Source organism: Rhipicephalus sanguineus, chromosome 10 (assembly GCF_013339695.2).
Source record: "Rhipicephalus sanguineus isolate Rsan-2018 chromosome 10, BIME_Rsan_1.4, whole genome shotgun sequence".
Lineage (NCBI taxonomy): Eukaryota > Metazoa > Arthropoda > Arachnida > Ixodida > Ixodidae > Rhipicephalus > Rhipicephalus sanguineus.
In genome coordinates, this window is record NC_051185.1 from 120,404,206 (window position 1) to 120,548,384 (window position 144,179).

Genomic DNA, 144,179 nt, shown 5'->3' on the forward strand with positions numbered 1-144,179 from the left:
TGTTTTTATTTCTCCATTTATGTCGCTACGTCTTCAGCGAACGCTACTACGTTTACACTTGGTCGCCTCGCCTGCATTGTAGACGCTATACAATGCACATGAGGTTGTTATTACTGGTAAGACGCGATGCCTAGGCTCTCTTGAAAAACGAATGGCGCGAAGCGCAATGCCAGAGAATGTGGGGCAGTTGCCGGCTCCTTTACAAAAACGCCGTGGAATCACACGTGTGCTGCACGAAATCGGCTGCATTCCATCTATTGATGGCACTGGAATGCGATCATCGGTGCAGAATGTTCGATCTGCGCTTCTGCACCGATGATGACAAGCTTATCGTTTATTTTTTCACAAGTTTATCGTGCTGGTTTCAAAGTTTTACCAACGCTGACCCTTCGCGTGGTCGCACCTGTGAAATCTATACGCCGGTGCGACAACGCTTCCTCAAAATCTACTATATAAACACATGGCACGTAAACGAAGCTACTGTGCCGAGAAAAAAAACGTTGGTTCACGCGTCAACGCATGCAGGCATTAGTGATCGGGACGTTACAAAGAAAGCGGTGTACTTACGATGAGCTCCACTTCGTAGGGAAGCTTGTTGACGCTTGTTTGTGGCAAACACTTGGCGCGTATGGTGACATTGTCGTCCCGCACAGCTGTGACATCGGACACATATCCACTATTATAAAGTGCGGCTCCTTTGCGCACACTATCACCACAAAAGTAATTATCTGGGACGCGCACAAGCGGCAAATCGCACGCGCGCGAACGAAGCGTCTGCTACGCGACCGACCAGCGGTTCCAACGGCCGCCGCTACGCGGCTTTCAGTGGCGCCCCTATAGGCGCTGCGCATCGCGGATACCCTGCGCAACGAAAAGCTTCAACAGCAAAACGGTATTCACCGGAGCTAGTTGGTTCATAGCTAATACTGGCTGGAGCAGCGGAACTTAAGAGGAGCGACAAAAAGAAGACAGACAAGGACGTCGCTGTACTAACAACTGAAATTTTACTTCTACACGCGCGGCTAAATAAATATCTAAACACGGACGGTCACCAAAAGATATCTAGCGGTGATTGGCACCTGGTGTCGTTTCCACGAACTGGCTTTTTACATGCCAGAGAGATATCAAAGTTATTTTTTTGTTTAGAAGAATTTCCGTGACGGAAATATGACAGCAAAGTGATCGCCATCAAATGGCAATGAAAAAAATAAGAAAAATCTCCGTTGACAGGAGTCGAAGCTGATGCCCTCTCGGTCCGCAACGATGGCTGGCGGGCACTTAGCCCACTGAGCTACCGCCAAACACATAATGGAGGCTACATAAACACGCCTTTTATCTTTCACACTTTCCTGTCACAGTGCTTTTGGATAGGTGGATTAATTTTATGAGCGTCCCCTTTATAACGGTGCGGTGACAGGTGTGCCGCTACGCTTGAAAAAAAAAAAAGAGAGAAAACGCGCCGTTGTTACAACCGTCCCATTCGACGCGTTTCCAATAGAAGTGCAATTTCATCAACGCTTTAAACACCGCTGCGCGAGGTGGTCGCTATAGCCCAAGCCTCGCTCATAGCATCCATCCATATCGAAAAATAGCTCTCCGACGCCCGCATGGCTGTCGCACCGCGTTCGCCGCTCGCCCTGTGAGAATTAATGGCCAGGCTAGAGGGAAGACACGACGCGCGTAGCGTTTCTCTTCGCGTTTCACGACGCTTTGAAGGAGTGCATATCGAGTATCAGTGTTTATTATGTGTTTGTTGGTGCCATATTTGCGCGGGATTCACCATTCGGGATGTCCACGTATATGCTAACAACGTCAGGTACCGCAAGAGTTAAATTATGATCATGGGCGTTAGTCGTCGGTACGGAGATGTGCGAATAGGCGTCAACGTAAGTGCGTCCACATCAAGCGGGGCTGTATCTGCCAAACAACAGTAGACATTGTACAATCTCCCATATGCCAATGCACTATAAGCAATCAACTACTTCTGCGACGACACGTTTCACTTTCGTGTTATAACGATTTCTATGACAGACGGATCAGCCATCTTTTTCAACTTTCTGATCAGTCAGTCATGTTCATCATACACTCTTGTCACGTCATACTAATTTTAGTGTACAATAAATTAACGAAACGGCCACGAGAGCGCAAAGTTGTAGGCGGCTAGATGGACGGACGGACTGGCAGATGGATGAATGGATGGATGGATGGATGGATGGATGGATGGATGGATGGATGGATGGATGGATGGATGGATGGATGGATGGATGGATGGATGGATGGATGGATGGATGGATGGATGGATGGATGGATGGATGGATGGATGGATGGATGGATGGATTGGATTGGATTGGGTTGGATTGAACGGGACGGACGGACGGATAAATGGATGATGGATGGATTGGATTGGGTGAGACGGACAGACGTGTAAATTTATGGATGGATGGACGGACGGACGCACGGACGGACGGACGGATGCGCTCAAAGTCGCAGACGTTTGCTAAGAAACGCTTCGCATTTAAAATGCAGCATGGACAGCTATTCGCTGACTGCTTCTCATGAAACCGATTCCCACAATGCGTAGGACTTGCCGAATTTTTTGGGTCAGTCGAAGTTTATGCGTTATGCGTGAGACGATTCAATGCAAGTGGCCCAGCTGGAGGTTGTTCCTCGAGGTTTTCTGGCTAGCCTTGGCTGTCCTGTCGTCCAATCTTTATTTTACGTTTACGGTGTGTGCCGTAATTCTTGGTTAAGCTGACGATTTCTCCAGCAAAGAACTCTGGGGCAAGCCATGTTTGCAAATACGCAAACTGATTCAGCCCAAATACGTCGGCCTTACATGCATGAACAATCGCACATTGCAGAAGGATTGCTGACATTGGCATAGATTTCGGCAAAAGAGCCTGATAACAGGAAAAGTATACTTTTCGTTAAAATCGGCGAGAACATTCAACCCCCTAACGGCACATACACTTGCATCTCGAGCCCGGCGGTAACACAAGTAGCCTTAGCGTGCTAGTAATGGCCTTCGCGAAAAATAAAGCATACACACCCCTTGATATCAGTAAATACTTGCAACTTTCGAATGTGTTACATTCCAATCTGACATCAACTCATTGTTTTAACTGGGCTTATAGTGGTTATGACTCTAAGCCGGGCCTTAATTGTATTGATGCGAATTTATTTATTTATTTATTTATTTATTTATTTATTTATTTATTTATTTATTTATTTATAGGAATGTGTCAGGTGAAATAATTTGTTCTCAAAGTACAGCGATTCAGTGCGCAAGAAAATAGGTGCCTCATGACTTAAGCTTTATCTAACAGGAAAACTATGTGTAACTATGCCTGCAGTAGCTGAAGACTACTTTATTTGCCTTAAAGGGGCCCTGTAACATTTTTCCAAATAACCACAGAATCACTTCATTAAAGGTGTTTATCGCCGCACGAAGCGACCGCCGCAAAAATGTTTAGAATCCGTCAAGTACCAGCGGAGTTCGAGATTTGTCGCACGCTGTAACCTTGAGCACTTTTTCTTTTCATGTTGAAGAGAGAGGGCGTGCAAACACGGACGCAAGAGAAAAGTCAAGGCACCACAAACGCCGACTATCAACCGAAAAGGCGCAAAACGGCGCAAAAAAAAAAACATAAGGCACAAAAACTTGTCTGTGACGCCCAAGCAATAGGATAACCTATCAATCCGGCGCGCGAGAGAGATAACCGTTCAGACACTTGATGTCTTCTTTATGCAGGATTGATAGGTTCGCCTATTGCTTGGGCATGCGCAGATCAGTTTTCGTGTCTTCTTTCTTTTCCGCCGTTGTGCGCCTTTTCAGTTGATATTGGGCATTTGTGGTGTCTTTTCTCTTGTGTCCGTGTTTGCACGCCTGTCGCTTTAACAAGAATACTTACAAACTAGCTCAACGCTCTGTTATTCTAAACCTTTTCTCTTTATTTTTCCTTCGATCGCGCGGCTTACTTTCAGTGTAATGGCGAGCCAGCGCGTGGTCACGTGGCGGCCTCGGTAATATGCAGCTCACGATGCTCAAATCAGCCAATGGCCGTGAATTTGGGTGTACGGCGTGGTCATTTGGGTATATGGCATCAATTGTAGAGAGAATAGGGACAATTTCTAGATGATTTTGATAACTAATTGTAAATTCCACACCACGTGCTGCGCTATAATGCTTGGCTCTCGTGTTCTGAGAAACTTGACTACCGATCGATAGCGCTTTCTGACCATGCTGAAGAAGTGTTGCAGAGCCCCTTTAAGAATTACACCTGACAGGCCCCGCGCGGACTCAGACGCAGAATATTGCCAAGGGGACGCGACTTACTGACTCATTGGTACGAGTCGGCCTAGGTTTTATTCCCTCAGTGATTCCGCAGAATAGGTTATCAATCTTTTTGTTCAATGATAAATCATATTAACATGACAATGTTACACAGAACATGAAAAAATCCGTAAACAGGTATTGGGTGCTCGGGCCGACGTTTCGACAAGTGGACTTGTTTTCTTCAAGGCTGGAACTGTTCCAGCCTTGAATAAGACAAGTCCACTTGTCGAAACGTCGGCCCGAGCACCCTTCCCCTGTTTACGGATTTTTTCAACGCAAGCTCCCATCTTCCACTTCCTGCCGTTTTTTGGATTACATAGAACATGTCATATTGTGCGTTATGTTTGCACTAGGGCTATGACATATGAAAGCGAAGAGGAGGGAAACGGAACAAAAATGCCGAATTCTTCCTCTGCGTGTCCACGTTTTTTGTGCGTGTTTTTTCACAAACTTCCTCAATTTATTGTTCTTCTATTCTACAATTTTATTGACGCACACCCATCTCGCAACTACTGCTACGCAATTTACAGTTTCGTAACCGTCTATTTCTCCTTCTCTTACTGACACTGGTAACGCAGGAGTGGGAGGAAAACCCGATATACAAAGGCCGCCGCCCCAACGATGACACTCAAGAGGGGCACAATCAACTCTGCATCAGCCTCTGCCTCGTCTCCTTGCTCGTTGTGTGCTTAGGACTGTTGTGCATCGTGAGCCTGTTCGCGTACGCGCTCGCCACACAGTCATCAGACAACGAAGCCACCATGGTGAGGGCTCTGAAAAGCACGTAACATAAGTCAATATTGTTTTGTCATTATTGTACCCACGTAAAATTGGTAGTTCAAAAGGGTGGGTAAGCGGGATTGTTGGTACGTACACATACTTTTTCAAACAGCGCAGAAACGGGACACCGAGAATAGACCACACAAAACAGGCGCTGACTTCCAACAGGGTTTTATTGCGCTGATGCGAAATATGTAGTCAGAGAAAGGGAGGACGCGTGGTAAACATGATAAAAGGAATGACTAGGGGTTACAGGCTTTTGAAGGTGTTAAAGGGACAATAAAGAGAAACAATGAATTGGTTTAGATTGATAAAGTGTGCTCGGAGAACTCTTGTGTAGTTTATTTCACCACCATAGGTTTATTATTAGCGGAGAAAACCAAGTTGAAAGTTTCATTTTTAAATTTCGCGCCGAACCTTGTAATTCGTGACGTAAAACATTTCAAAGAGAATTTATTTTTGCGCCACTGGCTCGACTGAAATTTCCACAAACTCGTTTTATCAAGTCTCTGGCCCCCTCAGAGGACAATGCACTTCCTAATTTAACCGATTAGGAACTACGTAGGGGCCCAAGCAGGCGCCGTCAAAAATATGTGACGTCACGGCAAATGGTGCGGGAATTCCAAGGTGGCGTCGCCACTTTTATTTTCTTTTTGCGCGTTTTCTCGCTTATTAAGCGTCTTCTCGCAGCAAGCGTGGTGTTTTTCGTATCGTGGAAGACCACTTTACTAATGCGAGAAAAATTGTTTTGCTCTTTAGTGTCCCTTTAATCTTGCAGATATGCGATTTCCTTGTCAAGTAACTCGGTGGACGGTGAACTAACGCATGAAGGGCCCCGCTTAATATTGGTGAATGCGTAGGTTCTAGTGTTACCTTACGGACGAGTAGCGGGCCCTTCGCTGATTCGCAAAGGGAAGCATTATGGCGTAGTGGGCACTTAACAACTGTACTTGCAGTAGGAATTCTAGGATAGTTTGAAATGGTCAATGTTACGCGCACAGACGTTTCTTTCCTTGCGGCACGGTGGAAGTATGCACCGAGAACCGAAGCGAGGCTAGCAATTGAGAAGGCGATGCGCACGGGGCCTGATTACGCTACCGCGTTCTACTATTGAAGGCGAAGCTTAAGCGTCATCCAAGTTTTTGCGTGTCGCTGCGTTACAATGTTAGATATCGAAGGACGAAAAAATCCCTGTGTCGATTTTATGAAATTCCCGACTTACCGAAATAACTCGAGCGTGGTCATCACTTCGTTAAATCGAGTTCCATCTGTATGCCTATATTCCTGGCATATGACCTGAGAGGACTGGGACATTTGCTGTCTTTTAATTTCACTTCAACTTGGTAAACATGTTGTCCTCTGTGTGATAACTGTCACGCGCGATTAACAAATCAAGCGACGGCTTCTAACCTTGCCACTTGATTTTTTTGACGTAACCACCAGGTGGACACGCTGGCTTCTCTCCATGTTCCGAAAGCTTCGGCGCCCTGACATAACGCGGCCATCGGAGGATAGGCCTCTATCCCCCGCAACGATTACCTCAGAGGCCACGCAACCTAATCCGGGATATATTTTCCCGTTCCATGTCCCTGGTAGCACAGAATGCGCAACACCTCTTTGCCGCTCAGTGGCAGAGAACATGCGGGCCACACTTGACTACAGCGTCAACCCGTGTAAAGACTTCTACAAGTACGTCTGCGGTAAATTCAGAGGCGAGGACGTGTACTCCCACGTAAGTGAGACCACCAGTTCTGTGTGAGGAATGCTTTAGGTCTGTTCCTTTCTCTGATAGTACCTCAAAACAGCGAAGGAGGCCAGCATTAACCGTGGAATTCATAATTTAGCTATGAAGTCACCAGTGAGCAATTGGTGGCATGCCGGTTCTAGTGGAAGCTGTCAAAAAAAAAAAAAGTAACGATCTATAAAAATGCGCTGTGGTTTCGTACAATGCATAAAACAAGTCTGGCGACAAAGCCGATATCATTTATGCACACGGAAAAATCACGGCACTGAGAATTCGTACATACTGAATATACAAGTATCTACAATAAAGCTAACACTAGCCTAGAATCCTTAACTGTCAAGTATTTCTAGTTACTGAATAGTCCTACTTTGTGCTACCTTATCTACAGACGCAACTCGCGTTCTTGTAACCTTCGCATGCATGAACTTACCCGGTGCGCATCAGGGTACTCGGCCTCTCTGTGTCCGCAGATGCTGTCGACGACAACAATCGAATAGAGCTCGTAGTCCTCGCCACAGTGCGATGATCCACTTGTCGCCCGCGCTTTAGTCGTCGCACATATAGTAGACATCACCTGCCTCCAATGCAGGCATATACGTATACATATACCGTATTTATCCAGTTCCTACACACACACCCTTTTTCGGGGAAAATGGCCTCAAAATTGCATGCACGTTGGATTCGGGTACAAACCGGTACTGCACATAGCTGCCCATTGTCATCGCCATTATGTGGTGTGACCTCTCATTTGTTGCTGGTAACCATGGTAGCACGTTTGCTTGCCGCTTTCCGCGTCGCTGGAGCCATTTGAAATTGGTCCCGGGCTGTCACGTTGCGTTGTGCGATCTGTCAGCCATCTTGTCGAAGAATGGCAGCAGGGGCACTGGGTGGCGAATCTCCGGCTCTTCAGCGACAGGAAACGTTGCCTCTACTATATGATCTGCGTGCACGAAACGTTCTTGGTTTCCTACGTTCACCACGTATGTCACAGCACTGATTCGCCTGATGATGATTCCAACCATCCATGCAGGGTCACATGGTCTAGTTCCTTTCACCCGAACCCTGCCACCTTCTCTAAACTCGCGCCAGCGGGCAACAGGCGGCTGGGCTTGCCGTCACTCGTGGTTCTCCAGGTGGTTGTGGAGCTCAGGGAGCAGCAACGTTAGCCATGTCCTTGGAGTCCATGACAAGAACACCTCGGCCGGGGTTTTCCAAGTTGCAGCACATGGTGCGTTCCGGTAGTGGAAGAGAAACTGGTCTACGCGATGTTGAATGGATTTTGAAACTCCCATTCGTTGTTCATCCTTCCACTGTTTTTGAAGTTTCTCTTCACGGTCTGAACCAGGCGTTCTGCAGCTCCATTAGACGCCGGATGATAAGGTGGTGTCGTCTTGTGGCGGATTCCGTTGGATGAGAGGAAAACTGTAAATTCCGATGACACGAACTGCGGCCCGTTGTCGGTGACGACCTCTTCCGGCAGGCCAAAAGCCGCGAAAATAGTTCGTAGTTTCTCCACCGTTTTAGCTGCAGTTGTAACATACATGCAGATCACCTCTACCCATCTCGAGTAAGTGTCCACAAGAACAAGCAACCAGTGAGGATTGCAGTACGCAATGTCAAGATGAAGTCTCTGCCATCGTCGCGTCGGCCACTGACACAAAGTGAAAGGCAAGCGCGGCGCGGCATTCTGAGTTAACTGGCAGCTTGCGCACTCCCTCACAGTTTTTTCCATGTCCTCAGTTTGATTAGGCCACCAGACATGACTTCCTGCAAGCATTTTCATGCGCGTCTCTCCCGGATGCCCCTCACGCAAGAGTTTCAGTACCAAGCATTTCAAAGAATTTGGCACGAGCGCCCGGTTGCGCCATGTGATACAGTCTTTGTCAATAGACAGCTCATAACGTCTAGAAAAATAAGGCAGAGGAGCTTCTTCTGTTACTTTAGAAGGCCATCCATGCTTCGTGTACAACAATACCTTGGACAATACTCGGTCCCGGCTAGTTTCCTTGCGGATATTATCAGCCGATACCGGCAGCTCGTCTGTCACCGAAAAGAACTGGACGTAGTCACTGGCGTCATTGATGTTTTGCAGTGGAATACGTGACAGCGCGTCAGCATTAGCCATCGAGCTGCCCTTTTGGTATTGCCACGTGTAGCGATATGCTGCGAGCAAAAGCATCCATCTTTGTATTCGGGCTGCTGTTGAGGTAGATATTGGTTTGTCATGTCCAAGCAATCCTTTTAGAGGCAGACGATCTGAAAATATCGTGAATTCGCGGCCGAAGATATATTTATGGAAACGCTTTATTCCAAAAACAACAACCAATGCCTCTTTTTCCAGCTGGGAATAACCCGTTTCTGCTTTGCTCAGTGTGCATGAAGCATATGATATTGGCTTTTCTTGACCGTTTACAACATGAAAAAGCACCGTTCCTACTCCGTGGGTAGATGCATCTGCCACTAATCCAAGTGGTTTGGAAGGATCATAGAACGTCAAAATGTTCTCGCTTGTTAACCATTGCTTGCTCTCTTGGAAGCAGCGCTCTTCCTCAACTGACCAATGCCACTTTCCATTCTTTTTCAGTAGGTTGTACAATGGCTTAAGCTTGGAAGACATGTCCGGAATGAACTTCGCATAAAACGTAAGCATCCCCACATAAGCCTTGAGCTCTGTCTGGTTTGTGGGAGCCGGAGCTCTTCTCACAGCCTCAACCTTTTCTGTGCAAGGGCGCACGCCTGAATTTTCAATAATGTGGCCTAAATACTTCACAGAAGGTTGACAAAACTTGCATTTGTCCTGCTTCACTCTAACTCCCTGGAGTTGAAACCTTGCGAGCACAGCATCCACTCGAGTCTGGCACTTTTCGATAGATGCTCCGGCTATGAGAACGTCGTCCAAATAACACACGACTCCTTCCAGTCCCTTCAGCATCTCGTCCATCACAGACTAAAAATTGCCGGGGCGCTTGAAATACCGTAAGGCATGCGCAAACATTTAAACAAGCCAAGGTGCGTAATAATAGTAAGCAACTTCTGCGAATCTTTATGCACGGGAAGCTGCTGATATGCCGTAGTTAAATCAAGCACAGTAAAGACTTTTCCGCCAACTAGGACTGCGAAAATGTCCTCTACGAGTGGCAATGGGTAGTGATCAGACGGAAGGGTTTAATGTTACCTTATAGTCTCCGCACAATCTCACCTTGTGGTCAGGCTTTGGGACAATGACAAGTGGTGTGGCCCAGTCGCTCTGCAGGACGGGCTGCAAGATGACTCTTTCCTTGAGAGCGAGTAGTTCCTGTTCGACGACTTCCTTCAGCGCATAGGGAACAGGTCGAGCCTTACAGAAGACTGGACGAGCCTCTTCTTTCAAGACTATTTTTGCTTGATAGCCCTTATTCAAACCAACTTCCGGGCTGAACACATCATTATACTTTTGCAGCAGGAGTTTCATGCTTTGCTCTGCTTCCACGTTGAAGACGTTACCCCAGTTCAGCTTGAGCTGAGCAAGCCAGTCGCGCCCCAGTAGGCACGGTTGAGTTCCCGGAACGACAACAACCGGCAAGTTTTTCTTTTGACCTTCATACTCAACACACACGTGTGCTTGCCCTGTCGTCTCGAGTGGTGTGCCGCCATAACTTTTCAGCTCGAGAAGACACTTCCTCAAAGCTGGCTTCTGTGGCAATCGAGCGTATATCTGCTCATTAATAGTAGATACTGCTGCACCGGTATCTATATGCATGCTCACAGGATGCCCAGCAATTTTGACCTCTACCAGATAGGGCCGCTGTATTTGCTTGTTTAACTCAATTTGAAAAAGCTGCAAGTGGTCAGTCTCGTTCTGCACTTCAAGCGTATTAACAGCTTTGCCATGCTTCTTCCTGCACACCTTCGCTAAGTGACCTATGTTCTTGCACCAGTGGCATCGAGCTTTACGGTATTTACAGTCGCTTTCTTGGTGCTTATCGCCGCATCTATGGCAATTTTCACCATGACTGAAAACTTGCGGTGCGCTCACCTTAGGCTTTCGCTGTGGATGGGTTTTCTTGCTGACAGCGTGGATGGCTTCGTCCATTTGCGCGTTTCCCTTGTGCGGTCGGAAGCCCTTGGGCTCTCTGTCAGCGGGTTCCGCGGCCTTTGCCAACTCGCACGCTGTTTCAAAGTTCAACTCCTTTTAGGGGCGAAGCTCCTTAAGGCGGCACCCGTTCGTCCCTCGTAGTCGTAGTCGTAGTAGTCGTAGTGCGCAACCAGTCTTACGCTTTGACCTCCAAGGTGGTGCCGGTGGGAGATTTTTCCTGTGCGTTGTTGAACAATAAAAAATTCGCAGCGTGCGCGTTAACTAAAAGCCGACTTCTTCTGTCTCTCATTCCCATTAGCAGCCATTGCTTACCTCCAAGGTAGTGCCTGGTGAGATTTCTCCTGTGCGTGATTAAACAATAAAAATTTTGTTCAAAACGCCGTTGATTGATGAAATAAACCAACGAAAGACGCCAGATGTTTTGTAAAAGCACGGTGTAAGAAAAATAATTTAGGTGTGGACACTCCGCCCGACGGCGCGTCCACATAATGTTCGCCTCTTTCCTCCTCTCGGCCCCCATGTCGCAGCGCCTCCCACGCAACCGCGGCCGGCGCATGTGCTATAGAAGACGAGCTGCGTGCGTAGCGTCCGTAACGGCGTTGCGCACGTGAGAAGTCAGCGAGCAGAAAGACTGCGCTCTTACTTATTTCTATCGCGGGCGTGTTCAGCTTTCCATTGTTGTCCCTAAAACCCAAGGCTTCATGTAGACTCGTGCCCACACGTATACCTGGGTGAATATCGCCACATTCAATCAGTACATGTTCCATCGTTTCCTTAGTTCCCCCGCAGCATGTACATAGTTCTTCTTCGTTACTGAATCTCGCTTTATAACTACGCGTTCTCAGGCAGCCCGACCTTGCTTCAAACAGTAAAGCGCTTCCCCTTGAATTATCATAAAACCTTTCCCTTCTTATTTCGTTTTTTCCTTTTCGGTAGTTACTCAGAGCCGGCTTCTTTTCCATCGCTGTCATCCAATAAGTCTTCTCCGCCTCTCTGACCTTCCGCTTAATGCTCCTTGTTGCCATATCGCCCGCACTGCCAGCCGTATATTTACTGGTGAGCCTCCTAGTTCTTTTTCTCCACTGCGTGTCAACGCTTTTTCTATACAAATACCTGAAAACCTTCTCTGCCCATCTACTCTTCTTCATTTTCCTCAGCCTCTCTTTGAATCTCATTTTGCTCTGCGCTTCCCTCACTTCAAAGCCTGTCCATCCCATATCACCCTTCACCGCCTCATTTGTCGTCTTCCCGTGAGCGCCCAAGGCGAGGCGGCCCACCGTCCTTTGATTTACATCCATTCCTGATTGCACCTCTGACTTCATGCACACCACTGAGTTCCCAAATGTAAGCCCCGGAACCATCACACCCTTCCACAGCCCTCGAAGCACCTCGTACCTATTGTATCCCCATAAAGCTCTGTGCTTCATAATTGCAGCATTCCTCTTTCCCTTTGCTACCGATGCTTTCTCTTGTACCTCCATATATCTATCCCCCTCATTTACCCATACTCCGAGGTACTTGTACTCGCTTACCCTCGGTATTTTTTGGCCCTGTATTAAGACCGTATGGTCTCCGTGATCATTGAATATCATCAATCCACATTTTGTTGCACTAAATCCTAGTCCTAGAGCCTCACACTCCCTTCCGCATATATCTGCCAGTCGCTGTATATCATCTTGACTGTCCGCAAATAAGACAATATCATCAGCATAAAATAGACCTGGAAGCTTCTGCTCAACCATCGCTCCGACCTGTTTGTGTGACAAATTAAATCCAATGTTGCTACCTTGTAGCGCTTTTTCCATCCTCGCCATGTACAGCATGAATAACAGCGGGGACAAAGGGCATCCCTGTCTCAGCCCCTTGCTAATTTCAACGCTGTCCTTGCTACTTATTCCTTCCCATTCTATACAAACTGAATTTTCTCGGTATATTTCTCTCAAAAGCTGTACACAGTCGTCACCTATGCCCACTTCCTTCAATATATCCCACAAAATTTCCTGATTAACGTTATCATACGCCCCGGTGATATCTAGATAAGCTGCGTATAAGGGCCTGTTTTCTATTTTAGATATTTCTATACACTGGGTAAGAACAAACAGATTATCGTCTAACCGCCTGTCGATTCGAAATCCATTCTGAAGTTCTCCCAAAATATCATTTTGTTCTACCCACGCTTCTATTTTTAATTTTACTGCCTGCATCGCCAACCTGTGTAGCACCGATGTAATTGTTAGGGGTCTATACGAGCGAATGTTATCTTTTTCTCCCTTGCCTTTATAGATTAAGTTCATTCTACTTTTTCGCCAACTGTCTGGTATTTCCCTCTCCTGTAAGCACTTTTCTACGGCTTTCAGCAGTGCTTCTTTAGTGTTATGTCCGAGTTCGTTAATGAGGCTGACGGGAACCCCATCTAAGCCCGGAGTAGTGCGCTTAGGAATTTTTCCTTCGGCCTTCTTCCAATTGAAATTCTCTAGTACTACATCTTCGTCGGTTGCACTCCTTTGCGTAATTTTACTCACCGGGGGAATCCCCTGGGGGACCTTTTTAAACGAATCGGCTGTTATCTTTCGAATGTAACCTAGCGCTTCATATCCTTCGAATTTATTTCCTCCTTCATCTACCATATGTTGTTGCATTGTGACAGACTTCCTACCCAGCGCTTTTAGGTGGCTCCAAAATATCCTAGGCGCGGCCTTCTTCTTTTCGCGAATCTCTGTCATCCAGCGTTCACTTTCACCTTTAATTTTTGCCTCGACTAATTTCTGCACAATGGATTTTTGCTCTAAATATATTTCCCATATTTGGTTAACTTCGTCCTGTGGCCGCTTCTCCTTTTTTGCCTGTCTGTGCTCCCGTGATGCCTGACGTCGCATCTCGATCGCTTCCCGGATTTCTTTGTTCCACCAACTTTTTGGCTTTTTCTTTCCTTTCCAACAAATAGTTTTCTTCTCTATTTCCATTTCTTTCGTGATTACATGTAGCAGCTCACTATACTTCCAGTCTTTGCCTGGTAGTTCGTCTACTTTTTCCTCGACTCTTGCGGCTATATTTGTTATTTGTTTGTCATTTAGATACGAGCTGCCAAACTTTGATTCTATGTTCTTATTTTCAGTTTTATATCCCATTTGTAATATTATGCGTTTATGATCACTACCCAAGCTGTTAATGCCTTCTTCGTCTATTCTCATGTCTCTAAGTTTGTCATATATTCCTTCTGTCATGAGACAGTAATCAATGCTCGATTGCCTGTTTCCGACTTCCCACGTGATCTGCCCCTCACACTTAGGCCCCACGTTAACTATCTCAAGACTATGTTGCTCGCAGAGATCTAGCAATAACTTGCCATTGGTGTCTGAATATCCGTCAAGGTCATGAATGTGAGCGTTCATGTCCCCTAGAAGGATTATTTCGGCATCATGACCAAATTCTTTAATATCGGTGCTTATGCATTTCACTATCTCCAGATTCTTTTCTCTGCAGTTATTCCCCGTCCACAAGTAAGCTACACCTAGCCACGTTTTCTTTCCACCTACTGTGCCCGAAACCCATATGTGCTCTGAACACGTTTGTTTCACTCTCTCCCATTTTGTTCTGCTATGAATTAGCATTCCAAACCCCCACCTCTCCTTTCTGATGTGATCCTGTTACATCCTTCCCAAACATAATTTTCAATATGTGGTGGCTCTTCCAAGTCTCTAAGGTGTGTTTCTGTAACCGCATAAACACCTATCTGTTCCTTGTTTAACTGTCCCTCAATCTCTAACCATTTTGCCTTTTTTCTGCCACCCTGCATGTTAATGTAACTAATTGCAACACGCGCCTTCTCCCTTCTTTTACCTTTTCTCTGTTTTTTCGCTATACTATCTGTCAAAGAGTCCCCCTGGTTGTTTTCCTCATTACAAGCTACCTTGGGCACCGAAGGGCCCGCGTGCCCCCCAAAAAAGCTACTGCGCGTCCTGCAAGACGCCAACCCACCTCATGGCCAAGCCTCCTATCGAAGTGTATTCCGTCTCTTCGAAAACCACCCCACCTGTGCACCTCTCTGTTTATTTCCACTACCTCGATGCCTTTCTCTCGACTAATTCGCCATATCTCTTTGTTTGCGACGACAACCGCTCTTTGCAAGCTGATATTTCGCACTGGTACTTCCGGTATTGTGCATACCACTATCTGCACCTGAGGGGAAATGGCGCGCATGTCATCGACCCCTTTCGCCAATGTGGTCGCTAGTTCGGCTGATTCTTTACTCAAGACGTCGTTTAGACCTCCCGCGATTATCACGAGGTTACGTCCATTAGACTTAGTTGCGAGTTCTGCGCTAGCTTGTCTCATCACTGATCCCAGCCTATGTCCCGGAAACTTCCCTATTAAAACTCGTTTGTCGCCTCTCACCCTTTCCTCGATTGCTTCTGCGCATGTAGCTAAATTCGAGTCCCCGGCGATTATCACGTGATCCGACTTTTCTGCTGGACTCTCCCGCACCTGGCCACTGCCCCGGTCACTAGCCCCCATGTCGCAGCGCCCCCCACGAAACTGCGGCCGGCGCATGTATTAAAGGCGAACATTATCTGGACGCGCTCTCCTTCGCGGCGGGCGGAGTGTGTCCACACCTAAATTATTTTTCTTACACCGTGGTAAAAGCAAAACGAAAGAACGCCAGATGTTTCTAAAGCAAAACGAAAAGACGCCAGCTGCTTAACGAAAGACGCCAGGTGTTTTCTAAAGCAATGGTTTTCTAAACAATGAAAATTCACAGCGTACATGTAAAATTAAAGTGAGCTGCAAGTCGTCATAACTCATCGAACCTTTAGTATAAACGCGCCCGATCTCACGTCGGTGATGATGTACTGGGCAGAATTCACGGAAGATTCACGGTTTACCGATGAACCTCCGCAGCTTCGCCCACTCATCATCATTCACTCCGTGGATATGCTGTGATTTTTTCTTCAGCAGCGTCGCTTGAAGGGCCGTATTGCTGAGCCCCGCCACGAACCGGTCGCGTAGCGCGTCGTCAAGAAAGTTTCCGAACGCGCACTTGGCTGCCATGTGTCGCAGTTCTACGGCGAACGCCGAAACTGACTCTCCCTCTAGCTGGTGCCGGCGGTTAAACTTGAACCTGTCAGCAATCACTTGGCTACCCGGCGCATAAGTGTTCCTTCAAGACGCTGAGGAGGTCTTCGAACGACTTGTCATCCGGTTTAGCAGGCAACAGCAAATCCTTCAGGGTCCTGTATACGGGCGTTTCCCTAGGGCAGTGATGAACGCGGACTTCTTCAAGCTGCTGTCTTCGTTTTGCGTTACTCTCCAATAATGCTCGAAACGCTCAACATACGAATTGAAGTCTTCGTCACCTCCCTCGACGTAAGAGTCAAATTCCCAAAACTTCGACATCTTGAACCGAGAAGCAGGACAGACGCAGGCCCGACGCACGTTGCCAATGACAGCTAGGGATCCGCCGCCATCGCTCGTCGCCAGATGTTGAAGTAACCCAGACGCACAATCGGTGCCAACGAAGGAATGCCCCTTTATTCACAGAACGCGCGCATTTAAGTACGTTTCCCTGAGTGCTGCGGTGGCGCTGCTGCGGCCGTTGATGTTGGCGCGTTGACACAGCACTTTTCCTTCGGGCAAGGAGAATATGTGCGCGTTAGATTTAGGGCTTCCAGTATTTTTGCTATTTGGTCATGTAAATCAGGTGCGCGTTGGAATTGAGTAAATACGGTACTCTGAAGAAAGGCCGTCCGTGGCCGAAGCGTTATTAAAGGCATTTTTTTCTTTTCAATGCCTGCTACCCGCAAGATCACTCAGTTTACACACACACACACACACACACACACACACACACACACACACACACACACACACACACACACACACACACACACACACACACACACACACACACACACACACACACACACACACACACACACACACACACCACACACGCACACACGCACACACACACACACACACACACACACACACACACACACACACACACACACACACACACACACACACACACACACACACACACACATTATATATATATATTGATACGGGGTTGTATGAGTATATAAAATATGTATTTACAGAGAGGAGTTAGTAAAAGAGTCAAGATGGCTGACCGCCACACTCGCGCGCCAGTCAGGCTCTTCAGCCCTTCGTCTTCCTTCACTTCCTCTCCGTAACAGGACCCCCGGGCGTTGTAGCGCCGTCTCGGCGCAGGTCCGGCGACGAATTGCGAGAGAAGTAGGGCTTCATCCGCGAAACATGCACAATGTCAACAGGTGGCGTACTTGACGAATTGAAGTGCAACGGCGCAATTTCGTAATTCACGTCGCTAACTTGACGCAAGACTTGGTAGGGTCCGGTGTAGCGGGACAGGAGTTTCTCGGAGAGCCCTACACGGCGACATGGTGACCAAAGGAGCACCCAATCACCTGGGGCAAACTTCATATTACGATGCCGGTGGTCATAACGGGCTTTCTGCATCTCCTGCGACGTGGCGAGACGAGATCGGGCGACTTGACGAGCCATGTGAGCCCGGTCAATAGCGTCGTGAGCGTACATGGTAACAGATGGCGCGGAAGGTAAGACGGTGTCAAACGGCAATATGGGGTGGCGACCATACAAAAGATAAAAAGGTGAAAATCCCGTGGTGTCATGTCTAGAGGAATTATATGCAAAAGTCACATAGGCCAACGTGGCGTCCCAGTCGCGATGATCTTGAGAGACGTACATGGAAAGCATCTCTGAGTGTGCGGTTAAGACGTTCAGTAAGTCCATTAGTCTGTGGATGGTAGGCGGTAGACAGCTTGTGCTCTGTGGCACAAGATCTAAGGAGGTCGTCGACAACTCTGGACAAGAAAGAGCGGCCTCGGTCCGTCAGCAGCTGTCGGGGTGCACCGTGGAGGAGGATGACGTCGTGAAGAAGAAAATCCGCGACGTCAGTAGCGCAACTAGTTGGCATGGCCTTCGTGATGGCGTAACGTGTCGCATAATCTGTAGCGACCGCGATCCACTTATTTCCCAAAGTCGTCGTCGGAAAAGGGCCAAGCAGGTCAAGGCCAACGCGATGGAATGGTTCCGAGGGAACTTCAATTGGTTGTAGAAATCCAGCAGGCGGCAGAGGAGGCCTTTTCCGGCGTTGGCATAGGTCGCAAGTAGCAACATAACGACGCACGGAGCGGTATAGCCCAGGCCAGAAGAACCGACGTCGCACGCGGTCGTATGTGCGCGAAACTCCGAGATGTCCCGCCGTCGGTGCGTCGTGAAGTTGTTCAAGTATGACGGGCCGTAGATGGCGAGGAACGACAAGCAGGAGCTCAGGGCCTTCAATGCTGACGTTGCGGCGGTAGAGGATGCCGTTATGCAGCACGAACATACGGAATGCGGCGTCGGTGCTGCCAGACTGGACGGCATCGATGATGGTGCGCAATGACTCATCCCGACGTTGTTCGGTGCGCATGTCGCTCACGTCAGTAAAAGCCATTACGCAGCTGTCCGGATCATGCGCAGCGGGGTCAGGAGAATCCACCGGATGACGAGAAAGACAGTCTGCATCCTTGTGCAAACGTCCAGACTTGTAGGTGACTGTAAACGAAAATTCCTGGAGCCGCAAAGCCCAGCGACCAAGACGTCCGGTCGGGTCCTTCAGAGAAGTGAGCCAGCAGAGAGCGTGGTGGTCCGTGACGACGGAGAACATGCGGCCAAATAGGTATGGCCGGAACTTAGCGACAGCCCAGACTAAAGCCAAGCACTCTCTTTCGGTGATGGAATAATTTCTCTCGGGGGAAGAGAGCAGGCGACTGGCGTAAGCTATCACGCACTGTTGACTGTGCTGCCGTTGAGCGAGAACTGCTCCGATACCGTGCCCGCTGGCGTCGGTGCGAACTTCTGTTGGAGCAGATGGATCAAAGTGGGCAAGTATGGGGGGAGTAGTCAAGAAGCCAATGAGAGCGGTGAACGCTTGAGCCTGCTCAGGGCCCCATGAGAATGTGGTGTCTTTCTTCAGCAGATCTGTTAGTGGTCTAGCAATGTCGGCGAAGTTTTTCACAAAACGACGAAAGTAGGAGCATAGGCCGATGAAGCTCCGCACGTCAGAAGTAGAGCGGGGCACAGGAAAGCTGCGAACAGCGCGGATCTTTTCAGGATCTGGTTGGACGCCGTCAGCGTTTACAAGATGACCCAGCACGGTAATCTCCCGGCGGCCAAACTGGCATTTCTTGGAATTCAGTTGAAGCCCGGCTGTTCTGAAGACTGCGAGAATTGCAGCGAGACGCGTCAGGTGGCTGTCGAAGGTGGAAGAAAAGACAATCACATCGTCAAGGTAACAAAGACAAGTAGACCACTTGTAACCGCGCAACAGAGAGTCCATCATCCGTTCGAATGTCGCAGGAGCATTGCATAGGCCAAAGGGCATGACCTTGAACTGGTATAAGCCATCAGGTGTTATGGAGGCAGTCTTCTCGCGGTTCATTGCATCGACAAAAATCTGCCAGTAGCCGGACCGAAGATCAATAGACGAGAAGTATGTAGCTCCGTGCAGAAAGTCCAACGCGTCATCGATGCGTGGTAGCGGGTATACGTCTTTGCGGGTGATCTTGTTTAAGTGGCGATAGTCAACGCAGAAGCGCCAGCTACCATCTTTTTTCTTTACAAGGACGACAGGGGAGGCCCAAGGACTGTCTGATGGTTCGATGACACCTTTGCTGAGCATTTTCTCGACTTCCGTTTGGATCACTCTGCGCTCAGTGTGGGAGACACGATAGGGGCGCCGACGAATAGGACTTGCGTCACCGGTGTTTATACGGTGCTGAACGACGGACGTTTGCCCTAGAGGTCTGTCGTCAAGATCAAAAATGTCACTGTACGACGCGAGGAGGCAACGGATGTCATTGGCCTGTGCCAGGTTGAGGTCCGGGGCAATCATCTTCGAGAAATCAGCCGGCAAAGAAGATGAGCTGTGAGTCGCAGTAGGCGCAAGTAAATCAGTCTCGGCGCTGAGAGCTGCAATTTCAAATTCGTCAGCATCAGATATGTTGGCCAAGAACATGCCACGAGGAAGTACTTGAGGGCACAAGCTGAAATTTAGAAGTGGTAGCGAGGTACGGTTGTCGGTGAGTGACGAGTGTATGCGGAACGGCAACGTTCCGGCTCAAAAGAATGTCAACGAGGGGATAGAGGACATATTCACCGTCGGGAACCTGCGGCTGTGCTGTCAGAACGACGTAGGTGGCTGCCTGAGGTGAGAGACGCACGTCTTGAAGAGAGCACAGTCGCGGCGGGGTAGTGTTGGAAGCGGCGACGAGCTGAGGCAGTTCTAGCTGAAGGACGCCGGTAGCGCAATCGATGAGAGCAGAGTGATTTGACAAAAAGTCCAGTCCAAGGATAACGTCGTAAGGGCAGCGGTCAATCACGGCGAAGATGACTGAAGTAGGTTGGTCGACTATACTTAAGCGGGCAGTACACATACCAAGAACGATTGGCGTGCCGCCATCGGCCACACGGAGCACTTGTGTAGCTGCTGGTGTGAGGACTTTCTTTAAACGTGTGCGTAGCCGTGAACTCATTACAGATAGGTTCGCTCCCGTGTCGACAAGTGCTTGAACAGGTACGCCGTCTACTTTAACGTCGATGACACTTCGCCTGGTGGGTACAGAGAGAGGATTTGCTGCCGTAGTCGTCAATGCAGCACCACCTCCGGGGGCTGCATTTCTTAGTTTTCCGAAATGGTGCGGCCGAAAGCCACGGGGGACGATAGGCGTCGTGGCTGTGGCGAACGGGACGATGGGCGACGTGTTTGCGGCGAACGAGATTGGTGTCCACGTGGCGAAGGCGAGCGGCTGTACCAAGTGTTCCTAGCGGCATTGTCAGCGGCGTTGGACTCGGGAGCGGGTGAAAAATGGTGGGCATTACTGTCAAAACGGGTCATATTGGTCGTTGCACGAGGTGCCGAGGACCATGTGCTGCGGCAGTAGCGGGCAATATGTCCAGCGCGGTGGCAGGTGAAACATATTGGGCGGTCATCTGCAGTTCGCCACTCAGCCGGGTTGCGAGAACGTGGAGAGAATCGTCGGTTTGAGGAGGACGTGGCAGAAAGGCGTTCGCTGACTCTGGGCGTGGCGACAGAACACACAGAATGCACTCCGATATTTTCCAGCTCCTGACGAACGATGGCTTGAACGAGAGGAACGGTAACAGGGGTGGTGGCATATATATATATATATATATATATATATATATATATATATATATATATATATATATATATATATATATATATAATGTGTGTGTGTGTGTGTGCGTGGAGAGAGAGAGAGTTCGAAAAAATGAAGCACGTAAGAAAACTCGCACAGCACGTTTCGGCCGCGGGACCGGCCTTCGTTGGACTTAGGTACACATGCAACGGTAGCATGATATCAAACAAACAATGGCGTATCACAGCACTGTTACTAGCTGGCTAGCGACTGATAACACAAGTCATAGCTACAAGTGAGAGCTGACTATCGATAAACCTAAACGCGCACGCAACATTTTGTCATGATCTGATAACCAAAATAAAATAGGGAACTAATATGCCTGCGTGCAAGTATAGCAGCAGCAATAGGGGCGAAAGCCAAGAGCATTTAGGAAACTTAAGGGGTAAAAAGGACAGTTTGCCAGCACTTTCATTGACACCACAAGTAAAGGCTTTAAATTTACAGACTAAATGCGAGTCTCGAAGCTGTCTTTCGTGGTGGGAGCGAAAACCAAATTGAATTATTGTAGCTGTGATATTATCAAATAAGTGGCCCGGAATGCGCACGTGTTTTGATAGCGGAAGATTAGGAATAGTGGCAGCATGACACCTGTGGTTGTTAAAGCGGTATCTGAAGGGCGTTTCGGTTTGTCCAATGTACTGTAACTTGCAGACGGCGCATTCGAGCAAATAGATGCAGTTGTTAGTGTCACAAGTGAAATTAACTTTAATTTTATAGACGAAATCGAAAGCAGTTCATTTAGCAATGTGTGATGTCTTCATACGCGCACAAACCTTGCATCGTGGTTTCTTGCAAGGTCGACAACCCACATTATCGGGAAGCCTCGTTTTAGATGAAGCTAGGATGTCATGCAGATTGCGAGACCGTCTGTAGACTACCCGAGGTAGTTTCGGAAAAATTACTTGAAAATAAGCACTCTGTGCAATTATGTTGAAATGGTTTTTTTAAGTACTGATAAACGTTTGGGAACCGATGCTGAGTGGGTTAGGACCAGATTACTTTATATCGCCTCGACCTCCAGGGTTGCCACGTAGAAAAGATAGAAATAGCCAGAAAATTAGAAGACCTAGCAAAAAAGTAGAGAACATTTGCAAAGGTTACACTGTAAAAAAATGGCCCTACTTTACGACAAAATTTGCTGGTATATTGTGACCGAACACTGTTTCGTAACTTAAGAACGACCTTTCCGTTGGAAGGCCAGTGAGTTTTGTAGAAACCGTTGAACAAGATATAGGTGCCGTCGTACTTAGAAAACATAAGATTTTGTAAACCATGCTTGTACATATAGAGTGAACCGCTAAGATACAGGTGTGCTAATAATACGACAACACAAGGCCCCGTCTTCCGTATCTGTCCTCTACGAGCCGTCCGTAACAAAACGAAGTGTGCCAATGTTTCCACAACGGAAGACTCTGTCTTGTGTATCTACACCCTATGGGCCAGCTGTTTATTTTAAAATAGTGTTGTGGAATAATGAGAAAATGTAAGGTCCTTTAAACTGAATCTGCCCTGAGAAAGAATGTTGTGCACATTTCCTCCTCAAACGACGTTCCTTGGGTGAGCAACAGTTCCTGCTCACAAACAACAAAGCAATTGAAGACACAGCTTGCAATGATGCATCGCAATATGCTGTAAGCACCAACAAAATTTATTTTATTAAATTGTACAGTAGCAGACATCTTGAACTATGTGACTTCATACTTCATAAAATTGCGCTAGAAGGTGCGCTATTCCCAAAAGTAGTGATGAACCTTGAAAAACAAGCTGTCTGCAAGGTGAAGCGCCAATATGTCTTTCCGCACCAGGCATACGTAAGCAGGGTTTGTTCCTGCGATTGAATAAACAAAGCAATGCCATTTAGCAAAATATATCCTTTAATGTCGATAGTGCTAAACCAAACAAAGAAATACTTAAAACCCCACAAATCAGGGTTCGTGCAAGGTTCGAAGGAGAAAACACAAGGATATTCAAGGGCCTGTCACGTGTTTTTCAAGAACTAAAACGTCGCATCAAAACAAAGATTTTTTACGATAACAATATTTCAAATTCTGGCAAAAATTATGGCGCCTATGCATATACAGTTGAAACTCCATTTAACGAAGCCATCACCACGCTCAAACTACTTTGATAAATCGGGAAGTTTGTAAAATCGAGAAAGGGGCCTTTCAGTCCTTCGAACCCTAAAATTGTAGCATAGAGACACCAAAAATCTACCATGGCATTGTTTTTGCCGCTAACCCATGCGTGCTCGTGTGAAAAGTCTGTTCAGGTGTACCAAACATTGAGCCTCACCTATGTGCTCCAGGCGAAGCAGGCCAGGTAAACAGTCAGGTGAAATATGACATGCAGCCAAAGTACAAAGATGGGGAGAACGAATGCAGTGATTATGTGAGCAGGACGAGCAAGAAAGTTACGAGGAGACGATCAATCTATCGCATAAATGAAATAACGAAAGCACAAAATAGGGTTCCTGAGGGTGCATTGTCAGGAACAATAAACCACCGCCACTCGTTGCACCATCTGGTACATAACAGCGCAACTGTTGAGGGCACTGTTCCGTGCAAGTGGGTGGCATGTAACCTTGTCAAAATAAAGCCTTGTGGCTATGGGTGACAGACGTTTTAACGCAATAGCGTCAGTGCCTGCACTTCAAGAAAAAACGCCATCTGTGTAAAAAAATAGAAAGAAATTAGCACTTTTTTCGTCTAACTTATTTCAGAAAAACTTTGTTCAATCGGTTTTGGTTCCAAGTTAGTTTAGGTAATTTGGGTTGACAACAACGTTGAACCTTACGAATACCAGCCGGGGAATGCCAATGTTTTCGTTAGATTTGAAACTACGTAAAATCAGGTTTTGTTAGAGTTTTAGCTCTATTATTGTACTGCATAAAAGTCTAGCATAAAAGTAGTTCCCAACACACAGCAAATGTTATGGACGGGTGCCGAGGCTTCTCTTGTATTACCAAGGCTTGACATCATTACAGCGTACTAACCACATGCAGCGCTCGCTTTACAGAGAAAACAGCAGCATAAACGCAAGAGACAACAGTGAAGTTGTAAGATGGTAAGTAGAGAGAAAGAAAAAAAGCGAGACAACAGGAGCGAAATGTAAGATAGGTCAAGGCATGAACAAACGGAATACATGCAAACTCGCACGGTGTATTGTTGCCGAAATGGAAAGTTTGCCGCATCAATGCTAATCTACAGCAGAAAGCAGGTCGCACTGTGGACTTTAGACTGCAGTGGTCCAGAAATTCAAGGGTTTTCGAGGACATAATACAATTGCAGGACCTTCCAGAGCCTTGAAAATGTACTTTTCACATTCAAGGGTTTTCAAGGAGCTGTACGAACCCTGTCACAAAAGTACAGTCTGTTCAGATAAGGTTGACTGGGCATGTCTGGTAGCCATGTCTTATTTTAATGAGAAAATTCTATTTTATTCACCAAGTGTCGGGGACAACTAAATCTGTTTTGCAAGAAAAACATTAAATGTAGAAGTGCTCAGTCAACCAGAATCACGCAGCGTGGGGAACAAGCAGTTAGAAAAAAAGAAATACAGGCATCAAAAGTTACAATTTTACTGAAAGAATATTTAAGATTGGTTTATTACTGATTATGGACAATATTTGAACTGGGAGGTTGTGGTGTGCGGTAAGGTCAGATGCTAATTTCTAAAACAAAAAAAAATTAAAATTGAAGCTTGTTGACAAAGCACTGCACAAGAAGTTCGAAGTTGTTCGTACCATAAGGTATAGCACAATTTGAAACGGTACAACAGGACTTGTCACTGAGCTAGTTGTTTCATTACTTGAGAAAATAGGTATGGTGCAAAAAGGACAGGGACGAAGTCAATACACGCACTGACAAACTCGGGCGCTAACTTCCAACTGTTCCAGCAATACTTCTCTGCAGACTAGTTGGTTCATATTTGTAAACTGGACTTGCTGCGCAACCAGCAGGAAAAAAAGGAGTCTCTTTCCTGTCTCCCTCCTTCTTTCCTGCTGGTTGCGCAGCAAGTCGATTTTCCAACTGTTCATTACCAGAAACCACGCTGATTCATACACGCTACTACTGAACAAGGTAACCTCATTCCAGATACAGTAACATGGATGAACTAGCAAATAATCATGAGCCATTGATCTAACAGATTCGAAAGCATGCCCCGGAAACTGCACTACCTGAGCTGTAAAATCATGACAGCACACTAGAACACGTGTCCATTACGAGATCAGAGTAATAGGCAAAAGAGGCAGCGCATAACCTAAACACACGTCTACAAGCTATGTTTCAAGAACATCACTTCTTTGTCCCTTGAATCTAGTGATGATGCACTGACGCACTGACTGTCTGCCTTTTTATTAGGAACGCCTCAATCGTCTCCCTTTCAGTGCGGCTGCTTGCTCTCCTTAGAAATGTGGTTTGCCTGAAGTATGGCACGCAACCACAGCGATCACAGTGGCGTGCCATATGCGCGCCCATCTTGTTGCTGACCGCCAAGCGATGCTCTCTTGCACGATCGTTGAAACACCGGCCTATTGTCTGATGTATACCCTACCGAAGCTTAGGGGAATATTGTAGATCACATTGCTGACACATTCAGTATGTCGCATAGCGCGCTTCTTGGAGCATGCAGCCGGTCTTCTTTATATTGTACGAGAGCCATGAACGTAAGGTATTAGGTGCGTGCTCATTTTTTCTTTTGGCTCCTGCATTTTATTACCACGTTCCAGCTTTTGCAAGAGGCTTTCGCACATATCTGTGATATCGGAGTTAGGAAATCGAGCGTCTTTCAGTCTGCTAATCTGATTATTAAATCATGTAAAAAGATAGTGCTCACATGACTTCATTTAAGCTGAACTGAGGCATGTGACAGTTGTTCCTCTTTTGTTGATTAGCTTAGAATGTGCGCTGTCAAACGGCAGAACCTGCGGCAGGGCATACATCCCTCTAAGCTTCGGTAGGGTATATATATATTGGACAAACCTGCCGGTGTATCAACGATCGTGCGAGGAAGCACCGCTTGGCGGTCAGCAGCAACATGAGCGGGCACTTGGCAGGCCACTGCAAGCGCTGTGATTGTGCGCCACACTTCAGTGAAACTACATTTTTAAGGAGAGCAAGTAGCCTCACTGAAAGGGATACAAGCGTTCCTAATAAAAAGGAGGCAGTCGGTGCGTTAGTGCACCATCACTAAATTTAAGGGACAAAGAAGTGATGTTCTTGAAACATATCGTGTAGACGTGTCGAGTTTACGTTGTGCCCTACCTCTTTTCCTACCTCTTTTTCCTATCACTCGAATTGATGCTGTAATGGGCACGTGTTCTAGTGTACTGGCGTAATTTTACAGCTCAGGTCAACGCAGTTTCCGGCGCATGTATTTCGAATCTGTTAGATCACTGGCTGATGATTTGTTATTTCATCTAAGTTACTATATCTGCAATTAGCTTATTTGTTCAGCAGCATGGAAAATTCTGCATGGTTTCTGTTAATAAACAGTTGGAAGTTGGCGCCCGAGTTTGTCAGTTCGTGTCATCACTTCAACCCCGTCCTTTTTGCGCCATACCTATTTTTGTCAAACGGTAGACTGGAGGTCGGTGTGGCACACTGTTTCCTCAACCCCTCTTAAATAATCTTGAGTAAATATGCACGAATCACGGAGGCAAAATCTGAATGCCTATGAAGAAACACACTGGACTTCCGTTTTCTGAAGAGTGGACACCATTACCAATCACTCCATCATGCGGCATGTAATATATAAGGTGTAGAGGCAGACCCATTATTTATAGGACCTGTGAACGTGAGCTCGTTGTTAGGAATGAGATGTCCACTCGTATGCCTCCAAACTGTGAGGGATGATCATGTTAGCTGTCGGTTACTTCCATTAGCTGGTCAGAAAGAAGCACTAACTTCAACTTTTCTAGCCCTGTTACACTGAACCTGAAGCTGATAAATGTATAAGTGATACCAGTGTTGTGCTCAGAAACCTGGAACTGAAATTATTGCCGCAGTTGGAAAGAGGTGAAGTATTCATTTTAAGAAAGTCCAATAATACTTCCCGTTCTGCCCAGCCACTGCAAAAAAAAAAAGAATAGTTCAATTTTACCATTATTTTAATGACTCTGCTCAAAACAACACACCTTTTCCAGCAAAAGCAATAAAGAAAGCGTGAAAGGATGGTCTGTGATTTTGAATTAAGAAGTTGCGGTATTCTCATTTACATGCTTGTATGAGTATAGCCAACTAGAGTGTGTGACTGTGATGCGCATAGTGTCTAATGGTGCAAAATAAACTGCAGAAATCGGCATCATGTTTCCATATTTATTATGATTATGAATAAAGAAAAAAAGTGATGACGGCTGGAGGCATCAGACCTGTGACTTGCTATGTTGTCGCTCCTGTTCAGCGTGAGCAGCCATGAAAAATTATTTCTGAAAAGCAGAACGTGATACTAAGATGACAAAATGAAATTGTATTAAGAGTTTGTGAAACCTCCACAAAGTGGTTCGTACACACATAATGAAGGCTCACAACAAAACAACAAATGCAAACAGGCATGGTAAGGAACCAAGTTTTCTGTCGTCATCGTGTAAAACACAACTTGCAAATAGTAACTTTTGTAACACGTCACTTGGTGGCAAACTTGCAACACAAGATGATGCGAGCCTCTTTTAAACAACAAACACAATTGATTTAGGCTCATTTGCGTGGGTGCCACTCACCTCTTTTCCTACGTCGTCTTGTCCAACCAAAAGAAATGTAAGTCCGACTGCCTCGTTCACATGGCGAACGCCGCTGTTGATTTTCCCATCATGAGTGGTGAGGCACCAGACCATTGCGACACCTTCGTTTCCCCGAGAGTGGCTGTCAACTGGAGTGAAGAGGCAGGAGAAGTGATCCAGGATTTTGAGAATAACCAACACATACACACTGATTATTTGTATTTAAAACCACCCCTTGTTCAACTCACCGTTACTGTACACACATATGACACGAGTGTTTCGTTTTAAATAATTTCGCAACGAAAACAAATTTTGACGTAATAGGCGGCGGGAAACCTGTTTCATAGTAGGCACTGGCTATGCAGCGAATGGAAGCACTTCTTTTCTGAGAAATGCTTCCTCCGCATCCTCCGGCATCTTCAGACAGTCAGGGGCACGCCGTGAGCTGTTACTGACCGCATGTCTTGCGAACGCAACCCATCCTTAAATACTCAGATAAACAGATGCGAATACGAGCACCCGAACGACACTCAGCCTGCGCGGACGCCGTCTACGTCGAGATCAGCATAGGCGTGCGCACAGGGAGGCAGGGGGGGAGCCCCCCCCCTAATCACCTAAGAGGGGGGCGCAAAATCTGTCCCATACATTGACTTAGTAGGGTTGGGGGGGGGGCGCTGCGATTAACCTTTGCCCCCCCCCCCCTGATGGGCAACCCTGCGCACGCCTATGGAGATCAGACTTGTCATATGCTTGAATTGCCGCACATAGCTCCCAACAGTCACGTACACTCACTCGATTATGTTATAACGCCGAACGTCATCGCAGTGTAGGCAAACCACGAAAACAGGAAGCAGAAACGAGGGAAAAGAGTGCACGGCGGCGGCCGCAACAACGCACCCCGTCGAAAGTCTTGAACTTTTCACCTTCCGGTGAGGCGTGTGCAATTTAAGTGGCTACCGCGTACGCGTTGGAAGGATCGTACTATATCTGCACCTCAAACTACTGTCTTTCAGCTAACAAAAACCATTCTATATAGGGCGTCTAAGCTTTCTGTATCAGACTTTTTTTATGTTCCCACGCGCGGAAGCACGCTGCACACTGAAGGCCGATGGAAATGTTATTATGAAGTAGACTAAAGTGCATCTCAAAACGACATATTGCACTTTCAGCAGTGCAGACACAATGTGCAATTAGCAAACAATGACGCTTGATAATTGTTTGCATCGCTCAATTTATGGGAGCTTGTACAGCAACGCACATACCGGAGTCAACTCGTTAACTGACAGCTTTATTTGGGCATCCGCAACAGCCCCGCGGATGCAGGCTGCTGTTGGAAATGGCTGGCAGATTACTTCCGCAGAGCTGCTGCAGACGCCCAGCTAAAGCTGTATAATTAGTACCTACGAAAGCAGCACACTCACCGTTAACAGGCGCACGTTATTCGTGTCCGCAGCTCCATGAATATTCCGCCCTCCAAGCGTCGCTTCGAGCACGGGGCCTGGCGTCAACGCCATCAAAGATGCGCATGTTTGCTCGAACTCAAAACTTCAAGAGGCGCAACCCGCGCAACCAACGCAATCATGAAACGCATTCCAAATTTCCAGTAGACCGCGGAGGCGGCGCGCCAGGTCAACACTACCAAGACTTCCAGGCGCGCCGCCCCGTCTCCGTCGGCGATCGAGGCGAGCCACCACGCCGCAACGGCGCTGAACGGCAAACCCGCTATGTGCATGGCGTATACGACGGTTCCTTCATCACGAACGCCAATCGAAACGCGCTTCAGGAGAGTCCAGTGACTCCTGCTGAAATGTTAACTCTCTTTTGCTGATTCTACCTTCCAAAGGGAGGTCAAGTCAACATCCGAAGAGAGTCACGGTGCCGTGACCCTCTTTTGACTCTCTTTTTTTTCTTAGAGTGGAAGGTACTTCTTCTGAAAGAGCCACTGTTTTGTCGCTGCTCTAGAGAAACTGCATGGGCAGAGTGACCTTGGTCGGCCAGAGTTAATCTGCCTTTTGTCATAACAATGCAGTAAAAAAAAGTCAGTTTCACCGCAAGGACGAAGCAATGAATGCGATAGCAACGAATTGTAGTGTTACACGAAGTGAGGCTGGCAGCTGTTTTGTATCCGATCTCGCGTAACTACAAAACGCTGGTGTAAGAGAATACGGCCGCTCCAGGGAGAGATGCTCTCCGCATAGTCACTTCGCATTGAGAGCGCAACACGTAGAAGGGTATACGAGCCGCCCGCTGTGATGGCTTTCGAGATAGCGCGCGCACCAGCGATCGCTACCGCGCCCTTAGATTCAAAGTTCAAAGTTGCTCCTCGCGCGACACCCCCCCCCCCCCGCTCGCGTCTTCGCGTCTTTTAAGGCTCGTTAAAGACGGGCGGGGCGTTTCCAGTCTGCTTCGACAGCAGGCCTCCAGAGCGGGGTGATGTTATCGCGTGCGCCCTCCGAGCGACGGAAATGGGCCGGCTGGTTTGAACTCTGATTCGGTCGCGTTCGTCGCCCCCGCTCACGCGCTTTTACCCGCGGTAGAACATAGAATGCGCGGGGGAATCTTATCAATTTGGACTTCATACCGGAAGGACATGACGGCAACGGCGACGACAAAAACCCGTCGAGACTGTCCATATAATTGCTATCGCAATAATATTATCTGGTGTTTTACGTGCCAGAACCACGATAAGCTTATGAGGTACGCCGTAGTGGAGGGCTCCTGAAATTTGGACCATCTGGTGTTCTTTAACGCGCACTGACATCACACAGTACACGGGCCTCTAGCATTTCTCGTCCATCTAAATGCGACCGCCGCGGCTAGGATCGGACCCGCGACCTTCGGGTTAGCAGCCGAGCACTGTAACTGCTACACCACCGAGGCGGACTCCGACGCAGTCAGTGTGCGCTAGAACTAACTGAAATAAAATGAAAGGAAAGGAAGAAGTCGAGAAGCATAGACGCCAGTCGTCCAAGTGTGACCACTGGACACAACGAGCCGGTTGATTAGGCACGACTTGCCGCACATTCCATCTTTATGTCTCATGCTTGCGAAATGTACGAAATATGCACCACTGCAATTTACATTGCTAATTCGAATGTGCGCCTTTGCATGCGCCGAACAGGAAGTATGGGCAGAATTGACGACAACCGTCGACAGGCTTCTGATGCACGAAAGCGGCTATCGCGCCAAGCGACAAATTCGTAACACTTAATGGCCGGTGGAAAACCTATCACGGAAAAAATGCATAGAGTGCGCTTGGGAATGTGTCACTGCACACTTACGTGAGAAGTTATGTATAACCGTTGCGTAACGGTGTCTGTTGCTGAGTCAGCACTGTTCATTTTTGTCGATATTATTTTTGCAGGAAGCATTGAGCTTGTCATTACTAATCATCACTTATCACCATAGGTCGGCAAACTCACTCATTTGTCGACTCGCTCGAACTCGAACCGAGCCGTGGGTCTGAGTTCGAGTGAGTACTATTCTGGTGAGTTTAGTCCGAGTGAGTCCGATTGAGAAAAAGTTTAGTGAGTCTGAGTCTGAGTGAGTCCGGTTGGGGAAAATTTTGGTGAGCCTGAGTGCGAGTGAGCCCTAAGCGAAAAATATATTTTGTGAGTGAGCTCCACTTTTTTGCCGACTAATGGTCCTATCTACTCAACTTCAGCATTACTATAAGCCTTATGTCGGCTCACGTTTATACTCGCGTCTCCTCACACATACTTCAATGCACCAGCGTTCATACTCCAGCTCAGTAATGATTGGTGAAATGCTTGAGTTACGGAAGGTGGTGGTGGTGGGAGGTTGCCTTGATCCCCCCTCCCCTTTCCGCAAACTGTTACACAGGCAGTTTTTGATAAAATATCTCTTGTGAGTCATGTCTTTCAATTAAAATGTTCTTACTGGCTTGCAACGACCGATAACTCGTATTTGAAAGTACGAGATCAAAAGGCGCCACGTAGAGCCCCGTATATGTGAGATATTTGTGTTAAAGAGCATTTACATCGTGGTCGAAAAAGCTGATTATACGCCAACGGACTCATGAGTCGACTCACTCAGACTCAGATCGAGCCGTGAGTCTGAGTGAGTCCGGGTGAGCAATATCTTGGTGAGCTTTAGTCCGAGTGTGTCCGATTGAGGAAAAGTTTCGTGAGTCTGAGTCCAAGTGAGCCCTAAGCGAAAAATATATTTCGTGAGTGAGTCTACGTGAGCTCCAGTTGTTTTGCCGACCTATGCTTATCAGAAGGCCTGGAATTTTCGTTTTCACCTATCCTCTGAATCCAATGGGAAATTCCTTCCCGTAATTTACCTTTACAAAATATATGGACCGAGACTTGCCTGCTGTAATTTCCCCTGTAACCGCACACGTCAGCTTGCACGCGCTGTGCTTTCAGTAGCACATACGTCACAGTACTTGTCATTTACAGTAGTATGAACTATCTCTAAAACACGTATCACGCGTATGATTCGTACTCTTGTCAGTATTCTGAGGACATACTTCGTCGTGTTCCCTTCAGGCAACACCGTGATGGATGGTTGTGGCGGGCATATTCTGGCTGCCTTCCAAAAGGAAAGTTTATATTAAAAGGACGCAGATGTATACATCTAAACCCAGCGCAAACCGTACCTACTCAGCACTTTTCCCATTCTAGTAGTACTATAACAATATTTATGTAACTGCGCCAGGGCTAGACTACCCGATTAGGAAGCCATTCCACTCACTCGTGAAACAGTGCCTATGCTCCACGTAAGGAACAAAATTCTCCGTAGAGGTCACATGCAATGTTGTTTTGATCTTCTTCACAGGTCAAGGCTTCCAATCGTATCGCCACCCTTACTGATCTCCAGGCTGCGATAGTGCCGCCTTCCAATCAACGTCCATGGCAAAAAGCAGCTGCAATGTTCCAAGCCTGTGTGTCTTTTGCATCGTCGTACCTGCCTGAGGTAAATGTGATTCGTATGGTTTATTAACAAGTAAATAAGTTTTCTAAAACCAAAATGGAGGATATAACGCGTAAATCCAAGCACGTTGGCGGTAGAACACTATTTGCAAATAATATGTAACTGAAACGAAAAATGAACAAATGATGTGGATGCTTTCCCGCGCACACCGTAGGCGCTACAAATTACGGCATACGTAGTAAAGCCACACAAATTATGCAAAGTGGAAATGCAGTAGGAGAGCAGCTACAGCATGGACGTACCACACGTGTTCCTGTTATGTGTACAGCGTCACCTAACAGTCTGTGTAGGTCTTCAACGCAAACCGAAATGTTAAAGGGACCGACAACCAACTTTTGTGGTACCCGTTTTCTTGAGTGCAATGGGAAGCTTGCCGGTCAGAGCTTCTAATCACGGAGTGGTGACGCGGAGAACGCCGTAAAACATTTGTAATCAGAGTTTTTTCGATCTGCAGCGATTATGCAGTCTTAAGATCACATGCTACAAACAGTGAGAGGTGAGCGCGATAGCGATTATACGCCAGCAGTGGCAGGGGCGTAGCCAGAAATTTTTTTCGGGGGGGGGGGGGGGGGGTTCAACCATACTTTATGTATGTTCGTGCGTGCGTTTGTATGTGTGCGTGCCTGTATACGCAAGCAAAACTGAAAAATTTCGGGGGGGGGGGGGGGGGTTGAACCCCCCCAACCCCCCCCTTGGCTACGCCCCTGAGCAGTGGTGACAAGTTATGCCCTAAGTATGAAAAGGCAATGTTACGTTTGCAAAGCCTGCGGTGCCGCAACTACTGCTTTCTAGCCTATTAAATCATTTTACAATAGTTATAGCGTTTTTCTGGGGCTTCTTATAGAAGTACTTTGGCCGTACACAGGTCGCTTTATCACATTTTAGTCAAGCCGGGCCAAGCTAAGCCTTAGAAAACGAAACAAGTGGTAGGATACACCAGCAGTGCTGTTCATGAAGTGGTAGCAATCCTCCACAGAACAGTAAGTCGATGGCATTTTGCGAGCAGCAGCGCAAACTCGCGTGCTACTCTTCAAAAGTTCGATACGACGAGAGCAGATGGGAGTCGAGCTGCGCGGGAAACGCCGCCGGACGCCGCGCGCATGCGCCGCAGCCTCCGTTTCACTGGAAGCCACGAAAGCAGCGCCGCATCTCATGCTTTACTTCTTTTACCTTAGAAACAAACGGGAATTGACAATAACATACATATTCAAATTTTCAGCCCTCGTTCTGGTGCGTGTAAAAGCATTAGACTACGTACAACAAAGTGCTTAAGACTGCATACGTCTAGTTCATGGCGCTCGCGCTAGGCTGCGCGACATACCGGTTTTTGCTACTTTTAAACGCGATTTAAAAATATAAACCCTACTCGGATCGCGAAAAGTATTCTGGGATCTGTCACTATAATTCACGGCCTTTTCATTTCCACCAGGATCTAATCACCCGTTCTGGCCAGTTGTCGGTCCCTTTAACCAGTAAAACCGTACGATTTCGTAACTGTCCTCCTTCAATTCTGCGACTGCATGTGCACCAGAACCACAGAACTTTCCATTATATATATATATATATATATATATATATATATATATATATATATATATATATATATATATATATATATATATATATATATATACAGGAAGGAAGTTAACTTTTAAGGGCTCGTTTGTCCTTGTTAAACAGCATATTAGTGAGAACTGTTAGCTCTGTTAGTTCTGTTAGCTCTGTTAGTTCTGTTAGCCATGAAGCCACCGCAGCGGTGGCTTCATGGCTGAGCGTCCGCTTCCAATGCGGGAGGTACCGGGTTCGATTCCCCGTGCCGACCGGGAACCCACCTGTTTTTCCAAATGGGTAGAGGAGTTCACCTACCTGGCGCTCGGTTGTTAATGGGTACTCATCTCGAAAGGTGGCCCCATAAGGTTCTGCAAAGACCCCTGGGCGCACCTTAACCCACCACAGCCTTGGTGAAATAGTTGAGCATCCGCCTCTGCTGTGGGAGGCAGAGAATTGCTGCCGCCGGGTACCTACCGGTAAAATAGGGACAAGCGCACTTCCGGCCTGGTGCTCGGCAGAACGAAGTTCAAAGTCGCTTGGGAGGGCACCCACCCTGTGGGAAATTGGCGGCATGGGACCGCCAGACCTAAAAATAAGGTCACCCTTTTACCGCAGCGGTGGCTACATGGCTGAGCGTCCGCTTCCAATGCGGTAGGTACCGGGTTCGATTCCCAGTGCCGACCGGGAACCCACCGGTTTTTCCAAAGGGGTAGAGGAGTACACCTACCTGGCGCTCGGTTGTTAATGGGTACTCATCTCAAAAGGTGGCCCCATAAGGTTCTGCAAAGACCCCTGGGCGCACCTTAACCCACCACAGCCTTGGTGAAATAGTTGAGCATCCGCCTCTGCTGTGGGAGGCAGAGAATTGCTGCCGCCGGGTACCTACCGGTAAAATAGGGACAAGCGCACTTCCGGCCTGGTGCTCGGCAGAACGAAGTTCAAAGTCGCTTGGGAGGGCACCCGTCCTGTGGGAAATTGGCGGCATGGGACCGCCAGACCTAAAAATAAGGTCACCCTCTTTTTTTTTCTTTTTACGGGATGTTCTTTGTAGTATTTAGAATATAAATTTGAAGAAATCAAAATGGACAAAAAGATAACTCACCGCCGGCTGGGACCGAACCTGCAACCTTCGAATAAGGCATCCGATGCTCTACCACTGAGCTACGGTGGCGGTCATCCTCCCGTCCACTTTATGGGGTATATATGTGCATTTATCCTGGAAGTGTTCGTCAGCGCCCGTCGCAGCCATAGCGTCGGGCGTGGAACACTCTTTTTCTGCCTGTTGGCGTCACGTAGCACGTGATCTTATTACGAGCTGGCAGCTGACCAATAATCCCTCGCATACTACCTGAAGGCACCAAGTCTGCCAGAACGAGACCCTCACTATGAACGAAGGAAGGACGATTACTTTTAATGGCTCGTTTTTCTTTGTTAAACACAATATTAGTAAGAACTAAAATAAAATAATGCCAAGGAAAGTATACGGGTTGGTATTTGTAGTAATTAGGATATGAACTTGAAGAAAGTGAAGTGGACGAAAAGATAACTTGCCGCCAGCAAAGACCGAACCTGCGACCTTCGAATATAAGGCTTAAATGCGGAAGAGTAACTTCGGTTGCCGCAAGGTTATAAGTATAAACGTAGACGCGCCTTCATAAAAAACGTCTGTTTATTTTGACGACGTTTCGACGGAAGCGCCATCTTCTTCAAGACATAATATTTACAGTGTGTGTGTGTGTCCTCTTATACTATGTTAAGAGTAGAGGAGAAAGGAAGGGAAAAAAATTAAAAGAAGAACCGGATGTCAAGATGGTCAGTAAGAATGATTTTGCTTAATGCGAACCTTGTGTTAGTTTAGGAAGCGATGCCATATTTTGTCTTCATTCTAAAAAGACAGGGCGTGCAAACACGGACGCAAGAAAGAAGTCAGGACACCACAAACGCCGACTAACAGAGTTGTTAGTCGGCGTTTGTGGTGTCCTGACTTCTTTCTTGCGTCCGTGTTTGCACGCCCTGTCTTTTTAGAATGAATACTTACCAACTAGCTCAGCTCTCTGTTATTCTAAGCCATATTTTGACAACAATACAGCCTCCGCGCCCCAGCCTTCCCCTAAACGGACAATGTAATGACCCCGCGCGTCTAGTATTGCACCTTCCGGTGTAAGGCCACGGGCGGTATTTTGGACGTCCTTCCTCGACGTTTACCGTGTGAAAGTAATTGATGCGGTGGGGACTGAGGGCTCTCAGCGTGTCGGCATGGGTGTAAGATCGGAAGAGGCCGGTAGTGTTGCCGCGCCGTCAATATTCGTTAAGTGCATTGGCTCTTTTCGTGAGAGAAAAAGATGTATAAAAGGGGAAGGGTTGTAAAGGGAAAAGACGGACATAAAGCTTGTTAGTGTAATGAGAGTTTAAGTACAGTGCTATACAACGTACACTACACTGTACGACGTCCGGGACCACTTGTCCCTGCATTCCGGCTGTGACTGAAGCGGCAAATGAATTGACGGCGCGGCAACATTACCGGCCTCTTCAGGTCTTACACCCACGCCGACACGCTCAAAGCCCTCAATCCCCACCCCACCAATTCCTTTCACACAGTAAACGTGGAGGAAGGACGTCAAAAATGCCGCCCGTGGACTTACACCGGAAGGGGCAATACTAGACGCACCGGGTGATTACATTGTCCGTTCAGGAGGAGGTGGGGGCGCGCAGGCTCTATTGTTGTCAAAATATGGCATCGCTTCCTAAACTAACACAAGGTTCGCGTTAAGCAAAATCATTCTTACTGACCCTCTTGACATCCTGTCTCACTGTTATTTATTTATTTTGTTGATCTTTTTTCTCTTCCTTGTTACGTTCCTCTTTCCCTTCCTGGCCCCTCTACACTTAGCATGGTATAACAGGACACACACACGCTGTAAATATTGTTATATCTTGAAGAGGACAGGGCTCCCGTCGAAACGTCGACAAAATAAACAGTTGTTTTTATGAAGGTGCATCTACGTTTATCTATACGCTTAGAGAGAGGGAGAGAACAAAGAGAACATGGCTGATCCCCCTTTCATAGGAATCGGTATAACATGAAAGTGAAACGTATCTTCACAGGGGTAGTTGAGCGTTTATTGTGAATTGTTTCGCTACAAAGGCGAAGGAATGAATGCCATAGCAACAAATTGTAATGTCACGCGACGAACAGCAAGCAGCTCGAAACATGCAGCGCGCTCTAAAGCAGAAAGGGCACACCAAAAGAACATACGCAGGACGAGCGCGAACTAACAACTGTCACAACTGTTACTTCTTTGTGTGGGGCAGCGTGCTCCTTTCGGAAACGCGGCCGCTGCAGCTAGCGAAGGGACCTTCGTGCTCTTTGTAACGTTAACGGAAACTTGCGATGAAAGCACAAGACGTGAAAACCGACCCCATCACGAGATAAGCGCGCGCGCACGAGAGATACCCCCTGTAGAGGCACGCTCTCATCGCAACGCGCGGGGCGACGACCTTTAAACGCGCCCTCCGTGCCCTTAGCGCCATCTCGCTAGTGATAACAAAAACACGCTGAAGCCACCGAGCTCTGAGTACTGACAACGTTAAATGATTGTATAGAAATAGCCCGCCGTTAGTAAGCTGAAGAACGTGCGCTCTGTAGCCGAGTGGTTTCGCGCTGCGCCCTGCAGAGCGAGGTGCCTTAGCTTTGACTCCCGGCAACGGAACTTTTTGTTCTAGTTTTTGTTTCTTTGCCATCTGTTGGGGTATATTTTACAACGTCATATCCGTGACGAAGATACCTCAGCGGAGCCGTGGTGGACCCCGGCATAAAACACGTTCGTGTTAAAAAATGGAAAAAAGAAAAAAAAACGGAGAAACTGCACGGCCGCAAGTTGTTGAAAGTTCACATCTGGTTATGATGTCGTATTGTCTGCCGGTGCTCGTTGTGCGCAGAGTCACCCAATGCTGTCGCCGCAGTGAGCGGGACGAGCCTGCGCCGCCGCACGTGAGGAGAGAGCGTCTCCTTTATGGCTCGGTTTTCCTCCTTTCATCTCCATCAGTTGCTTGTGAATAGCGTAAGCACTTCAGATTGTATGAGTGCTTTTCAATGATCTCGACAAAAAGACACTGCACACGTACGAACCCATCAAAAAACAAGGATGTTCATCAGTTATGATTCCGCGTTGCCAAATTCAGCTTGGCTTATTTCTCGGAGGCGGGAGAGTCTTCCAGTGTCCTCGTTATGCCGGTTATTATTGTTGTGAATTTGAAAGTGAGGTATGCCTCATGCTGTTCGCGCTCACGCGTGTTTCGGAAACTGGACTGCAGAAGGGTTACACTGATGTTGTCAAAGCTGTGGTTTGGTAGGCGTAGGTGTCTGGATAAGTGCAAGTTGGGCAATGAAGTGGCGTGGTATTCTTGATTATTGAACCGCAGCCGAAATGGCGTGTGCGTTTGTCTTATATGGTATTGCCCGCAGACGTTGCAATGTGGCATGTATATCACATTACTGAATTCACAGTTAAGGTTTACACTGATTTTGAATTTAAAGCCCGAGGAGCTTGCTTTTGATTCACTTGGTGTGACTATGAGTGGGCATGCCTTCTAAGGAACTTTTCCGCAGGTACAACACCCTGGCTCAGATTTATCAGGCCTTGTTTTGGCTCTGACAAGAATGTCCCTCAGCTTCTTACCCTTGTGGTACACCACGCCAGGGGGCCCCGCGAAGGTGGAAGTAAATCGCTTGCTTTGCCTAATTATGTTTAAATGGTAGGAAAGTATGTTGTTAACCCGTGGCACTGATGAGAAGTCGGTACAAGATTTCTTTAGGAAGTAGTTTTGGATACTGTTTTTGGTTTTTAATTCATGTAATTCCGGTTCTCGTTGCGAGCACGTAGTATGGCATCGCCAATAATGTATTCGGGATAACTTGTTGTCATAGGTCGTGCTTTATTCTGCGGTGGTCCTGTGTACTTCCTAGACTGTGTCTACGTCGCGGTGTTTTTTTCACTATGGATCTGTACCAGCTAGCTCGCATCAAATCGCTCATAAGTTATTCCGCGTGTTTGTCAAATTCCCGTATATCGGTGCATATTCTTCGATACCGGTAAGCCTGAGAACATGGGATGCCCGTTTTATGTCTCGCTGCAGTTGGAACGTAGGTACATTTGCTGGTCTGCAAGTTTTTAAGAAAGCGACCAGGATGAATTTTTCAGCAACCAAGAGGCTTTATTTCTGAGAAATCCGTATGGATTTCCTTGTGGCTTCGTGCTACAAAAGAGTGGTTGTCTATTGTCCCTTTCTTAACCCTTCCGCCACCTTGCGGGATTCCGCAGAACTGATTTGCAATCTAGGTTTTTCTAAAGGTTTCTTGAAAATCGTTCGCTTTTGAGCGAAACAGTGACGCCCAAGAAGTTAATGCTAGTTTTGGAAATGCTATGCGTGAATTTATTCGATGGGTGGGGTGCGTTGAATGTAAACCGGAGAAGCGGTTCTCCTCATTGTGGTTCCATATCATAAATGTGACGTCCAAAAATCTACGGTGATACAACGATTTGAAGGCGTGCCCCTCGATAAATGGGATTTCAAGAGATGGCGTGAAGATGCTCGCAAAGTATGGGGCCATTTTTGCACCCATTGCAGAGCCACTGACCTGAAGGAAGTGCTTGCCATTAAACTCAAAATTGTTATGGTTTAGTACAAGTTCGAGAAGTGTCGACAGTACCTCGCCACTTGCACCGATCGATGAGTGAAATTTCTCATACTCTGAGGAGAGCTGGTGGGCTAGTCGGTGTTCATTCATTTTCAAGCGTGCGCTTAGGTAGTACAGACACAGGACGAATACAATACAGGACACAATACGACGAGCGCAATATTGGGAAACCAGAACTCGGAACACTCGGAGCACATACTCGGAAACCTAACCATTATTCCGTCACGGTGAGGTATGATAGAGAACAGTGAGCAGCCTTCCATGGTCACCACAAAGCTATCACCTGGGCTGTTAACCATTAGCGCCCAAAGTACTTTACAAAGTGCACTTCATTTTTTTTAAATAGAAAATACACTATCCAATATTCTAATTTTTCTGATCAGCATTTCTGACGCTAAAGGTTGCAGCAAGACACTCCTAATCGAACATATTGACTCAGGTCAATTTTTTCTGTGCTACGAGTTGTTAAACTTTTGGAAAACGCGCGCCCTTCGAACGCATGTGACGACTACTACGTTTTCTCAATTAATTTAAGGTTTCACACTGTATATATTGAAAAAACAGATTAATTGTGCTTCAGAAAGAGCAATATAATGGCGGCGAAGCGCAAGAATCAGCTGTAGTGCACAGTTTTGCTCTGAGGGGTAATCAAATGTTGGTGTACTTTTCGTAGTACACTGGGCCTTTGTGTGAGCTTACATGTGCATTGCATTGTAGGTTGCCTCTGAGATCGAACCAGGTATTTTCTTCGGAAGAGTGCCGTTTTTACGGTCATTTGAGACTCGGGAGACTGCAACAGATGCCGGCAAGGATATACGAGAGCCTCTTGGTGAAGTAATTGTCACACCGAAACGGCTGAGGAGGAGGAGGAAGATGTCTGTGCGAATGAATGCCTTCTACCTGATGGAACGAAAGAAATCGGGAAGAATGCTTCTGTTTTGATCCGGGAAACGAGTTTCTTTTCGTAAAGGGCAAAGACAATAGCATAGGTGCTATGGCGATGAACTATGACACAGTCGAGCCACTACACTCTGTAAGCAGATGATCATCAACTCAAAAGAAAAACGTAGTGCCATCACGAAACATCGTCAGCAGCTAGAGAAATATTGGCACGGGAGAGATTCATCTCCACAATCAAGCTGCGTATAACTACAGAATTTTCATTCGCGGGAAAAAGTGATGGAAGGCCCTATTTACACAGATCATCAACATTGCTGCACTGAATGCATAGAGGATCTGCCAACCTACTGGAGGTTAGCAGACTGCTGTCATTCACCTGCAGACTTGCAAGACACTACCTGTGCCGTGTACATAATGGAACCATCAAGAGGTCTTCCGTGTCAAGTGTGCCTGCCAGTCCCCTCCATCCATATGGGAATTTTCACAAGAAGATTGAAAAACGGTTGAAGTGCACTGTCTGTGATAAATGGAAATGATGCTGCGAAAAGTATGGTGCAACGCTTTGCATGATGCGTCGCTGCTTCGACAAGTTGCATGTGCCAAAACAATTTTGGTATTAGTGTGGCAAGGGCCAAGCATGCTTGCTATTCTTGTGCCGAGCCAGCTTGCATCGCTATCGCAAGAGCCCAGCGTACTTTCTAAAGTACAGTACCATAACTTCTGAAGGAATAGATGTAGCTCTATAAAAATTCCCAGATGTTGTTGTCTACTGTAGTTAGATCATTTCCATAAGTGCGCGAAATTTCAATTGAATTCAACAAATAGTTTTTGCTTGGGCCCTAATGGGTTAAGAGTTTCGCAGATGAAGTGGTTTGTGTGCTTTAGGTAAGAAGAAAATGTCGGCGGGATGTCTTCTATAAGGCAATAAATGAATTCTGATGTATTTTCTGCCGATGTACTGTTACTGGATACTATACGACGCCCTGGATTGTCTACTTTGTGAATTTTAGGCAGTAGATCTTTTAGGCAGCAAAGCATTCGATAAGATCTCTTATGTTAGACTTCTTCATAAGCTACGCGCTGTGTTAAAAAATGAAAAAAAAATGATAGGATGGATTACAGCCTACCTTAGCGGTCGCCGTCAGTTCGTTGATGTTGATGAAACAGTGTCAGATATAGTTCCTGTCAAGTCTGGCGTCCCACAGGGATCCGTTCTTGGACCCCTTTTCTTTTTGTTATATATCAACGATATCGTCGCTAACTCATCCGTAAAAGTCAGGCTTTACGCTGACGACTGCGTGCTATATAAAGAAATAACAACTCAGGAAGACTAGCTTAGCTTAAACAGGGATTTTAATAAGGTAGCTGATTGGTGTAAGCAATGGCAAATGTGCATCACTTTTGAAAAGACGGTGTACAGGCGGGTAACATCAAAAAAGAAGCCACTAATATGTTGCTATGGCACGGAAGACATTCTCTTATCAGAAGTGACACAATATAAGTACCTAGGCCTTCAAATAGCAAGTGATCTCTCGTGCTCAAAACACTTTGACAAAGTGCTAGCAAATTGCAGGCGTAACTTATTCTTTTTAAGGCGTGTATTAAAATCGTCCACACTAACAGTACGTTTGTTGGCATATAAAGCACTCGTCCGTCCTGTTTTAGAATATGCCGTCATTATATGGGACCCGTTCACTAAAACCGACATAGCAAAACTACAAAGCTTACAGAAAAACACTGTTACATTCATCTACAATACGTATGGCCGCACTTCAATCACTAACCTCGTATCTCAAAGTGGCCTTCCTGCTATAAGTCATCGAAATCGTGTATGTCGCCTAAAATTCTTTTTTCAGTTAATAAAAGGTCAGTACAAGATCGGCACGTCACATCTTGCATATACGACAGGTTACGCTATCAGGCACACACGCTCACTAGCTGTTACTCCATTCACTACACGTGTCAACTGCTTCAAGTACTCTTTCTTTCCTCGAACGATAGTCGATTGGAACAAACTGCCCGATAAAACTGTTACACAGGACTCCCTATCGCAATTTGAGTCACACCTTCAGTAGCTAGCGGTTTTCCTTGTCTGGCTGTGATGTCTCATGTGCTTTTTTTCTTTCTTTTTATTTCACTTGTGCTAACGGATTCTCTGTTTGATTTGAAAATTGTTAGAATTATGTCACTTGCCTTGTATTTTGTTGTTGAAAGCGCATGTGTGAAGAAATTCATATGATCGTTTCCCATTCCTCTTTTTCTGTTGTGTGCATCTATTTGTACCACGCTGCCAAGATCTTGAAAAACGATCGCAGTATCTATAAATAAATAAATAAATAAATAAATAAATAAATAAATAAATAAATAAATAAATAAATAAATAAATAAATAAAAGAAGCCGGCAGCGTGAAAGCGCATCTGCGTCCTGGTGCTTTTTAAGAGGAAAGCCTCGGATGCCTCATCAAACACGAAAGTTGACCGCCCGCATGACCGCTGTCGCGCGTTGTCGACGTCAACATGAGTCATGCGAAAATCATCACGCGACGACGTCATCATGACCTAGAGAAAAGTGGTGTACTGGTGTACCATTCCTGTCTGTTCAGCGCCTGTCCGGTATCCTCATCTCTGTGTCCAGTTCTCTTCGCGCTGCGTCTCGACATGTGATCATGACGACACAGATCGCCAAAATTTGTGAAGTCCCCATGATGTCAATATGACGTCACATAACATGACGTCACGTGATGACGTCATCGCATGACATCGTCGCTTGGTCAAAGGTCGTCTGGTCACGAATGCAATGCAAATCCAGCTGAGGTGCAGGAAGCTTTAGGAGGGGGCGAAGGGGATAAATGCATCGAGTGAAAAGAAAAACAACATGGTTTTCACCTTCCAGTCGTCTCAGGCGAATGCATAACGGACCTTGCGAGTTTTTTACCGCACTTTTAGATACAAGTAAAGCCGTATTCTTGCATACGTAGATGTATAATTCAGCAACCAAGGCGTCTAGAAAAGTTATTGAGCGTGGAAACCCAACATGAGGCATGTTGATTTAGAACGATGGTAAAATTACGGCAGTGCAGAAAAGGTGAAAACTTCCGCACCGACCAAACGACAACTAGATGCTCCTCCTCAGTGACGGTATAATTCTTCTCAGGGTTGGTTAGTACGTGACTTGCTACGCGGCGACTCTCTCACGTGAAGGCCTATCTCGCTATGAGAGAATTGAAGGCCGTGAAGGCCAATCTCGCAATAAGAGCCGATGTTTTAAGAGATTAGGGCATGCTACAATGTCTCCATTTAATATAAATGCAATATTGCTTTCGCATATACAAAGAAAAATTCGCAGTTAGTTCTTCCTTAATTATTTTTCGAATCTCAGGGACACATCCAATTTGAAGGCAGCGTTGGGTGTCGGGCATTATGGTAAGAACCCTTCCGCCACGTTGCGGGATTTAGCAGGACAGATTTGGAGTATTGTGTGTTTAGGGCTTCGAGATGTGGCTTAATTCGCCCTCACGCTGCCAATTATTTGCTAGCTTCCTGATTAGTTCCATCAGTAAAGCAACCGCCCCCGCATGAGTTTACATACCTCGGTCAGCTACTAACAAAGGAGCGCAATCATGCAAAGAAGATCCACCAAAGGATAAAGATGGAGTGGAGCGCATACGGCAGGTATTTAAAACCCTGACAGCCTTATCGCCGCACTACCTGAAACAAAAAATGTACAACCTTTGCATATTATCAGTTTTAACATACAGGGACGAAATTCGGAGGGTAAAAAAAACTTGAAAAAGAAAAGTTAAGTACCACGCAGCGCGAAATGGAAGGAAATGTGGTAGGCGTAACATTAAGAGATCGGAATGGAGTACAATAGTCTGACAAAAAGACAGGTGTAGCTCACTGGCATAACCGGGAAGGGGGGGGCTGCTTCGAACCCCCCGAAATGCTTCAATTTTGCATGTGTATACATACAGGCGCACATACAAACGCACGCACGAGCATACATAAAGTATGGTTGAACCCCCTTCCCCCCAAAAAAGAAAAAGAAACATGGCTGATAACCCTGTCATAGGAAATGGTCTAACACAAAAGTGAAACCTGTACTCACAGACGTAGTTGAGCGCTTGTCGTGCATTGTTTCGCCACAAGGGCTAAGGACTGAATGCTATAGCAGCAAATATTAATGTCACGCCAACAGCGGCAAGCAGCTCGGAACTTGTAACGCGCTGCTCAAGCAGAAAGGATGCAATGAAAGAAAGAACATACACAGCACGAGCGCGAACTGTCACAGCTCGACAGTTAAAGCGTGATGCTCAAACACTTACCTACGGAGCAGAAACCTGGAGACTTACAAAGAGGGTTCAACTTAAATTGAGGACGACGCAGCGAGCGATGGAAAGGAAAATGATAGGTGTAACCTTAAGAGACAGGAAGAGAGCAGAGTGGGTCAGGGAACAAACGGGGGTTAAGGATATCATAGTTGAAATTAAGAAGAAATGGCTATGGGCCGGCCACGTAGCACGTCGGCAGGATAACCGGTGGTCATTAAGGGTAACTGACTGGATTCCAAGAGAGGGCAAACGCGTGAGGGGAAGACAGAAAATTAGGTGGGTAGATGAGATTAAGAAGTTTGTAGGTATAACGTGGCAACAGAAAGCACAGGACCGGGTTGATTGGCGGAACATGGGAGAGGCCTTTGCCCTGCAGTGGGCGTAGACAGGCTGATGATGATGATGATGATGATGCTCAAACACAAAGGTGGACGCACGAAATGAACGCACAAGTATACAAAGGATGAGCGCGAACGAACTATCACAGTTGTAACTTATTTGTGTGTCAGCAGCGCGCTCCTGTCGCAAAGACTGCCGCTGCAGCGAGCGAAGTGACTTCGCGCTCTACTTCAACGCAAACTTGCCATGGGAGCACAAGACGTACAAACGACCGCCATCACGAGATAAGCACGCGCGCACGAGCGACCACGCCCTGTAGAGGCGCGTGTTCATCGCAACGCGTGGGTTGACGACCTTTAAAGCGCGCCCTTCGAGCCGTTCGCGCCATCTCGCTACTCATAACGAAAACACGCTGAAGTGCCACCAATCTCTGAGTGCCGCCAGCGGTGAATGGTGTATATAAATAGCTCGCCGTTAGCACGATGAAGAACGTGCTGTCTATGGCCGAGGCGTTTCGCGCCGCGCGCCGCGGAGGGAGGGCTCGTATATTGGACTCCTGGTGACAGAACTTCTAGTTTTTTCTTTGCCATCTGTTAGTCTATATATTTTACGACGTCATATCCCCGACGGAGATACGTCAGTGGAGCCGTGGTGGACCCGGGCATAAAACACGTTCGTTAAAAAAGTCTGGCTACGCTATTGGTGTAGCTGATATGCTAGTTCATTATATGCAAAAGGAGTGAGCCTGGACTGGTCACGTAACGCGTAGCTACACCGACAGAGTGGATACCAAAAGAAGAGGAGGGCGGCAGCAAAGTGGGTGGAGCGATGGAATTAAGTGGTGCGCAGGGATATAATTTATTGAGCTCGCGGAAGACTGGTCAAAATAGGGAATCAATGTAAGATGCTTTCGTCCTGCAGTGGACGTAAACATAGCCTAAGTGTTATGATGATGGTGATCACGATGACGATAATTTATTTGACACCACAAATCTTCATGCAGCTGCCGATACGCGCTCTCACGCATGTTTCCGGATGCTCAACATTATACTTCAGCATTCGTGCATCAACACCTTACCGCTTCTAATTATCGCGATGAAGCTTTCCTAAAATATATACATTCGTCAATCCTTAATGCATTGATCCTGTGGAGGATCGTGCCATTGGTTATGAAGAAAGATCCTTAGACATTTGAGTTTGTGGTTTAATTGATGCAAAGCGCGTGAAATCACTCGCGACTGCAAGCGAATGCAGTGTGATAGGGTACTTAGTGGATAATGTTCAAGGCTTGCATTTATCGCAGACCATAGAGCTCGTGAGGTGGATGATCTCAATGAACCTGGACTTCTACAACACGACAAGACTGGCGGCAGTCAAGCCTGTTGAAGTGATGGTGCGGGGCTCTCTTGACCTGGGAGTCGACGTTATGCTCGCCATTACATTTCAAAAGCGGAACTTCATTGGTAACAAGAGAGCGGCACAGGTACGGAAAATTATTGTTGCTTGACACGATGCTGCGACTACGAGGCAACAACATAATATGTGCGCTGTTGCAAGCAAACGGGGCCAATTGGGCAAGTTGGTGCAAATTCATATTTGAAGAAAGCGTGAAAAAACCACGACACAGAGAAGCATAACACGAATAACACGAAAGTAAAGCGTGCCCTTACAGATATAACTGAATGTTTACTGCACATTGATATAACAGAGTTTGCACAATGTATATTGATGTCTGGCAGCTATGCCACCATTTAACGTGTACGCACCCACTTTGATGATTGGTGGTAGATCTCCATCGCGACGACTAACGTCCACGTTAAATGATTAAACATACCCGTATGGTAGCTGTAGTAGTTAACGGTGAAATCGTAATCAGAGGACGACGTGTGACAGCCAGAAGAGCATCGCAACTTGGACGCAGAACTTGATCGCCATCCCGCGGCGTGTTAAAATGTGATTGAACACCACGGCCGGACTAGAGGGAAACGCAAAGAGCGTTGTGCCGCCCCCCCCCCCCTCCCCCGGCCGCGATTTTTCTCGGGGCGAGCGCGTGCGCGGGAAACGCGGTGTTACAGCCAGGAGAGGCAGGCGCGCGTCGCAGAGCTATTTTTGGTTTGGATTAGCGTGATGCTATGAGCGAGGCCGACGCTTTTACGACGCTTGGGCTAAGATCACCACCTCGCGGTGTGTTTTAAGTCATTGACAAAATTGAACTTCTATTGAAAAAGCGTCGAATGGAACGGACGTGTAACGCGTTGCAGGTGTTAATCGCGGACGCCACAGTAATGACGAATTACTTTACTTTACTGCTCCCAGAGGGCAACATCACCCCGCCGACCGGGAGAGTGGTAGATATAAAAGGCGCGTTTGTAAAGCCTCTAGAGTCTGTGACCGTGGCGCAGTGGATAGCGTGCCCGTCATCTGTTGTTGCGGACCGAGCGGTCGTGGGTTCGATGCCCGCTGACGGGACTTTCTTTCTTTGCCATCTGATCGTGTCAATTTTTTCGACGTCATTTCCGTGACGGAAATACGCCACTGAAGTCTTGATGGACCCCGTCATAAAACACCTTCGTGTTTGAAAAAAAACGCCAAGCGCGTTTAGGCCATCAAATTAAGTGTATTCTACCTCGCGTCTAGATAGCTCCACCGAAGGACAACCGATGCACGAAACACGCGGTTTCGCGATAAGGGCGGCTTCGACAATTTCTCGAGTCCTCTGATCTCGGATCGAAAACACAGTGCACGTTTCCTTAAACAAACGCTCGCGCCCGCAAGCTTTACGATGAGCAGATGGATGCGATGGCTTGTCAGTCCTCAAAGACATGTTGTGCTCGCGCAGGCGTATATTGACACAACGCCCAGTTTGACTGATGTACGAGCGTTTGCAAGTTGTCGGTATCTTATACACCCCCGAGACGCGGCAGCGCGTATTGACGACGCAGTGTATTGATATTTTTTTTACACGGCAACATCCGTAATCTGAGTGTGAGCTATCAGCCTTGCTTTCCACAGCAAGGCACACACGTGAGAGCTTGTCTGGTGCACTGAAGACAACGTCAACCTCAAAGCGTTCGCAACATGTTTAGATGCGAAGCATCTTATAGCAGCGGCATGTCCCGCGGCGTCGTCGGCGTCCGCACTCACACTGCGCATGCGCAACTCTCCTCCTTCCCTCTCTCCAACAGCTGCGCGTTACTCTCCCCACTTCTCTCCTACCACCTGCTTGCGCTTCTCCTGCGTTCTCGCTTCTGCTCTCGCGGCGCATGCGCTACTCTCCTCCTCTAGTCTCCTCTCCGTCAAGTGTGTATATAAAGCGTTGTCACGGGGTCAAGATGTCACGGGGTCGTGACGTGGACGAAGACCGCAGGCGACGTGTCCGAGATGAAAGTCTTTATTTGGCCGAACTTGTGGCCGAGAAACGGAAAGGTAATTTACAGCAATACACACTGTATGCACTGATAGCGGCGAACAGAGCGTCGACCGTCGATCAACTGACAAGCGGTGAAGCGCGTCGGCATTTAAACATGTGCCGTCGAATATTCCACCATTATCCCTGGCTGTCGTGCAAATTCTAGAATAAGCTCGTGTGTGCGCGTCTTGCGCGCAATCTTAACACAACGATCTACAATGATCGCGAAGCTTCTCGAACAATGAGGCGCGATTCGCGCTGAGCGTTGTTGACAGTCTTTGTGGCCGAAAACCGAATACAGCAAAAGTGATAAAGAAACGCACGTGGCAATATAAAGCGGGTAGAGCACTGCGCGCGTTCAGTTCAGCGCTTGCTTTGGTTCACTCCGCTTGACTCCGTTGATGCTTCCAATGAAGTGTGATGCGGGCTCGACATGCCGAAATTCTCTCCTGCTGAACGCCGCGATGAACATAAGCGCAGGCGCTTCCCCTCCCCCTCTTTCTCCTCTCCTACGCTGCCTCCCTCTCGCGCGCCTGTCGACCGCGTTCCCCGCTCGCCCTGTTAGAAATAACGGCCAGGCTAGAGGGAAGACACGACGCGCGTAGCGTTCCTCCTTGCGTTCTACGACGCGAGGTCGGTAGCATGCCCAACGAACGCCAACGGAACGCGATCGTGCAAGTGCTCCTGCTTCGCGTCGCCGCATGGTCCCCTTTAGCGGAGGATGGTGTAATTTTTGTAGCGTTAGCTACACTTGCCTAGCCGCAGCCGATTTCGCGTGGGTCATGAGCCGTGCTGCGCATGCGCGAGGATCAGTGATGTCGCATAGCTTGGTCACCGGAGCTGGCATCTCACGCGCTCTCCGACACCGCCGCGTGCGGTTGCCGCTGCTGGTCTGCGCGTTCGGGAGGAGTGGCGTCGTAGGCGCGGCAGACACGCTGGCGCCGGCGCGCGCGCAGACTCCGCCACCGCCGCGCGCGGCTCGCCGCTGCTGGTCAGCGCCGCATGCGAGAGCAGTGACGTCGTAGCCATAGACACAGTGGCGCCGGCGCGCGCGCAGCTATTCGCCTTCGCTGTGCAGTCGCCGTCTGACACTGCGCTGGGGCCGCTTGATAGCGCCTCTGACTGGCGTTTGCAGGTGGGTGACGCCATGGAGAAGGAGAGCGCAAATGCTGTTCGACGGCGCAGAAGAGCCGAGGAGCTTATCTCATCGGATCCCGAAGTAGTTGCTTGGCAATTAGTGGTTCAGCGTACGAAGAATGAACAGAAGAAAGCTAATAATCCTAGACAATCTGGAAAGCTAAGGATATTCAGCTGAACCTTTGATAACGCTACGTATACCCTGGCATAACCGAGCTAAGCCACTGCAAATTTTTTAAACGGTACATTGCGCTACATATGAATAGACTAAAAGCCGCTGGGTTCCCTGATAACCTGTTGGGCTCTGTTTGCGAGGAGCTTGTCAGATGGGTAAAATTTGGGTGCCTTTCAACCAAATTTAACGGCGAAAGCCATTGAATTTGGTTTAATTTTATTACGCCACAATAATTACTAGAGGCCGCCTTTTCTATATCTCAAAGCTGCGATGGGTTCTTCGCATGATGGACTTCAATTCTCCCTTGTGACATGACCGCCTAACTAAAATAATTAAAAAGTTAGATAACCTAACTTTCTTAATTGCTGTCCCGAATGATGCCTTTAGCCTTCTTAAGAAACCTGCGACCAAAGAAGAAATAATTGTGAAGACATTGAACAAATATCGCATTTCCTTGAGTTTTGAGGATTTTGGACACATTTTTTGAAACACCCTGTAAACGCCGTGCAGAGGACTTTTCATTCACCAACCAACACAGCCCTCATATGGGGTGTTCTTTCTTTACGTTTGGTTTGCCCCGCGTTCACAATGCATTCATATCGTTCAAATATATTGGCTGTCTGCAAGCATGCGTGTTTAGCACAGTTTATATCTTTTATGTCTTTATGTCTTTGTTTATATATTTATGCCTGCAATCTCAAGGAGATTGCAGACATTTCTACAAGGGAGATCTGTGAGACCTTCCAAATAAAAGAAGGACATAGATGTGTAAGCCAGACGTCGTTGGCATTAACAGATAAAGAACTGTCTTTTCTTGGCCACACTGATTAGCGCCTTGCAACGGTCAACAGATTGATTATCAACTGCCATGTTGTTAGGCTTTGATATTATGTGTGGCTTATAATTTAGTTATGTTTTCTGCGCAGTGACGCATGCGCGGTTTTTTGTGTTATTTTCTTCTCTTCCGTTTTTCCTTGAATAAACTTTAGTTGAAAGTTAGCGCTTGTGTTGTCGTGATCTTCTCCCTTTGTCCCCGTTGTAAGTACGCGCTATCCTGTGACGATGAATAGTAGTCTTACGTTGACTATGTTGTCGCACGGCGCCGTGAAAATGAAAGGTTTATTTGGTTGCCTGCAGAGGAAACATCTAAAGCATTGCAGACATTTCTCTCTCCCTCTTCATCCACAGATTGAGTTCAGCAAAGAACAAGACACGTGGCTAGACAAGAGGAGCAAGAATTGGTACTCCACGAACAAGGAAGACTATGCGATATATTTTCTTATGTCTGGTATAAGGCGCGGTCAGGACTACGAACTGGCCGCGAAAATGCTCAGATACGAAAGGAGACGTAAGATGGCTTCTTTTCTTCCTTCTTCCTCGGAGCGCATGATTGTGTGAGCGCTGCATCGAGGAAGCTGCTGCATCGCTGCCCCGTACTGATTCCTTGCTTGATTTCTCAGCGACCTCTGTTAAATCACCTATAACCCAAACGGGAAAACATAAGCATGGCAAAGCGCAAGCAATTAAACATAACATGTAAGCATTTCTGCAGGTGTACACCCTGATTAATCTGATGTGAATCATTAAAAGATCGCTGAATTTTTGCTGCAACTTCATAAATCTCTAACGCTACATCTTTTAATCATGTGCTGCGCTTGTCCAATCTGCCCCACACCTATTCTGATTAATCTGATGTGAATCATTAAAAGATCGCTGAATTTCTGCTGCAACTTCATAAATCTCTAATGCTACATCTTTTAATTATGTGCTGCGCTTGTACAATCTGCCCCACACCTATGCGAAAAAAATCCGGCAGACCCCACGCGCTGTGGGAATCGATGTAATGCGAAGCAGCCAGCAAAGAACTGCATACACCGCTTTGTTTATTTTTGAGCTGAATGAAATCATTCACGCCATGGCATCTAGTTCACCATATATCGCATGTTTGCCGTGCACGCGTGCATGCACAATGTGGTATATACCATGCCAATGAAACGTACATTCTGGTATATACATTGCATGACCGGTGATTTATGTTCATCACGCACTCCTGTCATGCAATACCAATTTTGGTATATATCCAGTTATCTAAACGGCCGGAAGCGCACCATAACAGTGTCATGTAAATCATACCGTACATGACATGCATAGAATAATTCGCATGTTAGGACCTGTCATTTATGTTCGTCATACAGTCACATCGCACAAAACCAATTTTGGTGTATATCAAACGAGCGAAATGGCCGCGAGTCCACCATGAGCGCGGCATGTAAATCATGCCATACATGACGTGCATGTCATGGTTTTCATGTTACCACCTGTCATTTACGTTCGGCATACATTCGCGTCACGCAATACCAATTTTGGTGTATATCAAGCTAGTGAAACGTCCGCGAATGCACCATGAGCGTGGCATGTAAATCATGACATGCATGTCATGGTTTTCATGTTACCACCTGTTATTCACGTTGTTGATACAGTCACATCGCGCAATACCAATTTTGGTGCATATCAATCTAGCGAAACGGCCGCGAGCGCACCATGAGCGTGCCATGTAAATCATGTCGTACATGACACGCATGTCATGATTTTCATGTTACCACCTCTAATTTACGTTCGTCATACAGTCGCGTCGTGCAATACCAATTTTGGTGTATATCGAGCCCTCGAAACGGCCGCGAATGCACCATGAGCGTGGCATGTAAATCATGACATACACGACATGCATGTCACGGTTTTCATGTTACCACCTGTTATTCATGTTCTTCATACAGTCACACCGCGCAGTACCAATTTTAGTGTATATCAACGTAGCGAAACGGCCGCGAGTGCGTCATGAGCGTGGCATGTAAATTATGTCGTGCATGGCATCCGTGTCATGATTTTCATGTTACCACCTCTAATTTGCGTTCGTCATACAGTCGGGTCGCGCAATACCAATTTTGGTGTATATCAACCTAGTGAAACGGCCGCAGGTGCGTCATGAGCGTGGCATGTAAATCATGACATACGTGACATGCATGACATGGTTTTCATGTTACCACCTGTTATTCATGTTCTTCATACAGTCACATCGCGCAATACCAATTTTGGTGTATATCAATCCAGCGAAACGGCCGCGAATGCACCATGAGCGTGGCATGTAAATCATGACAGACATGACATGCATGTCATGGTTTTCATGTTACCACCTGTTATTCATGTTCTTCATACAGTCACATCGCGCAATACCAATTTTGGTGTATATCAACCTAACGAAACACCGCGAGTGCGTCATGAGCGTGGTATGTAAATCATGACGAGCATGACACGCGTGTCATGATTTTCATGTTACCACGTGTCAGTTATGTTCGTCATGTCGAAATGTCTCGTCATACCAGTTTTCGTATATATCCATTCATTTAAACGGCCGCGAGCGCCCCGAGACCATGTCATGTAAATCATGCCGCACATGACATGCGTGTCATGATTTGCACGTTAGGACCTGTCATTATGTTCGTCATGAACTCTTGCCACGCCGTACCAATTTTGGTATATATTAAATTAACGGAATGGCCGCGAGAGCCCCAAGGCCGTGGATTGTAAATCATGCTGTTCATGACACGTATGTCATAATTTTCATGTTATGACCTGTCATTTATGTTCGTGATGAGGTTATGTTATGCCACACCAATTTTGGTATACATCCGATTAACGAAATGGCCAGGAGAGCACAATGTCGTCGGCGTTTGTGGTGTCCTGACCTCTTTCTTGTGGTGTCCGTGTTTGCACGCCCTGTCTCTTTTTAGAATGAGTAGATAGATAGATAGATAGATAGATAGATAGATAGATAGATAGATAGATAGATAGATAGATAGATAGATAGATAGATAGATAGATAGATAGATAGATAGATAGATAGATAGATAGATAGATAGATAGATAGATAGATAGATAGATAGATAGATAGATAGATAGATAGATAGATAGATAGATAGATAGATAGATAGATAGATAGATAGATAGATAGATAGATAGATAGATAGATACGCTCAAACTCGCAGAAGTTCGCTAAGAAATGCTTCGCATTTAAAACGCCAGGCCTGCACGGAACACGCAGCACAATCACAGCGAAAGCGGGAAGGACGACCTTTCTAGAGCCCGTTGAAAACTCCCTTGAGGCAACTAACACAAGTAGACTTGCAAGGTACCCATGCCATAAATCATAATTTATGTGAAACCAGGAGGCAGGCACACGGCCATTATTCGTCATTCTGCGGAGAAGCGAGGTACCCGCTACAAATGCGTAAGGCATTATGTGGTGTGGCATTATGTGGTGTGATTTCTTATCTTAAACTTCTTTCGCTGTAGCTCCACATCACGTACGCAGTTTTTGCGCCCGTTAGACAACAGACAACAGTTGCGGAACAGGTTTGTTGACGACAGCTGGTCGGTACAAGCATAACATGAAGAAAACGGCCTTTGCGTCCCTCCTTGCTGTTCGCGTGGGCTATTTCTACTGCTTTGTGGGTGCTGAAGTGCCAAGCAGCGTAGTCCCCGGCTGGTTTTAAGATGACACGTGTTTTTCCTTTTACTACGAACGCTACCAAGCGATAATTGGTATCAGTATTTTTCGGGCACACGCCGGATCCCAGTGCACCAGCGCGGCAGCACTGGTCTGACTGGCTGCTGTGGGGAAGGCGGTTCGTTTCCTCTCCCTTCTCCCAATGGCGCCGGCTGCTGAGTGTACGTGACTGCACGTAATGCACTCTGCCTCAGTAAAACTCCGCGCACCCTCAACCGTTGGTTATATGCGTTCTCAGACAGCGGCACGTCGGACCAGGGGACCCTTGACAATTCCACTGTACATCTCAACGGATCGGCATAACAATAACGATGAACCCTGCCTACGCGTACCAGGAAGAGTACTAGGAACGTCACTTTTGACAGCTTTGCAATTCTCCCTGGCCACCACTTTACCCTTTCATTGCGTGAGCACGCGGCTGTTTCTCCTTGTCACATCTGTCGTGAGATTGTGTTTTTTTGCGTTACTTCTGTTTTTTCACACTTTCATCTTCTATGATTTTAGCAAGGACAGATAGGTCCGAGATACAGTTCCGTCCGAGATACCATTCGCAGGGTGCGCATTTTGCGAGTGAATGAGGCGTCGTCCTGTATGAGAACAGAACGTTATGAATGCGGTGCTGTGATGATCACCTTCGTCTGGCTTTGTCATCTTGGAGCTGTGACATCCAGATCACGCTGTTGGTTCTCTGCACAAGCCTTTGTATTGCCCTGTTGCACTGGGGTTGATATTGCCACGTGGAAATTACAACAGAACGTCGACTTCTTCCCCTCTTTTCCAGATGCCTTTTCAGGGTATATTCCACTATGCACTGTCAACGTTGGTAAAAACCACGCACCACAACCCCCGGCGGCAGAAGTGCCGACCCGGCGCTTCTGTGGGGCGACAGCAGAAGGAGAGTGGTAACAATTGAGCCTTGATACGTGGACGACGTTATAGCAGAAGAGTTTATGGGATTATCCGGTACAATTTCGTACGTAACGTCTGTCACTTGTCGAAGCACGTGGTATGGACCCGTGTAACGAGAAAGCAGCTTCTCAGAGAGGCCGGCAGGTCGCGTTGGGGACCAGAGGAGAGGGAACCCGTTGGAAAACGTTCGTCACGATGCCGCTCGTCGTAACGGTGCTTCTGTGTTTCTTGAGAAGCCGTCATTCTGTTGCGGGCAAGCTGACAGGCGTGGTCAGCGCGGCCAATAGCGTCGCGTGCGTATTTCTTGGTCGACTCTGCAGCAACCGAAAGGAAGGTATCCAACGGCAACGCTGGTTGGTGTCCAAACAATAGGTAAAACGGTGACTGTCCAGCAGTGTCGTGCCGGGAGGAGTTGTACGCGAACGTCACGTAGGGCAGTGCAAGGTCCCAGTCACGATGGTCGGTCGACACTCATTTGGAAAGCATGTCTGCCAGGGTCCAGTTTCACCGCTCTGTAAGCCCGTTTCTCTGGGGGTGATGCGAGGTCGTGAGCTTATACTGGGTGCAGAGGCGTAGCCACGTTAGGGCACACCGGCAGGGTTGCCAATGGTGGCTACTTTTCGCCAAATTGGCGAATTTGAGAGGCCCGTGGCGACCTAAAATTATGAATGGCGACATGGCGAATTTTTGGCGATTTTCGGCTTAGGTCTCCACCAAGTTTTGAATCCTAAGCTCAGTGTCTTCCCAACGAATGAGCGGCAACATTCTCAGTATTTTTCTTGGTTTTAGACCCACGAGTAGAATGTGCAGATTACGCGTCATTCGGTATGTCCGTCCTGTAACTCGTGTGTACCTCCTCAATTCATCTAGAGAGATAATAAAACGTTTATTTGATGTTTTGTGAAAATAAGATCAGTGAGTGGGATCCTTAGTTCGGGATGCCATCTAGATGCAGGAGGTACTGGAACGTCCCCCAGCGGCATTCTAGCAAAATGTAAGTCAGCGGACTGCCTTGCAAAACCGCGAGGAGGCAGTGATTGACTATAGATTTATCGCTTTAGGTGCTTTAAGCTTATCTGAAGTTTAGCATCTGAAGGGGCAAGACGACGGGTTGGCCGCGTGTTCCGACCATTCGTTCCGCCAAAGCTCCAACTGCTCTGAATAGCTTGGCGCCTTATTCACTGTTGCAGTACCCCCAGTTCGGCTCGCAAAGACTGTTTTGGAATAGCGAAGAGAGGCAGATACGCGGATATTTCTTCAATAAAAATTATTTATTGAGGCATTTTTCACTGTTCTCGGTGAGCGTGTGCAATAAAAACAATTGCTATATAACATTTTACATTGTTATACAGCAATAACGCATCGGATCGACGCGTGTAGATATAAGTAACTATAAGAAAGGGTCGGTGGTGTCCGGTATCATATTAGTTCACACTGAAAAGGTGTAAAACTCACTAATGATCGGTTCCTGTAACAATTCTGTCGTGTTACCTTCAATAAACATTTTAATCCTTTTAGTTCATATAAGGGTACGTAAAGCTCTCTACAAATAATGCTTTCACGGTTTTCGCCCAAGGTTTATACCACATTTTAAGCTTTGAAACGAGAGGACAGGGATGGAAGGATATCATGAGCGTTTCGTTCATTCACCCTTGCGCCACCACGCACATCTTGCGGCTAGTCGGAGAAGCAGCACCATGCACTCCCATGGTGAAGCGGGCGATACGACTGGCATCGAGAAACGTCAATATAATTTAAGGGTCTTGGATGGTACTGTATTCTACGGGGCTATACGTGAGTGTAAATTTTTATTACTGGGTATGCCGCACATATCTAGAATGGCTACTTTTTTGGCGAAATTTGTAAAAAAATGGCGACTTTTGGCGACTTTTTGCTCGTGGTTTGGCGACATTTACTCGAAAGTCAGTGGCAACCCTGCACACCGGGCCCGTGCCCCCCCCCCCCCGAATTTTTTTTTTGCCATAGCATAGAGAGCAGAAAATGACACTCGACCACATCTGCCTGCTCGTCCCCACTACAGATCAAGGAGGTGCCCCCCCCCCCCCCGAAAAAAATTTCTGCCTACGCCCCTGACTGGGTGGAACAGGAACGCAAGATATCGTCACTCACTTGCGAAAGGAAACTACGGCCTCGGTCTGTCAGCCATTGTCGTGGGGTACGGTGCACTAAAATAAGATCCCGAAGTAAAAAAAATCTGCGACCTCTGTAGCGCAGCTGGTTGGCAGGGCTCGCGTGATTGCGTAGCGGGTCGCGTAATCTGTAGCAACGGCAACCTACTTGTTTCCTGATGTAAACACAAAAGTCCGTCTTGTTTTTTTTTACGTCCGGCTTATTCACTCTCGCAAAGCTTCGAACGGCTCAAGGTAGACCGCCATGCTAGCCGTTGAGCTGCAGAACTCCGTCATGCGCCCGATGAACGGTTGGTGGCCAGAGGACGGCGGCAGATCTGGTCTGATCGTCGGGCGTTTTCCATGATCCCTCATGCGAGTCAGGGCCGGCGGCTTAATCACATCTTCATCGCTATTGTTAGAGCTGAAACGACACTAGCGGAACAGTTTTTTGATGGCGGCTGTTCGGTACTGTCATAACATAAAAACATGCCCCCCTGTACGGATAGGCTATTTATACTAAGAGGGGGGGGGGAGGATGGGGGGGGGGGGCTCAAGTGGTAAAGAGCGCGCCTCCTGCCGGTTTTACAATGCAATGCCGTCCACTAGAGAGAAGCACGTGTTTGTATTTAGGTAAAAACATTCCAGCAACCACAAAAGAACTATTAGTTATGATCGACTGCGACATCTTTGTGCTATTCGTAATGTTTTAGAACACATTGGGAGTATATTTCGGAGGTCTTTTTCAAACACCTCTAATAGGTGGAGCATTTCGTCATTGCAACGCAACACGTACATTGAAATCATCTTCTTTTGTACCAGTCAGAAGTGGTAGGAGACCGAAGCATGAGCAAGGGCGCAGTCCAAAGACATCTTGAACTACCTGGTCGCCATAATTTCTTATAACTGACGAGAATGCAACGCCATTGCTTGTAGCAATACATCACTGCAGTGAACATAAATTTTTCTTTAAAAATGCTGGCGCATTCATACGCTGCCACTCAGTTTTTGAAACATGCAGAAAATGTCGAATCGAGCAATTGTTGTCTGAGTATTGAAATCTCTGAATCAATCTCTCACAGTATTCATCTTCTCTTTGTTTCACATGGTCTGATAGCGTGGCACCAACTGCGTCACAGTCTCGATATAGTTACCCAAGATTTTCTGTACGCGTTTACTATAAAACTCTGCATTATTACTAAGTTTAAATGTTCGCGTTCTGTGTCACTAATTTGAAGAGTATATTTCTTCAATGCTTTCTAATTTTCTTTGAATTCTTTCTGTAGTTCAGGAAATCACAAACGCCGTACGTTCGAGAAAAGAAAAGGCGGAGAACATGATCATCTTCAAGCTTGGAAATTACACAACTCCACACGTTACTTCCGGTAGGTGGACGTTTTGTAGATTTTCCGCTACCTTCTTGAAGCGCAATATTTTCAAGGCGAACGTCTTGTCTGCCTCGTGACACAGAAAGAGTGGCCGTCGTCGTAGTCGGCGACAACAGGAATGGTACCAAAAATTTTTGAAAAATCACCGACGATTACGATACTGCCTAATGCGAATTCTGAGCGCAGCTTCGTGCTTGGGCAACGTCAACTGTGTTTGAAATGTTGGTTATCCGCAGTTGTAGCAATGTAACATTCCTTAGATATTGCCACAGAAACAGCCAGCGCTCGTGTGCTACCACTCTGTGCATTGCAGGCGTCGCGAACCAGTCGAAACGCTGACAGCCACGTTACGACAACTGCAACCAGCCGCTCAACGTAGGAGCGGGCGTCTAAGAGCTTCGCTCTAAAATGCAAAATGTCATAGTATCACCGCGAGAGGGAAGCAGAGAATGGGACGCAAGAAAGTGGAACGTTATTCAAGTAGGGCTAGCAGCTAGCTCATTTAGGATGTGATCTGACTATTCAAAACACTGGCGTAAGTGAACACAGCCGCTACAGCGAGTGAAGCGACCTTCGTGCTACCTATCGCTTCAACGCAGAGTAAGTGTGAGAGCACAGCACATACGAACGCATGAGCCCTCTGCTGATCCCTGTCGAGATAACGCGCGCGCGACCACGCCCGTGTGATCGTAGATCGCAATTCTCGCTCGAGGTATACATGGCACCCCCTCCGGCACCCCTTCATGCGCCTTCGCACAACGGAAACTCCCGTCGGGTTTCGCCTGCGCTTGAGCCGGGTACGCGTAGTCAGCCTTCGGGCGCTTTCACTCGCACATAGGAATACGACGCGCGGGGCGATGTTATCGGTTTGTACTTTAAAAAGAACACTATGGCGGAGACAACGGCAAACTGCGCTTCGGCAAAGTGCGCTTGTAACTGGTATCGCAATAAAAGCTTGGAGCCACCAGCGCGCCCCGCGGCTCATGCGAGCTGCGCGTAACCTTCGTCTTTACGGCGTGCTCGTAAGTAAAAAAAAAAAAAAAGATCGAAAAACGTCTCTCGCGTGGCTATCACTTCGTTTTTGCAAAATCATAAAACCGAGGATATAAAGAGATAAGGAAGACGATCTCGCGCCCGTGTTAGGCGAAGGCATAGCGGATCCTGTGAGTTCTTTGAACCTTCTTTCGAATAAACATACGAAGATGCCTATTAACACAAAATAGTAGATGTCAATGGGTTATCCACAGGAAGGATATCAACTTAGTTACTGTGATCACGTACATGCCATCGATAGATGATTTTAGCATCTGAGCAACTAAAAAAAATGACATGACCTGGCATTGGCAATTCCAGCGAAGGCAGCCTCACTATCATAGGCCTGACCCTCACGTGGTGAAGTAAGGGTGACGTCAGCATTCGCTTAATGTATGTCGTCGCCCTCCAAATTAAGATTTTACTGAAAAAAATATCGTTTTCTTTTTTTTGTCTGCATTTTTACAGTGGCTGTTGGTTGAGACAATTTCGGAAAAAGGAATACGCTTTTACCTTAACCCATTCAACAATTATCAGCATTTTCCCAACCTCTACCCCCCTTGTACATACGCATCCAAAACCGGAACTGAAAGCTCCCAATGTAGCAATGCGTATCAGCTCATCATAAATGCCGCTACAAGTGGATCTGATATTATGTCGTAGCAAGATATAAAATCTTAGACAAACGCTTTTAACAGCTGATGCTCTTGAATTCAATGAAACATTTTGCTTGAGACCTACGGTACGATGACATATAGTTGACGGGGTTTTATGTCCCAAAACAACGACATGATTATGAGAGACTTCGTAGTGGAGGGCGTCGGAAATTGCGACCTCGTGGGGTTCTTTAACGTGCACCTAAATCTAAGCACACGGCCCTTTAGCATCTTGCCTCCATCAAAATTCGGCTTCCGCGGCCGGGATTCAATCTCGCGACCTTTGGGTCAGCAGTCGAGCACCCCAGCCACTAGACAACCGCGGAGGGTAGGGATATGGGGTGGCCCAGCGCAATGTTGATGTTAAAAATTGTATATTTCGGCATACCCATTTGTTTGAGCTTTAAAATACTGTAAACTAATATCACTGATGTAAGCAGGGGCATACTTGACACATTGAAGCCGGCAGGCATCAAGCCTGGCTACCACTCAACAAATTTTTTCATGCTTCAGTCGAATCTGGACGCTGTAGAGGCGAGAAGTAAAGGCATGTGCTTCCGCTCACATACAACGATAACGTGTAGCTTAGATGGAATGCCGAAGCTAACATTATGGTGAACTTTAGACGATTGAGTGTGCTTCATTACCATGACCTTAACTTAAAATCTTTAAGCCTATTCTTCTCAAACCTGATATCTTTGCGTTCTAGAGTTATGCGAGGAGCGATAACTTCTCTTGCAATAAGTATTTATGCATAAAATTTGGGGTGCTGTGTTTTCAGACACTTACCTGTGCAATGAACTAGGATAATTCAAATTGGATAGCAACTTTTTTTTACTGTGGGTAATTGTTTGAAGGCTAAATATACGGGATGTAACGTTTTAATATTTTTTTAACTCCATAGCGCTTACAGATGTTACAATAATCCTAGTTCGTTGCACAGCTCATAGCACTCATTACGTTCCTACTAATCTAGTTTTGATTTGCTCCGTCTGTTTTTTAGTTATCACAACGACCGTAACACACACTTTTGACAAGTTCTAAATATTATGAAATGGTCAGTTATAAAATGTTCAGTTTCGCGGCAAGGACGAAGAATGAATGCGATAGCAACAAATTGGAATGTTATGCGAAGAACGACAAGCAGCTTGAAACTTTCCCCGCGCTGCTCAAGCACGAAGGACACACGAAAAGAACACATACAGGACGAGCACGAACTAGCAACTCTAACAGATCGACACTTAAAGCGCGCTGCTCAAACACCAAAGCACGCACGAAGCGAACGCACCGATATACACAAGACGAATGCGAACTAACGACTATCAGAGTTGTTACTTTGTGTTTGAACAGCGCGCTCCTTTCGCAAACGCGGCAGCGATCGAAGTGACCTTCCTGTGATCTGTAACTTCAACGCAAATTTTACAGTGAAAGCACAAGACGCATACAGATGCACGCTGCCGATGAATGAGGAGAGAAAACTCTTAAAGGGCCCCTCACCAGGTTTGACAATTTTGAGCTAACGAGCGCAATGCATACTCTGGGCGTTCACGATCACGTCTGCCAAAATTTGCAACCCTGCGCGCCGCGGAAATGGGTCAAATTTCAAGGTGAACGCTGCTTGCCCTTCCTCTCGCGGGCACGCGCTTTAGAGAATGAGGGGATGACGTAGATGAGAAAATGGCCCTACGTAGATGGTAGTGCTGTGACGTCGCTCCTCTACGTAGACGACTGTGCTCTGACGTCGCCAACAGTAGCGCGTGATGTTGCGATAATTATTTGACACGACATGTGTAGTTTGTGTAATTTGTTGCTTGAATAGAATAATAAAACTTGAGAGAAATAATGAGACACACAAAGGGAATGCGTGCGTCTTTTTCATTTTTTTTTCGTGAATTGCAGCGAGATGCAGGGCTAATGTGCCTCCCTTTCCCATGCGTTCGTGTCCCCGCGGTTAGCGCATCGAGCAGACTCCAGCCCTGGAAACGAAAGTAATGGCGCGTTCGAGCACTCATTATGCTCGTTTATTCTACCGCGTCCAAGTAAACGTTAATGCGGCACTGGCTCATGATACCGCCACTCTCATTCCCGTACAAATGTCTCAACTTTCATGCCTGTCCCGCAGAAACAGGCAGTACACGACAGACAACGCCGACAAAACGCCCATGGCCGCTACATAAAAAAAAAAGGTAGCGACCGTGCAACGCCGCTCGCGTGCTCGGGCTGGCTCGGGCACGTCATGCGCACGTGATCATGCATGCACATGACGTGTTCATGCGTATGTGTCAAGTGAAGAGGTCAGGGAAGGGATTTGGCTTGCGAAGGCTACACGGGGCGAGTGGCAAGGGTTTGAAACTCGCCTGCTCGCATCACGGTTTCGCGCCGCTACAAATTATTGTTTTTCTCAGCTCGTAATGAACCGATTTGAAAAATTCTTGTGGCATACAACAACACAACCCCCGCAGGGGCGTCTGTGGAAGCAGGCGTTTGGTGTGTAGCGACACCACGGACCCGAGCTAACGGGGGGGTTTCGACCCCCTCCCACGCCTAGCCGTGCGTGGCTTTGCCGTGTCCGGGGAAAAGGGGATCCTGGGGGTTGAGCCGACGCCGGGTGATTGGACCTTTAAGGCCCCCCGGCAGAGGCAACACACCCCTTTGGCCCCGGCTTCACGTAGACGGCACTCCTGGGTTGACCCACCCAGGGGAAATCGGCAGTCGCCTTTTCCTGTCTCTCTCTCCCCTCACATCTTCGTCTTTTCTCCCACTTTTCATCTTTCCTGTCTTCTCCTCACTTCTATTTACTTCCGTTTTCCTGGCGGCGAGGGTTAACCTTGTGTGTGTGCCCTCTCTTGGGCTCATTATATTTGGTTATAGTGGCTGTGTACAGCTGACGTTGGCATGCCTTATATATATAAGTGCTGTCGCGTCCCCATGTTGGGCTCCATGGTGGGCGGCTGGCATGGCTGCCGAAACTATACATAATCTATGGCCTCAACCTCATTTCCTCCACTGAATGATCGTCGTCTCACAAAGAGAGGGCGCACCGAAGAGACTTTGAATGCCTTGTTCAAACCCACAGAAATTTTTCCACGCTTCCACGTAATCCACTGCGAAACACTCGAAAAGAACGCAAGAACGATCTCTCCGTTTCTTGTATCGAAATGCCTCACCGACACACTCGGTCAAGGCTATAAGGCTACAAGAATGGCTAGTGGGGACCTTCTTCTGGAAGTGCATAGTAAGATCCAGTACGAAAAACTTTCAAAACTCACCTCTTTTGGAAGCACCCCTGTCTCACTTACACCACACCGATCCCTCAACAGCTCCCGAGGTGTAGTGTCTGACCAAGACCTGCTTGACTTGACTGAGAGTGAGCTCCTTGAAGGCTGGAAAGAACACCATGTGACGCAAGTACAGCGAATTAAAATCAGACGTGACGACAAAGAAATCCCGACAAAGCACCTGATTATCACATTTTCCACAAGCACCCTACCAGAATATCTTGAAACAGGCTACCTGAAGCTTAAGGTCAGACCTTACATCCCAAACCCGCGGCGTTGCTTTAAGTGCCAGCGTTTCGGTCACGGCTCTCAGAGCTGCCGCGGCCGTCAAACCTGTGCGAAATGTAGTTCACATGATCACCCTGCAGACGACTGTGTCGAAGTTCCCCGTTGTGCAAACTGCGAAGGTGGGCACGCAGCCTACTCTCGCAGTTGTCCCTCATGGAAAAAAGAAAAAGAAATAATAACACTCAAGGTAACAGAAAACATCTCCTTTAGGGAGGCGCGAAAACGCCTTTCATTTCCACAGGGAACTTCATTCGTGGACGTGGCACTCAAGGGGGCAGTGTCACAAAGGTTCGCGGCGGCCGCACGTACCACGCACAGTGGACGGGCGGTAGCGCCATCTGCCCCCTCAGCGGAAGCAGTCCGTACTGCTCCGCAACCAAAGGGCATGCAGGCCTCCGGATCTGCAGGCCCGGAGCCTTCTGTTCAGGCAGAAAGCCCCAAAACACTGACACCCGTCCGCGTAAGCCGCGACCGGGCATCCAGCGCCTCTGCCGATGTGATGGACACAACGGCAAGCCCAACGGCGCCTCAGGCGCCGAAGGAGCGGCGCAGCTCGTTGGCGCGCGAAAAAAGAAAAAGCCCGCATCACAGGGCCTGGCAAGGGCTCTGTGACTTAAGGTAATAGTTCTTTCAGTACACACAGCACTAATTTACACTCAAAATGGATACACAAATTATACAATGGAACGTCAGAGGTCTACTAAGAAACCTCGACGATATCCAAGAGCTGCTACATGAACACTCACCAAAAGTGCTGTGTGTACAAGAAACACATTTAAAATCCAAAAACACGAATTTTCCACGCCAATATGTCATATTCCGAAAGGACCGGGATGATGCTGTGGCGTCATCTGGTGGCGTAGCCGTTATAGTTAACCAAGGAATTGCATGTACCCACTTACCACTCCAAACATCCCTTGAGGCAGTGGCTGTTCGAGCCGTCCTATTCAACAAACTGATCACAATCTGCTCACTTTACATACCCCCGCAGTGCCAGCTCCAAAAATATGAATTCGAGTCCTTAATAAACCAACTTCCAGAACCATTTCTGGTCCTTGGAGACTTGAATGCACACAACAATCTATGGGGTGACTCTCGCTGCGATGCGCGAGGTCGTCTGATTGAACAGTTCCTTCTCTCTTCTGGCGCATGTCTCTTGAATAAAAAACAACCAACATATTATTGCCTTGCAAACAGAACATACTCGTCCATAGATCTCAGCATAGCGTCTCCATCACTTCTGCCCCTAATTAAATGGAAAGTTATCAATAATCCTTACGGAAGCGACCACTTTCCAATACTTCTGAACACACCAATTACAAATGAATGTCCCCATCAGGTTCCAAAATGGCAGATTAAGAAGGCCGATTGGGAACAGTTTCGGAAAGTTACACTGTTAAGTTGGACGGACATGTCTTCCTTAAGCATAGACGCAGCTGTAGAATACTGTACATCATTTCTGATTGATGCCGCAACCAAATGTATTCCACAATCAAGTGGACACACTGGAAAACGACGAGTTCCATGGTGGAACAATGATTGCAGAAATGCGCGTAAGAAACAAAACAAAGCATGGAATTTGCTTCGCGACTCCCCGACAGCGGAGAACCTTACAAATTTTAAGATTATCAAGTCTCAAGGCAGGAGAACGCGCCGACAGGCTAGAAGAGAGAGTTGGCAAAAATTTCTATCAGGCATCAATTCATACACACAAGAAGGCAAACTCTGGAACATGATTAGTAGGGTAGAAGGACGACAAACACATTCACTGCCTCTAGTAAACACACAAGGCGACAGCTTAGAAGACCAAGCGAACTTTCTAGGCGCACATTTCGAACAAGTGTCCAGCTCGTCGCACTATTCCGAGGCTTTCCAACGCTACAAGACAATAGAAAAACAGAAATTAGAGCGCAAATCCACAAAACACGATGCGTACAACAGAGCTTTCTCCTTAGCTGAGCTGCAGGCATCGCTAATTTGCTGCAGTAGTTCCGCCCCAGGCTCCGACCGTGTAGTATATGACATGCTGAAAAACCTACCTGCCGAAACGCAAAAAACCTTACTTTCCTTGTACAATGCCATCTGGTTTTCCGGCGAGATCCCCTCGTCTTGGAAAGAGGCGATCGTCGTTCCCATTCTTAAACAGGGCAAGGATCCATCCTCCGTTGTGAGTTACAGGCCCATCGCACTTACAAGCTGCCTGTGTAAACTTTCCGAAAACATGATAAACCGCCGACTTATGCATTTCCTGGAAACAAACAATCTACTTGACCCGTACCAGTGCGGATTTCGCGAGGGTAGATCCACCACCGACCACCTGTTACGTATCGAGGCACAAATCCGTGACGCATTCGCCCACAAGCAGTTCTTTCTTTCTGTGTTCCTCGATATGGAAAAGGCTTACGACACAACATGGCGCTTCGGAATACTAAGAGACCTGTCCCACCTTGGTGTTCGTGGTAGAATGCTAGATATAATAGAGAGCTACTTGCCGGATCGTACGTTCCGTGTCCGAGTAGGAAATGTTCTATCAAGACCATTCCTACAAGAAACCGGAGTGCCACATGGTGGTGTGCTTAGCTGTACACTCTTTATAATCAAAATGAATTCCTTGCGTCTTTGCATCCCACGGAATATGTTTTATTGCACATATGTCGATGATGTACAGCTCGGCTTTAAATCGTGCAACCTCTCAATGTGTGAGCGGCAGGTCCAGCTAGGTTTAAACAGGATCTCTAAATGGGCAGACGAAAATGGCTTTACACTGAATGCACAAAAAAGTACTTGCGTCTTATTCTCCCGAAAAAGAGGCCTCCATCCCGATCCAGACATTGACCTACATGGTCAGCGTCTGTCGGTAAAAACGGAGCACAAGTTCCTAGGGCTTATCCTAGACACGAAACTTTCCTTTATAACACACATCAAGTACATCAAACACAAGTGCATAAAAACAATGAATGTTCTAAAAATATGGTCACGCACTGCGTGGGGTAGTGACAAGAAGTGTCTGATGAATTTATATAAAAGCCTCATACGCACTCGCCTAGACTACGGGGCAATAATCTATCAATCTGCGACGCCAAGCGCCTTAAAAATGCTCGACCCTGTCCACCATCTAGGCATTCGACTATCTACGGGTGCTTTTCGTACTAGCCCCGTAGAAAGCCTCTACGTTGAATCGAATGAGTGGTCGCTACACCTCCAGAGATCTTACCTATCTTTCGTATATTTCCTCAAAGTAAACGCAAACAACGAACACCCCTCACACACTACAATCAATGAGCTGTATGCTTCTGAACTTTTTCACAACCGTCCTTCGATGAGACAGCCGTACTCACTTCGTGTAAGGGGCCTAGCTGAAGAAATGGGTGTGCCACTTCTCGAACACTGTCTAATGGCTCCCGCTGCCTATCCCCCACCGTGGCAGTGGCAGCTTATAGATTGCGATGTTTCTTTCGTCGAAGTTACCAAGCATGCGCCACTAGCACACATCCGTATACACTTCCTCGAATTACAATACAAGTACCCACACCCTGAATTCTTTACAGATGCCTCAAAGTCTACCACTTCCGTGTCGTATGCAGCCGTTGGTCCATCCTTTTCCGATTCCGGTATTCTGCACCCTGATTCCAGTATCTTCATGGCAGAAGCTTACGCCATACTTGCGGCAGTTAAACACATAAAACAATTAAAACTACAAAAGGCAGTGATATACACGGATTCATTAAGTTGAAGGTAAACATTAGACAGAAGTCTGTCTGGTTGGGTAAGTAAACTGAGATAACTGATATTTATTCTCCAACCAAAGTTACGAAGACACGTAAAAACCCGACGTTTCGGAACCAGCTCGGTTCCTTCCTCAGGGGGGACTGCGGCGGCTTGGCAGCGGCCTCTTTAAGGCACTCTCGCGGCGGTTAACGACCCCACGCATTACCGAGGAGCGTAGCCCATGCGCATACACCGGGGGGAGAGTTCCGAGTGAACGGTTGATATTTTGAGTGGTCCTCTGTATGTGCCACGACTCCAGTAGTAACCTCCTCCTCCACTTGGTTTCACTTTCGAAAATGGCGGTTCCGTTGAAGTCTATTCTGTGGTCAAACGTCTCTGCGTGCTCGGCGACGGCGCTGCGTTCTTTGTTGAGTTTACGGACGTCGTTGACGTGTTGCCTAATCCGTTCGGGGAAGTTTTTGGTCTCGCCGATGTATGACGAGGGGCAGTCGGCACACGGTATTTTGTAAACGACGCCGGGCGCCCTGTCCTTTGTTGGTCGGTCTTTCGGGCGGGGAAGGAAGCGGCCCAGAGTGCATGAAGGCACGTGCGCGATGTGCACGCCTTCTTTTCTAAAAATCCGAGCCAACGCCTCGCTGGCTCCCTGGACGTATGGGACCGACACGCGTTTTGGAGAGCTGTTCGTCAGTGCTGGCTGGGAGTCGCGTAACCTCTTTTTCTCTGCGCGGCGGGCGACGGATCGAATGAAATTTCTGGGATAACCGTTTTTTCTGAGGTCCGCAATTACGCGGGCCTCTTCTCAACACTCAACAAAGAACGCAGCGCCGTCGCCGAGCACGCAGAGACGTTTGACCACAGAATAGACTTCAACGGAACCGCCATCCTCGAAAGTGAAACCAAGTGGAGGAGGAGGTTACTACTGGAGTCGTGGCACATACAGAGGACCACTCAAAATATCAACCGTTCACTCGGAACTCTCCCCCCGGTGTATGCGCATGGGCTACGCTCCTCGGTAATGCGTGGGGTCGTTAACCGCCGCGAGAGTGCCTTAAAGAGGCCGCTGCCAAGCCACCGCAGTCCCCCCTGAGGAAGGAACCGAGCTGGTTCCGAAACGTCGGGTTTTTACGTGTCTTCGTAACTTTGGTTGGAGAATAAATATCAGTTATCTCAGTTTACTTACCCAACCAGACAGACTTCTGTCTAATGTTTACCTTCAATTCAATCAGCCAGGACTTCGGCCGCGATACCATGCAGCTAGTCAAGCGCTACATACGCATCAAGGAGGGAATATCAGTCTTCAAAACTCATCTGGACTTCAATCGCACCTGCAAAGATAGGAAAGTCGTCCCTCAAAGCCTACGCCTGAAACGCCCTGTCTCGACCCCCGAAGGTATGGAAATCGTCATGAGAGCAGAACAACGGCTGGTCAACGCCCGCCTGCACGAAATCAACGCCTCTCTACGGAAAAAGGAATTAGACCTGTTCTTCGCCAAGCGTAAACTTCAGCACCGCATCCCTGGATTGATGCCTCCGATCGACGCATTCGCGGACTCCGTGGCGGCGTCGTCTGCAGACAGGCATCGGACCGCGCAGGATAGGAAACTTTCTCACCTGTTGGACCGGGGTTCGCCCCAAGGCAACCCAAACCCCAGGTTTGTCACCAATTTGTCATCCCGCCCACTCACTAATCGGGAAACTTCTGTTCTGGCAAAGGGACACGGGTATAACGTGTCAACGACGCCCCGTTTATCGAAAGTCGTCGCGGCTGTAGAGGAAGCCGTCCAGAGTGTGAGGCCAAGCGCCAGAGAAGAAATTAGACTAAAATCAATTGGAATCCTTTCGAAATTGCCGTCACAAGGGAAAAAGAACTTGACCGCAGAAGAGAGCAAAGCCCTTCGGGAACTCGACAAGATCAGAGCATTGTCATCCTCCCCGCTGACAAGGGCAACTCAACGGTGGTGTTGGACAGTCGGGACTATGACCGGAAGATTTCGGCCCTTTTAGAGGGTGACGCATATACGCAGCTAAAAAAGGATCCGACGAAGCAAACTTAGACTCAGCTAAACAAGCTACTCTCCGAAATTTTCAAGCACCACCCACAATTAAAAGCACTCTACCTAAGTCTAATCTGCCGCAACGGCTCCGCACCGGGTTTCTACGGACTACCCAAATTCACAAGCCTGGCGCCCCCCTCCGACCGATCGTCGACTTCACTTCCTCTCCATGCCGAGCCCTTTCAACCTTCCTGCACCGAATCATCGCCCCTCTCACCCGGAATACCCCAACTCATGTCCGCGACTCCAGCCACTTCGTGCAGCTAGCATCAGAGGTGAGCATCGACGAAGACGAGAGCCTGGTCTCGTTCGACGTCGTATCTTTGTTCACCAATGTGCCGGTACCCTTATCTGTATCCTGTGCCCGTGCTGCTCTTGAGGGTGACGATGGCTTGAGTCAAAGGACCCCACTCACTATTGACGAACTCTGCCGCCTACTGGAATTCTGCCTGTCCAGCACGTATTTTTCCTACAAAGGAACAATCTTCAGGCAAAACAGTGGAACCGCAATGGGAGCCTCCATCTCCGTCACAATGGCAAACCTGACCATGGAACATATAGAAAGGGAAGCACTTGGCTCCTTCTCGCCGCGACCGAAGCTCTTTCTTCGCTACGTGGACGATTGCTTTTGTGTCGTGAAGACATCTGAAATTGAAAACTTCAGACTGCACCTAAATTCCGTCCACCCAGCCATACAGTTCACGGTCGAGTGTGAACGCGACCGCACCCTCCCATTTCTCGACGTCCAGGTGGCAAGAAGGGGCAGTAACTTGGAGTTCTCCGTTTACAGGAAGCCGACGCACACCGGCCGATACCTTCAATACGATTCGTCCCATCCCTCCACCCACAAGGCCTCCGTTGTGTCCACATTACTTCAGAGAGCCAAAAAGATATGTTCCACTGACACGGAACGCCGGAAAGAAGAGGCCCGCGTAATTGCGGACCTCAGAAAAAACGGTTATCCCAGAAATTTCATTCGATCCGTCGCCCGCCGCGCAGAGAAAAAGAGGTTACGCGACTCCCAGCCAGCACTGACGAACAGCTCTCCAAAACGCGTGTCGGTCCCATACGTCCAGGGAGCCAGCGAGGCGTTGGCTCGGATTTTTAGAAAAGAAGGCGTGCACATCGCGCACGTGCCTTCATGCACTCTGGGCCGCTTCCTTCCCCGCCCGAAAGACCGACCAACAAAGGACAGGGCGCCCGGCGTCGTTTACAAAATACCGTGTGCCGACTGCCCCTCGTCATACATCGGCGAGACCAAAAACTTCCCCGAACGGATTAGGCAACACGTCAACGACGTCCGTAAACTCAACAAAGAACGCAGCGCCGTCGCCGAGCACGCAGAGACGTTTGACCACAGAATAGACTTCAACGGAACCGCCATCCTCGAAAGTGAAACCAAGTGGAGGAGGAGGTTACTACTGGAGTCGTGGCACATACAGAGGACCACTCAAAATATCAACCGTTCATCGGAACTCTCCCCCCGGTGTATGCGCATGGGCTACGCTCCTCGGTAATGCGTGGGGTCGTTAACCGCCGCGAGAGTGCCTTAAAGAGGCCGCTGCCAAGCCGCCGCAGTCCCCCCTGAGGAAGGAACCGAGCTGGTTCCGAAACGTCGGGTTTTTACGTGTCTTCGTAACTTTGGTTGGAGAATAAATATCAGTTATCTCGGATTCATTAAGTGTAGTGAAAGCTTTAAAAACTATGACAAAACACACAAATCCGGTCCTTGTCTCGCTCTACTCTATTTTATGCACGATCTACTCACTTAAACAACATGTCGTAGTGTGCTGGGTGCCAGGGCACCGCGAGATACAAGGCAATGTGTTGGCGGATCAGCTAGCAGCATCCGCCCACGAAAACAGTCCCAATACATCTGTAGCTATCCCTCCAATAGACTTAAAACCATTCCTCAAAAGAAAGCTCAGGGCCTTTTGGCAGAGCACATGGGATAGGAAGACACAAAACAAACTGCATGTTATCAAGCCGCAACTAGGTAACTGGACGCCAGTATCAAAGTCACGCCACACAGAAGTTACACTCTGCAGACTTAGGATTGGCCACACACACAGTACACATTCATACCTTCTGTCCGGAGGCGATCCACCTTTGTGCGACTACTGTGGCGATCCCTTAACTGTACTTCACACCCTACTACAATGCACGGAACTAGACGCTCTCAGGAAAAAGCATTTTTCATCTACATACCTGCAGTTCCCACTACATCCTGATATGTTCATTGGCAGAGAACCCCTTTTTAAATATCAGTCCCTCTTTGAGTATCTGAAAGATGTGCATAATTTCAACGTTATATTTCCAGGCGCCCGTAGCGCGGTCTCATGATTGAGGCTGTTGCTGCGGTTTCTATCAAAGGAAGCACCTGCCTCCCCGCCTTTGGGATCAAAGGCCTTGAGGGAGGCACTCGTGCTGTTATCCCGCCTCTCACTTGTAAATACTATGCTCACTCGTCATTTATCCCATACCCATAGATCACACCACTTGTCACTGCCATAATTTTATACGGTATACACATTTTTTACGCTTCTTTATAGCGCGTGATTTTAGGCCTCTATACAGCCACAATACATCCTGTCATCGTAACCATTGGTCATCGCTAACACCACATAACAGACATGGCGCTCTTTGGCCACCCATGGCCCTTGCGCCAAAAAACCCCACTAATCATCATACAACAACACAACAACATCCAGCGTCTAACTAAAATTTGCTATGTGGCCTGGTGAGGGGCTCTTTAAAGCGACTGGTCACCCCTCCGCTCTCCCCTGCACGCCGCCTTGAAATCCCGTTGCTTAACACGCACGCTGTGAGCGTTCTGCACGTGTTCTCGCGGGTTTCATGGCTCGCCAGGCATTCTAAGAAGACCCACGTGACTGAGGACTCCTTTCGTAGCTTCAGTGTGTCGAAAGGGCAGCGTCTACTCAGCCTTGTAGGAGATGCGGAGCAGGTAATAGCAGACGACGACGTCCTGGTCTGGTCGAAGGGTGTTTTGCATAAAGAATTATTTGTGTCGCAACTTAGAACGAAGAAGAAGAAAAAAAAGATATGGCAGCTCCACTACTACGAAACACGAGGAACTGCGTAGCACGGTCGCGTAGCAATTCCCGTTCGTAGATTTCCCACTGCTCCGTTTACCACACCGACGACGACGTGAATGTTTGAGGTAAGCATGTAGGGTTTCTCCGGCACGAGTAGAATCTTGTCAGGGAGGTTCGTAAAATTGGTGTGCGACATTGCGCTACCTTTTCTGCGCTTTATCTATCGACTTCCTTCTTTTTACGGCAGTGGAGATATGCGTCGCCTTCAGCGAGTTCCGTCAGGCTCTTTCCCCCATCAGACGTCGCGATGGCGCGCCGGTGAAGCGCAGGGGGAGGGGTATTCGCTCGTTCAGCGAGGCGGTGGTACCCTCCCTTACGCGGCTCCGAAGACAGCCACATGTGTCCGAAAACTTTTTAGCGATTACTTCTTGGTTATTTCTGTTAATTATATTACTTTAGATCTCGTTCGTTCATTTCAACCCAGTTTTGAGTATTCCTGGCCTTGTTGTGGCCTGTATTGAGCGCTTTACTGTGAGCGTGATCACGCCCCATGGATGGATGGACCACAAGCCGGTTCCCTAAAGTGCTCCGCACTTAAAACCAGAAAAGAAAGGATAGGGTGCCACATCCACTACATTTGCACGAAGAGGGGATTGTGCTGTTCCCATAAAATATATCTGCTACAAATCCGTGTCGATTATGCTGGCTACCATGCATTTCCATCGACACTGCATAAGTAAACGAAATATATCACCGCACAACACAAATAGGACATATGTGTACAAGGCTTTCGCTAGTAGATCCTCTATGATTTAGAATAGCGGCAGCAGCGTAAACACAGGGTGGCGTGGAGTCAACTGACATATTTCAAGCGGGGAATATTAAGAGCTCGCTTCTTTGTTTGATACAAGCTTAATGAAAACCATCAGATAAGGAACCCGCCACGGTGGTCTAGTGGTTAAGGTGCTCGACCGCTGACCCGATGTCGCGGGATCGAATCCCTGCCACTGCGGCGGCACTTTCGATGGAGGCGAAGATGCTTCAGGCCCGTGTACTAAGATCCAGGCGCACGTTAAAAAACCCCAGGTGGTCGAAATTTCCGGAGCTCTCCACTACGGAGTCTCTCATAATCATATCGTAGTTTTGGGATGTTAAACCCCAACAATTATTACTATTAACAGATAATGAAGCCACGACAGGTATAGGGGCCGTTAATTATACTATTGTGACTGTATTGTAGTAACTGTGATATAAACATTCTGCAACACTCCGAAATGTTCTGGAAGTGAAGTTTGCAATTTCCCTAGAAATGTCGGCCTTTAATTCGTCCATTGTACATGGTTTATCGCGATAGACACGACGCTTCAGAAAAATTCATTAGAAGAAATCTGGGGACGATAGATCTGTTGACCTCGGCGGCCACCAACCTGTACAAAATATGGTCCCCAGAACGTTTCTGATCTAATCCATACGGCACGGGCTATTAACTTTTATGGCCATTAAATTAATAGCCCGTCCCATCAAAACGGGGTGGGCCATTAAATTTTCATCCTTCCTCGATCGTTTGTCGCAAACGGCATAAAAGTGGGGCATTTTCTAACAAAAATATAGCCCAATGAAACAGGTCAGTTCTAAAAGAATCACCCTGTACAATACTGACTTCTTGCTAACCCCCACTTCGTCTTCTTCCCAGATGAGTGGGTTTCCTATTTTTCCAAATATACCAACGGTACCTATGGCCGGTTCGATGTAATTCTGCATCAACCACACACTACCACAATCCTGCGGAAGCTGTTTGAAAGCGAGCACGTGGGTGTAGAAGGTCTGCGGTACCTGGTCGCCTGGAGCATCTTAAGACAACTGGCCGACTTCACTGAGCCATATTTGTTTCGTGGTGACAGGAGTGCCACCGACACTTGTTACGAACACATCAAAAAGGTCATGAATCTGGCGATGATCAGACATTTCTTCGAGCAGGGTACGTATGCTATTCCGCGCGCCTTTGTCTGCACTCACGCAGGTCCCTTCATTCTACAAGTGCCTTAGGAAGGCCACACACAACGCAGCGATGGAACAGAGGAACACTGCCAGAATTACAAGCACAATGATACCGAATAAAGTCACCATCGTCGCTGCCCTTTTTGTAGCGCATCGGACGCATTATCACACTCGGTTCCTGCCGAGCTGTTTATCAAATTTATTAATTTCCATTTATGTCATAATTATTAAACTATAGTTAAAAGCTGCTCATAATCTTCCCTACGCCTCTCCTTGCCTCGCTGTCTGTTGGCTTCGCAAGGTTGTGTCTAAAAAAAGAAAAAAAGACGTCACAGTTTCGCTGCACGGGCGAAGCAATTAATGCGATAGCAACAAATTGAAATATTATACGAAGCAAGGCTAGCAGCTTACTCCTTCAGCATGTCACCTCGTTTAGCTAAGCAACACGCTGGCGCGAGGAAACGCGGTCGCTGCAATGCAATGAACGAAGCGTCCTTCGCGCCATCGATGCCTCAATGCCCTTCGAGGGCCTCATTTGTGCACACTCGCCGACGCTGGATTTTGCGCGAACTGTGCGCGCAGTGGCGTAGCCAGGGGGTGGCACACCGGGCCCGTGCCCCCCCCCCCCTCTGAATTTTTTTCCCCGCGGGATACAGAGCACAAAATGACACTCAACCACACTTTTCTGCCCAGACCCCATGTCGGATCAAGGAGGTGCCGCCCTCCCCCCGAAAAAAATTTCTGCCTACGCCACTAATGCCTCCCCCGCGACCACCGATAACTGTAACTCATAGAAACTTCGCTTCTTATTTTCCCAGCCCCCTATACAGGGTGTTTCACGAAATGTGTCCACTATTTTTTAAAAATCACAGAAAGGAGGTATCTGAGTGCTACCTGCGGCGTTACCTTTACTGTGGGAGAGGGCATTTTGAGATGCGTACAAACATTTTTTACGGCACTAATTATAGAAATTAAGAAAATTAACTTTTTAACCAGTGGAAATAAGTGGTCGAGTCAAATGGGCGAGTGGAAGCCCGTCCTGAAAATAGCCTATAGCCGCTTTAAAATTTTTGAAAAGCGGCCACTGGTAATCACCGCGGAGCGATGAAATCTGGCTCATTTTGCTGGCGATACCGAAACCTACGCACCAAAAAGCGCGTCTGCCATTCACTGCGGAAACGCCCTCAGTGACGACACTGTTTCCCTCGCACGGGGACGGGAGGGGGGAGGGAGGGAGGAGGATAAGCGTTGCCACGAAACGAAGTATCTAGATCAACGGATGATAACGGCGCTAGCTTATCCTCCTCCCCCCTCCCCGTGCGAGGGAAACAGTGTCGTCACGGAGGGCGTTTCTGCAGTGAATGGTAGACGCGCTTTTTGGTGCGTAGGTTTCGGTATCGCCAGCAAATTGAGCCAGATTTCATCGCTCCGCGGTGATTACCAGTGGCCGCCTTTAAGAAATTTCAAAGCGGCTATGGGCTATTCTCAGGAATGGCTTCCATTCGCCCATTTGACTCGACCACTTATTTCCCCTGGTTAAAAAGTTAATTTTCATAATTTCTATAATTACTGCCGTAATTAATGTTAGTACGCATCTCAAAATGCCCTCTCCCACAGTAAAGGTAACGCCGCAGGTAGCACGCAGATACCTCCTTTCTGTGATTTTTAAAAAATACTGGACACATTTCTTGAAACACCCTGTATATACATAGAAGCTCAAATGAAAGCCCCTAGAGGTTTCTCATGAACGAAGCTTTTCAGTTCATAAAAATTTATTCTTCTAAAGCTTCCCAGTTGCTAAAAAATAATCCTGCGCAATATTTTTCTTCAGCTCGAGCGCTTTCGCGGGCTTCTTTTGCAGGATCGTGCTTGGAACATGCAGTGATGCTACCAAGGACTTCTGAATCGGAACAATATTTGGAGCAGCAAAATTTTCATTTAGGAGCAGTGTGAAGAAGCACAAATTTCGAACTCGGAGTACTTTGGAGCATGCAATTTTGCATCGGGGAGCACTCTGGAGAAGCTAATTTCACATCCTGGAGTACACTGGAGATGGATAGTTGCGTTATTCAGGCACCTGAATAATTATTATGGGGCTCTGGGGTTCTTATGAAGAGCTAGAAATATTTTCATTGCAAATATCATGGAGAAAATCATCTCAGGAGCACTCGATAATGTAAAAACAAGGGCGTCATGCAGTTGAGTGTTCGGGAATAACCTCTTCAGCGATTATTTTTGACGCTAGCAATAACACAGGATAATGGATCAATAAAATTGTTCTTTATCAAATAACACTCTAAATACATCTATGTGGTTATCAGTAGACGTGGTAGACAAACGCCGCGACGTGCACCAGTGCCTCAATGGCAAAGAGTCACATTGTACCTAATGCATTCGCCTAAGACGACTCGAAGGCGAAAGTCATCTTTTTCTTCTCATTCGATGTACTGATCGTTCCCCGCTCCCCTCTCAAAGCTTCTTGCACCTAACGTGGTTCTGCGCCGTCTCCAGGATCGGAGGCATTGCAAGCTTTCTGTATCTCACCTGGTTTTGCACTGGCTGCATGATCGGCGCACCGATCACGGAGGCAGTGCAAAACGACGATGTCATGTGATGACGCCATCACGTGACGTCAGGGTGTATGAAGTCATGACGTCGCCGCAAATTTTGGCATCTGACATCATGATGACGTCATCACGTGATCGTGATTTTCTGCATCACTCGTGTTGACGGCGCCGACGGTAAATTTTCGTGTTTGATGAGGCATCTAAGGCTTTCGTATTAATATTGCGTTTTGAAGGTTAACAGCATTGAAGGGTAACAGCCTGGCTGTTAGCAACCTGGCGTTAGATACCAAACTGTCCTCCACCATGTTAACTCTGTGCCGTGCGCTAAACAGTTTCTCTGATCATTCACCTCATCGAATGGCATCACTCATTTTTTTATTTTTATTGCGTCAGCAATTATATGGGCTCACTCAACGGGTTTTTGCCGTCGCCGTTGGCTTCGCCATTGCCGTGATTTTCCGTGTATAAAGTCCAAATTGATAATATCAGCCCGCGCATCGCATACGTTCTACCCGCGAGTAAAATCTCGCGATCGCTGGCGACGAACGCGGCTGAACCAGAGATGAAACGAGCCGGCCGTCTCCTTCGCACGGAGGGCGCATGCGATAACATCAACCCGCGTGTGATGCCTACCGTTGATTGCTCATCGTCCCGCCCGTCTTTCGTAAGGATCATGAAGGGACGCCGGGAGAAAGAAGGGGGGCGGGGGAGGGGGATGCGTCGCTCGAAGGGCGCAGTCGCTGGTGCGCGCGCTATCTCGAGGCATCAGGAGACGGCTCGTATACTTGCTGTGCTCTCAACGTTTACTTCGCGTTTAGAGAACTGGCAGCACGAAAACCGCTTCGGCCCCTGGGGCGGCCATATATTCCCTCAAACCGGCGTTTTGTTGAGTTACGCGTGATCGGATCCAAAGGAATTAGGAATTAGCCGCTAGTCCTACTTCGTAGGACAATACAATTTGTTGGTATTGCATTCATTGCTTCGCCCTTCAGCGAAACTGAGATTTTTTTTAACTGTCAGCTAATGAACCTGGAAGCGAGGGGCGGACGTGTAACTTGGAGTAGGCGCTTCACAGCGAGCCTTCTGACATCAGGGCCGTCAGCGATGGGCCCGCTACTGACAGCTGCGCATATTGAAACCGAATTGCGGCTCTTCCGACCAGGAGGCATTCTTTTGTTAATGCGATGGAAATTAAAAAAAAAGCAAGCAAGAAATTCGAATTGCGACCCTAGCTAGCACTCACGAGCTGGCTAGGGCTGGCCCTTCTATGGGGTATTTACCGCAAAAGCGATTACAAACCCGGATGTGCTGGTGGAAGAAATTACGAAACAGCTCTTCTGGATAACGATCGATGGATAAATTATATTTGAGGAAAACTGTCAACGCGTTCCCACCGTTCACGTGCTGGTTCATGGACGCGAAACACGGAAAATTTCATATTGTTTCCTATATGCCCAGCGTTACTAGACTTCATTCCGCGATGTCCAGAAACAGAAGTGACAGACATTCTGGCGGCACGCGTGTAGTGAACATTGCTTCAATTACGTGCCGTGCGATGCTCGAAGCGAACTATCAGCAGCGTTTCTGGAGCAGACGACGCCCGCCGATGAATCGCCGCCACTTTCACGCAGTGCTGTAGGCGTTACCGAAAAGAAGTTGCTAAATACGTTACTCGTCACGATAAAAATAAAGGAACGCGTTACCGCCCTACGTTACCTCTAAAAAAGGGTAACGCGTTCCCGTTACTGTTAGAGAAAAAAGTAACGCGCGTTACTTGTACCGTTACTCCATGGTCAAGAATTTGAATCAGTGCGCCTTCTCTGCTGAAACCGACCTTTGTTATGAAGCTCACATTTATGTTTCACATAAAACTTCTAGGCCAACAAACGATTCTACCTGAAATTCTTGTTTAACGAGAATAATCTGCAGAAATATGCGGGACCCTAGCAATACTAGAGTGGCCTATGAAGTTGCCTGTATAGAGTTACAGTTGATGGCTTCTAACTCTTTGGCACATGGCAAGGTCATTTTGGTCAGGGTGACATTAAGCACGAAATGAGATTTCATATAAGCTTTGAGGGGGTCCGCTCTATGCACGGCTGGTGCAGAAGCCTAGCTCCGGTCCCAGCCGCAAATAGTCGTACCGTGTCAACGTCCCCTTGAACATGTTTAACACAGCGCAACGACGACGAGGACACAAGAGAAGAGGAGACAAACCACAGCGCTGTGGTTTGTCTCCTCTTCTCTTGTGTCCTCGTCGTCGTTGCGCTGTGTTAAACATGTTCAAGTATTATCACCAACTGGCCCAGCTATCAGTTCTTCTTCAACGTCCCCTTCCCGTAGCGCGCGTCATCGCAGCTACGACGGGTTCGGGCGAATAAGGCAACAGGCTGGAACAAACAACACTTTATTGCTACGCTAGCAATAACGCGTAAATGTCGCGTAGAGGGATAGTCCGCTCTCGTAGAAAGCAAAGGGTAACGCTTACTCCTTCGGTCGATGATCGGCTCGCGGGTCTCGGGGCGGTGAGGTGTTACTTCGCAGGTCAGCAGGGCACGAGCGGCCGTCTGCTCGTATGCCCGGTTGTTTTATTCACCTCCCGTCTCCCTCCCCACCACGAGGGTTGTTTCCCTCGCAGGGCGAGTTCCCTTTCCCGCGAGCCGGGAAGCGAGGATTGGCGCGCGGAGTGACGGGGAAGAAGGGGTTGTCCGGCAGGAAAGGGCGACGGTGCTCCTCTCCTAGTGGTCCCTTGGCAACCACCGTCAGTTCGCGATCGCGCCAGCCTTAAGGAAAGGAAATGGGCGCGTGTGCTGTCCCACAGCTTCCACACTTGCGATGGGAAGGAAGAATGCTATATAGCCCTTTTCCACTGCCCATAGTTTTCATGTTCCTTTCATTATGTTAGAAAGAAGATGACTTTTAAGGGCTCGTTTTGCTTTGTTAGACACAATATTACTGAGAACTAACACACAATAATGCCAAGGAAAGTATAGGGGATGTTATTTGTAATATTGGAATATAAATGTGAAGAAAGTAAAGTGGACGAAAAGATAACTTGCCGCCGGCAGGGACCGAACCTGCAGGTTCGGTCCCTCCGCAGGTTCGGTCCCTGCCGGCGGCAAGTTATCTTTTTGTCCACTTTACTTTCTTCACATTTACATTCCAATATTACAAATAACATCACCTATACTTTCCTTGGCATTATTGTCTGTTAGTTCTCAGTAATATTTCATTATGTTAGTCATTTCATATCGCTATGGCCATACATTGGTGTTGTGCGCAAGTGCAGTCACACAGTCTACGAGGTAGAGGTCCTTCATAGGTGTCCTTCACAAAGATCCTTCATAGGTGTCCTTTTTCTGACTGCTGCTTCCGATTACTGAAAGCAAGCGCCTTGTCCAGAACTCGTGAGTAAACACTGTTACAGCGCATGACATGGTCAGACGGAACGCTTCCTGGTTACGTACGCTTGGCTAAGCCCATGGGCCCCAATTCTATCCCCACCGCAACTACCATGCTCACGCGGCTGCTGTCATAAAACAACTGTTGTGCAAATATTATGCTGTAGTGCAATTATGCAACTTGAATAAAATAACCTTATCAAACACGATAAAGTTGTGCAATCGCAAATCTAGTAATACCTGGACCACACATTAAAAGAACGATTTTTAATTATCTGTAACTTCATTTTCTTGAAATTACTCTGTTTTTACAGAAAGGAGAAACAATCAGAGCTCGTTCTACACGAAATGTATTTATTACCTTTGTATTTTATTTTCCCTGCAAAAATAATTGCTAGCCAGTTTTCTCAGTTTTCTCTAAAATTTAATTCCACAATTTGCGCAGCACCTCAAATTAAAACGCGAGGAAACAGAATTAGCCATATTCAACATGCTCACCAACAAGTACGACGGCAAAAATCTTGGTGAAAATTCGCTTAAAGAAAATCCTAACAAACACAACTATGTTCGCACTAATTTGTTTAAAAAGCATTATCTAGCAGGCTGAGTCTCACGATATAGCGGATACACGGGAATAAGCATTAGTTCATCATACTTTCTCTTTTGGTCCGAGGAATATTTAGGTTATGGGTAAATTTATGTTATCTTTCTTGCACAAGTTAACAACTACAATATTCCTACTCCTTTGTGGCAATGAAATTCAGAATGGCAAAGTTAAAACTAGGCCATCGTTATCAAGCCGAAAACATTATATGTTTCATCGAACACAAGGAGTGGCCGTCGGCGGCGCCGGCGTCAACACGAGCGATGCAAAAAATCATAATTTTGTGACGTCACACTATGACGACACATGAAATGGCGTCATATTATCGCGTCATCAAACGACATCGTCGCTTTTTTGAAAGGGTGGGCCAGTCCCGGTGGCAGTTCAAAAACACTTTAGGTGCAGAATGTTTTCACGAACAATCAATTCGAGAAGAAAAGAACTTGAAAATGACTTACGCCTTCGAGTCGTCTTAAGCGAATGCATAAGGGACCGTGTGAATTTTAACAGGCCCCAAATCTTTTCTAAATGGTGTCTAAGGACAGCTGTAAATAATTCCTATGACGTACCCAATTGACATCACATTGACGTACCTTATCACATTGACATGTACTGTCAATGATTCAACAAGGCTTTAGGCAGCAGTGGGAATTGCGAGCGAGCACGAACACGAACGCAGAACCAGATGTACAATTTTCTGTACTTGGAAAACTGCAGCAGAGACGCAAGAACAAAATATCTGTCATAGAGATAGGACGGTCAGAGGCCACAGAGTAGTTGCAGTCCATGTGGGATCACAAAAACAAATGCAAGACACCTCCGCAAATGGCACTGCGGACTGGTAGCGGTATCCACCCGAAAGCCCTACGTGGAAAATAACGAAGTCTTCACAATGACGGCGCTGCAACAAAAAAAAAAGTCTCAAAACTTCTTCGAGTTGTGGGAGGACGTGAAACATTCGTTATCACGCAATGTATATGCACATTTGTATGCGCCTATTTTAGTACTATATAATGACGACCTAGATATGCGTAAGTCTGTCTGTGCAAAAGCTTTAAACGAGACATTGAAGTACCGCGGCTTGAAGCTAGCAGGTGTCATGACCACCATGTGAGGGCAATACCATGAGCACACCAATGCTGAGGCAACGTGTTATAATGGAGAGCATCGGGCTTCAAGTTTTACCTGGATTATCGCGGCCCTGGCTCGTCGCATTGCTTATTGCCTGTTCTCAAAGTATGTAACACCATGTTCCATGTGGCTCTCGGCAACTAAGTGCTCTTGCATGTTGTTTCATTGAACAGAGGGTTCCCGGCTCATGGTTAACCAGACGGAGAGCATGGTGTCCCAAGTTCAGACTGCCTTCCGGGACACGCTGTTGAACTCATTGTGGATCAGTTACAAGGAAGAAGTGGGTGCTATCCGAAAGTTTGACGACATAGTGGTGAACGTAGGAAGTCCAGGACGGCGACTAGACCCGGAGTTCATTGACGAGCATTACAGTCAGTATTCGCCAACTTCTACACGCCTACCGGGAGTATACCGTGTTTTACACGTGACTTTACCCGAGTATTTCAAAAAAAAAAAACAGTAGTTATGGTTTCCTGCGCATAAGTGAATGAGACTTGGGTTAACCCCAATGAGGCGACTAATGACTTGGCACGAGGACTTGCCCTGCGTGCCGGTCAGAACCGAGCCATCCAATACCAGGCCGGAGTACTTAGCGATCATTTAATTACGTATGGTGAAATTACTAAACATTACTATTCGTACTTAGGACGCAGGCGATTTCCATAGCCACATTCAAGTGTCAACAGGGCTCAGTCAGTTTCACTGCGTCTATTGTAAACAGGAACGTACCCCACCCCTTATCACATTGACAAAAATCTATCCGGAAAGGGAGGTCAGGAAAGAATCTAATGTGGAAATGGAATCACTGGGATCAGACACATGCTAGTGCGTGCCCTGTGACTCTCACCAACCCTGGAGTACAATGGCTTTACTGGCAGAAAAATGTTAAGGAGCTCCTCGCCTCAAGACCAGCTACGGACTGTCCAGAGGGCCCAAAATGTCGTTGAGGGGCTATGCCTGACGGCGCCATCTTAGGCTCCGCCCACCTCTTTCTGAATGGGTCGAGCCTCAGGACTTTTGTAAATAAAAGGTTAGACACACCGCAGCTGGATGAAATAAATGGTATGTGACTTGCCGTTATATGTTGCTTTTTCGAGTACAATCAAACGTTGATATAACGAACGTTTATTTAAATAAATCTCGATGTAACAAATTATCTTTATTTCCTGACTTCGACTGCATTCAGAACCGTGTATTTTTTGCCACTTAGCAAAGTAATTTTGTCAGATGGCCTCGATCGAGCGAAGTTTCCGGCTATTCCAGGCATGTAGTCGGGGCTTCTGAGGCTAGTAACTTTAGCAAAAGTCTAAACGTCGACCGAGACAGAGTTTGCCCTTCAATAAGGAAGGGAGAAGTTTAAGCATCAGGAAAACTCACAGTGCACTTCAGTAACTTGGCTTATTCGATTTTAAGGCAGCCATAGGGAAGGTGGACTTGCAGTCATGAGGGACGAGCTTGAGAGTGATGCTATGAACTTTTCCTGACCTCATCGTTGGCTTATTAGCAAGAAAAGAGAACTGCGTACTCTTCAATCAGTCAGTCAGTCAGTCAGTCAACAAACTTGGGACGGGAAGACCATGGTCCTCCGCCCGTTCGCGGGCCCTTAGGACAGCCCTTAGTTGTTCCTGGGGATCGCCGCTTTTGAGGGCTTCCTCCCAGTCCTCTTGTGTATTAAAAGGCGCATTTCGTAACGCAGCACATTGCCAGAGCATGTGTGCTAGCGAGCAATACTCTGCATTGTACTCAAGGCAGTGTGGGTCGATGTCCGGAGCAAAGTGGCTAAATTGACCTCTCGACGGGAATGATCCCGTCTGTAACATTCTGAGCGTAGAAGACTGGGGTCTAGTGAGCGTTGGGTGTGGGAGGGGGAATTTCCTGCGCCCAAGCTGATAGTGCTTAACGATTTCGTGAAAAGAAAGCAATTCAGAGCCCTTTCATTCTGTGAAGATGGAAGGCCAGCGAAGCTGCTCGTTTTGTTTAATTATAATTAAAATTTTCTGTTTCAACAGCCATTTTGCCCCCTGATACAATAGTGGTCACTGCCGCAGACTGGCACTTGCTCTGGGCAGTCCGACGAAAGACACTGTCGGATCGTCGCCGCTGCACAGTCGCGGTGCAGATGGTCATGGACGCCGGGGACGGTGGAGATGCATTCGGCGAACCACAGGCGTCCACACACGCCGCACGGTTACCTAAACGGTATTGGGAACACTTTCGTTTGGGCTAGTTGGTGGATGCTTGGAACATAAACACGGACAAGGAAGAGATTCACACAGGACGGGCGCCCGTCCTGAGTACATCTCTTCCTTGTCTGTGTTTTTTAGCGCAGCCATGCACTATGTTCCAGATATCGGAAAAAGAGCGACGAAGAAGAGACAGTAGCAAACTTTCGTGCTTTCGAATCATGTGCGTCAGCAGCAACCCACGGAGTCGGGCTGCGGTTTATTGTAAATAAACCCCTTTTTCTGCGCACCGGGAGGCTTTATTTTCATCAAGTGGTGCCGAAACTCATCGGAACAGTGAAACACATCGATGGTCCCAAGGTAATCGCCTTCCTGCCTACGGATTCATCGTACGGACCTATACCTGCTCAACACGGAGTCAAAATATGGAAGCCCTCAAGCTCAAGCGCAAAGCCGAGAGATCGCAATTAAAACGGCTTATCAACAACATAGATGCAACGCTCATTGAAGTCAGTGTTACTGTAGAGCAGCTTTGCATCCTCAACGAACGCCACAACCAACTTCACACCGACTTGAGAGCAACTGACTCCGACGTCGTCCCTCTGCTGTCGACCACGGATGCGGATGCAGGGTTTGACCGGGTTGTGGATTATAACGATCGAGCCACAGCGACGTCCGCGAAACTCAAGTATCGCATACGTCAGTTTCAGAAGTCCCAAAACCGTACACTACCAGCAACGCCTACCGAGCCCGTGCAACACACGCACCTGTCCGCCGTGCAATTACCGAAAATCTACCTCATGAAGTTCGACGGCCAAGTGCCATTGTGGACGCCTTTTTGGGAGCAATTCAACTAACTGATCCACAGCAACGGTGGACTCCCCGACGTAGACAGGTTTGCTTATCTACGTTCGGTCGTGACCGGCGACGCGGCATTGGCTATCGCGGAATTTCCAGCAACTCCAAGCTGCTACCGTGAAGCCCTGGAGATTCTGAAACAACGCTTTGCCAAGACCGACGTGATAATTCGAGCTCACATGCACCGACTCATTGACATGGAACGAGTTCGTTCCTCCAACGACCTTCGAGGACTTCGGTGCCTCTACGACACGGTACAGACCCAGACGCGGGCTCTCAAAACTCTCGGAGTATCGGAAGACAATTATTCCGCAATGCTCTACCCCATCCTCCTGAAGTGGCTTCCTCACGACATAGTCCTCAACTTTAACAAGACCATCGCACACCCAAGTACAGAGGAAAGAGGACAAAGTGGAAGTACAGGCCAGCAGGGACGGCACACTCAAGAACAAAAGGGCAGCATGCAGCCTTTGCTGTTTCTTATTAAAACAGAAGTAGACTCTCGCCAACGAACTTTCCCGCAAGAGACTGTAAAAGAGGACGTGTCGAAGTCCCAAGATAACGATTTTCACACTAGCACAACATCCTCTTCGCGCCGTCAACTTTCAACCACGGAGTGTTTGACTGCATCCGCAAAACCAGTTACTCAAGAGAACGCCTGCTTTTTCTGTGTCTCGACAACCCATTATACAGAGCAGTGCGAGTCTCTAATTCCTCTCGAGGAAAAGAAAAACGACTACTAAGTGCCGGTCGCTGCTTCCGCTCTACCTTGCTACATTACTGTTCAAAAGATTTCAGACGAAAGTTTAAATGTACAAAATGCAAGCGGCGTCATGCGCAAACAATGTGCTACCCTAGCATGACGATCTCGACTACCGGTCCTCAGACATTGCCGAAACCAATGCAACTCGAGGCGATTGGAACTGGCAAAGCTCTCGCAACGCTGTGCCAACCAGGGTTGCCACTGACTTTCGAGTAAATGTCGCCAAACGAAGAGCAAAAAGTCGCCAAAAGTCGCCATTTTTTTACCAAATGTCGCCAAAGAAGTCGCCATTCTCGATATGTGCGGCATGCCTAGTAATAAAAGTTTCCACTCACGTATAGCCCCGTAGAATACAGTACCACCCAAGACCCTGAAATTATGTTGACGTTTCACAATGCCAGTCGTTTCGCCCGCTTCACCATGGGAGCGCATAGTGCTACTTCGCCGACTAGCCGCAAGATGTGCGTGGTGGCGCAAGGGTGGATGAATGAAACGCTCATGATATCCTTCCATCCCTGTCCGCTCGTTTCAAAGGTAAACGTGTGGTAAACCTTGGGTGAAAACCGTGAAAGTGCTGTTTGTAGACAGCTTTACGTACCCTTATATGAATTAAAAGTATTAAAAGGTTTATTGAAGGTAACACGACAGAATTCTTACAGGAACCGATCATTAGTGAGTCTTACACCTTTTCAGTGTGAACTAATGTGATACCGGACGCCACTGACCCTTTCTTATAGTCACCTATATCTACACGCGGCAATCTGATGCGTTATTAATGATCAGGTAGACAGTGTAAAACGTTACATAGCAATTGTTTTCATTGCAACGCTCACCGAGAACAGTGGAAAATGCCTCAATAAATATTTTTTTTATTGCACGAATAGCCGCGTATCCGTCTCTCTTCGCTATTCCAAGCAGTCTTTACGAGCTGAATTGGGGGTACTGCAACAGTGAATAAGTCACCAAGCTATTCAGAACAGTTAGAGCTTTGGCGGAAGACATGGTCGGAACAGGCGGCCAAACCGTCGTCTAGCCCCTTCAGAAGCGAAACTTTAGAGAAGCTTAAAGCACCTAAAGCCATAAACTTATAGTCAAACACCGCCCTCTCGCGGTTTGCAAGGCAGTCCGCTGACTTACATTTTGCTAGAATGTCGCTGGGGGACTTTCCAGTACCTCCTGCATCTAGATGAATTGAGGAGATACACACGAGTTACAGGACGAACATACCGAATGACACGTAATATGCACATACTACTCGTGGGTCTAAACCCAAGAAAAATACAGAGAATGTTGCCGCTCAATCGTTGGGAAGACACTGAGCTTAGGTTGCATAACTCAGTGGAGACATAAGCCGAAAATCGCCAAAAATTTGCCATGTCGCCATTCATAATTTTAGGTCGCCACGGGCGTCTCAAAATCGCCAATTTGGCGAAAAGTAGCCACCATTGGCAACCCTGGTGCCAACAAACGTGAAGCCAGCTTTTTGCCCACAAAAGATCTCGGAAACATGCTCTTTTCTGGTGGTGCCTACTTAGATATCAAAAGGCTTTGATCTGTTAGTGTAAATACTACGTTAATTATAAATTAAAAGATCGTTGTTGCCGACGAAAGTAACCCATCGAGAGGAGTATTGGCTACTTGATCTGAGATTAAATTTGCCATGACTTCGAGGCTAACTAACAAAAACTAGTAACACAAAGACATACTGGAGCAGTATCTCACCCGTAAAAGTTGCCATATTAAACTCGTCTTGCCTGCGAGGAAAACGCTCCCTTTCCTTCGCCCAACGATGGTTTATCGTGCGCCTACTAAGATGGCGGCCGCAGCCGACATCTTCTGGTGGGCATGGCCTCACTCTTGAGCAATAATTGCCGCTCCAGTTATTTTTTAACACGAACGTGTTTGATTCAAGGGTCCACCAAGACTCTCACGACGTATTTCCGTCAGGGAAATACGTCGTGAGAGTCTTGGAGGAAATACGTCGTGAGAGAGAAATACGTCGTGACGTATTTCCGTCAGGGAAATACGTCAGCAAAATGAACGCCATCCGATCGCAAAGAAAAAAAAACTGTAGGAACAAGTTCCGTTGTCAGGAGTCGAACTCATGATCTCATGGTCCGCGACGATGGCTGTCGGGCGTTTAGCCCATTGAGAGACCAACAAACACATAATGGAGTATAAATGAACGCGCCTTTTATCTTTCACACTGTCCTCTCAGTGCTCTTGGATGGATGGATGGATGGATGGATGGATGGATGGATGGATGGATGGATGGATGGATGGATGGATGAATGGATGGATGGATGGATGGATGGATGGATGGATGGATGGATGGATGGATGGATGGATGGATGGATGCTATGAGCGTCCCCTTTATAACGGGGCGGCGACATGTGCGCCACCAGGCTCGAAAAAAAAAAAAAACAGACAGGAATAACGCGCCGTTGCTACGACCGTCCCGTTCGGCGCGCTGGCAATAGAAGTGTAATTTCGTCAACGCTTTAACACACCGCGAAGTGGTGGCGTTAGCCCAAGCCTCGCTCATAGGATGCATCCATATCGAAGAATAGGTCTCAGACGCTCGCCTGGCTGTCGCACCGCCTTCCCCGCTCGCCCTGTGAGAATTAACGGCCAGGCTAGAGGGAAGACACGACGCGCGTAGCGTTTCTCTTCGCGTTTCACGACGCTTTGAAGGAGTGCATATCGAGTATCAGTGTTTATTATGTGCTTGTTGATGCCATATTTGTGCGAGATTCACCATATGCGGCGTCCACGTATATGTTAAAAACTTCAGCTACCGCAAGGGTTAAATCATGATCATGGGCGTTAGTCGTCGGTACGGAGATGTGCCACTAGGCGTCAACGGGAGTGCGTCCACATCAAGCGGTGCTATAATCACATCATGGTTTTGGGACGTTAAACCCCAGATATTAGGCACCTTTAGCTGGGCATTTACGATCCGCTCCGGCCAGACCGGCCAATGCACACGAACGCGTAGAAGGCACTGTTGTGCGCGTGACTCAATTAACACACAAACACGTTGAAAGAACTGTAGTGCGCATGCGCAGAACGATCGTGCGACCGGCGGAACGTGGAACGCATCTCTCGCTCCGCTCGTGAAGCCAACTGACCGGAGCGTGAAGGTGCGTCTACTTGGTTTCGCCGTCGTTTTGCAGCCAAGCTCACCGCGTCTCGGTAAGACGCGCTCGTCAAAAACATGAAATCTATGCAGTTCCCTGCACTCTCTCGGGACGCTACATCTGCGAGGGGCTGAGCGTAAGCGACGTTCAGCTAAACAAGCCTATTATTATTATATACCAATGCACTGTAAACAATCAACTACTTCCGTGACGACAAGTTTCACGTTCGTGTTATGCCGATTCCTATGACAGAGGGATCAGCACTCTCTTAAGGGCGAAGCTCCTTAAAGCGGCACCCGTTCGTCCCTCGTAGTTGTCGTAGTCGTAGTGCGTAACCAGTCGTAACGCTAGTACCAGATCTTGACCTCCAAGGTGGTGCCGGTGGGAGATTTTTCCTGTGCGTTGTTGAACAATAAAAAATTCGCAGCGTGCGCGTTAACTAAAAGCCGAATTCTTCTGTCTCTCATTCCCCATTAGCAGCCATTGGCATGTTCCAGTAGGAAACGTTAGTAGAAGTAGAAGTGTAAGTGTTAGCTAAAAGCCGACTTCTTCTGTCTCCCATTCCCATTAGCAGCCATTGTTTACCTCCAAGGTAGTGCCTGGTGAGATTTCTCCTGTGCGTGATTAAACAATAAAAATTTTGTTCAAAACGCCGTTGATTGATAAAATAAATCAACGAAAGACGCCAGATGTTTTCTAAAAGCAAAACGAAAGAACGCCAGATGTTTCTAAAGCAAAACAAAAAGACGCCAGCTGCTTAACGAAAGACGCCAGATGTTTTCTAAAGCAATGGTTTTCTAAACAATGAAAATTCACAGCGTACATGTAAAATTAAAGTGAGCTGCAAGTCGTCATAACTCATCGAACCTTTAGTATAAACGCGCCCGATCTGACGTCGGTGATGATGTACTGGGCAGAATTCACGGAAGATTCACGGTTTACCGATGAACCTCCGCAGCTTCGCCCACTCATCATCATTCACTCCGTGGATATGCTGTGATTTTTTTATCTTATGTGAAGTGTTATGCAACAATTGCACGACCTTGGACTAAGAAACTATTGTTGCTGATCTGTCACAGAAGCGTACCCGGACGCACCTGTGAACCGGCTCTTCCCCTCATGGATAAAGGCTCTTTCTCTTTCCACTCACTCCATTTGGAGCGACCAGACGACTGCGCTGTACGACGAGAATGAAGTCACCGCACGTTACATACCCGACTACAATGTCGTTGTAGTACCGACAGCCATCATCACCCGTCCATTCTTCTATCTGGACGGGCCAATGGCTCTGAATTATGGTGGCCTCGGAATGGTGAGCACCTTTATTATTTTTCTTTGTTTCTTCTTTGCGCACAAGCGTATATGCTCTCTCTGTGAAATCGGTGTCGTAAAGTGTGCTCGCGCAAAGCAATTTTACAGAGTTACCCGACCCGGAAACTGAACGCAGGCACACTGCGTAACACTCATGCGTGTGTGTCAAACGCCCTTGTGAAACAGCGCGAACTCTATGCAGTTTTCTTCAATGACATCGGACGCTTGGCGGAGCGGCGCGTAAACGACGCCTAGACGAAATTCTCCAATAAAACTTGCAAAGCCGCAAGGTCGTCGGGAACCAAGAAGCCTAGCGCGCTTCGGTCACCTTGCACAACAGAGAGACCGCTTGAATGTTTTATGCCGCACCCCACTACTCAAGCTTGAGGACACCGTACGCCTTATTGCGGCGGGATGCAGCTGCTGCGCGAAGAACGAAGCCGAAACTAGAGTGTACTAGAATACACTTAACCGAAACTAGAAAAAGACTCCTAGACAGTTCACTAGCCAAGGAATTCCAATCCGAAGCCTCTACTTTCGAAAAAAAAAGATGTTCTCTACTTCGAAAAAAACGTTCGAAGTACCGACTAACACAAAACAGCACCCTTCAAAGTCATCTATTTATTTTCTCAAAAGTCCCTCACGAATTTTTTCAGCGGGCTCATTGCTTTGTGTCAAGGAAGTGAGCACGATCTCAGAAGCAGCACGTCATTGATGTGCACGACCGCCGTTCTGAAAAAAATAAATTACAGCGAAAGCTGAAATAGCGGCCTTTCTAAAGCCCGTTCTCAACGCTCTTGGGGCAACTAATAAAAGTACACATGCGAGGTACCTTCTAAGCCATAAACCACCGCAACTTTCATGAATTAGGAAGTCACCCACTATGCCATTATTCGTCATTCTTCGGAGAATCGTGGTAACCGCTACACATCTGTAAGGCATTATGTGCACTTAGTGCTGTGGCTGATCCCGATGAAGAATTATGGCTGAGCCTTTTATAATGGGTTGGAAGCATTCAATGACCCACTCGTTGCGAAATTCTCATTGTGTGACACCTGGTTTTTATTTTACTCTTCTACGACGCTATATTACATATGTTCACACGATTCCTTGTAATATCCGCGACGGAAATACGTCACTAAATTCTTAGTGGACCCCGGCATAAAAACTGCCATGTTAAAAAAAGAAAACAGCTGCCCAAACCCGATCTCTTATCATCATTGTTACCCAGAACAATACTCAGACAGATGTAAAGATTACAATCGCGGGCGCACCTCAAGTAATATTCCTGGCTTGCCCCAACATAGTGAAGGGGCCTAGCAGCACATATATAAACGCAGAGCCGAGGGAGACCGCCTTGCTTAGATCAGAAAGCGAAGACCAAGTACAGGTCCTCAGGCAAGCCGAAGATGCCGCTAGGGCCTAGTGACTTTTAGGTGTCATCTAAGGGAGGCGAGGTAAGCTCCTCTGACGCTTGCCGTTTTAATAAAACGGTTTTCGTCATCGCGAAGAGAAAGCGTAACGTGCTGCTGCACGTGAGACATGGGGAAACTAAACGCCAAGGCTGGTCGACAGGATCCCGCAGTTCGGAAGCCCATGGCCTCCAGAGCTGCTAGTCTTACTTCGCATGGTATTCCAGTGTGTTGTTATTGCATTAATTGCTTCGCCATTCCGGTGAAACTGTGGATTATTTTTCGTTTGTACCCCGCACTTAGGTATGATCATACATACATGGTGCAGATCAGGTCTAAGCAGCATCCACCACTTCATTTTGCATAGAATGCTGCATCTGAGACAGTATCACATAGCCTGTGGCCCCAAACCTTTCGTTCGAGTACCCGGCTGAGGCACTGCAAGTACGCCCCACAGACTTCGTACTACCAAATATGTCGTTTATGTTCACTGTCTAACGTATACTATGCTTATTCAATAGACGTAGCTACCGGAGCCGTATTGGGCGCGAGGCCCACCACTGGACACGCGGGCGCTACAATCGCTGTGGCGGGCAGGGTTGGATCACGTGATCTCACCTCGCTCTGGCGAAGGGAAGCGGACGGTTGAATGCGTTGTTTTTGACCGCGATTTCGTGGCGTTTTCTCTTTTGAACAGCATTGTTTTGCTCCCACTTTATGTCTACGGAACCCTAGAGGCTACACAATCCGGAAAAGTGCCGTAAACGTTACCGGCGGCCTGGTACTTTCCTGCTCCGTGCCACAGTGCGCTATACGTACGCGAAGGAACCAGGCGTTAGCTTTCACTTATACCCTGCTTTGTAAGAGCATGATGCCGCTGTCACCTGTCTTTTTTTATTGTTATTTCATGGGGTTAAAAGCTTAAAATGGACACCGATCACGAATGTTCACATAAAAGCAAGACGTTTCTGCTCCCGCACGGGAGCCTTTTTCACAACGATAAATGAATGCGCAAACAGTCCGGTTATGTATGGTTGAAAATATGAGCAACATGCGTACACGTGTGGAAAGTTGCCGTCATTACGATTAAGCGTGTGTGCCGTTGTTCGGATTGTCAGAGATTCAAGATTAGGCCGAGAAGTCCAGTTATTTTCTCTCTCCGTTCTTCTTGTCCTATTCTAGTCTATTTCGTGGCCAGTTGCTTCTGCATGCTCGGCCATTGCTGTTCGATGAAACCTTCTTTCTTAGATCATACATGTGCTGCTTGAATCTTTGCTGAGAGTTACCTGTCTCGCCGATGAAACTTCCACCCCAGTCTGCGTACCCCCCATCCCCCTCGGGTGTCCATTTTAATTGTCCTCATGTGACAGTGATTCACCTTCTAACAGCAGCAGCGAAGTGTCATACTCCTTATCAATGAAGCTGTAAAGGCTGGACGCTGGTATTTTAGCTGAAACATAACATTGCCATTTCGACCACGGCAATCCACACCTTGCAGCATGCTCATTCGAGTGCGCAAAGTAATACGGCCGGCTGGCACATAGTGCATTTTCTGTCACAATCTAGCCCTATCGGGACCGTATTTTTCGATCGCGATTGACCCCTTTGTAGAAGCTGGAGAACTGAGCCAATGATCGAAAATTTGCATCCCTATGTGGCTCGATGGCGATCGAAAGTGCACCATGGGACAACCGTAGAGCATTTGTGCAATAAGGAGCAACAGGTACATATTTAGATCTTGCCGCAGAGAAACTTATGCTTATGTGAAATGTTATCTAGCTACAATTCTGAATGAGGCACGCGCGTGCGTATGGCTCTCTTGCGTTTGCCTGCAATCATATCAGAAAGGGCGCGGCTGCATGCAGCTTTAAGTATGCTTGGTTGCTTTCCACAAAACGGGGAATCCGCTTGCGTCGTGCTTCATAGAGATAGGTGTGCTAAACAGTAATGTAAATGTGCGCATGCTTGTGTCAGCCATGGCCCGTTTTTAGATGCTAACATACAATGAATGAAGTTACATGGTTGCACGCATTTCTTGGATCAAAAATATGTGTATTAGACGCAAGCACCCGCTAAAGCACATTTGATACTTCAATTCGACACATGATGGTTTGTAACCTTCTACAAAAGTAGCGCACTCGGCCCCCGTGGCTTCCATGTAAGCGGCCATTTCAGACGACGTCGGCAGTCAGGGCGTTGTCTAAGGTATTATGAGTAGCGTAACATTCTTTCAGAGCAGGTATTTAGCACTGTGTATGTTCAGTGACGAAGCCGGCGCAGTATTTTACTGATTTCATCGAAGGGAAGTGCAACGAGCGTAATAATAAGGGAGACGCGAAAGCGGCTGCGGGCTGTGCGGGAGAGGGCCGGCGGAGCCATCCAACCTTGCACGTCACAGAAATGCCTCCGTATGGTGGCGCCACGGTATGTCCTCAGCCGATCACAGCCTTGATGAAGCCGAAATCATACCTGTTTTGATGAAACCGCAAGCACGATGTTTGAGCCGTGTTTTTGGGTACGGGGCTTGATGGCTGTGCCACCTTGCGGCTAAATTCGGGTGCTGGGGCGCAGCACGGCGCTGATAAACGAGCTTGGCGCAGCAGGGGTGATTCGGCGCAGGATGGCGCAGGTAAACAAGTTTGGCGCAGCTCTTCCGCGCCTGTACAGTTTAGTATCTTGCTTCACATGAAAAATAAAATCGGCGAGCTTGTTCGTGTAAAATAATGCATAAAAATGTAACCTCTATTAGTGCCCATTCAAAAACAGCTCATCATGCTTCGTCGATGCATGAAGTGTCTTTCTTCATTGACACTGTTTTTTTTTATTGCAGATAGTAGCGCATGAGCTCATGCACGCCTTTGACGTACAAAGCATAGACCGTGAATCATGGGTCACGGACGCGTTCATGAAGGCCTACACAGAAAGGGCGATCTGCTTGCGAAAATCGCATAAATCAGTCGTGAGTAGCTTTATCTACTTACTACAAGCACACATGTATGTATGTATGTATGTATGTATGTATGTATGTATGTATGTATGTATGTATGTATGTATGTATGTATGTATGTATGTATGTATGTATGTATGTATGTATGTATGTATGTATGTGTGTGTATGTATGTGTGTGTGTATGTATGTATGTATGTATGTATGTATGTATGTATGTATGTATGTATGTATGTATGTATGTATGTATGTATGTATGTATGTATGTATGTATCATTTAAAAGGAAGTTCTGAAGGTCCGGTGAACTTGCAGTTATACCTGTGCGCCGCCGCCGGCCTGTTTTGCTGACGCCGCTCGTGCCGCCGCCAAAGTTGCGAGAGTGATCACGAGAGTGCGTCGACGTGGTCAAGAGCGAAGTGACATCCCGGCTTACCGCTATTTCTAGTAACTGAATGCGCTCTGCCGAAATGGACTGTGGGCATCTCGTTTAGATGGACACATCGAGAATAGCTCCTCGGAAGTTGTGGTATCTTTCTGTCCTCCGGAAGTCTTACGAGTGTTGCCTGACCTAAACGCTGCAGTGTCCTCCAGCCTTGAAGGGACCGACAACTGATTTTTCTCGACCCAGTTTTTTACGGCGCGACAGGAAGCTCACCCTTCGTAGCGTTTGTAGCTGCAGCGGTTTATCCGAAAAGCACGTAGTTATTTTAAAAGCAGTATTTTTCGATCTGAAAGGCTCCAAACACGCATGGAGGCTTGCTCCAGCAACGCTGAGAATTGATAGCGATGCCGCTAGCCCTTGTGAAAGCTGTCGTTGTTCTGCTTTCGCAGGAGTTACTGTAGCTATGCTTAACCACATTTATTTTAAGCTTTCCAACCAGTTTTGAAAATAGCAAGCTGTTACAATTAGATGTGTGGCTTTATACACTTTCCCGGTATTTGTACAGCGTTGTGTGCGCCTGCGCCTAAGGTTGCCCGCGCCTTTGTCATGGATGGCTTGTCCCGGCGTCGTTACTCTCTCGATACACGAGCCAAGCCAAGTAATCGAAAACGTAACTGTGCATACGCATGGCCGCACCGAGTAGCAGCGCGCGTCATTTCTGAGACGAAGTGTAGGTAGCAAAACTATGTCGCTCCAAAATCTTAGCGACCTGAAAACTGCGTGCACGGTTGCATGAGCACGCTGAAAAGTTGCTCAAGACGCGCTGACGAGCATGGGATCATTACGTCACGCGAAGGCAGCGCCACTTTAATGCATACTACTAACGCAGGCCTATATGTACATTATTATGGAGTAGTACCTTTTAATATAAAGAAACGTACAATATTTCAATACTAACAATAAAATCGTCGACCGCTTACAGCAATCAACGGTCACGTGGCCGTCGTCATCGGATCATGCATGTTTTTGCCGCCAGAGGCGCCACAGGTCATTTTTCGCGACTTTCAATTAAGAAATAAAAATATAAATACAACTCTCACGAAAAAAACAGGGTTGGTTTGAGTCAGTGCAACGGACAATCTTTACATCAGTGGAGTCAACTCATTTCATATTCTGGGTAGTTGTCGGTCCCTTTAAACAGTGATTCCACTCCTGCGCCAACTGCGCCAAAGTGCGCCAAATTGTATTTACTGCGCCATCCTGATAATATCGACGAAAATTGCGCCAAACTGCGCCAAAGTCTCGGGTTTTGGGGCGTCTATCACCGGCAATCGCACCGCCGGCGCGTCAGAACATGTCTAGCTTGATCTTGGAGCTGCCAAAGTCACAACCACGGACGAAGACTTATTGCGCTGAATAAATAGCGCTCGCGCGTGCGTCCCGAGTAAGTCACGATGCCATGCACGGTGCCGACGCAGCTTCTGTTCTGCAAGTCGGCTCGACAGCAAAACGCGCTCTCCACAGAGGCTCGTGACGTCTATAGGCGTATCGGTAGCGAGAAAGTGCGACGGCGATTCATCGGCGAACGTCGTCTGTTCCAGAAACGCTGCTGATAGCTCGTTTCAAGCGTCGCATGGCACGTAAGGAAAGCAATGTTCAGTAATGACTACATGCGTGCCGCTAAAATGTCTGTCACTTCTGTTTCTGGACATCGCGGAATGAAATCGGGGGATATGGAACAATGTCGAATTTTCCTTGCTTCGCGTTTATGGAAAAGCACGCGAACGGTGGGAACGCGTTGACACTTCTCCTCGGATATACTTTGTCCATGGATCTTCATTCAGAAGAGCTCTTTCGTAATTTCTTCCACTACACATCCGAAGTTTGTAATCACTCTGCGGTAAATAGCCCCTAAAAGGCCCTGCCCTTTTGAGCTCGCGTGCTAGGGTTCCAATTCGAAGTTTTTGCTAGCTCTTTTTTAAAATGTCATCTCATTAATAAAAGCATATCTCCTGGTCGGAGCAGCCGCAAATGGGCAGCTGTCAGTAGCGGAACCATCGCTGACGGCCTACAGTGAAGTGGCTACGCCATGTTACACGTCCGCCCCTCGCTTTCCAGGGTCACTAGCGGACGGATAAAAAAGAACTCACAGTTTCGCTTAAGGGCGAAGCAATGAATGCGATACCAACAAATTGTATTGTTAAGCGAAGTAAGGCTAGCAGCTAGATCGCTTGGATCCGATCTCGCGTAACTCAACAAAACGCTGGTTTAAAGGGGTACTGACACGAATATTTTCAGTTGTCCTTTTTTTTTTTGCGTCAAATGAAAGTTCAAGCCCTCAAAAGCCTTGAAAAGGCAGTGCTAAACGCGAGTTCGCCCTGAAAAAGTAATTAGAGTGTGTTTTTAAAAGCTAGTTTCGGTTCCTACTGTACCCTGACGTCACAACATGGTATGAGCTTCTCGTCACGTGCTCGCACAATATACAGTGACGTTTCCACGGCCGCTGTGGCTCCGTTGGTGAGGCACAAGCGGCCATTTTGGAAGTTTTGATGACGCAAAGCGGCCATCTTGGAAGTTTTGGTACCTAACGTCATCACAACTAGCCGGACTGTTGCGTGAGGTCACCAGAATTTGTACTGTAGCCTGACGTCAAGCTAGTGTCGATGTCAGTAGGTGCGCCATGGAAAAATTAATTTTAATATCAAATTAAAATACCTTATCAGCATTTTCTGAGCTCCACACTTAATCAGAGCCGTCTCTGCATGCAGGAGGTTGGTGTGGTAGAGTAAACTCGCCTTCGAAAAAAGGTGTCAGTACCCCTTTAAGGGAATATGGCCGCTCCAGGAAGCGAAGCGTTTTCGTGCTCTGAGTTCTCTAAACGCGTAGTAAGCGTTGAGAGCACAGCAAGTTTACGAGCCGTCTCCTGATGCCTCGAGATAGCGCGCGCGCAAGCGACTGCGCCTTTCGAACGATGCGGTCCTCTCCCCCCCCCCCCCGCTCCCCTGGCGTCCCTTCATGCTCCTTACGAAAGACGGGCGGGGCGTTTCCTCTCTGTTTGATGAGCAATCCACGGCAGGCCCGCACGCGGGAAGATGTTATCTCATGCACTCTCCGTGCGACGGAGACAGACGGCCGGCTAGTTTAATCTCCGCTTGAGCCGCGTTCGTCGCCAGCGCTCGCGAGCTTTTACCCGCGGCTAGAATGCGCGTGGTGATGTTATTAATTTGGACTTTATACGAAAAATTACGGCAACGGCGACGGCAAAAATCCGCCGAGAGTGCCCGTATAATCGCTATCACAATAAAAATGAAAAAAAAATTGAGGAGCCATTTAACTATGTGAAGTGGATGATAAGCGAAGCTGTTTCGCGCATGGCACAGAGGTGACATGGTGGAGGACAGTTTGTTATGTAAGGCCAGGTTGTTAACGGCCAGGCTGTTAACGTTCAATACGAAATATTAATGGGAAAGCCTTAGATGCTTTATCAAACACGAAAATTGACCGTCGGCGGCGTCAATCGATTGATGCAAAAAATAATCGACATGTGATGGCGTTATCATCACGTCATAGATCGTCAAAGCTTGTGACGTTATCATGGCGTCATATATTGTGATGTCACGTGATGACGTCATCGCAGGACATCGTCGCTTTACACTGCTTCCGTGATCGGTCCGCCGATCATGGAGCTATCGCAAAACCAGGTGAGGTGCAGAAAGCTTGCAGAGAGGATCAACCCGTCGATCGAGAAGAAAAATAACGTGGCTTTCTCCTTGGAGTCTTCTTAGGGGAATGCATTAGGGATAGTGTGGCTCTTTGGCATTGAGGCACTGCTGTACATCACGGCGTTTGTCTACCACGTCTGCTGATAACCACATAGATGTATTTAGAGTGTTATTTCATAAAGTGCAATTTTATTGATCCGGTATTCTGTTTATTTGCTAGTGTCGAAAATAGTCGACGAAGAGGTTAATCCAGAACACTCAACTGCATGAGTCCTTATTTTTTCATTAGCCAGTGAAGTATGGAGCTCGCCTGAGATGATTTTTTCCACGAGATTTGCAATGAATCGAAATATTTCTAGGCTTCATAAGAGCCCCATAATAATTATTAGGTGCTTGAATGTTAATGCAATATGCTTCTGTAGTGTACTCCAGGATGTAAAATTTGCTGCTCCGGAGTGCTCCCAGATGTAAAATTATCTGCTCCAAAGTGCTCCAAGATTACAATTTTTCTGCTCCAAAGTGCTCCAAAACGGAAATTTTGCTGCTCCGAAAATTGCTCCAAATCAGAAGTCCTCGGTAGCATCACTGCTTTATAGGGCGGCGTCCCATTTCGCTCGATAGAATCTTCTTGTGTTCGACCGCTCTGCATAGATAAATAAAATAGATAAGTAATATATATCGATGCGTTAGTGCACTTTTTTCCTTCCATTTTTACTCGAGTAAATTGATATATAGATGCAGAACACAATGAAAAACATAGAATAACAGCTAGCTGACCTAGTTGGTAGGCATTAACGTTAAAAAGAGGGGACGTGCAAACACGGGCGCACGAGAGAAGTCGAGAGAGTGAACAGTTATCTCTCACGAAGACCATCACTCGCGCCTGATTGATAGGTATTGCCTCTTGCCTGGGAATGCGCGGATAAGTATTTGTGTCTACCTTCTCTTTCGTCGCTGTATGATTTTTCAGTTGTTAGCGGCATTTTTGGCGTCTTGACCACTCTCTTGTGTCCGTGTTTGCACCCCCTGTCTTTTTAAAGGGCCCCAATACAGCCTCTGAAAATACAAAAAAAAAAACGAGCGAGTTATTCTCTCTTGGCGTTTCTCGTGTTTTCGGCGCACTTCGTGACGACAGAACGGTGATTCACGTGACATCATTAGGGTACATACTCTCGACTGGTCCATACACGAGAAATATCAGTTGCGAATTGTCTCCCGCCTTGCTTTGCCATGCAGTCGCCCACCCGCTCTTGCTTGTCTCGCGTGCCCATATATATCGTGCGCAATCAATTGATTTCGCTCCATTCCGTTCCGACTGCACAAACGAAGATAACGGTGTAGCAGAGAAGCCCGAAATCCTGAAAGGCTCAACGCCTAGTGCTGACATTGCACGCGTGCTTTATGAATAAATAAATGGCGGGGAGATATCGCCCTTAAGAAGGGTAGTGAAGGCGAGAACGAAACCAATGAAGATGCCGGATTTTTTGGTTGTTCCAACGGATGAACTCTTCACAGCGTAGACGATGCAGCTCTCCGGAAAAAAGGCGATCGCGCTTCCATGGTTGTATTTTTTTTTATTGCGATAGCATATATGGACACTCTGGACAGGTTTTCACCGTCGCTGTCATGTTCCCTATAAAGTCCAAATCGATAACATCGCTCCACGCATCGCATGTTCTACCCGCTAGTAAAAGCTCGCGAGCGCTGGCGAGTAACACGGTTGAAGCGGAGATGAAACAAGCTGGCCATCTCCGTCGCACGGAGGACGCATGCGATAACATCGGACCACGTGCGAGGCCTGCCGTCGGTTGTTCCTCAAGCAGAAAGGAAACGCGTCGCCCATTTTTCGCTGGGCAAAGGAGCATGAAGGAACGCCGGGTGAGAGGGGGGCTTTGTGGCTCGAGCAGCAACGAACTTTGACTATTGGCCTGGTGTGCGACTGATGGCGGCGCTGCGAACGGCGCCTGTATGACGTCAGAGCGGGGAATCGCGCGCTTTCGTCTGCTACGTAGGCCGGCGCCGTGTTGAAACCACCGTTGTAGTAAATCTCAGCAAAAATGCAGTTCAATTGGTTATCTTGCGTATGGTGGCTACTGACGCTGTTCGAACAACCGTGGGTCTGCTTTTAACGTTCATTTAGAACTTCAGCTCTTTGTTTCTTAGAACTGCGGCCGCTTGTCTCCGCGGCGAGTGCTGCGCGATGAAGAAGTACTGCTCTGTGCCTCAGTGTACTTCGTCCACTCGTGAAAAGCTTTCACAACTATCCTAAGGACTCAAAGCTGAAGAAGAAATGATAGTCAAACTCAGAATGGGAAAGCGCCCCACGCCTTCATTGACCGTGTGCAGCAAGCACTTCGCGGACAACGACTTCTGCTACCCACCGTACGCGCCACTCTTAGGTAAGCTTGTGACCGCGTTTAAGCGCCTCGCCAATACTTAAAGGGGTGGTGCCATCAAATTTCGAGGCTATAACAAGCCTGTTGTGGGTTTCCTCTGTATGCAAGGACATTCCACACGAAGGGTCGGACACAGCAAACGTTTAGAATATATTTTAATTCCCTTCCAAAGTGTACCTAAATGCTCATTCTCCCGATCGAAACCCATCGCTAGCGCGCCAACACTGACGTAGATCTGTAGGATGGGCAACGAAAGTTGTAGTGACGTCACACCAAATCTGCTGTAGCAACGTGAGTGACCTCCGGACCTCCGCAACGTACGTACCGGTTGTAGTGAACTAGAATATATTCTAGTTCACTATAGTACCGGCAAAGCATCGGTTGCTACATCACTCGACGAGTTTCGATCGCTTCCTGGCTATGTGCGTCACAGCCTTGTGTGGTCACGTGACCACGCCTCCTACACTTCTACGTCACTGCCCAACCTCGGCGCCCAGAAACCGAAACCGAAAGTTGTCCAATTCAAAAGGCGATATTAAATTATTTAGCGAGAATACATGAATCTTGGTGCGTGCATCATGCTTCCTGGAGCTATAGGAAACGCTTACAGCAAAGAACGCGCAAGCCACAAATTTGGTGGCACCGCCCCTTTAAGCCGCTTATTGCACGCAGACTGTAAGCATAGGCGACTTACACCAGGTGCGGTGCCGTTCCACAACCTGCCGCGAAGGCCTCTAGACAAGGAGCCGACGACGCGGCCTCCAAATCGCCTCGCAGGAAAGCGCGCCTCGGGAGCTCAGCTGAGCGGCGCGACATATCCGAGAGTACGGCTGCATTTGGATGGTGTACATACGTAATTTACTTATGAAGGCAAGCGCGCGCAAGCGGACTGCTTATCACAAAATTCATAAGCGAAACCTGTTGCCGCTGTTTAGAGCACATTCTCTAAAAGTTTTCACCTGGCGTGAAACTCGACCCAGCTTGCCTTTGCCACGTTAATTTCTGTGGCCTTGAGCGTGGTATAATCAGCGATTAACTATTTGTTATATTTTAATACCCATGCCACGGCCCTGCCCGGTGTGTGTTAATATGAACTACGACGTAATATCGTTGTCACTGAACCAACAATACGCGACAAACTGCGATCATGGGCATCGGCAGGAGGGTGTTCAACAAGGCGGCACTTGCGCACTTGTTTGCAGGACGAGAGCTGCGACGGTGATGCGATCTCCGTTGACGGCCTCAACCGCGCATTCAACAACGTGGCCTGCGTCGTACACCGCCTCGCCCTCGATAAGGCACCGCGACCTTTCACAAGCTTTATCTACATACTTTTTGATGCTGGAGAACGGCACGCTTACTGAATTATCGAAAGAAACACCCAAACTAATTAGTATCGTACGGCGGAAACAAGATAACGAGCGAGAACACTCACACATAGTTTCACTTTCTTACCAGCAATGCAGTCGGTGGCATCGGCGCACTCGTCGGCCATCCGGGGGATTTCTTGGCTCTGCCGATTGGGCCGCAACTAAAACGAGTTCAAGATTACACTCGAAAACATTCGTTGCAGGCGTTAGTTGACCGTCGCGAGGCTGTTCGTTCGACAAAGTTCCCGCCTGAAGCAGACGATCCGCATACAGGTGCAGCGGCTGCTGCAGCGCGGTTGAGAGCGGGGTCCCCGCTCTGACGTCACACGCGAGAAGGCGCCACTCCAAGATCTCGTGGCCAATAAGGGCGCGGTCGTGAGCGCTGGCGCGCGCGCTAACTCGGCAGACATGAGCGTGCACGTATACCCTTCTACGCGGTGTGATCTCACCGCTTCGTGCTGTCACCACGAATACGAGGAACTGCACGAAAACCGCTTTTCTCGCGGGAGCGGCCGTATTCCCATACACCCGCGTTGTGTAGAGTTACGCGAGACCGGCTCAGAGAGAGCTGTCAGCCTTATTTCGTATAACGTTACGACATGTTGCTATCGCATTCACACTGCTTCGGCATTTCGGTGAAGCAAATTTTGTTCAAAATTCAAGGGACAAATTTCCCCACACTCTCACCCCCCCTCCCCTCCCACACTGCGCCACGACGCCGCCGATCCGATGAACACCGCGCCGTTCACGCGCCGCCGCCGGAGGTGGAAACAGCGGCGCGCCGCCGCTGGCGACATTGGGACAGGCGCACAGGTCTACTTGAAATCAATGATACCTGCTTCCCATGTGTGGAAAGCAGGCATCAGCGCAGAGAAACGAAACGTAGGCAGAAATGCACGTAGATGTGACATAAGGCTATGCAACAATGATAATCAGCTCGAGCAGATTATCAGGAAGCTTTCACACTAGTACCCCCTAAATATCTAATTTCACTGCAGTGAAGGGAAAGGCTAAGCTTACCTTATTTCCCTTCACTGCAGTGAAATTAGATATTTATGGGGTACCAGTGTGACAGCTTCCTGATAATGCGCTCAAGCTGATTATCATTGTTACATAGCCTTATGTCACATGTACGTGCATTTGTGCCTATGTTTCGTTGCTCTGCGCAGATAACTGCTTCCTATATATTGCAGTTGTTTTGCAATAAACCTGGGTTGTTAGTCAGCACCGTGTCTGCGTCTTCGTCTCGTTTCGTCTTAAGCGCTGTTTTATTCTTCATCTATTTCAACCAAATGATCAATATCTGGTGATCAGTAATGTGGCCAGAAATGTTGTTCGGGGCAGGGGGGAGGGAGGAGTCAACCATACTTTACGTATGTTCCGGCGTACGTTTGTGTGTGTGCGTGTATTATACACATGCAAAATTGAAAATTTTCGGGGCGATTTTGAATCCCTCCAACCCCCCTCCCTCCCTGGCTACGCCCCCACTGGTGATGTCACAGCCGCTGCCGTTCGAGTACGCGGGGTCACGAAATGGCACCGCAAACTCGGACTTCTCCAAATTAACTCAGCAAGCCTATTGTACCTTATCAGGTGTTTGCTTTAGAGCTGCACTTCCAATAACCATCTAATTCATAGCGGGACCGATATTTGCAGCTGTCCTTAAGTCGCCGGCAGGAGATTTTGAACGACACGGTCGACTCCGAGAATCTGGCTGACCTCGTGGGAACCAGGATCGCATACACGGCCTTCACTTCGTTGTCCGCCGAGTACGAGGCTGAAACACTCGCCGGCCTAAATATGTCGGCAAAGCAACTGTTCTTCATCAACCACTGTGCGAAATGGTGCGCTCAGCACAGCATACCCGGGAAGCGCTACGCGCCATACCGTTCACGGTGCATTGTGCCTCTCATGAACATGCCCGAGTTCTCGTGGACCTTTGGCTGCCCGGCGGGCGCACCCATGAATCCACACAACAAGTGCGAGTTTTGGTTTTAAGCAGCGTATTCGCATTTCTCTTGTCTCCTATCTCAGCCATGCTTTTTTATTTGCGTTTTCATTTTACACCTAATAAATGGACGCTTTGACTGATCATGCCACGGAAAATGATTGCTGATCTGCAATCAACATAACCTTGTTTGAGGTGGGCGGCAGCGCGTAAAACAAGGACGAAGAGAGAACGAACGACAACAACAGCGCTCGTGGTGTCGTTCGTTCTCTCTTCGTCCTTGTTTTACGCGCTGTCGTTCACTTCACACTATGCAACACCAACTAGCCCATCGTCGTACCCTTTTTCAAGATAACTTGTTTCGACAGAGGTGAGTTTAGATGTAAGTTTTTCTCAATGTTAGCATATCGATCTACCCATTCCACTTATTCGTACTCATAGGGGGTCACTCTGATTCCTCATAGAAAGATCTACGCACAGAAATTGTCTTAGCCTCCAAAAGCCGCAAACAAGGCCTTAGACGGAAACCTAACCCTTCAGTGACCTCAATACTATTGCTTTTTTCCCTTATATATATATATATATATATATATATATATATATATATATATATATATATATATATATATATATATATATATTGATTTATTACTTATTTGTGCATACTTATATTCTGCATAACAATGCACACGGGACAAAAACATCATCTGTGGAGTAACTGCGTCCTAAAACATTTCTTCTGTGGTATTGGGAACAGAACAGTTGCCGTGTTCCTTGCCGAATGCGTAGAAGTCTTGTCCAAAGATACGCTTCACCCCCCAGCAATAGGCACATTGGGCAGGTCGTAACATTTCTTTCTTCGTCTGGGCTTAGTGCTGTTGTGGCCGATAAGGAGGGTTTCTTTGTAATTACGAGCGAAGGCATGTTCGCCGAGAAGGGCGGGTCTGCGATACATAAGAATTTTCGTCTTCTAGGGCACAAGCCTGAACAACTGAGAACCAGTGCTGTCAAGTTGCTGACGAAGCATAATCTAGTCAAGCAAGCAGTTCAGGTAAAAAATAGCGAGGGCCTTCTTTTAAGTGTGTTTTTTGCTGCGAAAACACACGAAGTTTGTATTCCTTTCCGCCCTATTGTTGCTATTGTTGCGGAAAGAAATACATGACTGCACCTTAGGTCTGGTTTTCTTCAGGCTCACCTTCAAGCGTTAGACGTACACGACCCTTTCGTAATACCTAGCTGATAGTGCGTTGTTCATTTCTTGATAAATGTGCGCCCAGTCTGATTCAAGGCTTTCAGCATAGACGTTGAAGACCTCTATTGCGCGATGCCTGAAGACGTTTTGCTATGATGCGTCAAGGAGTGTATTAGTGGCCTAAACGACGAGGTTGCCTTCACAACGCGCTGTAGTGTCTTAGTCGAAGGCTTTATGGAACTGCTGGCTTATTACATTCTTCGACTTTCATTTGCTGGGAAGGCAAGGTCTATGTACAACGCTCGGGAGCGTGATTGGGTCGCGAGTGGCTCCTATTCTTAGCAGTATTTTTTTTGGGTAGCGTCGACCGGGCCTTACAAAAAAAAGTGTGTGGCCCTGCCACAATAATTTGGCGCTACGTAGAAGATTACCTGCCCTTTATTAGCAGCGGCAACCTAAACTGCCGTGACGTGAATGCCCTGAAGCTATTCAGAGAACAATCGCTAGGATAGAAATTCTCTTTTGAAATGCCAAAAGATAGCAGAATTCAGTACCTAGATGTGCAAATTTCGTTCCATGACTCTCACATATGCTGGATGTATGTACCCCGGTCTTTAAAAGGTCTGCTCAATTTTAGTTCCAGCCATTCCAAGCTCTTGAAAAATGGCACTACTTTGTCGCGTATTCGCTCCGCTGTTAACAGGTCCTGCGAGCATCTTATGCAGCAGAGCGTCCAAACCAGATGCACAAGTTGCGAAACGCAGAATATCCAGATTCTCCTATTTCCACCGCTGCCCGAAAGGTTCTAAATTTGGCCAGTGTGGAAGGCGAAGGCAAGAAGGCGGACGAGTCGCTCATTTTAAAAACACAGCGCTAATTTAAATATGGACAGAAGAAACAGCAAACGAGGACGGGCGCTCTGTGGCCCTCTGTGGTTATTCCTTATATCCACGGAATTTCGCACAGCTTAAAGAGAGTGGCCGCGCCCGAAACGACGTCGACGTCGTTTTTTCAACAAAGAATAAACTGAGTGCTATTTGTTCAGTTTTACCGAAGCGCCTTGGCATTAAGCAGCGTGCAAGTCGCACTCGATGCAAAACGAAGCATGCGATGCAGTTTGTGCCCTGTAAAGAGGGGGCTGTGTACCACATTCCTTTCTTGTGTGGATGATGTTATATTGGATAGCTGGGTTGGTGTTTCAATGTAAGGCTTAGGAAGCCCCATAGCTCGCTTAAAGGCACGGGCTATTCCCAACTTGCACTGCACTGCTTACCGTACAGCGCTTCTTCTTGTCCATACCTTCCTGTGCGCCACGTCCGAATTACGCGCTGTTTGTTATGAGGGATTCAATACAAATAGTCCATCTAACTACACAACGCTTGATCTTGTCCATACCTTTCTGTGTGCGTCATCCGAAGTACGCGCTCTTTTTTACGTTGGATTCATATGAACTAGCCCAGCTAAGCAGACAGCGCTTGTCCTTGTCCATACCTCTCTGAGTGCGTCGTCCGCATTACGCGCTGTTTACAATGGATTCATACCAAACAGCTTATTTAACTACACAGAGCTTGTTCTTGTCCATACCTTGCTGTGTGCGTCATCCGAAGTACGCGTTGTTTTTTGCGATGAATTCATATGAACTAGCCCAGCTAAGTAGACAGCGCTTGTCCATGTCTATACCTTTCTGTGTGCCTCGTCTGAAGTATGCATGTTTTTTTACGACGGATTCATATGAACTAGCCGACTTAATCACGCAACGCTTGTTTTCATTCACGGATAAGATTAAACACTACATTGACACAGGTAATTATGCTGGAGCAGTGTTTATTGACCTCACGAAAGCGTTCGATTCAATCCTTCACAAAATTTTAATTACTAAATTAAACGCGGCTGGTGTGGTAGGACCTGCGTTGAACTTCATTCACAGCTACTTAACTAACAGAGAACAGGCTGTTAGCATTTCTAATCATCTTTCTAATTTTAAATTAGTCAATAGGGGAGTACCTCAGGGATTAATACTAGGCCCATTACTCTTCACCATTTACATTAATGATCTAACTTCTCACCTATCGCACTGTCTACCTCACCTGTATGCGAATGACACTACGATTTTAACTGCTTGCACCTCGATTGATAGTGTTACTTCTAAGCTTAATAGCGATCTTGAAAGTATTATTCGCTGGTGTCGTCAAAATTAATTGGAAATTAACCCCAGTAAAACAGTTTTTATGTTATTTCACCCCACTCAAAAAAGGTCGTTGAATTTCCGTCTATAACGGTCAATAATTATCCCATCAAAGCTTCCAGTCAGTGTCGTTTTCTGGGAGTGATTCTTGATTCAAACTTAAAGGACACTTCCCATGTCTCACACCTAAAGCAAAAAGCTTCCTATGGCATCAGGATTCTCATCAAGGCACGTCCATACTTTTGTCTAAATACCTTGCTTTCTCTTTACTATGCCTTCGTTCACAGACGCTTCACTTACTGCATTGCGTCCTGGTGTAATACATATAGCACTCATCTGGCTCCTTTACAATATGTTCAAAACCAGGCCATTCGCACTATCACATTTCAGTCACCACGATGTAGTACATCTGCTCTTTTACAAGAGCATCGTATTCTAACCATTCATCAACTTTTTCATTTCAACATGGCAACCCTTACATACAATTCTCTTCACTCAAACATGCCATTCATAGTTTTCAACAAAGAACAACTCATTAATCAAAATATAACTCGATTTGCATCAAATAATAACTTCCTGTTACCTAAAGTTAGAACTAACTATGGCAGATTCACTTCTAACTTCACAGCGATTTCCGTCTGGGACGGTATTCCAAGTGACGTGAAAATGTCTCCAAGCATAGGTAGTTTTAAAAAGCACTTATTTTCGTATTTACTTAAAGTTTAAATAATCTTGTAGTTTATGCTGTTCAATCGGAACTGTTTTGCCCATTATGTTTGTACTGTATTGTACCAAATTCGCTGATTATCATGTGTCTGACATTGTTTCGCTTTGTGATATACCACTTTTATATTTTTTCTTTGCCCATTATTATTCAGCACATGTGATATCTGTATCGTTCGCTTAACATCTAACATGTACTTCAGTGTATATACATTTCATGTTTTTTGCTGTCAAGTGTTATTGATTCTTTGCTGATTGATTGTTTGATTTCATTTGCTGTCAGGTGTTATTGATTCTTTGAAACATTTCCTTTTCTGTTTGCCAAGTTGCTTTACATGATTTGTTTTCTTTTGTTTAACCAGCACAGGAGGTCCCCTTGCAGCCTAGAGCTTTGGGACCTCCATCTGTATATTATTTTTCCTATGTATTATCTTTTTCGAATGAATAAAATCATTTCTTCTTCTTCTTCTTCTTTGTCCATACCTTTCTGCATGCCTCGTCCGAATTACGCCCTTTTTTTTAAGAGAGATTTCTACAACTAGCCCACGTAACCACACAGCACTTTTCCTTGTCCATACCTCTCTGTGTGCCTCGTCCGAATTACGCGCGGTTTTTTGCGATGGATTCATACCAAATAGCCCATTTATCTACACGGTTCAGTTCAGTTCAGTTCAGTTTTATTCAGCATTTTCTTCACAGAATTGCGGAACCAAAACGCAAGGATAAGAGCAAAAAGCTGCTATGTTGGCAGCTTGACGAGGCTCCTAACCCTTTTCACTTTGCATCGCAAATCCGCAGAGCACAGATATTAAAGCAATTTAACGTTGATTTTCAAACTTCAGAAAATTAGGAAATAAAAAGAAATAGCAGCACATTACATCAGAGTTTCAGGTTTACATAGAAAGAAGCAAACGACAAAAGGAAAAAAACAACAACAAATAAAACAAGAAAACAGCGTACGGTGAATCATGAAACAATTTGCTAAACGGCTAAGAAAATACTACAAAAATGATTATAAAAAGTCTACAACAGCGCTTGTTCTTGTCCATACCTTGCTGTGTGCGTCATCCGAAGTACGCGTTGTTTTTTTACGATGGGTTCATATGAACTAGCCTACTTAACCACACAGCGCTTGTTCTTGTCCATACCTACCTGCGTGTCTCGCCAGAATTACACGCTGTTTTCTACGATGAATTTGTAGAACTAGCCCACTTAACCACACAGCGCTTGTTCTTGCCCATACCTTTATGTGTGCCTTGGCCGAATTACACCGTTTATTGCGATGAATTCGTGCCAATATGTTGTTGTTTGTGGTTATGTGGAGGAAGAGACGCTTATTTCTGCAGCCCAGTCGGGAGCACGGCGCAGCGTCTTGGGAGTGGGGGACAGGGAAATGAAAGAGGATAGTGGTGTGTAAGATGTCATTGTGTCTCGTTCGCCATGGCCGGAGCAGCAGGCAAGACGGCAGCGAGGGCAGAGGCGGCAAGGTCCCAGCTCATCTGTAGGCGGCTATTCCCGTCTCGACGAGGAACTCCACAAGGCTCCGGAGTGCTGGCAGGCGGGGACGCGACGGGAAGAGCAGGTGTTCGAGTGTGGAGGCAGGTAGGCCCTGGCTCCGGTAGACCGTAGTGACCCTCGAGCGTTCCTGTGCCAAGCCAGGACAGGCACAGAGGAGGTGCTCGAGGGTCTCAGGATCGCCGCAGTGGCTGCAGGCTGGGGAGGCGCAGAGACCCTTCGCATGTCGGCGGGCAGCGGTCCACACACAGCCGGTCCGCAGGCGCAGCAGGGCTGACCGATCTCTCCTGGTGAGGCCCGTCTCTGGTAGCAGCTTTATCCCTCGTCCATTGGCCACCCTTGAGTCTGGGTGGACCGTGACCAGCAGCTTCTTGAGACGGGCCTGCGTGTAGTCCCTGGCCGCGACGGCCCGGGTGATGGGGGTGCCAGGCTGGTGTGCTGCCTTGGCAAGCGCGTCTGCCTCCTCGCTACCAACTATGCCCACATGGGAGGGCAGCCAGTGGAAGGAGACGGACGCACCAGATGCAGCGAGGGCACGGTACTTGGCCGCCAGGAGGCTTCCGGTCAGTCCGGTGTCTCGATGGTTGGCCAGGATCTGTAGTGCTGCCTTGCTGTCACAGAGGACGGCGACAGCGTCTGATGGGATGTCCTCTGCCAGTAGGTCAGCTGCCAGGTGGAGTCCGGCCAGCTCTGCCGCCGTTGAGCTCGCCGGGAAAGGCAGCTTACACTGCCTGCTGCTGGTCTGTGCAGGGACGACGCAAGCCGCCGCTGCAGTTTCATCTGGCATCACGGATCTATCCGTGAAAACCTGCAGCCGGCCCTCTAGTTGTTCCTGGAGCTTGCAAGAGGCTGCCTGCTGCAGTGCTGCTGCAGGACTTCGTCGCTTCGTTGCCCCGGCCAGGTGGAGGTGCACCTCAGGGGGCCGGTGGTGTGGCGGCGGAGAGGCAACAGGTGCTGGTGGATCCGGTACCATCTGGTGGTACAATGGGAGGAGGCCTCCCATCTTGGATCCTGGCAGGCGTTCCAGATAGGCTGCACCGTCCGCGGCATGGTGGAGGCGGTCGATGTGCCCCAACGCACGTTGGAGCATGCGTAGCGTCAGGGGCCACTCTCTCGCCTCCGCAAGCGTCGCTGCAACAGGGGAGCACCTGGGGAGCCCCAGGATGGTCCTCACGGCTCCTCTGTGCAGTCCCTCCAGCAGGCATCTCCTGGCTGGCGTCAGGTTCACCAGCGGCAGGGCATACAGCAGCACGGAGGACGCCGCAGCCTGGTTGAGCCGCAGCGCCCACTTCGTGGGGCATCCACGGCCACGCTGCTGCAGTTTACCCCTTGGACTCGTCGGAACTTGGTGGCGGCGACCTTGGCAGCGGGAATACAGGTGAGCCGGTGGTCGACAATGAGGCCCAGGTACCTCACCTCCTTTCTCCAAGGGAGATTGCGGTTGCCGACCCTCAGCGGCTTCACGTGGACCGGTGCTGCGGCAAGTGGATGGATCAGCAGGGCCTCGGTCTTGGTGGCAGAGACTTTGAGGCCGATGCTTCCGAGGAAGGAGATCACTGCGTCCAGGGCTGCCTGCAGTGACCTCCTGATGGCAGTAATGGACCGCCTTGGTCCCCTTGCCCACAGCGCCACGTCATCAGCATAGACGGAGCAGCGGGCCGGGAACCTGGTGCCTGTCGGGAGGGAGGCTGCGAGTCCTGCCATCGCCATGTTGAAGAGAAAAGGACTTAGCACAGACCCCTGTGCGACACCGACAGTGATGTCCCTAGGTCATCCCTCCAACACGGACGCAGAAGGTCCTCCCGGACAGGAAGGCGGACACGATTCCTCGGAGGCACCCGCTGATACCAAGCCGGTCCATGGCCGCCTCGACGACCACGTGCGAGAGGCCGTCGAAAGCGCTCTCCACGCCCAGCAGCAGCAGCATGGCAACGTCCCCGCAGCTCTTGGCATCCTCCAGGGTGGCGACGACGTCTGCAATGGAGTCGGCAATACACCGGTGTTGCCTGAAGCCCGTCTGTTGCTCCGGGAAGAAGTCCAGTTGGTCAGCGATCCACTGCATTCTCTCCAGTGCCACCTTCGCCAGCACCTTGCACGCTGCGGAGGTGAGCGATATTGGCCTGTATGAGGAGTGCTGTGGCCTTCTTCCGGGGCTTCACCACCGCAGTTCGCCAGGACTCCGGGAGCTCCCCGGTGTTCCAGATGTCGTTGTAGAGCCCCAGGAGACGTTGACGGCCTCCTTCCTCCAGGTTGCGGTGCATCTGGAAGGTGATTCCATCTGCTTCTGGGGCGCTGCGTCGCTTGCATCCATCAAGGGCTGCCACGAGCTCGTGCATCCGGATGGGCTCGTTGCACAGGTCCTAGACCTGCGCAACCACCCATCCGGGATGGTGGCAGGAGGCTGGACACGGGAGAGCAGCTGGAGGTGGTGTTGTGGCCAGCTGGGCGACCTTTCTGCCTGCGAACTGGTTGGCCAGGCGCTCGGCCAGCTCGGAGGCAGGGATGGCAAGGAGGATTGCCACGGACAGTACCTGGTTGTAAGCTCTAGGAAGCAGGCACTTCAGCAGGCGCCAGCACGGGCTCCATCCTTTGAGCTGTCGATGGTGACGCGGACGCTCACCCAGCCCTGGTTCCTGCGCCTGCGAGCATGGCGTCGGCAGACGGCGTCGACCCTCCGGAAACAGGTCCAGAGTTCCGGTAGGCCCTTGCTCAAGGCCTGTCGTTCTGCACGACGCCGCGCCGCCCTCAGTTCCAGGTACCTGATGTCCGGAGCGGGCTGCCCCTGCGAGACCTTGGTGACGCTGCCCTGGCGCTGTCGACCACCAACTGCATGAGGTCCCTGCCACCCGTGTCCTCCTTGAATAGCCGCGGGTAGACTCGCCAGTCCACTAACAGGTACTCCCGATCCCTGGGGGCCCCTCCTCGGAAGGGGGACAGCAGGAGGGGCAGGTGTTCCGAACCCCAGGTGTCCGGAGCCGGCGTCCACGAGTAGCGGCATCCCTCCGTGACGGCGCTGATGTCGATGGCCGAATGGGCTGCCCGGCCCCCACCACGGATGAATGTTGTGACTCCGGTGTTCAGTATCTCCAGGCCTAGCTGCTGCAAGGTGTCCCTGAGTGCCCTGCCCCTTGGGCAGGTCCGGCGGCTGCACATGCCGGGTGGTGTGCGTTGACATCCCCGCAAAGCCCTGTAGCACCACCGACATCGACGGGATTGCACAGTGAAGAAAGAAGAGGTCGGACGTGACCTCGTGCGGCGCGGCAGCAAGGCTGGCGCGAGGGGCGCAGAAAAAAACATGGCTGATCCCTCCGTCATAGGAATCGGTATAACACGAAAGTGAAACGTGTCTTCACAGAAGTAGTGCTTATGATATATGAGAGCTTGTACAATGTCTATTCGTGTTTGGCAGCTATAGCACCGTTTGACGTGGACGCACCCATGTTGACAGCATGTCTCTATCGCGAAGACTAACGCCCATGATCATGATTAAACCGTTGAGGTAGCTGACGGTGTGAACATATATTTGGACACAGCGAACCGTGAATCGCGCGTAAGGATGATATCAACAAGTTCATAATCAACATTGGTACCCGGTATGCACTTCTTCAAAGCGTCGTCAATTAAGGAGAGAAGCGGCACGGTGTGCGCTTTCTAGTAATGGGTAGCCGACGCCTGTGCTCATGCATACATAACACACACTGCACTTCAGCAACGCGGGAGGTAGAGGTTCGTAGCCTGAGCCGCAAACGCGTGCGTCCCGCTGGCCTCTGTCTCGCAGGTGCTGCTCTCGCTCCACCAAGGCACGACATTCGCCCGTCGAAATCGCGTCCTTTCTACAACGCATATTGCAGCAGTTTTGTTAGTCGGTGCTCTCGCAATTGAAGCAGTCGGCGGCAGAGAAATCCCGTTCGTGCACGTGGAAGCTGCACTACTCCGATGAGCCGACGCACGCTAACACGAATCCAAAGGCAAAGAACGTAACTGCGTCAAGGGTGCCTCGGCGACGCCAGCGCGGCCAGTCTACCTCTCTGGTATCGAGACGCTTTAACCATGACCTCCGATATCACGTGCAATCTCGGAGTAAGCGTTAGTAAGTGTCGATCGTGAAGCATTACTTCTTTTCACCTCTCACAGACGGCGGCACCGCCCCGCTCCGCCCGCCGCGAAAGAGAAGGTGTGAAAGATATAAGGCGCGTTCGCGCCGTGCCTAGCATCTCCCGAGTTGGCTTAGTCGGTAGAGCGTCGGTCGCTTGCCGTCGCGGCCGCAACGTCGTGGGTTCGATTCCCAGCGGGGTATCTTTTTCTTGGTTTTTTTCTTTCTCACCCGTTGGCGTCCATTTTATCAACGTCATATCCGTGACGGATGTACTTGGTGGACCCCGGCATAAAACACTTTCGTGTTAAAATAAAGAAAAAGTTAGTTGGTTTTAGGCTTCGGCGCTAGAAGGACGTGTCGAGTCGTTTTCTTATGTGTGCTCTACAAATTGGTGACCCGGACGTTTGGATCAAGTAGGAACTTGTGCCTGATCATAACGTGCAACACGAAACAAAAAGACGTGGAGCCATGTCAACCACCGGCAACGAACGCCAGCAAGCCCCGACCAACTCGGCCAACGCCGAGACCTCTTCAACCACTGCGGTTATTTCGAACACCATCCGACTGCCAGAGTTCTGGGAACGGAACCCTCGGCGTGGTTCATCCAAGCAGAGGCCCGTTTTGAACTCTCGCGGATTACGTCCCAGACTCGCAAGTACCTCCTTGTGGTCGACGCGCTTCCAGCGGCCGTCATCGACGAGATTTCCGACCTTCTCCATTCGTTCGCGCACGACCTACCAGAGTCGCCTTACGACGTAATCAAGGCTGCTATACTGGACCGCACGGCTACGTCGGAACGCACACGGTTGCAACAGCTACTCTCAATCGAACAACTCGGCAATCAACGGCCAAGCCAGCTACTGCGTCGATTCCTTAATCTGCTCGGCCCACGCGTTTCCACCACGGACAGCACCTTCGTCCGTGAGCTATTCCTTCAGCGCTTGCCCACCCAAGTCCAGATGGTGCTGGCAACTGCTTCAACCCAGAATTTGTCAGAGCTCGCTACATTGGCTGACGAGGTTATGGAAGTTGCCAATCCACTTCCAGTGGTTGCAGCTGCAATTCCGGCTTCAGCATCGCACGCCGTCAGCCCTTCACTGACAAAGCTGTCCGAGCCAGCATCACCATCATTTCCTGTCGCTGAGTTATGCGACAGACTGGAGAAGCTTCTGGTTGCCACTACTCGTAGGAGCGCTTCTCCTCCCTCACGTCGACGTCGCCGTTCTCCATCTTATCGACGCTTCTCATCCATCGAGAGCCAGCGCAACAGTGAATCACAGCAGTCTGACATCTGCTGGTACCACCGCCGTTTTGGTGCTCGCGCGCGTCGCTGCCTCCTCCCTTGCACCTGGTCGGAAAACCGTCCGGCCGACCGCTAGCGGCGACAAGCGGTCACGGGCCTACCCCATGTCGCCTCTTCTATGTCAACGACAAGGTCACTGGGCAACGCTTCCTAATTGATACAGGCGCACAGGTCAGCATTCTACCAGCTACACGAATGGATCGCACCGCTACTCCAATGCTGTACTTGCAAGCTGTGAATGGAACGCGGATTCCAGTATTTCGACAACGGTCGCTCACACTCAACCTGGGACTACGAAGACCGTTCCGCTGGCTGTTCATGGTCGCCGACGTTCCTTCTGCCATTATCGGTGCTGATTTCCTCACCGACCATGGCCTCATTGTCGACGTCAAGCGACAACGTCTCCTAGACGCGACAACTTACCTCTCTGTGAAAGGCATTGCTGCGCCGGGAACCACAGATTTAGCCCTCTCTTGTGCTACGGTTTCCAATGAACCCTTCGCGGCTTTGCTACGAGAATTCCCTGACATCACCGCACCGCCTAATTGGAAAAAACCAGTGTGCCACGACGTACGTCATCACATCGTTACTGTCGGACCTCCTGCTTTCTTCCGGCCACGTCGACTTGCTCCGGACAAACTCAAGGTTGCACGTGCAGAATTTGAACATATGCTGGAATTGGGAATTATTCGCCCGTCCGCAAGTAACTGGGCAGCTCCACTCCACATGGTGCCCAAGAAATCGGGTGACTGGAGGCCATGCGGAGACTACCGATCTCTGAACACTAAGACAATACCGGATCGGTACCCGTTGCCCAACATACAGGATTTCACTGCCGCTCTGCACGGCGCCAACATCTTTTCGAAGATTGACCTTGTCCGCGCCTACCACCAAATTCCCATGGCCGAATCAGACATACCCAAGACGGCTATTACAACACCATTCGGACTCTTCGAGTTTTTGCGAATGCCGTTCAGTCTCAGGAATGCCGCTCAGTCCTTCCAACGTTTCATTGACACAGCCACACGTGGTCTACCCTTTGTTTTCGCCTACGTCGACGACTTGTTGGTGGCCAGCAAATCTGTGGACGAGCATTTACAACACCTTCGTTGCCTGCTACAACGACTATCTGACCACGGCATCGTCATCAACGCCTCGAAAAGCGAGTTTGGTGTCACTAGCTTAGTCTTTCTGGGACATCACCTGGACACCAGTGGCATCCGCCCACTTTCATCAAAAATCGAAGCAGTCCAGAGCTTCCCTAGGCCCACAACGATCACGAAGCTGCGGCAATTCCTCGGCATGGTTAACTTTTACCGCCGCTTTATCAAGAACTGTGCCGATATAGTGGCGCCTTTGGACCGTCTGCTTACCAGCAAGAACAAGACGTCCTTACTCCCTTGGGACTCCACTGCTGAAGACGCCTTTATCAAGATCAAGGGCGCGCTCGCCAACGCTGCCTTTCTTGCCCACCCCAACCCCACGGCATCTCTAGCCCTCATGAGTGACGCGTCTAGCACAGCCGTGGGAGCGGTTCTCCAGCAGCGTGTTGACAACTCATGGCAACCTTTAGCCTTTTTCTCCAAGAAACTCAGCCCAACGCAAGCTCGTTACAGCACCTTCGGTCGAGAGTTACTTGGAATTTACCTCGCCATACGACACTTTCGCCATATCGTCGAAGGTCGACCATTTACAATTTTCACGGACCACAAACCGTTGACATATGCGCTTTGCAGAGAGTCGTCGACGCACACGCCACGAGAAATCCGCCATCTCTTGTTTATATCGGAATTCTCCACCGACATCCGACACGTCAGCGGCGACCAGAACATACCTGCTGACACTCTCAGCAGGGTGGACGCCGTGCCAGCACCTGCAACTCCTGCGTCACTCGATGTGCAGACGCTCGCAGCACACCAAGCTAATGATCCCGAGCTCATACAACTGCGCTCATCTCAAACAGCACTGCGATTGGACGATATCCTGCTTGATGGCGCCAACCTCGTCTGTGACACTTCTACAGGCAAACCCAGACCATTTGTCCCTAGGACGTTACGCAAGCAACTTTTCGACACGCTGCACCAGCTCGCTCACCCCGGCGTTCGTGCCTCGCAACGCCTTGTTTCATCACGCTACGTATGGCCCCGGATGAACGCAGACGTACGCGACTGGGTACGTGCATGTACACCCTGCCAACGTGCCAAAGTCCACAGGTACCCTGTTCCCCCAACACGCCAGTTTCTCCAGCCTGACCATCGTTTCGATATTGTTCACATCGATATCGTCGGACCACTACCACCGTGTGACGGATTTCGCTACCTGCTGACAGCTGTCGACAGATTTACTCGATGGCCAGAAGCGACCCCGCTTCCAGACAGCTCTGCTGCAACCGTCGCAGCAGCATTCGTCACAACATGGGTTGCCCGCTTCGGATGCCCTACCAAGATCGTGACTGACAGAGGACAGCAATTCGAGTCTGCCCTCTTTCACGAACTCCTACGCTTGCTTGGCACGCATCGTCTTCGCACGGCTGCTTACCACCCCCAGACCAATGGCCTCGTGGAGCGCTTCCACCGACAGCTCAAGGCAGCACTGATTGCCCATGGCACGCCATCGCAATGGGTTCAATGTCTGCCACTGGTACTTCTGGGTATCCGGTGCGCCTTGAAATCGGACTTCGGGTGCTCGAGCGCGGAGCTCGTCTACGGTACTCCGCTCCGTCTGCCCAGCGACTTCTTCTCCTCAGAACCACCCTCGGCAGCTCTGTCTACTCACGAATACGTACACCTTCTTAGGGACCTCTTCCGGGATCTTAAACCTTGTCCGACACGTCCTCCTCCAGACCGCACACCGTACATTACATCCGACCTGACCAATGCAACCCACGTTTTCGTGCGCTTTGGACCTATTCGGCCTGCTCTCCACCCACACTACCTCGGGCCCTTTCCGGTACTGGAGAAACGCGAGTCGACATATGTCGTAGACGTTCATGGCAAACCTGACACCATCGCACTGGAGCGCCTGAAGCCAGCCTACTGTGAGACGACTCCCACAGTCGCCTGGCTCAATCCAGTTCCACATGTCTCCGTTCCCGTCGCTGCGGACACTACTTCAATCCGCAGAGTTTCCTGGCAGTGCTGATTTCGTTCGCAGACCATGCTGCTCTCTAGGGGAAGGAGCTATGTAGCACCACCGACATCGACGGGATTGCACAGTGAAGAAAGAAGAGGTCGGACGTGACCTCGTGCGGCGCGGCAGCAAGGCTGGCGCGAGGGGCGCAGAAAAATAAAGAAAAAGTTAGTTGGTTTTAGGCTTCGGCGCTAGAAGGACGTGTCGAGTCGTTTTCTTATGTGTGCTCTACAGCCCGAACTCCTTCCCCAGCCTGTGCGCCAGCTGCCGAAGGCACCTGGGGTCCCAAGGCTGGTTTGGCCGAATGTACACGCTGGCCACGGTGGTGTCTCCCCCCTCGAGGCGTATACGGACGGCACAGCACTCGAAGGGACCACCGACCAGGTCGGCCACTGGAACCTCAGCCAGTAGGAGTTCACGCTTCACGTAGATGGCGCACCGGGCTGTTCCCTACGGGTGGCAGTCGTCTAGGCAGGGGGCAGCTTGGCAGGCATCCAGGGTGCACCCGGTCCTGCTGCTGTAGCCCACGTGCCCCGGCAGGCGCACCTCCTCACCCTGGGCGTAGACCTCCTGCAAGGCCGGTACGTCGAAATCCGCCCGCTGGAGATGCTGGGCGAAATCATCTGTCCGCCCCCGCAGGGAGTTTATATTCCATTGCGGAATGCTCGGGCAGCGACGGAGACGGACCCTGGCAGGAGGACTAGCCATGGTGGCTCGTGGGCTGCTGCAAGGCCGCTGCCAGCTGGCACATGGCTCGGAAGGGGTGATCGTGTGGAAGCGTATCTTCCGCACCCTGCAGGGTGAGCAGCAGGCTGGTGACGATCTGGGTGACGTGGTCCACAGCAGCCTGGGCCTTAGGAGCAGCGGCCACAGCAGGGGGAGTTGTGAGAGCAGCAGCAATAGCAGGCTGGCCGTGGGGGCCGCACCAGCAGGCGGGGCTTCCAAGGCGGCAGCAGCGGTCGGGTGTACAGGGGGTGGTCGGCGGCGGTTGCGGGGGGCGGGAATAGGTCGGACAGGAAGGGAGTGCCCCTTCACAACACTCGCGTATGTGCGAGCCTCTATACCTCCATGGTCTCCTCCCGTACTGCAGCTGCAACCACTCGCCTAGAGAGGGCAGTGGTGGAGGACGCCATGATGGTGGCCACCTGGCGTTGTTCCTGCCACCTGGGACAGTGTGGGGTGTCGGCCGAGTAGGGGCCGCCACACTTGATGCACCGGGGCCGCTGGCAGCCCGCGTCAGCTGTGTGGCTCCGGCCGCAGCGGATGCAGCTGTCCGGCCAGCGGCACGCCTCCCGTGCGTGGCCATACCGGCCGCACTGCTTGCACTGCAGCGGTAGGGGTCTGGCTGGCCGCACAGGGAAGCATACCCGGAAGAGCGCCACCCCCTCTGGCGGAACTGGGCCCCCGAACCGCAGGGTGACCGTACGGCCCTCCCTGGTGGCTGACAGCACGGGAACAGCTGACTGGAGGCCAGGAAGCAGGATGTCCTCTGCAGGGTCTCCATCCACGCCATGGAAACCCCATGCTGGTGTGGCGATCCGCGGGCTCCCTGGCAGTCACCGGTATGCCCCGCAGCTCCGTGAGGGCCAGGAGCAGAGTGAGGCACTCCCGAGAGGTCGTGTCTACCGCCACAATGTTGCGGTGGTGATTCACCCGGACGTCAGCCACACCCGGGTGCGATCGGAGTGCCTGCGCAAGACTCAGGCGCGGAGTGCCACGAAATGAGCCGCGAGGAGCAGCGGGCCGGGAAAGCACTGTCCCCACGACAGCAGGGTCCACCGGCAGGGCAGCGGTAGTGATTTTCCTGGCGCGCCGCAGTGCAGCCTTTGACTTCACCTGGAAGCTCACCTCGTCTGGCTGGCTCTCAGGGGGCCTGGTAACTGCAGGAGTCAGGGCTGGTGGTCTCCCAGTGGTGGCAGGATCAGCAGGAGGGGCGCGTGGTCCCGCAGAGGGAGAGACAGCAGGTGTGCCCAGGGGTGCAGCAGGGGTGTGCTGTTTCCGGGCTGTCTTCCTGTTCTTCTTCTTCTTCCTCTTGTGGGTTGCTGGCGGTTCTCCTGTTGGTGGGGACCTCAGGAAAGCCGCTGCCGTCGCTGGGGTGGTGTTCCGAGTGATGTTCTTCGTGTAGGTGTCAGGTGCAGCCTCGTCCGTTGCGTCCATGTCCTCTGCTTTAGCAGGGAGTGGGTCAACAGGGGCTGTCAGCGTCTCTGCTGCTGCAGGAGCAGGAGGAGGGCTGCCGCTGTCCTGGGCAGCGGTATCGGCCACCGGCGTGTCTCCTGACTAGAGGAGGGCGGGTGGGGGACTCGCCGAAGTCGTCTGGGCCGCCAAGGATGTCGCTACAGCAGCGGCAGCTTCGTCGAAGTTCGCAGGTATTGTGGCCTCTGTCCCTGTATCCTCGGTGCACTGAGGGGGGTCGCTGTCCTCGTCGGAAGACGCGAGGTCGGCATTAAAGGTGGCCGACTGCTTGCGAGGTCCGTCATCCTCGTCGTTGCTGCTGACCTCTTCGCGGCTGCGCTTTCGGGAAGCAGTTGCGTCCATCTGCTCTTCGTCATTGGTGGGGGGCAGTGTGACGCTTTGGTGGTCCTCCGATGGTCCGGCTCGTTCGCGAACCGCAGGACCATCTCGCGGAGATAGCGGCGGTTCAGCAGCAGCATTGAAGAGACCTCTGGCGTAAGATGTGAGCCGCGCGGGAAGTTCGAAGGGTACGAAAGGCTTGGGGGTTTCTTGGCAATCCACCGGTCTATGATCCCATTGACTTCTGTCTCACGTCCTGGGCGGACGTGCACAACGTGCGGCACGAGGCTGCTCGTTGTCAGGCTATGCACTCGGCGATCGCCGACGCATGGAACGCGTTTGGAGGGCGCCGAAAACTGCGGTTCGGCGACCGGGCTGTCGGAGTCGCGCACAGAACTCATGGCACTTGGCTGTACTAAAACGTTCACTCACTGCACTAGAAAAGTTCTCGCGAGGCTCAAGCGAAAAAGAAATGCCACGAAGTAATAAAAGAACAGTGTAAATGAACGATGTGACACTTGAAAACAAACGCCTGAGGATCGCGAAAAGTGCAAGTGTTCGCGGTAATTCTGCGTGCACAGTACACGCGGGTACAGTGCTAGGCAACGTGGTGGATCCCTGACAGCGGGGATAATAAAAAACACAGAAAAAAAAACAGGGGCTGTCAGGCACAAATGCAAACGAGCGAATGCAATGCACGCACTAAGTCACAGTTCACTCGCACGTGGTACCCTCGAGGGACCGCAACCCCGCGTCGCGACACACACCGGTCGGCAGCGTGAACACACTGTGAAGAACGGGGGCATGAGAGGCATCCGTCGGCGAGGAATCCACACCGCAGGTAGGGCACAGGTCCGTCACATGCGCCGAAGCGCGCGTGCCGCCTTGACGGCGCAGCGGACGAGTACGCGAGCCGTACTCCTAAGAGCGCGGCGCCGAAGAACCATCTCCCAAGGGAGCAAAAGGGCATCTCTCTAAATATAGCGCTGTTTTTTTTACGACGGGTTTATAGGAACTAGCCCAGTTAACCAAAGGGTCTCTCCATAAGTCGGCGGTTGGACGGAGGAACAGGGAATGCCGCCGTAGACGGGTTCCGAGCAACTGGCGCGGTGTTGTCGGCATGGGATAGCCCCTCTCGAGGGGTTCTCACCAAACCACTGCATTCTTTTACCCGAGCGCAGACGTGAAAGTTTGCACGTGCTCAAGTAATCTGTCTCCCTCTTCCCCGAGGTCAACGACACCTCCCCTTCCGGACTTCCTCCTCGCTGACGTTCAGGATTGGAGTTATCGGGGCCTTGCACGTGAGTTGTGTGGTGCGCTGGTGTTCCCCAATGGGACTTTTCGGCCTACGAATGTATTGTGTGACTTATTTCATCCTTTATGGAGGCCGGACGCTGGTTTCAAGGCCCTCAGTGTTGGCAGACTCGGGACTTTATAAGCCGAAGACTTTTTGTAAAAATCTCTCGCTCTCTTGATATCTCTCATCATGCATCTATGTAAATAAACCTCTGTTCTCTCTAGTACGAACGCGCCTTCCTCTGCAAAAGATGGGCTAACGGGTACTCCGGCGGGGCCAGCTACCGCTGACGTGACCCGCCGGACCGGAGTCGTAACACAACACTGCGCTTGTTCTTGTCCATACCTTGCTGTGTCCCTCGTCCTAGCTTTCCGCTGTTTTCTTTTTTTATAGTGAAAGTATGTGTGTTTTAGACTATTTTACATAGCTTCTGCATTATTCATAACATTTGTGCTTGTTTTAAACAGCGCAGCTGTTAAAGCTGGTAGTAATACGTCTGTTAACAGAATACCCTGCTGCACCGTTGCTAAAAATAGCCAAGCTGCCGCCGCACCAAGGAGCAGCCGCCGCCGAGCCGTAGCCATAGCAACCGCCACAGTTTCTTACATCTTGGTTCAGGAAGAGCGATTTCAACACATTCAGAGTGGTAAGCTTTGCGCGTATTTCGGATTCGCCAGTCGCCGTCTCTCCGCTGCCGCTTCTTCGGCCAAGCACGCTGGATCGAATCGCCGCCAGAGTTGTGATTCCCGTGCTGCAGCACGACGAGCTGGGGTCAACCAGTTTCGCTGTGCAAAGCTTTGCGCAATTTAGTGCAAACTTCCCGCATTTTTTTTTCTTTTGATAGCGACATTTAGCGACATTATACTTCAAGGAACACGCCGGAATTCATCCCCAGCCAACCGAAAATATAATGTTAGCCTAAATGTTATCAAACCCCAATAAAAAATTGCTGCTGCTCCGCTTCGTGAACGCTTCGTGAAGGCAGGCTTTTCTATGTAATGTGTTTCTTTTACCAGGCTATTGTTTATATTATCTCCGCAGTGATATGTTTTGCAAAGTCTAAAACAATGCGCGTTCCTCTGATGATGATAGGGCGCTTACCCGACGTCTCAGAGAAGCACCTCAGCTTGAACTTTACTATCGTGTAATCAACCTTCGCTCCACTGCACACCCCGCACACCGGCGCTCGGCGCGCGCTCTCCACTAGTTAAAGCCAACTTCATTGTTAGTGGACCGGGGGTTAGTAGTGGGGCTTGCCCAATTTCTGTGGTACATACTCGCTAGGAGCAATACCATTCGCCGACTCGGTCGGTGAAAGGTCGGCTAAGAATAGCTTCGCTGTTATAATAAAAACTTACATAAAAAGGAGGTAATAGCTCAAGTTTAGAGTTGTGACATGGCATCGGAGCATCAGTTTAGTTAAGTGTCAATAAACTGTCAGGATGCTTACTAAAAATAATTGAATGGGTTCATTAAAAGAGCAGACTGTTTTCTTCTGAACAGCTGTGATCGTTGTGGCACCTAGATCTCAATTGCACGCTACATTCTACGCGGCCACTGCAATCCGCTTGCCGAAGTTGATTGCGGAGGCCACGCAGAGGAAGCGCAGCACAACTTGGAAAAAGTAGCCTTGTGGGTATGTGCCACCAATATGGCGCATTCTCACTACAAAATAGCTTTCTGTAACTCTAAGTCCAGATGCCACGTGCTGATTACAGAACAGTTTTCATTCCTTCTACGTCTACCCAAGTGAGCCATAAGTTCACCAAACACTAGTGTATAACACCATTAAAGACTAATAAATGCTACATTAAGGTCGCCTAAAGCTTTTTTTCTTTTGTTTTGTGCGCTCTGTGTAGTGGTGCATTACCGTTCTCCATATATCCACAACGCGACAAGAAGGCCTACTAAAGTTATCCAGCACATGAAACTTGCGTGAACTATTTGTATATGCAATATGCATGTACGATGTGCATCTGTGTGAACTATGTGCATATGTAATGCCTTTCATATTTGTACCTGATGTCGCCTTTTTTTTTCCTTTTCGGTTGTAAATTGAGTTCAAACCACAGTTTTCCTATCATGTTCACCTTCACCTTATTGCATACGCTATTGTGTATGCTGCATAAACTGAATGGGGGCAGGGGCCTCAAAATGCCCTCAAATAAAGTTATTATGATTTTAGAGCGAAAGACCCACAACTCCATGTCTGACAAGGTCATTCATCGCGTCGCAATGACCTCGAGCCGCCGGAGCGCAACGCAAGGCGCGTCCGGCCGGCCTTGGCAAAAGAACAGCCGCATGGCTCGAGGCGCGTGAAAATAAAATATGACAACGCTCTTGGCTCTCGGCTCGCTCGGACGCTACAGTCGCAGCTGCTGCTCTTTCGTCCCTGCTTCTTTCTCGCTCAAATTCACGCCACGTGATCCGCTGCGGAGAGGCGTCGTAGCTGCGCACGCTCGGAGCCTTGCCGCTGCGGTACCACGTGACTAGACAAAGGTTTAAACCCCTAACGGCTGCTTTGCCGGCAGTTTCTCGCTCAGTCTTGCCATGGATGGCGCGTTGGTTGGGCCGTAAATTCGCGCGCTTCAGCGCCAGCCACACGCTATATCCAATCATCCAGCGGATGTAGCTACAGGGCCTGCTGAGAAAAGTGAAACGGCAAAATTGCTGAAAAGCCGGAAGTCAGATTAGCACTTCATAGAGAGGCTTACCAATTGCGGAAGCGTGATAATATCGACGCTACAGTGGCCGACGCATGCCAATACCTTTTGCTCGTGATAACTAGGTTTACAATGGATAAAACTCAGCCATTTCATTATTTTATGTTATCAATAAATATTTTGTTAGGTTTTAAAGTTGCTTGACTAAAAAAGGAGGGCAACGCAGGGAGGGCACCTCCTAGCACTGGAGGCCGTTGGCCATCGACCCGTTCCACCACTCCTCTCTGCTCTAGCAGACAGCGCTGCCCTTCAATCCAAGCTCTTGGATTGGCTTTAATTACCAGAGAACTTTCCTGGGCCCCTTCCTAACAGTACTGTTACTGCTTATGTTCACATTATCGTTACCTCATACGTATTTTTCGCATATACGCCTCTTTGACTAATAGGAAAGCTATGCCTCTAGACTGTCTGTATACTCCTGTAGTGCGCAAGGATTGTCCTCAAACGCTCGTGCTGTGAGGGCGATCCGCAAAGGAGATCAAACTACACGACGCGCGCAGTTGGACCAGCTATTTCCATCAGAATTATCGTAACATTGTAACTTTGTTAATTTACTCACGGCGCTTGCTTTTTAGACAGTTAACAGTTATGAAGCACAAAGAAATTTAATATTTCCAGCACTCGTAATGAATTTCTCTCTAAAGATGTAGGGCCACTTTGCATACATTTGTGTAGGTTGAGGTTATGAGATTAAAACGGTTGACTAAACCCTCGTCCATTCATTTTGTAACGTAGATCTGTTAGTGCTACCAGCATCAGTGTTGCAAATGTTCCCCAAAAAGACACAAATACTTGATATTTTGCGAACATCCTTCTATACAAGTATTATTTTACATTCAAAAGTTTTTGTGTTTTGACACAATCTGTATGACAAGGCAATATCAGCAGTTAATCCACTTATTAACACAATTATTCAAAAGCATTCACGACTGAAAAAACAGGCCCGCTAAAGTGCTGGCCTCAATGAACTGCAGCTGCCCTTGCGACATGAAAAACCAGGGCATAAAAAAGCTAACATAGAAAGCTATTTTCATAAAAACTACACGAATTTATTAAATAAACATCAAGAGCAGCACCCTGAAAGAGGTAATGTTATGAGTCGCTCTTGAGGCTACATTGTAAAGCGATATAGTAAAAACATATCTTCATAAGTGGGAAAGGTGTGCGAACTTTGCATCTCTGAGAACTAGACAGTAGTGACTGCAAACATTAGGACTGCTATGGGCCAATACCTGCCCATCGAAGAAGTCCAACTTTCCTGCTGTTTTCTTTTGTAGCATGAACTTCACATAAAACAACGTCACAGAGAAAGCAGAACGCAATACTAAACTCAGAGAGAACAAAGTGCGCTTTAACTCTTTCACAAGCCAAGTAATATAGGAAAACTAGCTGTCTCCTTAAATTGGCCTCTTGACTAAAGTCTCGTTGTGGCTGCAACGACATGAAATTATCCTGGACGCTTATGCAAGCCTGACACTTTCGGCGTAAATAGTATGAAAGTAGGATGCTGCTTCAATTATGGAAGACGTCACCTTCTTCACAACTTTTGAATGTCTGAAAAACCACACACTGAATGAGTGACGCTGCAAAAACCCATTCTGACATTATACATCCATGAATCAATTTGTTTTCTTGTCTGAATTAACACTCCACTTCAAGTTGCATCTCGAAGACCGTGACAGCTACAATGTCGCAATATGCATGTGTGGCTCCGTCATGAAGAGTAGTCGTAGCCACTCGTTTAAAGTTTCAAATGAACTACGAGCGATTCATTAAAAAGCAATCTAACCTTACACATCCGCACCCACAATGCCTCACATATCTGATCCCTGACTGCTTGTATTACAGGACAGCAACAGTCATTGTTTCTTCCTCATTCCCACGTAACACTCTGAGGGAATAAGGAACATTCTCACAAGTTCATTCCCATACCTAACGATATGTTATTTTAACGATGTGTTATCCCACATAACACTGTGCGTTATGTGCGTTATATGTAACACATAGCACTTATGCGTAATTTGTGGGAATGAGTCACATTTCTCCGAGATGGCCTCGATGAACTTCAAACATCTGGCCCAGATTACAAGGATGGAGTGTGAACTGTTAACACCGCAAATAACTCAATCTCGCTCATAGGTTTTATTATATGTTATGTAGCAAGAATCTTTTCATGTACGTTTTGGGCTTTAACGTCCCAATACATCTTGCAATTTCGAATGGTGTTCAATATATACATTTCCATTGTTTTAACATTGACCGGATGACTCTGTCAGCAACTGTTTTCCCATTTATGTACGGTGCCAATGTTATCGGCGCCTTACGAGAGATCATGTCAACAATGCGCGTGTATGCAGATGAACAATACTTTTTATGACTTCTAGACACCATTGAGTCCACAGCGAATGACATCAGGTCTGCCACTGCGCGACCATTATATCAAAGAATACAGTCCTCCTAACCTTCTATCTATGACGGCTCCTTTTCGGAGGCTACTAACATAATTTTATCCATTGGAAGACCTCACTGAAGCGCAGTGTTTCTATTTTTTCACAGAAGGCCAGGCACAGTTGTTATCAGAATATACGGCACTATCAGTGGCCTATCCACTGGTAACATCAGGTAGCGCTTTGATGTTCGTCACCTCTTTTCAGTAGCTCAGTGGCAAACGTGGGTAATAAGTGGAATTTTCGAAATGCCTTGTTTTGAGTATACTGGTAACGCAACAAGGAACATTCGACAAGGAAAACAGCAGTACAAGCACTATCTACAACTTATGATTTATTTTTTTTTTTGGCATAGCTCGATTGCGTGCAAAGTGGCAGTGTGGTAAGAGAGGAAGAAAAAATATGACAAAACAAAGGAGTCCTGAATTATTCTGTGGACGAAAGATGCATCGGACTGAAATGATTATTCTTTTTTGCACTTGGCCACGCATGTAGGATTCTTGTGAATATATATTAAACCTACGAGTTCTCCAGTAATGTGACCTCGACTCCCACGACGTTCCAAACCACGCCGTCGCGATCTCTGGGGACCGCGCACAGTCTTTCTTGTGGAGGCGAGCTTCCCAGTCACTGCTCGCCGTCGGCACCTCCGTTGCCGATCATCAGGACGCCTCTTGTGTTGCCTCTATTTATCCTCTGCAACCTCGCCGAAGACCTCCGCTACAGCGTCCCCTCCGTGCCGCCAGCGCAGCAGTCCGACAACTGTGCGGGGCGCGTGCGCCGACCTGAGGCTGTCCCCACCTCTTCCCGCAGCAAAGGAGTCGGAGGACCACCAGAAGACCGGCTGGCCCCCGCGTCCTCCTCCTTGTCCTCGACGTCAGCGGTGGCGGCGCGCGCGGGAAAGCTGTAAGGCGTGTCTCTGACCAACTCTGTGATCTCCTCGAAAGTTGGCCACTCCTCGTCGTTTCCCTCGGCGGCCAGGCGTTCCAGATGCCTGGACCACGCGTCCCGCATCTTGGCCCTGGCCTCGCGGAAAACTCTGTGGTTGGCGTAGCTCTCACTGATCTGGTTACTTCCATTGCACCAGCCACCGCCGTGGCGACTGAAGTCGACGTCACTGTGATCCTGGCCGCGGCCACGCTGACGCCATTTCCCGTCGTTAGAGTGTACTGGAGCCACCGCCTTGGCTGCACCCTCCATACGAGCAGCGACTGTCACCGTTTCCGCAATATCCACGGCGCTGTTGTCTGGTGAAGTTGCGGTTGTAGTACAGGGCGCAAGAGCCGCCACTATCACAACCCTGCGAGTAGAACAGTTGACACAATGACACTGGCAATACGGACCACTTGGCAGCTTGGTCAAAAGGAAGGGCACTGCACGAAGAACACAGCAGATGGAACAGATGACAAACAGCGCATGTGTGTGTGTTGTGTGACCTGCAATTTTCTGTTACTAGGTGGCTCACTAGATGTGGATGTAGATGTAGGTCCTGTACTGCTGGCTCACACTGCTGGCTCACTAATGGGCAAAGGTATATTTGAGGCGTGCTTCTCTTTTTCGGAAAGAGCCACGTCCACTTTGCGAGGAACTGAAAAAAAAACGCTGTTATTGCTACCTGCTCCAACAAATTTTGCGAGTCTGTTCGTGTCACCAAAATACCACGAACCTATACTGCAGTTAAAATGTATATAGCCCACTATCTGTATTCAGGAGTAAAATTCGGATTTGGCTGTTATAGATGGGAACATTTTATTTGGGTAAGAACTGGCTAATCAAAAGAAGTCTAAATGGCAGCGAATGAACGATATTGTAACATGTTACGACAAAATTAACATCACCCTTGTGATTTTGGCTGTGCCGTCCTTTGTCACACGGGCGTAAGTGCGATGACTAGACTAGTACAGCGAGTGGTGCTTCCTGACAACAGGCATCTATTGAAGGCTTCTAGCGTGCTTGAGCTCTTCTTCTTCGTCTTACGCCTTCTTAGCCGGTTTTATGCCGCACCGTTTGAGATCACTTCTTCTTCAAGGAATAGATCGATGCCGAATATGCTAATTTCCGTTGTTTTCCATTCCAAATATATGGTCTTTGAGCGAAAAGACATGACACTGTAGCGCGGAGCTCCAATAGAAACACAAAAGGCACGCGGGAGTGGGAAAGTCGGCCCCCATCTCTGTCGAGTTTTGCGCAACAATACTATGTCCATAGGGAAGTACCGACTCGCCCGAGAAAAAGTAATTGAGGGAGCGAAACTACGACAGCAAAGCAATAGGTCACAAGTGAAACTGATTGGATGCGGCCACGTAGGTTTTTTTGCTCACGAGGTGATTATTAGAGGCCGGATTTTTAGGCACTCAAAAAGCGCGTTTTAGGCGCCGAAAATAAACAGGCAAAACAACGTTTTAGGCCTCCAGCTTCGTGAATATAGGCACAATAAAATTTTACATCACTTAAAATAACTTTAAAACAAAGACGTTCGCGACGTCAATCTACAAGAGGAAAGCAAGAAATGTTATTGTTTCACAAAGGCGCCAACAGCTGAACATAGCCGTGCATATGTCCTTTTTCCCACACGTTTCACAGAACACGGTCTCTCCTTTTATCCTGTAGCATGGCGTGTCAAATGTCCACGGTCGAATCAACACATTCATGGCTCTGCTTTTCGGCATGGCTGACAAGGGCAGAGCAAGAGCAGGTAGCCAGACTGGAGGGACGCCAGAATGGAGGGATGCCTCGCATTGGCCAGGTAGAATCGCGTAGAGACGATTTCTCCCGTGTCGGTGAACACCTTAAAAAGTAAATTCCCAACAAAGAAAAGCCGCGTGCACACCACACTTTCACAGTGAAGCTGTTATAGCAGGCCGTAAAATGGCAGTGATAACCGGAAAACTAACAACAGCAACCGTTATGTGCCACGGGAATTGGGCAAATCCCACTGCTCACCACTGGTCCACTAAAAAGGAAGAAGGCAATAGTTAGCCCAAGAAATGGCTGCGAAGCAACAGCGGAGAGCCATAAAAAGATAAAAAGACAGAAAAACATAGACGGAGACAGAAATAAAGCGATATAAAGAAAGAGAAAGAGAAAAATAGAGATAAATAGAATGAATAGAGACATAAAAAGATAGACAGACATAGACAGAGATAGAAAGAAACAGACACGAAAGAGAGAGAGAAAAAACAGAGAGCAAGACAGAAAGAGAGAAATAAAGACAAACAAAGAAAAAGGGAGAAGGAAGCAGAGAGAGAGAGAAAGAAAATAAAAATAGAAAGAGCGGGAAAGTGAAATAGATAAAGAAAGAAATAGAAACAGAAACAAAAAATAGAGAAAAGAACCGGAGAGAAAGGAAATGAAGAAATGTGGAAATAGATAAAGAGAAACGAAAAAGGCCACCCAGCTGCGCTCTTCCTTCATGCTTGGTGCCACTAGTGCCAAGCTGCCATAATTAATTTTTTCTTCATTCTTTATTTGCTCTCTGCGGTTTCGCATTCGCCAACCGCTCGCGCCATGTCAGCGCGGCGGCGTATGCTGGCCGGCGCGTCCTATATCATTGCTGCTTGCGGTTGTTTTCCGGAAGTTGGCTGAACTAGAAGGCTAGGCTGAACCCCATAGAGTTCCGAACAGTCACTGTAGCCCGGTAATATGAATAACTGTCTCAAACTGCACTCGAAAGCGAAACTTGAGGTCATACAGGCCCTTATTTTGAAACTAGGCATTTATAGGCGCTTGTAGGCGTTTAGGCACAGACGCCAAAATTAGGTATTTATAGGCACTATAGAACACCATAAAAGCCCTTCTTAACCTCTAATTCGTGCTCATATATCAAAATGGGGCGATTGGAGCGCAAGGAACAAAATAAGTATTTGCCTAAAATCCGGTCTCTAGTGATGATGAGCAGGATTTGGCTAATTTTTTTTTATTCGAAACTGCTTTTTGAGTATACATTGAAAAATATGGGATATTCAATATGTACAACGTCATCTGTTGACATCCCATAAGCTCAATCCGCCATGTATTGTTGGGCGCGAAAACGAAATCAGTCGCATATTTAAGATGATCAACCAACAGGCCCAATTCGCCACAATTCTGAAACGCATATCGCAGCCTTTCAGGTGCTGCCTAATGGCTTTTTATCTTTGTTTTGCGATTACTTTCCTATGCTTCGTGCGCTGTTCAGGCAACGAGGGAGCCCTGACAATGCCGGGAACAAGGTAACACTATTTTTAATCGAATTTATCAGTTACCTGAATTAGAGTGCACTAGAACTGGGGAGTGCTCGGAACGAGCTTCGAAAAGTGAGGCCCAAACAGGGTCGATCCGCTTGCGGCGCTGCGATCGGTAGTCTGCAATGTGTCGTCGTTTAAGAGGAGTGCGCGACTCCGCCGAGGTGGTGCAGGGGTAGAATGTCCGCTTCCCACTCAGAAGGCCCGGGTTCGAATCGCAGCTGTAGATGGTGGGCTTTTATTCTTAGTGTCGCCTTTAATAGCTATATTGGTTTTTCTTTGCTTCTTAAGACTAGCTTCAGTTGCTGCGTGTCGCTTCAAAAAGCAACGCAAAATGTGAAGTAAAATAGAATAAATTTGACAGTGAGCGCAGTTATTTTTAGCGCCACAGCCCGGGATTGAACAAAAACGTAAAGTATGACCTCCGAGGTTTTCGCGCATACGAGACTCGAAACGAGATTTCATATTTTACGTTACTTTTTGTAGCAATACGTAGCAACAGAAGCTAGTTTTACGAAACAAAGGAAAACCAATACAGCTATAAAAGGTGACGCTAGAATAAAGACCCACCATCTACAGTTGCGATTCGAAACCGGGCTTTTTGAGTGGAAAGCGGGCATTCTGCCCCTGCACCACATTGGCGGAGCTGCGAGCAACTCTTAAATGACTACACATTGCAGACTACCGATCGCAGCGCTACAGGCGGATTGACCCTGTTTGGGCTTCAATTTCTGTACATTGGTGCTGCGGCCGTTCCGAGCACTCCCCTGTTCTAGTACAATCTACCTGAACGAAGAAAAAGAAAGTACTGACGTGAACTTGCTTCGCCAACAACATCGGCACTGTGCGTTAGTTCGGAAATGACCGGCGCGCGCAAAAGGGCTCTTCAACCTCAGTTCTTCTTTCTCCGTGCAATTTAGTTACTCGCCTGCAAAATAAGTTAGGCTTGCAGAACAATATATTACGATATATGCATTTTAAAACGGACGGCCGACGTCGCACACGCGCGAAAGAACATGTTTGATCAACATTAGCTTGTCGGTGTTGCAGATCAACGAAAGCAACGATTTACGTATATAAACGTGTGTATGCCACAGACACTGCTGCGCGCGTCCATGCTAAGTCAGTGCCGCGACTCGATCGGCGCAGAGCTCTCTTTGCAAGCTTCGCAAAGCAGTGTGCTCCGAAGTACGTAGTCCGCATATGCCGCGTCTGCCCTTCGCTTTACACCCCCTTATCCCCCCCCCCTTTATTTTTCTGTTGCTTTCTTCGGTCAGCGTGCGCTGCGAACACGGAGCAAAGAGATACAGAGCCGTACAGTAGATGGAGCTGTTCGGTAAATTACTGGACTCGTTTTTCTGCTGATCGCGGGCGAAACTACGAACGCGAAAGCCCGCGATCAGCGGCATTTCCGTAGCATGCGAAAGCAAAGGGCGCAATACTTTAAAAAGGTATGTCAGCTAGTGAACGCACACGTATAGCGTTCAAGAAAACCGGAACGACAATACTAAATCCGCGCGATAGACTACGACGACAAAACGTTATCAACAACAAGTGTGCACTAAAAGAGCGTTACTCGGCCCGCTCTCTTTCTATACAGTTGAAACGCGCGATCAGTATTTTAGATGCGAAGCAGCTTATGGTCGGGGCTAGAGCACTGCACGGGCTCGGGCCTACCCGGAAACCCGGGCCCGGCCCGGCCCGTGGGCCGGGCCGGGCCGGGTAAAGTAGCTTTCACGGCGGGCCCGGGCCGGGCTCGGGCTTGAAGCTCCGGGCTTAGGGCCGGGCCCGGGTTTGAGGTGGCGGGCTTGGGTCGGGCTGGGTTGGACTTTTGTTCGGTTCTTGAATGGACACTATAATGAAGCAGTGAATCGTTTTAGACTGATTAAGTGTACTCTAAGAACTCGAATATCATTATTTCGCCATCATAAATTTATTATCAGACGAGAAAATGAAGGTCAAAATTCCATTTTTTAATGTCGCGCCGAAACTCCGAGCATGACGTCACGGATTTCAAACTGTATTTGTCATACTTGGGAGACATTGGCTCTATAGAATTTCCTGACACTCGGTATGTCAAGTCTATGGCCCCCTCAGAGGTTAATGTACTTAATTTTTAGTTATTAGAAACTACGTTGGCCTCAGTAGACGCTGTCAGAATCTATGATGTCACGGCGTCTGCTGCGCGAATTTCAAGGGCGCGTCGCCACCCGCATTTATCTTTTTGCGAGTGTTCTCACTTAACAAGAGTCTTGTCACGGGGATCGGGGTGATTTAGCCATTGCAAAAATAGTAATTTACTGATAATAGAAAAATTGTTTTGCTTTTCTAGTGCACCTTCAAGTTTGTTCCACATACGTTGTTCATACATATATGTTTCCCATTTTCGCTCGAAAAAACGATTTTTTATGTGGGACAAGCTATTTGGATAAATTTCATTAGGGACAAGTACTGAACATGTTTTGCTCCTTGCATATGGGGCTACTTGACTTATCTTAAACGGGCGAGCTGGAAGTAGATATACCAGGCGCTCATATAGTTAACATGTCGTTATTCTGTGTTTTATTTGCATTCGTTATTAGGATTATAAAACTGCGCTACAGTTACTCGAAATACCTAGTTAGGGGGGGAGGCACCCCCCCTACCCTTTCCCTAAACCGATCCTTCCCTTTCCTAGACGTCTTCTTACCTTCAACTTTTCTTCAATAAAATTCAGTTGATAGTTTGCGCTTGTAGTGTCCACTTCGTTTCGTGTCTCCCCCCTTAACTTCGTATTTCGCAGTAATTGTGAGTGAGTGAATAAACTTTATTAAAAGTCCGGGCGAGGCGGGGGGAAGAGGGGATTAAACCCTGTCCCGTCCCACTCTCCGTCGATGATGGCGTCAGGTGACGGCTTGAAGCCCTTGGACCCTGGCGGCATCCTCGCAATTTTTATAATCATGAACAACCAACTAGCCCAATACCTCACTTTGCTTGCATTCGTTATCACTTCATATCCAAAGTGCTAATGGGGGAGGGGCTAGGTCGTATCAAATATCAGCTAACGTTGCCATTTAAGAGAAGAGCTTTCCGATATATCACATATGGGTCGTTTCTGAAGGGTATTTGGCGGCAGGAATCCAACAACATATCGATACCTATCTTGGACATGACTAAAGTCTGGACGCCGATTTTAAAATATAGAGTCTTGTTTCACGGTTATGTATCAACACGTGATATCCGCAGGGGATGCCTCATGACAGCAAAGCTTTAGACCTGTCATGACTGTGTAGCTTAAAGGGGTACTGACACCATTTTACAGCGAAATCTGTATGAGATCATTTCAACGGTAGTTTTTGGCGCCGTAGTTGTCCGCCGCCGCCGCCGCCGGTGTTCGTAACCACTATCGCTCGAAATAACAAAAAAAAAACGAAATAAGACAAAATTTCCAGGATGGAACGGGGCTCGAACCTGGGCCATATGCGTGTGACGCCGGTGCTTGGAACTGCCTTGCAAGAAGACGCTATACAGATTTCATCTCAAGAGGGAAGCACATTAACATATGCAATGTAGCGTGGTAGAAGAGTACAATAAGCACCAAGCGTCGCACAACGCAAATTCTGTAACCAGGCGTCACACAATGCGAATTGCGCAACGAGTGGGCTGTTGGATGCTTCCGACCCATTACAAGGGGCTCTGCAATAATTCTTCATCGTCATCAGGCACAACACCAACAAAGTGCGCATAATGCCTTACATGTTTTTAGCGGGTACCACGGCTCTCCGTTGAATGAAGAAAAATGGCATAGTGGTTGTTTCCCTACTTCACGGAAATTACGATGAGTTATAGCGTAGTGGGTTCCTTGCAAGTGCACTTCCATTGGTTGCCTAGGGAGTCCATAAGCCCATCATACATTTCCTCAGGGTCTCATTAAAGTTCTTCCCTCCTCTCTCTGTCTCTCTTTTTCACGTCAATGTATGTTCTATTGCATGGTGGGAGAGTGAAATAGCGACCGGGCGTCACCTAATGCGAATTACGTAACTGGTGAGCTGTTTCAAGCTTCCAACCCATTACAAGGGCTGAGCCACAATTCTTCATCGTCATCAGTCGTCACGTAAACAAAGTGCACATAATGCCTTACATATGTGTAGCTGGAACCTCGCTTCTGCGCACAATGATGAATAATGGCGTTGTAGGTGGTTCCCAACTTCACATATATTGTGATTTATAGCGTGGTGGGTACCTTACTAGTGTACTTGTATTAGTAGGCCCAAGAGAGTTTACAACGGGCTCTAGAAATGCCGCTCTTCCAGCTTTCGCTGTGACTGTGCTGCGCTTTCCGCGCAGGCCTGGCGTTTTTTCGTAGGCGAGTTTACTCTGCCATACAAATCTCCTATATGCAGTGACGGTTATGAGGAAGTGTGAAGCTCAGCAAATGCTGATAAGATGTTTTAATTTGATATTAAACTCAATTTTTTCATGGCGCACCTACTGACATTGACAATAGCGTGACGTCAGGCTACAGTACAAATTCTGGTGACTTCACGCAGCAGTATGACTAGTTGTGATGACGTTAGGTACCAAACCTTCCAAGATGGCCGCTTGTGCATCATTAAAACTTCCAAAATGGCCGCTTGTGCGTCGCCAACGGAGCCAGAATGCGGAGCGGCCGTGGAAACGTCACTATATATTGTGCGAGCACGCGACGAGAAGCTCATACCGTGTTGTGACGTCAAGATACAGTAGGAAACGAAACTAGCTTTTAAAAAGACACTGTAAATAATTTTTCAGGGCGCACTCGCGCTTAGCACTACCTTTTGAAGGCTCTTGAGGGTTTAACCTTTCGTTTGACGCCAAAAAACGACAACTGGAAATATTCGTGTCAGTACCCCTTTAAAAACATACTTATCTAGAAAATGAAAAAAAAAATGAAACGAAGGCAGTAATGTGTGGGCCGCGGACCTGTAGGGAGAGGCCCTCGGGCCGCGTGTTTGGGTCCCCTGCGCTATACAGGTATAGTGTGAGAACTACACGATACTGCCGCGACACCGTTGGAATGTGGAGGAATAGCATAGGTTCAAACAGCATAAGGCGTGAGGCAAAACATATTTGCTTGACGAAATATTACGCTTGAAAAAAATACGCCAGGCCTGCGCGGAAAGCGCAGCACAGTCACAGCGAAAGCTGGTAAAGCGGCATTTCTAGAGCCCGTTGTAAACTCTCTTCGGCTTACTAATACAAGTACACTAGTAAGGTACCCACTACGCTATAAATCACAATATTTGTGAAGTTGGGAACCACCTACAACGCCATTATTCAACATTGTGCGCAGAAGCGAGGTTCCAGCTACACATATGTAAGGCATTATGTGCACTTTGTTTAGGTGACGACTGATGACGATGAAGAATTTTGGCTCAGCCCTTGTAATGGGTTGGAAGCTGTAAACGGCTCACCAGTTACGTAATTCGCATTAAGTGACGCCCGGTCGCTATTTCACTCTCCCACCATGCAATATAACATACATTGACGTGAAAAAGAGAGACAGAGAGAGGAGGGAAGAACTTTATTGAGACCCTGAGGAAATGGATGATGGGCTTATGGGCTTCCTAGGCAACCAATGGAAGTGCACTTGCGAGGAACCCACTACGCTATAACACATCATAATTTACGTGAAGTAGGGAAACAGCCACTATGCCATTTTTCTTCATTCAACGGAGAGCCTTGGTACCCGCTAAAAACATGTAAGGCATTATGCGCAATTTGTTGGTGTTGTGCCTGATGACAATGAAGAATTATTGCAGAGCCCCTTGTAATGGGTAGGAAGCATCCAACAGCCCACTCGTGTGACGCCTGGTTACAGAATTCGCGTTGTGCGACGCTTGGTGCTTATTGTACTCTTCTACCACGCTACATTGCATATTTAATGTGGTTCCTTCTTGAGATGAAGCCTGTATAGCGTCTTCTTGCAAGGCAGTTCCAAGCACCGGCGTGGCTCTGAGGTACAACACTGGGCTCACACGCATATGGCCCAGGTTCGAACCCCGTTCCATCCTGGAAATTTTTTCTTATTTCGTTTTGCAGCGGCGGCGGCCGCGGCGGCGGACAACTACGGCGCCAAAAACTACCGTTGAAATGATCTCATAACAGCTTTCGTTGTAAAAGCAATTACGAATTCCGTGCCGGGTGATGTCCCTTTACATCGAACCATATGCATCCATTGAAGAAGCTTATTGAAGCCTTTATTACCAAACTGTAACGAACACCGAAAATAGATCGAAATCACTTCGTCCACCTCCTGCCAATCGCATACCCGCGTAGTCCAGTGATCACCTTCTACCAGTACAGAATCGTTAGGAAGGCATAGAGCATTATGACAGAAACAAAAGAGCGCGGTGCAAGCCGTGCATAACATATGCTGCTGAAAACTGCAAGGAGAAGCCCTCAAAGAGGAGTTTTATAGGTGATACTGAATATTGTCACGACGTTCGGGAACGATAGAAATGAAGGGATAAGCTGCACAGCTACGTTCATTCTGCAAAGGTCCACAAAGACATCCTAAGTTTGCTTCTCAATTCGCAAGGCCGGTGTTTACCCCTGCGGCTAGCGCATGTAGTGCGAGAAACTTTAGCGTGGCAGGATATGTCATACAACGGTAGATGGCGTGCTTAAAGCCGGAATCTCTAGATAATTTGATTTTTTGTACAATAAGACGCGAAGAAATAAGCCATAAAATATGCCACAAAAGACTTATGGACTGTATATAGTAGCACTGGTCTGATATATGAAAACAATGCTACCACAAATATTTTTTTCGTCCTTTCGGGTGCCTATACGTATTTCTAATATTACATGTGGTGTACACGGTTAGTTACAATTTTTGTCTAGGTTAGTGCATTTACAACAAGGTAACAAACTTAGCTTTCGTCCTCTATCTTGCTGTGGCAAAGTGCTACAATGAAGACAGGCATTACATATCCAGAAGCCGGGTGCATAATTGCCTTTGGCGTTACAGCATGTTTTAGGTTTAATTAAAGAGCTCAATAAAAACTAATTGAAGAGAGCATTCTGTTCTGTCTCTGTTTTTATTGCACTTCCTATCGAAACTGAACTCATGCTGCAAATCACTTTCCTTGCTGCAATACCTGCTACAAAACGCTCTTGATGATCCCCATTGCATATGCAAAAAAAAAAAAAACAGTTATAGTATACCATTGCCGAGCAAACCTTCATTGTACCCAGTATGTCCACGCAACTGTTTCCACAGTGAGCCCCTTTTTACACGAAATTACCGTAGGTTAAAGTAGAATTGTTAGCGAAACATTTGCCATTAAAGCGTAGATGTTTGCTACTTAAAACTTTGCTGTAGATTCTATGTTCTGGCAACACCACCTATATTATTGGATCGGGCCTATGTCGGGCCTGACGTGCGGTCGGGCCGGGCCGGGCCGGGTAGGCGAAATTTTTTCTCGGGTTCGGGCCGGGCCCGGGTCGCGCATTGAATAACCGGGCCGGGCTCGGGCGGGTAAACTTAAACGAGTTCCGGGCCCGGGCCGGGCCCGGGCCGAAAATCACGGCCCGTGCAGTGCTCTAGTCGGGGCTACGTCACTCCCTCCCTCCGCCGTGCGGCGTCCACACTTCCACTGCGCATGCGCATCCTCCTCTCATTGTCTCCTCTCCTCTGCTATCCGACACTCCTCTCCTCTCCGGCATTCCTCCTCTCTGGGATTGCGCAAAAGCCCGCGGCTCCGCGCGCGATACTGCGAAGGGTTACAGGCACGACGGTAAGCGCTGCATACTCCACTGGGGGCGCCACTGTAGCTCCGCTGTATAAATGACGCGCGCACGCGCTCCGCTCCCAGTTTGGTAGTTGCCATGGAAACCAAACGATAAATATAAAGGTATCTACGAACCTCAACTTAACGAAAACGACGAACTGAAACTAATGGGAACTTGCGTCGACCCCATGCTGCTTCACATACTACTCAGGGTTCCGTACAGGAAGACGGTGTAACTTTTTGTTTGGTTTGCGGCGCATCGCTCATGCACAGGTCCATGCCTTGTTTATTTCGAAAAAGCTACAACACACGCCACCGCGGCGGGTGTAGAGATTGTGGCTAAAAAAGCAGAAGAAAGCAGCACAGCGTTGCACAAGTTGCGCAGAAACAACATGGCGTCGATATCTGACAAGTGTTTATTGCGCGTGTATAAAATCACAGTGAAAAATGCGATGGAGATGCATTACAGTGCAAGGTTATTTTAGAAGTTTGACAGTCACATCTGCTCTGCAACGAACACTTTTCTTGAACGCCTACTTAAGATACGCCACTAGAGAACAGCAGTTCGGCTTTGCGAAGCGGTGCGCCTGTTGCAGCTGCCGTCCGGATGAGCTTTGAAACGCGCAGAACTCCGTTATTGTGTTCTCGTCGATTTGTGGCAGCACAGCGAGGTCCGCTGACCGTTCGGCGTTGTATGACGAAAGAAACAGGCACATTTTATTGGTCCGAAAGCTTCACCAGCGACTTTGGCTCAGCCTCTCCGTGGCCTCTTCTTATGGAGACTCTGGCTACAGTGGCTAGAATAGGGGAAGTGTGTAGAGGTGTGCACGGGCTCCGGGTAGCCCGAAAGCCCGAGCCCGACCCGGCCCGTGGGCCGGGCTCGGGCGGGCCGACGTATTTTCACCTCGGGCCCGGGCCGGGCTCGGGCTACTTGGAGTTTTATCGGGCCGGGCTCGGGCCCGGCGCAAAGCCCGACTCAAGCCCGAAATATAGAGAATGAGCGGGAATTGTTTTCCAGCACGCATACAGCGCCTTTTACGCGACCGCCCTTTACCGCTTTTCCTTTCCATTCGCTACTTTAAACAAAAGGGGAGCAGGTAAAGCACTGCCTCTGTTGCACTCCGACAAACAGAGAAGTAACACCACCTGAGCTAGTGACGGCGCCACGCGACTGTTCGCGTTAGATTTAAGGTCAAATCCCATATGAGTGAAAATGCACGCGACAGCGACGAGCGCCCCGACGTAGATCGCCTTCGTGCAAGCTGACGCTTGCATGGGCATACCCGATACACGTGACGGCTTTGACGAGCGAACCTTATTGTTGCTGGCATGAGGCCGTCTACTTGTATAGCAAAAGAGCCGCGCTGTCGCAGGTATGCACTGCAAATAAAATATTTGTTGCACGCCAAATTACCGGAAAACGATGTTTTGTTTTCGCAGCGAACCTTCAAAAAGCCGGGCCGGGCCCGGGATTGTGTTTTCGTACGTCGGGCCGGGCCGGGCGGGCTCGCAGCCCTTTGCCGTCGGGCTCGGGCGGGCCTTCGACAAAGTCAGCGGGCCCGGGCCGGGCTCGGGCTCGGAAATACGGCCCGTGCACAGCTCTAGTACAGATAATGAGTCACCATTCATTCCTAATGTGTTGTGAGACCAATGTGTAGAAAATAAAATGTTTTCTTCCGAGTTACCGCTCGGAATTCTTGTGTTTGCGTTTGGTTATGTGTTAGCAGAAGTGGCTATAGCGAGTCATATATATTGTTACGAATGATGGGTGTTTATTTACAGACGAGGGCTTGAAGAGATGATGGTTCACCGAGGTAGCCGTCAAGATGTTGCAAATAATGGCTCACAAATGAGTTTGTCGTTCTCTTTACCACCCCTTGGTCCCATCGCTAAAATACTTCAGTGGCATCGCGCGCTCACTTGGAGTTCCAGAAGCTAGCACAATTACTCCGTCGCCATTTGAAGCCATGCGCGACCAACAATACTATTTAAAAAGTTGCGCACTACCTGCGCGTGCGGATGATTCCAGTCCCCGCGCAGCGCATTTGCCTCCCCGGCCGACGTGCAAGCGTGTGCCAGCGCCACCTGGCGGCTTCCTTCCAAGGCGGCACGCGCTAGCCGGCGCGTTCATCACACTTCTAGAGCTGTGCACGGGCCGTATTTTCGAGCCCGAGCCCGGCCCGGGCCCGCTGACTTTGTCGAAGGCCCGCCCTAGCCCGACAGCAAAGGGCTGCGAGCCCGCCAGGCCCGGCCCGACGTACGAAAACACAATCTCGGGCCCGGCCCGGCCCGGCCCGGTTTTTTGAAGGTTCGCCGCGAAACCAAAACATCGTTTTCCGGTAATTTGGCATTTTATTGAGCATATCAAGTATGATCAAACGACACACGACGAACAGTCTATATTACACAGATTACAAATTACAAGTAGACGGCCTAATGCCAGTAACAATGGAGCTCGCTTGCCAAAGCCGTCACGTGTATGGGGTATGCCCATGCAAGCGTGAGCTTGCACGAAGGCGATCTATACGTCAGGTCGCTCGTCGCTGTCGCGTGCATTTTCACTCATATGGGATTTGGCCTTAAATCTAACGCGAACAGTCGCGTGGCGCCGTCACTAGCTCAGGTGGTGTTACTTCTCTGTTTGTCGGAGTGCAACAGAGGCAGTGCTTTACTTGCTCCCCTATTGTTTAAAGTAGCGAATGGAAAAGAAAAGCGGTAAAGAGCGGTAGTGGAAAAGGCGCTGTATGCGTGCTGGGAAACAATTCCCGCTCATTCTCTATATTTCGGGCTTGAGTCGGGCCTTGCGCTGGGCCCGAGCCCGGCCCGATAAAACTCCAAGTAGCCCGGCCCGGGCCCGAGGTGAAAATACGTCGGCCCGCCCGAGCCCGGCCCGCGGGCCGGGTCGGGCTTTCGGGCTACCCGGAGCCCGTGCACACCTCTAAATGCGCTGCAGCTTTGACTGAACAAGTGGCGCCGTCCGTCGGTCGCGGCTGAGAGCGGGTGGGGGTGGCTGCGGACGGAACTGCAGCAGCTCGAAAGAACGAAGCTAATGCGCGGTCAAACAAGAGTGTAGCTATGCTATTGCTGCGTGTATTGCTGTCACAACAGCTACAGAAACGCTGCCGGTAAGCTGTCAAAAATAAGATTATATGGATTCAAATGGAAGGCTCACGAGAACGAGCGATGAGAGCGTTGGATGAAGGCGGTGCGACGTGCGATATAAACAAACGCTCTTCATTTCTTTTATCCTTGCTATTATTGCGTATATTTGCTCGTCGTGGTAATATACTCTACCATTTTTTAGCCCCGATGGAGGTCTTCGGCAGCTCGTGAAGCACCGAAACCTCATTGCAGTGCCCACTTTTAGGGCGATGATGAGAAGAGAGAAGAAATAGTAGAGAAGGAAAGGCAGGGAGGTTAACCAGTATAGGACAACCGGTTT

At 48.3% G+C, this 144,179-nt stretch overlaps 3 protein-coding genes across 3 annotated transcripts; 1 reads left to right on the forward strand and 2 right to left on the reverse strand.

Moving 5' to 3' along the window:
- The first annotated feature begins 6,755 nt into the window (after positions 1–6,755).
- Positions 6,756–105,689, forward strand: LOC125760303 (endothelin-converting enzyme homolog). The gene is made up of 6 exons (XM_049420183.1): positions 6,756–6,848; positions 47,006–47,185; positions 81,918–81,996; positions 83,381–83,578; positions 91,231–91,463; positions 105,348–105,689. Exons 1-6 carry the CDS (start codon positions 6,756–6,758, stop codon positions 105,687–105,689), a joined length of 1,125 nt encoding a protein of 374 aa, XP_049276140.1.
- A 5,545-nt stretch (positions 105,690–111,234) lies between these two features.
- LOC119406700 (uncharacterized) lies at positions 111,235–112,964 on the reverse strand. The gene is made up of 2 exons (XM_037673431.1): positions 112,581–112,964; positions 111,235–112,521 (listed from the first exon to the last, which is right to left on the reverse strand). Exons 1-2 carry the CDS (start codon positions 112,962–112,964, stop codon positions 111,235–111,237), a joined length of 1,671 nt encoding a protein of 556 aa, XP_037529359.1.
- Positions 112,965–113,019: 55 nt separating this feature from the next.
- Positions 113,020–113,590, reverse strand: LOC119406701 (uncharacterized). Its single transcript, XM_037673432.1, has 2 exons — positions 113,344–113,590; positions 113,020–113,228 (listed from the first exon to the last, which is right to left on the reverse strand). The coding sequence occupies exons 1-2, from the start codon at positions 113,588–113,590 to the stop codon at positions 113,020–113,022; spliced, it is 456 nt and encodes a 151-aa protein (XP_037529360.1).
- Between the last annotated feature and the right edge of the window lie 30,589 nt (positions 113,591–144,179).

Coding starts and splice junctions, on each gene's coding strand:
- LOC125760303 (XM_049420183.1), top strand. CDS start 6,756: ATGCGGGCCACACTTGACTACAGCGTCAACCCGTGTAAAGACTTCTAC. Junction 83,579..91,230: donor GTTCATTGACGAGCATTACA/GTCAGTATTCGC, acceptor GATCTGTCACAG/AAGCGTACCCGGACGCACCT. Junction 91,464..105,347: donor ATTATGGTGGCCTCGGAATG/GTGAGCACCTTT, acceptor CGATATTTGCAG/CTGTCCTTAAGTCGCCGGCA.
- LOC119406700 (XM_037673431.1), bottom strand. CDS start 112,964: ATGGCGATGGCAGGACTCGCAGCCTCCCTCCCGACAGGCACCAGGTTC. Junction 112,522..112,580: donor AGTTCCGACGAGTCCAAGGG/GTAAACTGCAGC, acceptor CGGCTCAACCAG/GCTGCGGCGTCCTCCGTGCT.
- LOC119406701 (XM_037673432.1), bottom strand. CDS start 113,590: ATGCACGAGCTCGTGGCAGCCCTTGATGGATGCAAGCGACGCAGCGCC. Junction 113,229..113,343: donor TCACCTCCGCAGCGTGCAAG/GTGCTGGCGAAG, acceptor ACTCCATTGCAG/ACGTCGTCGCCACCCTGGAG.